This window comes from Zootoca vivipara, chromosome 2 (assembly GCF_965207765.1).
Source record: "Zootoca vivipara chromosome 2, rZooViv2.hap1.1, whole genome shotgun sequence".
Lineage (NCBI taxonomy): Eukaryota > Metazoa > Chordata > Lepidosauria > Squamata > Lacertidae > Zootoca > Zootoca vivipara.
The window spans coordinates 96,384,155-96,506,050 of NC_142584.1; the positions used below are offsets into that span (position 1 = coordinate 96,384,155).

Below are 121,896 nucleotides of genomic sequence, written 5' to 3' on the forward strand. Positions count from 1 at the left end.
AGAGGGACAGTGCACTGGAAAGCAAGAGATAACAATTGCTTGACACAATGTCATATATAACCTCCCACAAACTTTCTGCAAATAAATCAGGTGTTATAAGTTCCCTGAACAATGTCCTAAGTGTCCCAGTATATACATTCCTTCTTAGGTTCACCTGGTGAAACTCACGACCCTTAAAGAACTAATGGTCTGTCTCTTCATAGGACCCCCCCCCCCAATTCAATATTTTTAATAGCCAGGAGACTGATGGCTCTTTCCTTGAGGGTCCTGAATGAGTTAGATGGCACATTCTGTCCCCTGTGCCAGTTAAGGATGTTATAATGTAGATAGCTGTGTAGTAGAAAGTAGTAGAAAGTAAAATCTATAGAGGCAGAAGGAGAGATGGGGAAAGATGAAGGGAGGGAGGAGAGAGCACAGAGAGAAGTAGCACCAGTGAAACCAGACACCAAAGGCATCTTTCCCATAGAGCTTAGTGGCCCATTGCGCCACAGCGCCACACTCTCAGGGGTGCCCCAGAGAGGGGGAAGCTGCGCAGCTTTGCCAGCAGCCTCCTCTTTCCCTGCATGCCCGGGCATGCAGCTTGCCTCCCCGGGCATGCAGCTTGCCTCCCCAGCCTCCTGTGCATGGCAGGAGCTTGAGAGGGGAGCCCCGAAGAGGCAGGTGGGAACGGTTTCGACGGGGAAGCTGGAGCCTCGCCCAGCAGCTCCCTGTCAAAGCTCTCCACCAGCAAGCGAGGACCCTGCCTCTCCCTTTTCGGTGCAGCAACTTCCCAGCGGGCAGAAGGGAACTCGAAAGCGTTTGCAAAGACTCTCCTCCTCCTCCTCCTCACCCAGGAGCAGAAAGAGCTGCTTTGGCTGCTGCCCCTGTGACTCAATCCATGCCCTTTTCTGGAGACCAAGCTGAACTCTGACTGAAAGAATTATTACATGGGGTCTACCCAAGGTGTTTGGCTCCCCCCTCCCAAGACCTGTCCTTAGCTGTGCCCAAGTGCACTTTTATTTCTCCCTTTAAGTAGTGTTGCATAATGCAGCGGGCTGCACACGCACACCCCATACGCTGTGTGTGTTGTCGTGGGCGAGGACAATCTGCTGATGTCCCACCGCACCCACCCACTCACTCACTTCGAGGGGATCAGGGAAGCCTGCGTGGGCAGCAGGAGGAGTGACACTATTTCTGCCCTGACTCAGCTTCCCAACCACCATTTAACCTTCCGTCGGTAGGTTAAATGCCCTCTCCTTCCTGCTTTCCTCTGTCCCACTTTCTCTCTCTCTCTTTATCCAGTAAAGGAAGGGGTAGGTTCCCCACCCCACCCCCAGCTCTTGCCTCTCCTTCCCTGTAGTGAAATCTTGTGGAATTCCCGAGTTCAGGTCCACAACTCTGGGGAACCTTTCCTTTAAAAAGTCAACAACTTTGGGGTCCCCCCTTTAAAAGGCTAACAATTCTGGGAAACCAGGGAGGAGGGATATTTGCACCACAGCGCCAGATATGCTTAAGACGGCTCTGTGCCAGACACCTTCACCTGCCCTATCTGCAATAAAATATGTCTCTCCCGTATTGAACTCTATAGCGCTGTAACTCTCCAGTGGTTTGAATCCCCCCCCCATGGCACACTCGTCCATTTCCTCAAGACAGATGGAATGTTGTTGTTGTTTAGTCATTTAGTTGTGTCCAACTCTTCATGACCCCATGGACCAGAGCACGCCAACAATAATAGTACTTCCAATAATGATTTCTCCTCTTACATTCCCTTTTTGCTCATTCTGCTATCTAGATGAAATTTGCAAAATGACCACACGGCAGCCTTCACTTGACATGACACAACACAAAAAGCCAAGGTATGGTGGGCCAAATAAACTTACCTGCTAGTTATTCACCATTTTGTTTGCATTGACTGAAGTGGCACATCCCAGAATTGAAGTGGACATACCCAGAGGGAACAAATGCTATGCAAAATAATCTAGGTATCTGGCAGATTCCTCAACATAATAGCATCAGACATCACATTTTCAAATCCTGGTATTTTGTGGCTCTGAAACAATGCAGCACTATTTTTTATTATCATTTTAAAGCTCACCTTCCTATACACATAACATCTTCACACACATGATCAGCACATGAACAACCAATTTCTACATGACCACACCCAGCTGAGCATGCCCAAAATAAAAAGAGATCACTGTGAAATGCTTAATAACAATGGCTGATTGCCAAAGATTTGATGCTTTTGAATTATGATGTTGGAGCAGACTCTTGAGAGTCCCATGGACTGCAAGAAGATCAAACCTCTCCATTCTGAAGGAAATCAGCCCTGAGTGCTCACTGGAAGGACAGATCATGAAGCTGAGGCTCCAATACTTTGGCCACTTCATGAGAAGAGAAGACTCCCTGGGAAAGACCCTGATGTTGGGAAAGATTGAGGGCAGAAGGAGAAGGGGACGACAGAGGACGAGATGGTTGGACAGTGTTCTCAAAGCTACCAACATGAGTGTGACCAAACTGTGGGAGGCAGTGGAAGACGGGAGTGCCTGGCATGCTCTGGTCCATGAGGTCACAAAGAATCAGACACGACTAAACAACAACAAGCCAGGGCAGTTCCAAAGCAGGATTCCCCCCCCCCATCCATCACTTTCCCTTTCCCCCTCCCTTTCCTCCCCCATAGGTTTCTCTGTCCCAGAAAGACTAAAGGCTGTTTGTTTGGAGTCCTATGTAATGTCATGCTCCATTTGTAATCTTAATAGCTCTCTGGGGATCATAAGAAATATCTAAATGTGACCATGCCACCTTTCACAAAAACTGCCTACCAGACCTAATTAATAGTGCATCCTAGTTAACACATGCAGACTTGGCATTATTAGTCTAATTAAATGGATTTGAGCAATCCCAGTCGCCCTCCTTCCCTCCCCCGCAAGCAGTCCGACATATGCAACTCAAGGAAATTAATCCCATTAATCACCATTGGTGCAAATGATATACATTCTCAGAGCACAGTCCTGTCCCTGAAACAGAGACACTAACAGCCCTCATTATGTTTAATTTTGTTCCCCAGCCAGGGCTAATAAATACAAATTGTAACATCACAATAAAACATTTAATTATTGAAGAGTAGGTACGGAACGTTATAATTAGCATTCTAGCACACGTCTTCATTTACGCGGTAATGGAAACAAGTTGGGAGTTTCGATGTCCCCTGGTCAGGTAAGAGTTTGCTGGAACTTTGGCCAAGCAGAACAAATTTAAAGGGATGTGACTCTTTTGGGGGTTAGTGTGCTGGAGGGAAAAAGAAATGGGATGCTCTTAAGCTGAATTGCATGTGGTTTTAGTTTTATTTACTTGCATTGCTAAGCTGTCTTTGAATAAGAACCCATGGCAAATGACTATAAAATCAAAACATCAGAACATAAGAGGATTCTGCTGACTGAGGCCAATGGCCCATCTAGCCCAGCATCCTGTTCCCACAGTGACCAACCTGATGCTTGTTTAGATAAGGAAAACAGCAATGATGATGCTGATCAAGATCTTGGTCTTTTCTAAGCAATGAACTGTCCTAAGACCAAAGGCATCATGAGGCACGTGACTCAAGAGATTTTGGTAGAAGGGGAAAGGCTTGGGTTTTTATTTATTTATTTCTAGCTTAATGCTAAAACAGAATTCGTAGAATTGTAGAGTTGGAAGGGACCCAAGGGCCGTCTAGTCCAACCCCCTGCAATGAAGGAATCTCAGCTAAAGCATCCATGACAGGTGGCCATCCAACCTCTGCTTAAATACCTACAAGGAAGGAGAGTCCACAACTGTTCCACTGTCAAACAGCTCTAACTGCCAGAAAGTTTTCCCATTTGTTTAGTTGGAATCTCCTTTCTTGCAGCTTGAAGCCATTGATTTGAGTCCTACCCTCTGGAGCAGGAGAAAACAAGCTTGTTTCCTCTTCCATGCGACAGCCTTTAAGATATTTGAAAATGGCTATCCTATCTCCTCTCAGTCTCCTCTTTTCCAGGCTAAACATACCCAGCTCCTTCAACCATTCCTCATAAGGCTTGGTTTCCAGACCCTCGATCATCTTTGTTGCCCTTCTCTATGCATGTTCCAGCTTGTCAACATCCTTCTTAAATTGTGGTGCCCAGAACTGGACACAATAGTCTAGGTGTGGCCTGGCCAAGGCAGAACAGAGTATGTCAGGACCCCTGACCAGAGCAACAGCCTAGACTCTGACTTGGATGAGAAGGGGCTGGCCAGCTCCCCCAAGCCCAGCAGCACTGGAGGCAGATCTCAGGACTTCCACCCAGAGCAGCAGCCTGGGCTCTCACATGGACAGGGCAGTCTCGAGCAGGTCGGGCGCCCTGGCGCTGAGGGGCAGAAATCGCTCCGGCGCCCCCGCCCTTGCAGGGCGCAGCATGGTTTCCGCGCGGCTTCGCACAGCATGCAGGGGACTTCCCGAGCAGGCAGAAGGTTGCCAACCTCTGGTTTAAAATATGACAGTGCTTTCAACATATGGTGTGAATGTGGCCTTATATTATCCTCACCTGATCACAATCTTAATGCTTCTTTGAGGAAGTGGGGACCCAACTACCAGATACACTATGCTACAAAACATTTGTAGTATAGATTTATATTATTTTATGTTTGTCTACATTTATGGGCATTTATATTCCACTTGCCCACCACAAACAAAATTCTATAGGAGCTTTTATCTGCTCATAGAGACTGGGATTCCAAACTTCTATCCCTGAGACCTGTGGTGAATTTGCTCATAGGCCCATAAGCATAAATGGGATATAAGTATGTTCAGGAGAATAAACCCTGCCTTACACAATTGTTCAAAGCTTCGGAATACTGAAGCCATTTGATAGTTTAAAACAGGGGTCCCCAAACTAAGGCCCGGGGGTCGGATGCGGCCCAATCGTCTTCTAAATCCGGCCTGTGGACAGTCCGGGAATCAACATGTTTTTACATGAATAGAATGTGTCCTTTTATTTAAAATGCATCTCTGGGTTTTTTGTGGGGCCTGCCTGGTGTTTTTACATGAGTAGAATGTGTCCTTTTATTTAAAATGCATCTCTGGGTTATTTTGGGGGCATAGGAATTCGTTCATATTTTTTTGTCAAAATATAGTCCGGCCCCCCACAAGGTTTGAGGGACAGTGGACCGGCCCCCTGCTGAAAAAGTTTGCTGACCCCTGGTTTAAAACAAGGAGCCTTGCCTGTAAGTGTATGGAAAACCAAGAGTAAATTGCATGTAGGCCATTCAACCTTTAGGATATAGTTAAAGGAATTCATTAAGACCAATGGCCTTTGTAAAGGGTTCATTGATGAAATCTATATGTGGGTGGAAGGGAACAAGTCACGATCCTGGCTTTTGGTTATTATGTGTCTTATGGGAACAAAGTCAGCTTAAGAGTGGATTAATGTTCAGAGAGCATCTGGATTTGAAAATTTGTTTCCAATGCACACTCCAGACATCCCACTATTGCGACCTTTGGTAAAAGAGAAACCCTTGGTTGGCTCATGCCAGAGATAAGCAGTGGAATGAAAAAATGTAAATTGTGCAGGTCAAGCAAATTCTGTAAAATAATCAGTACTGAGATGACTGAATAGATTCAGGAGGAGGAGGAGGAGAGGAGGAGGAAGGAGAAGAAGATGACAATTGCAAGGTTAAAGAGGACTCCAATTTGGAATAAAATGGCAATGCCAACAAAGGGGTATGCACAACTCTTGAAAGCACATTTTTCAGTACAGGGCAGATACTTACAGTTTATGGACATGAATGATGATGTCCTTCCTAAACACACAGCTGAATTAGTCGAAGAAAGTATGAATGTGAAAAGGCAATCAACTTAATAAATGTGGTATGGGTGTTATTTCCTCTTCTGCTAAGTCTTCCCGGCAAGATTGACCATCTCTGGGAGTCTTGCAAATAAATTAAATATAACGTGAACTAGATACTTGCTCACAGGGAGCGCCTGGTTTAAGGGCTCATTAATCACTAGTTTAAATCCTGAAGTCCCCAGCCATACTAATTAATGGGACATTGCAGAACTTTGGAATACAGGAAAGGGAAAAACGAGCTTTTGCTGATCTTGGCTTGAGAGGAACCTGATATTTGTTTCTCTGCTTTTTCTTTTAAGGTTACTAAGCTGCTATTTTAATTTAGATTCAAGCAGGAAGGAGAACAACCTGCCTGAACCTGTCAGTCCCTTATAGGGTCATTGACGCCTGCTATCTAAACCACATAGGGAAACGCTTTACCTTCTGGTTGTTTCTGATTATATCTCCTTTGGTTTCTCATTGTGAAGCATGTCTTGCACCACAGCTGTCTGGGCAAAGGTCAGGCAACTATCCAGACCATTTGAGATCAACTGCAGATCCTGAGAAACGATTGGGGAGCAGTGAGGCAACATTTAATTTTCCGAAATTACTGCGTCTCCATTTAGTCACCTGTCCCCAGGGCGGCCAGTTACACCCTTTCGAAGTCTTCTGAGGCAGTAATAGACTGTTTAAAGCAGTACCTACCTACACAAATGATCAAGCTCCAGGTTTATTGAACAGAGTCTGCCCCCTCCACAAACAATGCTCGCAGTCTGGATCACTGAGTGAGTGAGACCTTATCAGCATATAACATCTGTGCTCAGAGATCTGCGCTGGGCCAGGTTCACAGCGTTACCATTAGAACTGTATATAAAACCCTTAACAACCGAGGACCACTTTACCTGCATGACCCTACCTATTGATATCAGGTAGGCACTTTACCTGTATTCTTTTTGGCCCCTGCTGAAAACATTTTTGTTTAGACAAACCTACCCAGGACACAAGGAGAAGGGGACGCTTTTGAATTATGGTGCTGGAGGAGACTCTTGAGAGTCCCATGGACTGCAAGAAGATCAAACCTATCCATTCTTAAGGAAATCAGCCCTGAGTGCTCACTGGAAGGACAGATCCTGAAGCTGAGGCTCCAATACTTTGGCCACCTCACGAGAAGAGAAGACTCCCTGGAAAAGACCCTGATGTTGGGTAAGATTGAGGGCACTAGGAGAAGGGGACGACAGAGGACGAGATGGTTGGACAGTGTTCTCGAAGCTACGAACATGAGTTTGACCAAACTGCGGGAGGCAGTGGAAGACAGGAGAGCCTGGCATGCTCTGGTCCATGGGGTCACGAAGAGTCGGACACGACTAAACGACTAAACAACAACACCCAGATATCAAGAATATTGATGCGTGTTTTGGTGTGTTTTTGTTTATCAATTTTTTTAAGGGTTTTAAATGGTTTTTAACTGTTCTTGCCACCAATAATGGTTATCGTTTCATTATTCTGTAAGCCGCTTTGAGGTTTTTCAAGCGGTGTATACGAATAAATACTAAAGGAGCAAATACTCAGAGATTGCAAACCGGGGTTTCAACTTTCTATTTGTCAACCTGCTAAATTCATACCAGTGTATGTTTCCCTGGCTACGCCTCTGTTTATTCTGAAAGGCCAAATGTTTGAGGTTTATCCCCAACCAATTTCATAAATGAAAGAGGTCTCTATTCATCACTCAGGCACTGTTATGACAGTTTTTAAGATATTGGAAATTTATAACCACAAATGAAATTCCAGGACATTGTGTTCATTTTTTTTTTTTTTTTTTTGCAAATGAGCTGCTATTGCCCATGCGAAACAGTTCATATCTGCAGCAGCAAAGGCAGCAAGCTGGTTTCCATTAGAGCACTATTTTTCTTTCTGTTTGTTTGTTAAATATTGGCAGCAGATTCCACTGCCATAATCCAGACTTGGTTGTTGTTTTTGCTTCCCTAAGCACTCATTCATGGCCCAAAAATAAGCAGGAAAGTCAATTGCCAGAGCCTTTGCCCTGGTTTGTCTCCACCATCTGGAAGTTAATTAATTAGCAGGTCTTGAAGGGTTGAACCAAGCTGTCAGGAGGGAGGAACGTCTTCCTGGAAAAAGGTAAGTTGTTACTGCCATGAGAAACCTCTCTAGGGTATCACCTCATTGCGTGGAGATTCTTAAAAGGGCAGCGCAGTGGTGCAAATTCTCCCATTAATTTCAGATTGGGAATTGGTTTCCTATTCATTACAATGGACTTCACTGGAGCTCAGGTTTACTTATACAAGAGCAGGGACGAATGTCGGCACACCCACCCACAAAAAAAACATTATTTGTTTCTTATTAATTTTGTTTATTTTATTTACTGATTTATAAACTGTTGTTTGATGGACTAGCAAAAATGATGTTAAAAATCACTAACTGCTTCTAATGAAGAAGAAGCACGAAGTGTGCATGCTTCTATCTGAAGAAGTGTGCATGCACACGAAAGCTCATACCAAAATAAAAACTTAGTTGGTCTTCACGCCATCTTGCTCAGACGGGGGTCCGCACAGCGGAGCGGACCTCGGCGCTTCAGAGGTGGAGGGAATCGTTCCAGCGAAGCGAAACCTCCTTAAAAGCCCCAAATCGAGCTTTTTGGGGACAGATTTTGCCTGGCGGCGCCAAAAGCGGGCTATCTCCTCCCCGGATCGGCTTTGTTTAAGCCCCCGAGAGCGAGGAGGTGAACCGCGGCGGACAGGCTGACATTGCTGCTCTGAGAGTGCGAAGCTGCGAGTCTGGGAAGTGGAGGTGGCCAATTCTTCAAAGAACATTCAGCAAATGAATAGACTGTGAGTAATTTGGATTCTTTGGAATGTAAATTAAGGCAACAATTTGGACCTGGGAGAGAGGGGAAAAGAGGAAGCCACCCCCCCCCTACGGTAACATAAGAGACAGTAAACAGAAACCCGAAGCCGTAAACAGAAGATTTCAACTTAAAAGGATTCCTCAAAGGCATCAAAGAGAATCTCCCCTAAATGCAGGGTAAAAGGGGAGAGAGACTGTGGCTGTGATTGCCCTGCAGAAAGAAGTTAAGACTAAGAAAGACCTTTCTGTTCCTCGGGAGCCGGCAGCCCAGACAATCCAGTGAGTTGATCAGGATTTATAGTTAAATTCTATTTCTATCTTTATCTCTGGACTTTTTGGAAATTCGCTTTTGGTTTATATACTTTTGAAATGTGAGTTCGAACTTTATTTTTAAGAATGCAGCCAGCTTGTTAAAATGGAGTCGAGAAAATAGACTGCGATTATATTCCACCCCATGTGACAAGTTTTGACCTTGACAGGACTGAACTATGTCAACAAAAAGGTACCCGCCTGAGTTTCAGCGGACTGTTTTGACCTTAATGTGGGAAGCAAGAATAGAACTATGTCAAGAGGAGACACAACGGCAAGTGTTACAGCAACAATTCCAGATGATTATGGCAGAATATGATTTCTTAGAAGATGAAGCTTTTGAAACTGAAGAAGACGAATGTGAGAATGACAATGATGAGGACTGTGATGACTTAACACAAAATGAAGCCCATCACGAAAAAAATGATGATTTTACTCTACAAAAAGTTGGATGGAGTGCCTCCCCTTCGAGGGGGGCACGATTGGACTTACTGGAACTCCAGAATGACCACAGGGAAGAAGGAAAAATTAAGCAGAGAAGAGAAGAAGCTCAGGGGTCTGATATGGAGGCCTGGATGGCAAAAGACTGTAAACAGGGGGTGGGGTGAAGGGAAAGTGAAGTTGTGATTGTAAGGATGGGTTAATAGGACTATAACTGGACTGCTGACTATGGAACTTGCTGGATTGGTGGGGTGGAGCCAGTACTCGGGGGGGTGTAAGGTTAGTTTGGGAATAATTATAGGTTTAAAAAGTGAATTGATTCTGGAAAAAGGTGAAAATATGGAGGCCTATAGAGGGGTAAAAATTAGGCACGGGAAGAAAAAAATGGGAGTTTGATTTCTCAGTGATTGGACAATAGGCGAAAATGATAATAGTTAGTTTAAAAGTGGTACAAGATATAAAGGTGTATGTTATAAAATATGAATTATGAAACTGTTGAAGATGATAAATAAGGGAGGAAAACCGGGGAAGGGGGGAGGGTGGGGAAGCCCACAAAATATGGTTTAACAATTATGAATTTAACAATTATGATGAATTTTTTTTTTGTCTTTTTTCCTTTTTGTCTTTTTTTTTCTTCTCTTTTTTCTCTTTTTCTCTTTTTGTACTTTCTTTTTTTTTGGTATGACAATAGATGGTTGGATGGATGAACTCCTGCGTACTGCCCTGGTTCACTGGAGCTCCCTGGTGGCAGGGGGGGGCTTCGGGGGCAGGGGAGGGGGAGGAGGACAGAAACCCAATCATAAAATGGACCACTTCTGACTGTTCACCTGCGTGGGATACTTCTGTGGCAGGGGAGGACCCATGGAGGGGGGTGGGAAGAAGATGGAAAAGGTGTATATGTATGTACCATCTTTTGTAATTTGTAAAATCAATAAAAATTATGTTTAAAAAAAAAATAAAAACTTAGTTGGTCTTTAAGGTGCTACTGAAGGAATTTTTTTATTTTGCTTTGACTCAGACCAACACGGCTACCTACCTGTAACTGCTTCTAATGAGAGAGCTGATTCTGTGCTGTTTTTATTGCAGGTTTTGTATGAGTTTTGATTTTGTGTGTGTGTATATTTGTGTGTGTTGTGCTTATGGCATCCTTCTGTCTTGAGATACAATGGAGTGTGCCTCCAGGGGTGGCATCAAACCGCTGGAGAATCACAACACCTGCTGTGGCTGCAGAGACCAGTAACTCATGACTGCTACTTCCCGTGTTGTTTTTGCTGCATTAGCAGCACCAAAGTGACCTCTCTGGGGTGCAAATCTGGGCAGTGTGTAACTGTGTATGGAGGTCCAGGGCTGCCCAGATGACAAGACCCTCCTCCCAGTCTTCCTGATGTGGTCCAAAGGAAAGCAGAGCAATATGTTTGTCCCCATCTTGGCTTCAGTAGTTGCTGGAAGGAGGCGTACAAGGCACCATCCAAACATCTTAGGGCAGGCATCCCCAAACTGCGGCCCTCCAGATGTTTTGGCCTACAACTCCCATGATCCCTAGCTAACAGGACCAGTGGTCAGGGATCATGGTAATTGTAGTCCAAAACATCTGGAGGGCCGAAGTTTGGGGATGCCTGTCTTAGGGCATCCACTCCATATTTGTGTAGGGTTTACTCCTTAGCCCTTTCTTCTAGTGAAGATATCCCACAAGGCAGTGGAATAGATAGATGAGAGAGGGGGGGGAGGGAGAGGGAGAGAGAGAGAGAGAGAGAGATGATAGAGAATGTTTTCCCTGATAGGGAAAGGGCATGGTAATAATAATAATAATAATAATAATAATAATAATAATAATAATAATAATAGTACAGTGGTACCTCTGGTTACGAACTTAATTCATTCCGGAGGTCCGTTCTTAACCTGAAACCGTTCTTAACCTGAGGTACCACTTCAGCTAATGGGACCTCCCACTGCCGCCGCACAATCTGTTCTCATCCTGAGGTAAAGTTCTTAACCCGAAGTACTACTTCCAGGTTAGCGGAGTCTGTAACCCGAAGTGTTTGTAACCCGAGGTGTTTGTAACCTGAGGTACCACTGTAGTAGTAATAATAATAATAATAATAATAATAATAATAACAAGTGGATCAACATCAACACTCTTGCTGCATCCTTCCTGCCCTCTTTTAGATACAGAATTCCCTTACTCTCCCACATCAGGTGTGGTGCCAGGTAAATACCTGCGGAACTTGGGCAACAGACTAGACCGAGCTCTAGGTATCAAAACCAGCAACCCCTAAAAGCAACAGCAGTATGTCAAAACAGCAATTTGCAAAGCAGCAGTTCTGCTACCACCAGAGATTCAGCTAATCTCTGAAACTCTATGAGAAAAGAACAACCATGAGGCTGCTTTAGAAAGTCATTCCAGGACACCCTGGAATGTGGCCATGTGGCCAGCATGACTAAACGGCTTCTGGTGCAACGGGACACCATGACGAGTGCCAGAGCACACAGAAACGCCACTGACCTTCTGGCCGCAGCAGTATTTATCTACTTGCGCAGGCACACTTTCGAACTGCAAGGTTGGCAGGAGCAGGGACAAAGCAATGGGAGAGCACACCCCACCGTGCGGATTTGAACCGCCAACCTTCCGATCAGCAAGCCCAAGATGCTTGGTGGTTTAGACCAGTGGTCCTCAACCTTGGGCCTCCAGATGTTTTTGGCCTACAACTCCCATGATCCCTAGCTAGCAGGACCAGTGGTCAGGGATGATGGGAATTGTAGTCTCAAAACATCTGGAGGCCCAAGGTTGAGGACCACTGGTTTCGACCACAGAGCCACCTGCTCCCTCCAGGACACCCCAATCTTAAGAGACTACCTTCCCCAATGTGTGCTGCCCAATATGTGCTCAGCTCAACAACAGAGGCTTTGCTCCAGAAGCTTCTACTGAATTGGCAGGGGGGCAGATGTTGGCACAGCAGAACCAGGGCATTTCCATCCGAACATAAGATTAGTCCAGTGGCCCATCACTCTAGCCTCTTGATCATGTTGGTTGCCATTTTCTGAACTTTCCCCAACTCTAGAATATCCTCTTTGAGTGTAGGCAACCAGGACTGTACATAGTATCTGAAACGTGGTTGCACTATAAATTTGTATCATGGTATTATATCAGCAGTTTTATTTTCAATTCCTTTCCCAATGATCCCAAGCCTGGAATCTACCATTTTCACAGCTCATGCACAATGGCTCAGCATCGCCATCCAGCTTTGACCTTAGGGACTTGTTCCTGGGCAGTCACCACCAATTCAGACCCCTTGAGTCGATACGTTATATATGTATAGTGCCTTTTAGGTGATGGCTAAACGTTCTGATTTGTTTTTTTTGTTTTTATGAATCATTTTTATTAAATTTTCCACTTTAAATGTTCTGTTTTGAATTTAATAACTACAAATTAAAGCTTTTCCCAAAGAATTAATTCTAAATTATGATCATTTTATTTATTTAGCATTTCTCATTTGTAGTTCCCCCACCCCATCCAGGATCAAGTGATTTCTACTATATTATGTCTTCATTGTTTTCATTGACTTGAATGTTGGGTGGGGGTCGGGCAGAGAAAGGCTGAACCCCGCCAATGTCTGCTAAGGACATATGGAGCAGGAGGATGCTTGAAGAGTCTTCCCCCTCCCCACCCACCACCCACCGAAATCCTTTTACAGAACCAAAATCCTTAAAATCAGTGAACAGGGCAGTCTCGAGCAGGTCGGGCGCCCTGGCGCTGAGGGGCAGAGATTGCTCCGGCGCTCCTGCCCTTGCAGCGCGCAGCATGGCTTCTGCGCAGCTTTGCCGCGCAGCACCCCACCTATCGGCCCGGCATCCTGGCGCCCCACGCCACCGGGACTCTACCTAGAGCCGGCCCTGTCAGTGAACTACATCCGCATTAACAGAAAAGGAATGCAGGTTTCATGAAAGAAAGAAGTTACAAACACTATCTTAAATCTCAAAACGAAAAGGCAGGAAAACCCACAAGATTGTTTCCAGCACACATTTCTAGTAAAGAGTGTCAGACACCAAGCTTGGTGTTTTTGAAAGTGGAGATTTGTGAACTCCTTGGATCTAGATCAGATAAATCAGCAATTGTCCAGTATCTCACATGTCACAATGCTTGGTTATCATAATACTGATCCGTCCCCATGTATAATACCCAAGGTCTTTGTATCCCAGGCAACAGCTGAGCTATTGATGCAGTAGAATACTCATCACAGAGTTCACAACAACAAAATGTAAAAAAGCTCCTACAGAACCAACATCAAAACGGAAATACACTCAAATAGACAAGCCAAAAAAAGCAGTGCCCAATCATTTAGAAACTCCACACCAAACAGAAAACTGAACCCCATATAAATGGCTAATTGTATGTATGACGAAAGAAAGAAAGAAAGAAAGAAAGAAAGAAAGAAAGAAAGAAAGAAAGAAAGAAAGAAAGAAAGAAAGAAAGAAAGACTCAAGTGGGGCAGAAATTCCTAGAAACAGACAAAATACACATCCATTAAGTCAGATCCAAAATGTATGGAAGAAATGAGGTGACTGGTTTTTTTGGGGGGGGGGGGACTTCAGTGGGAAAACTTTGCCTTCCCTCCCCAAGGCTACAAAATAAGTAGCTTATGTTACATTCTGTGGGAGAGAATTCCATAACTGAACTATGCACTGGTTAAATAGGTACTTCCTTTTCTCGGTCCTGCATCATGATAGATTGTGGGGGGGGGAGGGTGGTAACCAAAATAATTAGAGGTGGAGCAACTCTCCTATGTGGAAATGATACACAGTTCAGAGCTTTCTCTTCTCTTCTCTTCTCTTCTTCTCTTCTTAAAGATGTGGAAGGTGGAGAAGTAAATGGAATTGTATAAAATTACGCAAGGAGTGGGAAAAGTGGAGAGCTAAACTATGGAACTTGCTACCACAATACAGTGGTGCCTCGCAAGACGAATTTAATTCGTTCTGTGAGTCAATTCGTTTTGCGAAAAATTCGTCTTGCAAATCCCATAGGAATGCATTGATTATTATTATTATTATTATTATTATTATTATTATTATTATTATTATTATTATTTGCCCATAGGGAGGCATTGAATTTCAGTGCATTCCTATGGGAAACCGCGATTCGCTAGACGAATTTTTCACAAAATCTGATCGCAAAACCCATTCGTCTAGCGAAAAGTTCGTCTAGCAGGGCATTCGTCTAGCGAGGTACCACTCTATTTCATTGAGGACAAGACCATCTGTGACTACTACCAGTTGCAACTGGTAGGGTGTGTGTGAGGTTCTGCATTGTACTCCTCTTTCCCCAGCAGTTTCCCCAGTTGCTGTTGGGTAGCCAGAGAGGGAGGGGACAGGAAGTCAGGAGCTGGCCCTTGTGTGGGCCCAGTATCAGGAGTATCCGATTGGCTCCACTGTTGTGCCTGCACCATGCTGAGCTCCGAGCTGCCTTGCCCCTTCCCCTCCCAACCTTGGTAACCAGCAGTGAATTGCAATGTTGGGAAAAGAGGAGAGCAGTGTAGCTCCTCCAGCCACTGTTTACTGCTACTCATGGTGGCTTTATTGCCTCCAGCATCTGCAGCAATTTGCCTCTGAATACAAGCTGACTAGGAGAATGGCGTTGCACTCTGTGCCTGCTTGTGGGCTTCCCACAGGCATCTTGCTTAGCCATTGTGAGAACAGAACACCGCACTGTGAGGGCTTTCGGGCTGATCAGCAGCGTTCCTTTTTATGTCCTTATGCCTCGTTCTGTAAACGAGCAGTCTCCTTAAACTTTATGATATTTATAATATTTATCACGCCCTGGGCTCGCTTCCTTTTGCCTCCTCTTGTCTCCGAATTCTGAGCCTCCCCGAAGAGAAGAAACCTCCTCCTCAAAGAGGACACAGAGAATTTCCAAATGCAGAAAGCTTGGTGGTGGAGAGTGCTTTGACAGTCATTTATAGTTATTATCCAGTTGCCAGACTTGTTAGTCAGAGAGCTGGATTTAACATGCTTGTGCCTTGGCACCACTTGTCCTCTTATTAGCAAGAAGCAACATCAGCACTGCTTTTCAGAGCTCTAGTACCCAGAAATGCAGTGCTAGTATCTTTGAATCTGAAATATTTATTCAGCTGTGTGGAAGACAGGTGCCTAAAAATTTGCTGCCTCTGGCAGTGGGGGGGGATAAAGCATAGCCCTTGTGGCTAGAAGCTGTTGATCAGGCCCCTGCTACCACTCCAGGAATGAGCAGGGCGGCAGGGGCAAGTATAATGATGCTTAACTGGTATCTAAGAATTTCTGATGCAACACTTTATCCTGCTGAGCTTCCACTGCCTCCCTTTCTGGACAGCTCCCAAGCTACTTTCATCCCTGATTTACTGGACAGCTCCCTGACGAGATGTGCACACATTACATTTACTCTGGCTCCAGGGCGCTCCCACTAGTGGTGTTGGAAGCCGCACACATGATGTTAACAACAATCCATATGTATCCTTGAGAAATACTGCTGTTTGGTGCGTTTTCACTCCAGCCAGCTTCCATCAGCTTGGAAAAAGCTGAGGTGTGTACATTTGAGACAGTCGTTGCACATGCTCAGACGAGAGAGAGCATGCACAATAGGAGTTCGGCACGGGGAAACAAGTCAGATCATGCAGATCAGATGAACACATCCCCGCCTACTCTTTGGTTTGTAAAGCAACATGAAGACTCACTTGAAATGCTGCAGGGGGGAATGACTTTGCTGTGTTTAAAGCTGCAAATGTATACTTAGCCTGAGTAGTGTTAGTAATGGGACTGCTACAAGGCAGTATGTTTGACCCCAAAATTACATGGATGTGATCTTATCTTTCATGTCTTTTGTTCCTGCTCCCTTCGCATCTCTCATGTGCATCCTAAGGCTCATCTAAGGTTCGGTCAGGCCGTAGAGATTAGGAAACACAGCCCCACGCTTAAAGAGATTTAGCACACCAGAGAGGTAGGTGGGTTGTTGTTTTTTGTTTTTGCAATGACAGGAAAAGGAAACACCAATAGGCAGAAACTGAAATCTTAGGCCTGTAATAAATGTGTAACTACTTAGATGAAGCTTGAAAGTTTTGCACACGGGGGACGGGGTGTCCGTCACGCGCATGCGTCACGCGTCATGACGCATGCGCACACAGGAGGGATACAACACTGCGACACAGCAGGCAGCGGCGGGCGGCATCCAGCAGGCCTCCCCCTCTCCCTCTGGCCCTCCCTCTGCCCGTCTTTACCACTCTCGAGACAGTTCTCCTCACAGCCAGTTTGCGCTGGCTCTGCAGGGGCTGGTCCTGCTCTCCCGCTGCCTGGCTTTCTTCAGGGCCATCGTGGAGGCGGGCGAGGGCTGTGCTGCTGGTGGAGGGCAGCTCCTCCAGCAGGGAGGAGACACCGTGGAGGAGCTGGGCTTGGAAGCCGCCAGAGCTCTTTCCGCAGCACACCCCGGCCTCGCCTCCACGTGGGCAGCAAGGGGCACTCGCGGTGGCGGCCGTCGGAGGTGGTCACCCCCGTCCAGCCTGCTGCCCCCCGCCCTGCCCCCTTGCCCCCCCATTACTATGCCACTGTGTGTACCACTGAAATATATCACCAGGCTTCCAAATTGTGTTTCTTTCTCTCTAGGACCAATAGAGCAATAACTGCCTGCCTGCCATCATTTACAGGTCAGAGGAGGTTGGATCATATTGAATAAACTACACCGGTGTAAGTGGTTTGCTTCATCACCTTTTAAATATTCATTATAGGCAAATGTATTGATTTAAACATTGTTCATTCTTCCCCAAGACACAAAAAATAGGAGAGGGGGAGTGCTCTCTCTCTCTCTCTCATATTTTGAAATGAAAACTGTAACAAAGTGTGTCATTTTTTGAAATGTTTAATCACTGGTTCAGAGCAAAAAAAATGTAGATGTTTCCATTTTGACATGCCTGGTTCAAAGCTCCATTGATGTTTTGGACATTTCACAATTCATTCTGATTTAGAATAGAAAGTAATTAAGAAACATCAATGTTTCCTTTCAAATGAAAACCAATTTCTTGTCAGGATGTGGAATGCCACGTTAAGCTTCATCATGCTCAGAGGTGGGGGCGGGGGAAATGGTCTGGAATAGCGGGCATGGCAGATGCAGGGAGAACTTTCGCATACTTTTGGGAATACAATACACTTTTTTTTTTGCAAGTGACTATAACCCCGGCATAGGCAAACTCCGGCCCTCCAGATGTTTGGGACTACAATTCCCATCATCCCTGACCACTGGTCCTGTTAGCTAGGGGTGATGGGAATTGTAGTCCCAAACATCTGGAGGGCCGGAGTTTGCCTATGCCTGCTATAACCCGTGAGTATCACTTATCTCTGGGGAGCATTATCTGAAAATATGTCGGGTAATCCAAATATTCAGGGCAGGGAGAGGGAACTGTTTCCTCGCAAAGGGCCCCGTTTCCACTTGGGCAACGTTCTGCAGGTCACATGCCCAGTGGTCAAGGCAAAATAGATGAAGCAATGTAATCAGTGTCACCTTTGTGAAGAAGTCTAGTTTCTTTGTTGTTGTTTAGTCATTTAGTCGTGTCCGACTCTTCGTGACCCCATGGACCAGCGCACACCGGGCACTCCTGTCTTGCACTGCCTCCCGCAGTTTGGTCAGACTCATGTTGGTAGCTTCGAGAACACTGTTCAACCATCTCGTCCTCTGTCACCCCCTTCTCCTTGTGCCCTCCATCTTTCCCAACATCAGGGTCTTTTCTAGGGAGTCTTCTCATGAGGTGGCCAAAGTATTGGAGCCTCAGCTTCAGGATCTGTCCTTCCAGCGAGCACTCAGGGCTGATTTCCTTCAGAATAGAGAGCTTTGATCTTCTTGCAATCCATGGGACTCTCAAGAGTCTTCTCCAGCATCATAATTTATAATTCTAGTTTCTAGTTCTAGTTTCTACACACACTCAAATACCTTTCTCTGTCTTCCATCCCAGCAACCAATAGACAATGTCAGAGTTAAAGGACATGTTCAAGCCAGGCAAGCCAGGCAAAAACACTGAAGGAGGGTAGGAACTAGGGCTGATGTGGAGTGTGGCCTGCAGAGAGTGGGTGTGACTGAGGAGTGGGCGTGGCCTGGGGAGAGTTCCAGGGGCCAGCTAGAGAGGCCCAAGGCCTAAGGTATCCCATCTCTGAGTTAGGGATGAGGTATGAGTAGTATTAGGTGTATACCTCCCATCAAACTCTGTTTGACATCTGATGTCATCTGATCTCATAGGAAGTCCCACCCCATGATGTTTGTATTCAGTTACTGATATGATGGGTGGCCAGACAGGCACAGACTTTGCATGTCCTCAAAGAATGCATAAGATTTCAGTACCAAAGGAGTGACATGTAGAAGCATGAATCCAATAACGAGGGAACCTGTAATGGGTGTGTGTGGATCTGAACTTATTTCCATGGTTTATCACTGTAGATCATGGCATTAATAATAAGGTTGGCATAATTCTAATATGGCAGAAGACCCTCCATTATGAACTTTGGTGACCCTGGTACAAGCCTCACGTCCTGAAAGGCATTCAGGCATATCCTGAGTTCAGCTTGTTGTTGTTGTTGCTGTTTAGTTATTTAGCCGTATCCGACTCTTCATGACCCCATGGAGCAGAGCACGCCAGGCACTCCTGTCTTCCACTGCCTCCTGCAGTTTGGTCAGACTACACCTGACCTAAAGATTAACACATGCAAATTTAGTTGCCAAGGAAAGGATACTCGAGCCATCCACACAACTGTAATGTGATTTGAAGGAAGATAGCAGACAAGAGCTGGCCAGGTTCAGTTAATCTCCATAGCTCAGCGGTAGAGCATTTGCTTTACATGCTAAGAGCCCCAAGTTCGATCCCTGGCATCTCCAGGTAGGTCTGGGAATTCCCCTGTCTAAAACCTTGGAGAGCCACTGCCAGTCAGTGCAGGGTCAGTACCGAGCTGGATGGACCTAGGTTTTGACTCAATAGATGGCAAAATCCTATTTCAAGTACAATGTCAAGGGGGCCACATTTGGAGAATAAACGTATTGTGTTTTAATCATATTTTGAGGAAACATAACTTTTTTTTGGGGGGGAAGGGTTTGCAATGCAGCATCTGAGTTGAAGACTGAAAGATAACAGTAATATATATATACCTTCAGGACAAAATCCTCCATTTGAATTGCAAACACCCGCTCAACCCACATATGTTTTCAAAGGGGAGAAAGGGAGGAAATACAAAATAGACTTTAATTTCCAATATGTGTTGGCTATTGAAAAAGTTGAATAAAAGCATACCACGGACCATGGTCAGAGATTATGGGAGTTGTAGTCCAACAATATCTGGAGGGCCACAGGTTCTCTGTCTCTGGTTTAGAGAGTTCTGGTAAATGTTTGGTGAGATCTGCAAGATCTCCCCCCCCCCCCCCGCTTTTCTGTTTCCTCTGTAACTGTTAAAGTTCCCTCTTCTCTTAAATGTAAAAGAGACCAGTTTTCTTTTGCATCTAGTCATCCCATCTATACCATGAACATCAGAAACTGTGTTTATCAGAGCAGTGCTAGCTATGGAAAACCAGTGCAATTTAGCCCAGCATAATTTGGGCCAGATTAAGTTGCCCCTATTCCAAACTCCATTCAGTAGGAATTTGTCTTAAGCCACCCTTTGAGCTGGCTAAGGTCTGCTGAGTTGCTACTGAGCTAAAAGGGAACTGGAATCAGTGTCTATCCTTGCCTTGTTCTCACCCCAAACACTTTTTTTGGATACAGGTAGGTAGCTGTGTTGGTCTGACGTACTCGAAACAAAAAAATAAAAAAATTCCACCCAGTAGCACCTTAGAGACCAACTAAGTTTGTCATAGGTATGAGCTTTCGTGTGCATGCACACTTCTTCTTTGCTCTTTTTGGAGCAAAGCTATGCCTGCAAAAGTTCTGCTGCTGTATATTCTGCTATCTGAGCCAGATGAGTTCCAGCCATAGGAGCCTACTCGTAGGGGCTGATGTCCCTTCATAAAATATTTGAGGGGGCTGCTCCTCCCCCAAGTTGATGGGCATTGCCATTCAAGTGGTGTGTGCACGCCACATTTTATTCAAGATGGCACCCCTGGCTCAAGCTGACTTGAGGGATTTACAACAGCCTAAATCCAGCTCATGGGACACGGGTGGCACTGTGGTCTAATCCACTGAGCCTTGGGCTTGCCAATCAAAAGGTCGGCAGTTCGAATCCCCACGACAGAGTGAGCTCCCGTTGCTCTGTCCCAGCTCCTACCAACCTAGCAGTTCGAAAGCACACCAGTGCCAGTAGATAAATAGGTACCACTGTGGCAGGAAGGTAAATGGCGTTTTTGTGAGCTGCTCTGGTGTCAGTGTTCCATTGCACCAGAAGCGGCTTAGTCATGCTGGCCACATGACCCGGGAAAACTGTCTGCGGAGCGGACAAACGCCGGCTCCCTCGGCCTGTAAAGTGAGATGAGCGCCGCAACCTCAGAGTCGTTCGCAACTGGACTTAACTGTTAGGGGTCCCTTTACCTCTACCTTTAAATCCAGTTCAGCTTGTTCCAGTGTAGTCACGGTGTAGCCCTGGCTCAGCCAAGAAAGTCAAAGATTATCTGAATCTAAATTATCTTAACCTGGCAAATCTTGGGTTTAGATCATACCGTAAGTGTCTGAAACGATCGCCTCTCTTAAGCTCTCCCTTTCATAACATCCCATTTCTAACTACAGTACATGTGTTCAAAACCACAGAGAGGGAAGAGAGAGTTATGAAAGGGATTCTGGAAATAAAAGAGGAATCGAGAGAAGAAAGCTTAGGAGTGAGGGAGGGTGCATTATCTCCTGGCTGTGGATACTACAAAGTGTAAAGTTCTCGTCTCACATGATTAAAAGTGGGTCAGCACAAGATTTAACTCATTTCTTACTTAGCATGCAAGTCTATTTGGGCAGCAATAATTAGTCTGAGCCAGCGGAGGAGCAGAAAGCCGTGTGAGAACTGATTTGGCCCGCAGATGCTTCTCTGTGCATGGCGAACGTGAGCCTGCAGGCATCGGAACTCCTGCACTTTCATCACCCTAGGACTAGAAGGTGAGAAACTGCTTAACAATTTGAATGAGAGGCAAAAGAGTCTAATAAAAAAAGCAGTTTACAAGGTATTTGGGCAGCAATCAATAAAGTCACCTACTGCTTAAAGGGAAATTACATTCAATCACTAATCTAAGCCTTTGAAGTCTCTTAACAAAGGAAATTGCGGGGGAAGAATGCAAAGTAAAGGCCACACTTCTGTAAGCATGAAGGGAAGACTCAGGAGGGGAGGACTCACCGAGGCAGGTGTTCCCTTCTAAGCATCCACACAGGTCTCTCTTGTGTGATAAGAGCCTAGAGAGGCGGGAAGTTCAACTGCAGCGAACCCCCTCTTAACTACTGGCTAATTTTTCTGTGTTTTTTTCTAAAGAGAATTCTGGTACTTGGAGGCTTTGGGAAGATAAACAGGGGGGGAAATAATGTATTTTGAGAACAAAATGGGTAAAACAAAGAATGTGTCAAGAATTATTTCAGGAAACAGTAAACTATGTATCTGCCAAATTCAGTGAATGGTGGGATTGCAATATTTCAAAAAGTGAAAATCCGGACAGAAAAGTTGTCGAGCCCTTTTTTTGCCCAAAGCTGTTGAGCTTTTTTAAGGATTTAAGGAAAATCACCAAAACCGACACTGCCAACATGGGTTGCCATACGTCCGGATTTTCCCGAACATTTTAAGTGATTTCCACCTGAACATTGCTTCCAACTGTAGTATTCTGGCTATGTCCAAGAAATTCCAAACGTATGGCAACCCATGTGTGGTGTTTCACCTCTAGAGGGTCTAGCAAGAGTTAAGTTGCAAGGGAGGTAAACAGCCAATAGGAGCTCTCCAGACAGAAGCAGGGGTATATAAGGAGAAGCAGGCAGACAGGAGGGGGAGATAAAGGAGTTGATGAGAGAGGTGGAGAGGATTTTTAGATAGAGAGAGGGTTAGAGAAGTTAGTGAGGTGAGCTGTGGTGCAGAATCTGTAAGAGTAATAAGAAGGGAACTTCAGTCAGGGAGGAACAGGGGGAGAACTAATACTAAAGGTTAAGTTAAGTAAAGATATTTGAGAAACCGTGAATAATTTTTTATGCTTGTAAGATCTTCACCTAAATAAACTTAATTGTTTTGTTCACTGTTCATCTGACTGGATTCCAATCAATTGTGTACCAGTACACAGATTTACTGGTTGGTGGCAGCAAGGGGAAGAAATAGGTGAGGGAGGTATTGGGTCAATAGACCGTCAAACGTCCGGGGACCCTTTACCGGTGTATCTCGCCACACCATGTTACAGGCTTCTAAACAAGGTGGTGAATGCACAGCTTCTTTGCACATCTGTTTCTGAAACTAATTGTATGAGTGTTACAGATGAGATCTTAATACCCAAGTTCTTAAACAAGGTGGTACTTTCTGTCAATTTCCCAACCTATAAATCACACTCCTCTAGGGGATGTCCAGCTTCCAAGAGACTGCAATCTACTCCCACTATAAAAACACTGGCAGTTTTTATAAGAATTGACCTATAAAAACTGGATTGACCAGAGTTGTTGAGCTTGGATTGACCAGAGTTGTTGAGCTTTTTGGGGGGAGACGGACCCAAAGTTGTTGAGCTTTTTTGGGGGGGGAGGAACACGCGATCAACCGGGATCAACCAGGAACGCCCCGTGATCGACCGGTATATCATGATCCACCGATTGGACATCCCTGGTAGGGGATTATCACACACCTACAACTGGTTTGGGATCCTCCTCTTTCTCTTTGGCAGACTCCAAAATGGTGCCCCCCTCCCTGCCAGGGAAGAAGAGGTGAGGGAGGATCTGCTTCAGGAACTAGGGGGGTGGGAGAATCGGGATCTACTGCCCTTGTGGATTCTGCCACTGGAGGCGGTTGGTCAAGATGGACCATTGGCCTGATCCAGCAAGTTCTTCTGGTGTTCTAATAAGTGATAAAATAAATAAACAAGATTTATGGTCATGGAGACCATACTGTTCTCTTGCACTCTCCCAGTTCATCCAACCACATGAAGTTAAATGATCCAGCTTTCTTCAGTGAAGGGTAAGTAAATAAGAAACGTTGGGTTGCATCCCATGCAGTGCAAGCATGAAGGGGTGGGGCTAATCCCCTGTTCTTCCCCAAAAATCTCTCCTGAGGATCAGCGTCAGGCAGCAGAGGAACCAACCCACACTGCAGGTTGCCAGGAACGGATAAGACAAGGAAAAGTCCTTACCATCTGCTTTTTATTCAATATTTACAGAGAGAGGCCCGAGAATGCAGCCCCTTGGAATAATGGCGTTGTCCCAAGTAGATCTCCATCTCCCTTTTCTTCCACTTCCTCATTCGTAAACAACAACAACACCCTTACGATTGCTGCTTAGGGCCACCTGTCTCCAGCAATTTGCTCTCCTAGTTTTAAGGTTCACTATGTTCTTGGAGATGGTGGGTCTGAAATGCTTTCTCGTGATAATGTGTCTGCCAGCTGCTCTGTCTCTGCCTCCTCCTCCTCTCCCATTATTTCCCAACTTCCCCCACCCATCTTCCTCTGAGTTGTGACCTCCTTCAAACCCCTGTTGTACTTCTGAACTGTTTCCTTCTCCTGAGTCAACAGTGTGATGCAGCAGCTAAAAAAGCCAATGCAATTCTGGGCTGCATCAATAGGAGTATAGCATCTAGATCAAGGGAAGTAATAGTACCACTGTATTCTGCTCTGGTCAGATCTCACCTGGAGTACTGTGTCCAGTTCTGGGCACCACAGTTCAAGAAGGATACTGACAAGCTGGAACGTGTCCAGAGGAGGGCAACCAAAATGGTCAAAGGCCTGGAAACGATGCCTTATGAGGAACGGCTTAGGGAGCTGGGTATGTTTAGCCTGGAGAAGAGAAGGTTAAGGGGTGATATGATAGCCATGTTCAAATATATTAAAGGATGCCATATAGAGAAGGGAGAAAGGAGAAGTGAACACAGAGAAATGGATTCAAGCTACAAGAAAGAAGCTTCCACCTAAACATTAGGAAGAACTTCCTGACAGTAAGAGCTGTTCGGCAGTGGAATTTGCTACCAAGGAGTGTGGTGGAGTCTCCTTCTTTGGAGGTCTTTAAGCAGAGGCTTGACAGGCATATGTCAAGAATGCTTTGATGGTGTTTCCTGCTTGGCAGGGGGTTGGACTGGATGGCCCTTGTGGTCTCTTCCAACTCTATGATTCTATGATTCCTCCTCTGGAAGGGTCAGGCTGGAGAGGCAGTCTCCACCATTCCTCCTCTGCCTAGTCCCTGACAATCATCAGCATACTGTCTCTGCTTGATTCTCCCTAATTCCTTCTCCCTCTGCAGCCCCTGACCCCACATATCAGACGTATCCTGGGGCTTGAGGGGGTGCAGTCGGGAGGCAGTGACAGGGGATTTCTGTTGTGTGAGCACTCCATTGGTGCAACCCTGTAAGTTTCATTATATAGCATATCAAAAACGAATGGCAAACATGCCAGCGTCCATTTTTAAAATGTGCTGAGTGCTAAACTAAGGCTTGTTTAGTGAAACTCCAATCTGGACAGGCACCAATGTATCTGAATAAATGTCTAACAACTTTAAGAGTTTGGAGTTGTGCTCAGAGTTAATGTGACCTTTACAATATTCCATGTTTGATTGATCATTTCTTTGCCTATTCACCACCACCCCTCCTGAGGTTGTAAACAGGGGACAAGCAAAATAGCCAAAATAAATGCACCAGCTTGCATAAGCCTAAAGCAGAATATAGAGGAATTTATGGGACATAAGATTCCACCGTCTCATTCTTCTCATAAAACAATTATAAAGAGAACACAGAATATGGCATAAAAATCAATTTGCTCTCATGGAAAAGACCATTCATTAGGACGAGAGAAAAATATATCCTTCACTCCCACTCATTAAAACTTGAAGGTGATCAGTCAATCAATCAATCACCTTTATTACAGTTTACAAAAGCTTCAAGTCAAAGGTGATCCCTGCAGCAAATATATGGAAATGCATGAATGCCAAAACAGAGATAGATTTAACTCATTTTCAGTTAAATGTTTTTGGCTTCTGCCTTCCTTTGTAACACAGATGGGGCTCCATATGAATGCTCTGAGACAAGGCAACGGTTTAAAGAGCAGTAAGGGTGGGGGAAAGTTACAAAGAGTTGCCCTGAACTCACCAGAAAGGAGACAAACCTGGATTTAAACCAAAATGGTGCTCAGAAACTAATACAAGAATTGGTGTTGAAAATGTGGCCATGCTGCTATCGAATTCAGTTTATACGAAAGTTGACAATTGCCAGTCCAACACAGTCAAAGGAGGAAACTCCTCCCTCCAAAAATAAAAAATCAAGAAATGGAATTGGTAAATAAATAAGCAAAAGCTGAAAGAGAAAGTCAAGAGGGTCAAATTTCTCCAGAACACTTGGGGGGGGGGTCACTCAAAACCACTAGAATGTATAGCACAGGTGAAGAAAGGTACCACCCCATCAAAGATGTCACCAATTTATAAGAATTAGGGAAGCATTTGGTCTTCAGAAAATGGAAGGATTGCAGCGTCTGCTCAGAAGTAAGCCCTACTGGATTCAACGAGGCATTCTCCAAGATAAACATGTACAGTAGGGATGGGAAACCTCAGGCTCAGGGGCCAAATGTGGCCTCTCTATTTGGCCCTTGAAACTTTCCCCAAGTGATACCTCTCAACGATCTTCCTCTGCACCCTAAGAGTTCTTGCCTGGCTGGAATGTGTCTGTGAACTCTAGATAATGCCTCTTGCTTATTGGAATGAAGGGTAAACAGGGATGTTGGTGTGTGTATGTGTCTGTGTAGAAACTAGCCTACTGTACAAAAGGTAAATTTAACATTTCTTGTTCCATCCGCTTTTGTCTCTGGGCCCCACCCATCATTATCATGTGACCCTCAGAAAGTTGCCCACATGGGAAGGTGGCTGATAAAAGTTCCCCACCACAGGGGTGTAGAATTGCAGCCTTACTTTCTCACCTGCTGTTTGGTTGACACCGTGACTTCAACCTCTACAACTCAAATGCGTAAAGTCCGGCCTCCGTCCCTGATGGCAGCCCACAACAGATTGCTCAGGAAGGGCTTTCAAAATATCCTTTTTTTCAGAGCACACACATATATTGTTCATCAAGTCGAGCTGAACAGATGCAGTTCATTTCGGAGATGACATCTGGTGCTGTCAGAACGTGTAACTGGTGCTGATTTGTAATGTGAGCTGAATATGCGGATCTTATTTATGAGAGATGATAGCCCTTACTTATAGCCTACTTGCCTTGATCATTGTACAGCATATGTAATCCAGGAACTTTACAGCTCTGTGTGTGCTCGGAATAGAAAAGGGATGGAAAGGAAACAAAAAGAGAGATCTGAGTTTTAGATGACGTAAACTGTGAGCACAGACAAGCAGATATGAGCAATCCTATATGGCTTATTCAGGGGACTTTGCTTCGCTTCTGTATTGTTTACATACGGTCTCCATGACTCACTCTTTAGGGACATAGGGATGAATGCATCCTCTTTCATAGAGCAGAATGTATACTCCTGTTCCCTCCCCGCTTTGACTCCTTTCTCAGGGCTGATCCACAGGAGCAAACTAGACATGGCAATAAAGGGGAAATTAAATATATTTAACATGTCTAGTTTTTTTTAAAAAAAGAACTAGCAGCTGCAGAAGGCTCCACTAGGAGCCATGGAGGGGGTTAATCCTTCCTCCCACTACTGTCCCAATGAAAATCATATCCAAAGCCTGTGAGACCTAGGAGGAAATACCCATTGGCACCAATGGAAGCATCCCAACATGCAAAGGTGATAGGACCAGTGCATGGGCGTGATTTCCATTGTGAATACAGCAGATAGGTAAGGTAAAGGGACCCCTGACAATTAAGTCCAGTCGCAAACGACTCTGAGGTTGCGGCATTCATCTCGCTTTAAAGGCCGAGGGAGCCGGAGTTTGTCCGCTTCCACAGACAGTTTTTTCCGGGTCATGTGGCCAGCATAACTAAGCTGCTTCTGGCGAAACCAGAGCAGCACACGGAAATGCCATTTACCTTCCCACCAGAGTGGTACCTATTTATCCGCTTGCACTGTGTGCTTTCAAACTGCTAGGTTGGCAGGAGCTGGGACCGAGCAATGGCAGCTCACCTCATCGCGGGGATTCAAACCACTGACTTTCCGATCGGCAAGCCCAAGCGGCACAGTGGTTTAACGCACAGTGCCACCCACGTCCCCTTTTTAATATAGGGTAATAATATTAAATAATAATAATTTATTATTTATTCCCCTGCCCATCTGGCCGGGTTTCCCCAGCCACTCTGGGCAGCTTCCAACTGAATATTAAAACAGTACAGCATCAAACATTAAAAACTTCCCTAAACAGTTGTCTTCTAAAAGTAAAATAGTTACTTATTGCCTTGACATCTGCTGGGAGGGCGTTCCACAGGGCAGGTGCCACTACCGAGAAGGCCCTCTGTCTGGATCCCTGCAACTTGGCTTCTCGCAATGAGGGAACCACCAGAAGGCCTTCGGTGCTGGATCTCAGTGTCCGGGCTGAATGGTGGGGGTGGAGACACTCCTTCAGGTATACAGGACCGAGGCCGTATGAAGATCAAGCTGGTTCTGGAATTTTAAAATGTAGAATTGTGTGCCAAATATGACAAGCTAGGATGGGGTGGGCACTGAGTCAGGCCAGGGTTTCAGCACCTAGGAGAGTTCCAATGGAACAACGCATTCCAACAAAAGCTGGAGGCTGACAGAGCTTACAACTCCCTCAGTCCAGACTGCTCCTCATGTCCGAGGAGTATGGCTTCTTAAAGAAACAGCCACCCCTGCTTGGCCTCTCATCTGGCTCCCTCTCTAAACCACTGTGCAGCTGCTGTGGAGCAGAATCCCAGGACAAACTGATCTGATCCACACTCCTGGCTTTTGTGCTTGCCAAATATTCTGACACAGTTCTTGGCTTTAAAAAGAAAAAGGAAAAGCAATGTACATTTAAAATGTGCATTTTGAGATAAAATACATTTAAGAGTGCATAATTGGAAAGTAAAAACATTTTAAAATGCATATCAAATATGTATTTAAATGAATAAAAGTGTGTATATTTTTTTAAAAAAAAAATTAAAAAAATCACAGATTGAGGAAGAAATCAAACAGCCTTCACGGTGAATACATGCAAAAGTAACACGGACTAGATATATAGACTGATTCAACCATTGCTAAAACCTGTCACAAAGGGAAGTGGATTCAGAACAGCCTGGGGAGAGTAATTTATGTGTGATGAGCCAATCCCAAGCATGGTCCCTCACGACAGCTGAAGTGTTAGAAAGCACCCTAAAATCAACACGTGACTGAGGCTTTGAGCAACCACACTATCCTGTGGTAAATGCACACTCATGGTTGCGCAAATCCATCTGGGGCAAGCTGCAATTGGATGGTCACTGCTTCTGCTGGCTGTATGAAAGGGACACAAAGCAGAAAATATTAGCGCTACCAATCCTTTGCATATGTGTGTATTGGTATGAGACATGGCTGGATGTCCAGGGTTAACGCTGACTGTGTGAATGCATAAGTCTTTATCAGGATCACCACCTGTAGCACCACCTTGATCATGTCCAATGCTGCGCTGGTAATATTGGAAACAGGAAGCAAAGTGGTAGGTGATGATGATGTTTTCCTGGAAGCCAGAGACACTGGCATTGGGGCAAAGTGCATCATGCACCCGTCCCATGCATACTAATAATTAGTCGCTACATTTACAGCAAGCGATTACTAGTTGATTCCGGCGGAAGCAGTTGCAATAAGTGCATCTAATAGGACAGCGCAGCGCAGCATCTGTTTAAAAGTTATATACTTCTTCCCGTGCCTATAAATCACCTGTAACTAGGCTGATGGCAGTCACACCATTCAGATGCAATAATTGATATGATTATCATTCTAGCAGACTTAACTACATTGGAAAGAACTGGTAAATTAAGTAAATTAGACGTTGAAAGACAAAGGTCATGCTGTGAATTTGAGATAAGAGTTCCTACAGCAAGAAGAAGCACCTTGTGCAGCTCAAGATTGAACTCTAGTGGTTATATTTAAACACTGCACACAGCTTTGGGCACGTTTGCAAAACAAAAGATGTTATTTAGAATCTATTCCAGTTGCTCGGGAAGAAATAAAGCTATCGTCAGTCTTCAGGTAAAATGCACTGAAGTGGTTAGCAGTAGCACATCAAAGAGATACATTAAAAATGTGGCAGAGGGTGTCTGCAAAATAAGAGCTCCAGCATAAAAGGACAATACGTAATAAAGGACAAAAGTGGAAAGGACCTAACAGAAGCAGAAGACATCAAGAAGAGGTGGCAAGAATAGACAAAGGAATTATACCAGAAAGATATGGAGGTCTCGTACACCCCAGGTAGTGTGGTTGCTGACCTTGAGCCAGACATCCTGGAGAGTGAAGTCAAATGGGCCTTAGAGAGCACTGCTAATAACAAGGCCAGTGGAAGTGATGATATTCCAGCTGAACTAATTAAAATTTGAAAAGGTGATGCTGTTAAGATGCTACACTCAATATGCCAGCAAGTTTGGAAAACTCAGCAGTGGCCAGAGGATTGGAGAAGATCAGTCTACATCCCATTCCCAAAGAAGGGCAGTGCCAAAGAATGCTCCAACAACTGCACAATTGCACTCATTTCATACGCTAGCAAGGTTATGCTTAAAATTCTTAAGGCAGGCTTAAGCAGTATGTGGACCAATAACTCCCAGAAGTGCAAGCTGGATTTTGAAGGGACAGAGGAACCAGAGACCAAATTGCAAACATGCACTGGATTATGGAGAAAGCTAAAGAGTTCCAGAGAAACATCTACTTCTGCTTCATTGACGACGCAAAAGCCTTTGACTGTGTCGACCACAGCAAACTATGGCAAGTTCTTAAAGAAATGGGAGTGCCTGATCAGCTCATCTGTCTTCTGAGAAATCTCTATGTGGGACAAGAAGCTACAGTTAGAACTGGATATGGAATAACTGATTGGTTCAAAATTGGGAAAGGAGTACGACAAGGCTGTATATTGTCTCCCTGGTTATTTAACTTATATGCAGAAGTCATCATGCGAAAGGCTGGACTGGATGAATCCCAAGCCAGAATTAAGATATGCTGATGACACAACCTTGATGGCAGAAAGTGAGGCGGAATTAAAGAACCTTTTAATGAGGGTGAAAGAGGAGAGCGCAAAATATGGTCTGAAGCTCAACCTCTAAAAAAAAAGATCATGGCCACTGGTCCTCCTGGCAAATAGAAGGGGAAGAAATGGAGGCAGCAGTCACGAAATTAAAAGACGCCTGCTTCTTGGGAGAAAAGCAATGACAAACCTAGACAGCATCTTAAAAAGCAGAGACATCACCTTGCCGACAAAGGTCCGTATAGTTAAAGCTATGGTTTTCCCAGTAGTGATGTATGGAAGTGAGAGCAGGACCATAAAGAAGGCTGATTGCCGAAGAATTGATGCTTTTGAATTATGGTGCTGGAGGAGACTCTTGAGAGTTCCATGGACTGCAAGAAGATCAAACCTATCCATTCTGAATGAAATCAGCCCTGAGTGCTCACTGGAAGGACAGATCCTGAAGCTGAGGCTCCAATACTTTGGCCACCTCATGAGAAGAAAAGACTCCCTAGAAAAGACCCTGATGCTGGGAAATTGATGGCACAAGGAGAAGGGGACGACAGAGGACAAGATGGTTGGACAGTGTTCTCGAAGCTACGAACATGAGTTTGACCAAACTGCGGGAGGCAGTGCAAGACAGGAGTGCCTGGCGTGCTATGGTCCATGGGGTCACGAAGAGTCGGACACGACTAAACAACTAAACAACAACAACAACAATTCCATTGCTTGTTGGCACCATCCCTCTAAGAGAGCTGAGAAAAGCAACACAGAAGGCTGTGTGTGTGAATCTGTAGTTACAGAAAGCTGCAACTCAAGGGAAAGCAATTTCAGTGTATCAAACATTTCAGTTGTAAAGATTCCCTGGGCTGGTCACCTCTCCTAGTTTTTGGATAATAAGATAAATTTTGAAAAGTGTACCTTCCGCTGAGGGCAATCCCTTCACCCCAATGCAGCTGGAGAGGGGAAGTGGGGGCTCATGCTGGAATTAATTTATCAGGCCCAAGTCATTAAGGGAAAATGTATCATTTTTATTAGCTTCTTGGGTGAGTTGCAAAGGCTCATTCATCTTAAGTGTATCAACTTGCTGGCTCCTTTGTCAGATAGAATAATGACAGACATTATAAAGAACACAACCTGTCAAGAAGGAATATATTTGCTCGTAAGTCAGACTGCATAAATATACACATCCTCACTTTTACTGGGATGGAGAAAGTGCTACGGGAGGGACACAAAGTCTATCCCTGTCGGGAGAGAGAGAAAAAAATCTGTGCCCGTGATCCATGTATAACTAACATTTGGCAATGAGGCATGGAGCCATTGTATTAAAAATAAAAGACCAGCTGACTAATGAAGGAATTGCATCTGTTTGGGGGGATGGGACCCACAAATGTAAATGGCTTAGGTAGAGATGGGTGAGTCTATCAATTTCAGTTTCTCTCAGTTTCTCTCTTTTTTAAAATGAATTTTAAGTTCAGCTCTCTACATTTTCATATCAGTTTGTGACTTTAAAAAAGAAATCCCTCTGAAAATTTATCAGCATTTTTTTCCAAATGATTTTTATTGAATTTTCCAAATAAACAAGAAAACAAAAACATTTTTTTATTAAAAAAAATACATTCCATCTCAGTTCATTTCGCTCTGCTGGGCTGTGACTCCTCCCCCCCCCGGTCATTATCTTATCTCGCAGTTCCTTTTTACTAACATGTTTAAATCAAGTTCGTAGGATTTATTTCAGTCCTGCAAGTGTCTTTAAACTTCTACAGTTCCTTTCCATATAGCCAATGAATTTACTCCATTCCCTTTGGAACTTTGTCTCTCCCTGGTTTCGGATCCCACAAGTCAACTTTGCTAACTCTACATAGTCAATCATTTTTGTCTGCCACTCCTCAATCGTCGGTATCTCCTGTAATTTCCATTTTTGGGCTAATAAAGTCCTCGCCGCGGTTATAGCATACATAAATAATCTCTGATCTCCTTTTGCTATTTCCTCTCCCATTAATCCCAATAGAAAAGCTTCAGGTTTTTTTGGGAAAGGTATACTTATCTTTTTCAATTCATTATATATCATTTCCCAAAATCTCTTTACTTTTCCGCATGTCTACCACATATGATAAAGTTCACCAATTTTATCTTTACATTTCCAGAAAATTTGTCAGCATTTTAGTACAAATTTCTCCTAAGAGATACATGTCCGTATGGAATCATCCTGGGTGTAAACCCACAATCTTATACGTTGAAAAGGTGTTTGCAAATAAAATAAATGAATGGGGACAGTTCTGGGGGAAACCTGGAAATGCATGTGTGGGTCACATACATAGACTATAAGACAAAAGAAAAAGAAACTTCTATGAAAAGACCATTGTACACTACAGTGGAACCTCGGTTTATGAACACCTCGGTTTACGAATTTTCGGTTTACGAACGCCGCGGACCCATCTGGAACGGATTAATTCACTTTCCATTACTTTCAATGGGAAAGTTCGCTTCAGTTTATGAACGCTTCAGTTTAAGTACTCCGCGGACCGTCTGGAACAGATTAATCCACTTTCCATTACTTTCAATGGGAAAGTTCACTTCAGTTTATGAACGCTTCAGTTTATGAACAGACTTCTGGAACCAATTGTGTTCATAAACCGAGGTACCACTGTACTTGTATTTGCATGACAGTAGGAGGCACTGAACATGCATCAGATCACGCCTTGGGCTGCATTTTGTTTGTGCTTATTTGCCACTTAGGAGACATTTTGGCACTTGTTAGAATTGTCCACTTTTTCATTCCTCATGCCCGAGAGGTAAGCATTTAAGAGGCTGTTAGTGTGAAGATGAGTTCAACTTTGTACGCTCTGCTTTTGTGACGCCCTGCATTAATGATGCTGAATTGTGGAGCTGAATATACTTTATACATCATTATTCTTGCAGAGGGCAAGCAGGCCTGAGTAGCCTTTGAGCAAAGCGTATTTTGGGCCCCAGTGCAAACTGTTACCCTGTGGCCTTGGTTCAAAGCCCTCTGCATAGTGCTCTCAGCAGCAGAAGAAGAAGAAGAAGAAAGGCTTAATCCCTTAACAAACCTTAATACATGCTGAAGTACAACCCAGGACAACATTATTGACATTCTAATCTAAGCGTTGTTAAAAATGATGGCACATCCCATTTTGACACTCTGTTACAGAATGGGGGGCAACTTTAAATGCCCATGTTTCTTATTATCTAGAATGAAAATAGTATGAAGAGGAGACTACGCAACCGGGGGAGAGAAGAAGATGGAAGAGGAATGGAAGAAATTTAGAATCTATTACAAAAAGTATTGTAAAATTGATATTTGAGGAGGAATTTAAGCAATTATGTATGTTGTAGGTTAAGAATTAAGAAACGTATTTTTTAAAAAATACAGATTAGGAAATTAAGATGGATAGTTAAAATATAAGAAAAGAATTGTAATTTATATATAGGGAGCGAAATTATGATTAGAATCTGTGAAGTTTGATATACAATGAACCATTAGAGGGGGACCTCGTGGAAGTCTATTATAGAAATGTTGAATTATGATCTATGGTTTGGTTTTTTCTTTCTTTTTTCTTATTTTTTCTTTTTGTTAATTTTTTATTGTTATTGTTATTGTTCTTTTTTAATTTTTTTATTATTACGATTATTCTATATAAGTTGGATGTTGGAATATGATATGGGAATGTGAAACTTATTGTTTTTCTTTTTGTCTAAATCTTGAAAATCTTAATAAAAATTAATTTTTTAAAAAATAGTATGAAGAGGAAGTAACCTGAAAACAGAATGACCGCTCCCCACATCAATGGGGGGCGACTTTTGCGTGGACGCGCGCAGCCCTCTGATCCCAGAGACGACTCCCTGGTAGTATGGGGCTGGCACCGCCTTCCCAGGTAGGATGCCAGGGGTCTCCGCCTACCCAGCGTCCAATCCTGCCTGAGGAGGTGTTGCCAGGGGATGGCCAGGTAAGGGGAGGGACTGTCCGGCTCGCACAAGAGAATTTGAATCTTACCTCCAAGCACCAGTCGGTTCCAGAGCTTCTCCCACCCTCCACACCTTTCATTCATGTTCTTTTGCAGGTTAACCTTTTCTCTACAGGTTCACAGGCGCTGCTACGTCAAGGCCGCTGTTGAAGGGTCGGAAAGGAATTTTCCTGCATTGGCAGGTTTCGCCTTTCCCATTGCAATACGTCACAACTTTGGCGGTGTCAGGCCTTGGGCGGAATTCTTTGGCGATTTTCCTAGAGGGAGGGGTGTGAGGCGGAGATCTCACCCCCTTTGCGGCAACAAAAGCGGGGTTTGGGGGGAAGCCTTGACCATGCCAATAGGCGTCATCACTTCCCCCTTCCAGCGGCGGCGAACAGGGGGCGGGCTCTTTCTGCTTGAACATATGTTCTCCAGAGCCAGCCCCAACCCCCATACATGTAGATAACCCCAAAGCCTCCCAGAACCCCAGCTGGGGACTGGGAAGGATAATGCCCAATGCCTGAGCCAAGGTCTCCCTACATCTGAATCTTAATAAAGTTGTGGCCAATTTGAATCCCATAGCACGTTGTTATGCGTCTTTATTCTGCTCAGCAGGTCGCCGGGGGGGGGGTTGGGGGGGACTCCGCCTCTCCATGCAATGTAACTGTCATTTGTTGCATTGACATCTCCAAGCTTGCTTCATTATATATTGTAGTTGGGAAGCAAAAGCTTTCTTGTTTTGAACCAAATCAATTTATCGTGTTGCCCCAAATAAGCTTCTACTTATCTTTGTTCAATTTTTCCTTTTCACTGTATGGTAGGGCTGCCATATGTCCGGACATTACCAGGATTTCCAAGGCGGAATTGATGTCCGGGGGGGGGGGGTTTCCAAAAGGTGGCACTTTGTCCTGGATCTTAGAGAAGTCAATAAAAAGATTGTGGGGTTTTTGGTGTTTTTATAAAAAACAAAAACCTCAACAACAACTTTGGGCAAAATAAAAAAAATTCCTTCAGTAGCACCTTAAAGACCAACTAAGTTTTTATTTTGGTATGAGCTTTCGTGTGCATGCACACTTCTTCAGATACACTTGAAAAAGAAGAGCCAGACCCTTATGTATATACAGAGGGTGTTGGGAGTGGATGGGAATGGGTGATGGGCTGATAGGAGTGGTAAACCTGTTGATGGCTGTTAACAACTGCTGATGACTGCAATTGGTCCTGCAGGGGAAAAGCAAGGGCTGAGGCGCTAAAGAAAGCTTGATCATGCATAATGAGATAAGAATCCTATGTCTTTGTTCATCCCAGACAACTTTGGGGTTTGCTCAACAACTTTCAGGGTGTCCTGGTTTTTACTTCTTGAAATATGGCAACCCTACTATATGGTTTAGAGACTTATAGATGTTCAGCGGAAGTCACACTGTATAAATCAACCGTTGGCTTTGCTTTGGAATGGAAAGAAAGCAGAGGGTAAAGAATGAGCTGTGAGTGGAACGAGGCCCTTTTCCCATGTTTTGGACCCTGTGGGAAACTCAACAAACCTGCTGTACCTGAAACTGGGTATGGAGAGTGCAACTGAATGGGACACAGCTGTGGGCAGCCTGAGGAAGGATCATCCACCATGGACCTACCCATAAAAGCAAGCCTAGATTGAGAGACTAGGGTGATGTCCACTGCTTCCAGGAACTCTTCTCATTGTGAGATTTTTTTGGGGGTGAATGGAAAGTTTGTTTGGGCTCCAAGTGAGAACCCGGAAGCTGAGAGGGAAGGTGTGTCAGAAGGAAAATAAAGTAGCAATTTGGTATGATGGTAACTTTTCTTATATGTTTCTGTGTATTTTTTTATAATATTTTTGTTTAAGCTGTTGGTTGTTGCTTCCGTTTTCTGTACACCACTTAGAGATGTTTCTAATATATTAAGTGGTATAGTAATTAAGTAATCATCAGTCATCATAATCTGTGAAGCCAGTATCTACCACCAAGCCCAGACCCAAATGAACCATGTAAAATGAGCCAGTGTGGCTATGAGATTCCCCATTACAAAGCAGGAAGGGTGCTTTTAAGATTCTGGGCAGTTCTATGACTGTCTTTTGCAGTTTCTTTATCTTCTCTGTCTTTTTATTTCCCAAACTATCCATTTTTTCAACACCATGGTTTTTTATTTTTATTTTAGGCTCCTCTTTCTCCCTGAGCAGACTTCGTTGGTGGTGTCTGTTCCCAACCTATCCTGAATTTGTATTTTTACTATAGTATAAAAAGCCCATACGTATGAACACCGAGGGAACAAGCACACTGGACACCAAGACAAGACTTATCCCGCTGTGGCAGGGATGGGAAACCTCCATGCTGGCTGGGGTGGATGGGAGCTGGAGTCCAGCAACATCTGGGAAGCCACAGCTCCCCCAACCTGCCTGCAAAACCGTTTTCAGTCTTTCAGATAACCTTCTCTGGGCCGCATGCCAATGGTGGGCGGGGCTGGAGAAAAAGTGGGTGGAGCAACAGATGTAAATTTTGTTTTTATACAGGCTGCTTTCTACACACACACACACACTTCTCTATCCTGTGTCCTGACAAGCAAGAAGCACAGAGTTCAACAGCACCTTTCAGAAAAACAAAAATACTCAGGGAGCATGTGCAGCAAGGCTGGTGGAAGGTGTAACCTGGGAAAAGTGGGTGTGGCTGGGGGTGTGGCCTTCAGGGCCAGAGAAAGAAGCCTAACAGACCACATGTGGCCCCTGAGGCTGAGAGATTCTCCACCGTGTTCCAGACCATACCTGCACGTAGAATAGTCAGATAAGAAAAATCCACATTCCTTCCCATATCTGCAATTATTTGCATAAATATGTGTCTATGTTCCCCTGGCTTTCCATTCTGTCGTATACTCTTCTATGGGCAATTGTTCCCGTATCCCTCAATGTTTGGAATCAGACTGTTCGGCAGTCCAGAGGACTGCATTTAGATCGAGAGGGAGCTTGTATGAGGTTCCACCTGCAATCCAGGTCACAAAGTTTTATTACCCCTCCCAATTTGCTTCTAATGCTGAGTTTGGGATGTTCCGGACAAAAGGATCTGGCCTGCCAAAAAGCGGCTTATGTTGAAAGAAGAGTAAGACTGTACTGGTGTGTGCTTTTGTTTGCTTGCTAATCAGTTTTTTTGGTCTCCATCCAGCCACAGGAATGCACCCAGTTGAAAAGAGGAACCTCTGTTGTTTTAAAAACTAGATATGGTGGCTGCCTACATTATCTCAACAGGAAGTCTTTGTTTAAATATCCTGTTCCTCAAGTTATCAGCTCTCCTCCTAAGCGTAGCTAGCATTTCAGCCAAGGTTGCCCTAGGGCTGCAGCACATGGATATAAGGAGGGGGCAGGGAGATGTGTGTATCTGAAGATTCAGGCGCTGCTTCTTCGGCAGCTGCTCAAGAAAAGAGTAGATGCCAGTATGTTTGGGGTCAGTTAAATGCAGCATTTACCCAATAACAGCATGGATTGGTGACTGATATCTGTTGTTCTGGTTAGCTGGAAAATACATCTTGCATAGAATGTGAAATCCCACCGCAATATACAAAATGTGCTAGGAAGGGAGTCCCACTTAACTCAATGGCACTGACTTCCTGGTATGTGATGCCTGCTAAAAACTTTTCTTTCTATGTAAGCATACTCAATGCATGCGCTTCCTTGTGTGCACTTGTTTGTGTCTTGTTTTGTTTTTAATCTGTTGGTTTTTTTAAATATGTTGATAATGTCATGATGTCTCTTTTCAAAGTCTAAGGCTATTTTTAAAGAATATTTTATTCCATTTTATGAAAACCACTTAGGAGGTGATTTAAAAAAAACAAAAAAACGCAAGTGGCATATAAATCTTAATTAATAAATAAAAGGGATCACAGCTTAAAGCTTTCACCAAAGACTAAAATGTACAGTGGTACCTCTTGCTGCGAACGGGATCCATTCCAGAGGCCTGTTCGCAACATGAAAAGGCCGCATCCTGAAGCGCCGCATCTGCACACGCGCATGACGCAATGTGGCGCTTCTGCGCATGCGCAAAGCATGATTTAGCGCTTCTGCACATGCACGCAGGTTACGGACACGCCGAACCTGGAAGTAACCCGTTCTGGGACTTCCGGGTTTGGCGTGTCCGTAACCTGAAAAGACACAACCCGCAGTGGGCGTATCATGAGGTATGACTGTATATCCCAATTAATAAAGGGAGATGACAACAGATTCAGTTTGTCGGCCAGCACTGAGGGGTCTTCAAGAATTGTACTGCATAGGTTACATAAATATATCTGGTCCTTTATTAGCTAATATTGCCAATTGTGGAGCGGGGGGCCTCTTCTGTGGCCATCTTCTGTGCAGTTTTAATCTCTGCTAATTAGCAGAGGGTAGCTGAAGGTTCAGTTGAGAAATCAGTGTCAACATGCCTTTTAATGTGCCTGATTCTCTCACAATACTAATGAAGTTACTTAAAAGTCTTTTTTTTACTCTGATGTTATTGAAATTTGATTAAAATAACCATAGTTTTTGCTAATTAATGTGTATACTATGTCTTCACTTAAAAAAAAGAAAGAAAGCCCCCTTCCCTCAGGAACTTCAGGAAAGAATCTTCAGAGAGGAATACTCCCTGGACAGGGGGGGGGGGGAGAGAAACCCTTCACAGTGGAAGCATCTTCTGGGGAAGAAACTCCTGCTGGTTCCTGTGGATTTTGGGATCATCTGGAGTTTGCATTTTGATTTTAACATTTTTCAAAGGATGCCTCTGTGAGTGCACACTGTGTCAAAACAGGTCCATTTTCTTTCTTTAAAATGTTCAGGTAGTTCTGCCAGATAAAGCAGCGCATATTCATCTTGGCAAGTATATCTGGTATCCATTAGCTGCAGGCAAAGTAAATTTTGCCTGAGGTTTAGCGCTCCTGAATTTTAATTCTCTGCAAAGGACCATCCACGTTCTCTACCCCAAAATTCCCTTGACTCAATCCCTAATGTTCCTTGTTTCACTCTTGTGCATTTGAGCCTGACTTAGGGTCTAACTCACATGTTATATGTCAGGGAAGCTAAACTATCAGCTTGCTAGCCTCATCAATCTCCACAAGTGTTTTTTTTTTGGGGGGTGCCCTTTAATTTTGGCTGTGGCAGCAAATAAATGTACACATATTACATTGATGTATAAGTTTCAGTACCCAATTCTGCAAAGTGGTCTCTTTATTTCCCCCTGGGGTTAGGTGAGAAAAAGAAAAAACTCAAGACAATTTTATCAGAAAAATGTCTTCTTGGGGTAGCTTTACTGGAAACCTTTATAATAATAAAATTCAGTGGCAGTAAAATAATACCTTTATTTGAAACAAGCCAAGCTCATGATTTTTGAAATTACTTGGAAGTCTTCCTGAGAATGAATGGCCAGGTTGTTTTAAAAAGAGAGAGGAAGGAGCAGCAATGGAATCTGTGTTTCTGGGGAAATATCTGGTGTGCAGTTTGTGTCAGTCATAAAACGATAACAAAGGAAATTGTTGCTGAAAGATCAGGTTAGGACTGTGTCTTGTGCAAAGGTCTTAGGTCAGGTTTTTGTGGAGGTATTCTGGGACAATGCATGAATTGGGGTTTGTACAGTCCAGCTGGAAGTTATCTAAGTCTAACCAGAATTTACAGACCGGACAACAACAACATGCACACGAAAGCTTATACCTATGACAAACTTAGTTGGTCTCTAAGGTGCTACTGGAAGGATCTTTTTTATTTTTGTTTTAACAAAACTTTGGTAAGCTTTATATTAGCATGTGAATTACTGTTAATGTTAGTAAACATGCCACAGAAACTGAATTGTGTAGTGCAACCTAAGCATTCGAACTGTATGCTGTTCTTATGCACATTCATGTTAAGACCTCATAGCGTGAGAGCCAGAAAACTCTCCTGTTGGAAAAAGTGATGAGCAACCATCACATGACTGGGTCCGAATGTCAAATGGGTGTTTCTCAACAAGAGAAGTCAGTGGCAACAGTTAGCTCTCTTCAAAGTCTCTCTCTCTCTCTCTTCACTTCTTTTGTTCTGTGCATCAGATTGCCACTAGAAGAGGCCTGCTGTGTACACCCCGGCCATACAGCAGGCACTGTGAATTATAAGCTATGAAAGAGTAATGAAAATACGAGCATCCCTTATACCAAGTCAAACCGCGGATCCTTCTAAGAGAGCACTGCCCACTCTGGCTAGCAGTAGCTCTTAGGAGGAGGCCCTTTTAAAAGAGGATTAGACAAATGCATGGAGGACAAGGCTACCCTGGTGGATATTTTCTACCTCCACAGTCAGGGGCAGTATTCTGAATACCAGTTGCTGGAAATGGCAAGAGGGGGCAGCTCTGTTGCCTTTGGGCTTTCCCATATTGCAACTGATGAGGAACTGGCCTGATCCAGCAGGCTCTTCTTATGTTCTTTCTCAGGCCTGATACTCAGTACCTTTTATTTCTAGAGATGTTTGGCATATTCTGCACACAAAGCATGTGCCTTACTGCTGAGCTGTAGCTCTTCTCTGTTAGAGGACACGGAGAATGATGAGCTAACTCTCCAATGTAAAGGATCTACTGTCTGTGAGCAACTTCTCCAATGCCATGCAACTTTTCCTACAAAATGTTCCCTGGTTCTTCCATTTTGGGTGACGGGCACAGGCACGAAGCTCCGACATAGGCAATTATCCGGGACTAAACAAGGAGGAAAGTATTTGCTGCCTAAGGGGCTGGGAACGCTCTAAGCTTATACAGATTTGAAGTAGTGTAGTAACGAGCACGACATAGCATTTGCTGTGTGCTCGTAGGAAACTGGGCTTGTTATTTGCTTCTAGGCTTTTGGAGTTGGCGGGGCGGGAGGGGGGAGCCAATAGTTTGTGAAGGCCAACTATAAATGCTGTACATCTGAAGTCACTTTAAGAAATACAAAAGAGCTATTTCCCATTCAGAAAATCAGGTGATGCAGATTTAGGCTTCGCATGCGATGTTTGCCCCATTCTTTAGTGCTTCCTCTTCACTTCTCAGAGGGACTGCTTCAGGGCCACCGTTCATCTCTTCTACTCCCGTGGTGTTTCCTTCTGCGGTTATTGTCCTCATGGGTCCATCGTCCTTCTTTTGGGCTTCGAGTTTTTTCTTTGCTTTCTCCTCTTTTGCAAGCATTCTGTAGTTGTAGTAATTCATAATGAAGAGGAATATCCCAGCCAGCACCATCACTGCCCCACACTTGATGAACATGTATTTGTAGTCCCCAAACATGTCGATGAGAGTTCCTGCGAAGGGAGAGAGGAAAAGGGCTGCCAATCAACCAAAAGGGACTCTTAACAGGATTAATCATTACTTTCAGCCTATTCAACTGGATAAATAATCAATCAAGCGGGTATTAAGTAGTAACTCCGGCCCCAAAAAGCAAACAGATCAAAGGTTGACTAACTATACAGCTTCACAGAAGGGAACACTAAGCCTTCTACTACACAATGAGGTTTCTATGGCCCGGCAGGGCTCTGAACCCAGATTGCCAAAGTCTCAGAACCAAACCGGCCCCCGCAATCATCCTCTTTGTTATCCTGAGGCCCTTCTTTGTGTGCCTCCTCCATAAAAGGTTCAGAGGGCAGCAACACGAGAACAGGGCTTTTCTGCAGTGGCCCCCATGTGCAAATGTGTGGGTTTCCTCCCTCCCTCCCTCAACTAAGGGTTTAGCTTAAAAGGCCGTGCCAGTGTTTTAGGGGAGGTTAGAGTTTAGTATGACAACAGAGTTACTTAGCAGTGGGTTGGAGAAAGAGTCAAAAAGCAGGATGCTGGTGTCTGTTTTGAATCCAATGCTGTGGCTATAGGAGAAGCCAGAACTACTTGTAATGTAATGCTGGAGATCCCTCCATTAGAGTCAGGTTGTGTATATGTGTAAATATATCATAAAGACATTGCAGCCTCCTCTGTGCTTCATTGTCTAAAAGGAAACACAGACCCTACAACCTACAACCCCTGGAATTTTGCGCCCCTCGAAGGTCAGGGTGGCTGTCCTAAATCTTCTTTCTTTTTTCTGTCCTAAATCTTCCATTCCAGCTTCACTGGATGACCATGGGTTTCAGTATTATGAGAGAGTGAGGAAAATGTCTCTCTATCCACTTTCTCCACAACTTGCATAATTTTATATACTTTTATCATGTCCCCTCTTGTTTTCCGTCCCCCCCCCTTACCCAGCCAGAGGCTAATTGCAGTAATTCTCACTTTCTGCTAATCAGAATGACCTAGAGGTCTGCTAAATACATTTCACCAAGTGCTTTAATGAGGAGAATTCAGCAGGAGAAGAGTCTCGCCCCGTTCCCCCCTTTGAGAGTAAGGCAATGTCATAAAGCACACCGGGAACAATTTACTTAGTTCATTAAAGCAAAACGCAGTAGTAGGTTATTAAATGCCAAAGAACCAATCAATGGGCTGCTTATTAAAATGGAGGAAACAATGCTGCAAAACTCATATTGCAAACTATTACACAGCAGTTTCTGGCCTCATTACCAAGATTTAGCAATTAGCTTAATCTGCTTCATAAAATTGTATATAACTTGGGAAATGGCTGCTTTAAAACAAAATCCAAGTTATCCTGAATGGAATAAAGTTTCCCCTCGAAAGGAAGGTAATGTGCAGGTGTTCTTCCAGGCAAAGGACAAAAAGGGAAGAAGTGAATTGCTCATCGAGGTAATAAAATAAAACAAAACAAAATAGGGGCCTGTATTTTTGTAAATCTTTTGAATTACACTATCTGAGGTCCATTTACCTGGCAATGCTTTTGGGGTAGCATAAGTTACAGTATTACCCACTAAGCAGTTGCATTTTAATGGTTATATCTTCTAACCCACCAACCCTCTAGGTAGGAAATGGTCCAAAGCCATTTCAGTCCCACTGTAATCCATAGGGTTAAAGCAAATTTCAATGCAAGTGGAGCTGTTCTGTTAATGTGTGAATACAAACCATAGAATCCAACACAAACCCTGTGCAGTGAGAGGATAGCATTGATCCTATATATTACTGAGCCTACCCTATTTGGTCATTTATGTCCTTGTTGAAATACTCTCTTTAGTCCAGCACTGAGACACACACACAAAAAGTTCAGAGGCAACTTTTATCCTATAACTATGCAAAGATTTATATCTAGCTAAATTATCCCAAGGTCTGCAAAAGACTGCTGCTCTCATAAGTGTGTAGAATACTGTAGCAGTTCCCAAAAACATTTACAAAGATCAGCCACTTGCAATTTCCCATCCCCCTGGTACATCACATCCATTTCTCTTCCATCTTAGTTCAATTCCATTCTCTTTTCATCTTAGTCACGCAGGCATGTCAAACCTGCGGCCCTCCAGATGTTTTGGACTACAATTCCCATCTTCCCCAACCACTGGTCCTGCTAGCTAGGGATCATGGGAGTTGTAGGCCAAAACATCTGGAGGGCCGCAGGTTTGACATGCCTGTTAGTGCAACTTGCACTGGTGCTGCAGTAAGTACCCAGTGGGAAAGTGCTGGATTAGATCAGCCCCTCCCTTTCACCAGGCCTTAGTAATGCATACCAGACCAGCCCCTTCATTGATTAGAATGGATTTACTATGGGCTGACTTTGCATCTTGCAGCAATGGAACCAAGCAGGAGAGCTGGCTGCATAGCTGCCAAGTTCTCCCTTTTTTAAAGGGTAATTCCCTTATGCTGAATAGGCTTCCTCGCGAGAAAAGGGAAAACTTGGCAGCTATGGCTGGCTGTTGCAACAGCTCAAATTTCATTCATGAAAAGCGGCATCATTTACGTCAGGGTGTAATTAAACAGTAGAGCTGAATGCCACCTAGATGCACTCCTATGAGGCAGATAAATAAATCTTAGCGCTAATCAACGTGCTGCAGTTAAAATGCCAGCAAATACTATGTACTTGGTGTGCACATGCCAAGTTAATATCACAACTCACCACCAAAAGCTTATCCACAAGGCTGTTCCCTAGGGGTACCACCATTTTGGAATTATACCTCTAGCAAGTTATCTGGTAACATGGCCTCATACGGTAGTTGCAGAACACAAGTGTTAACAGGAATGGCACCTACTAACGAAATGATGCTCGCCTTGTAATAAAACTGAAACCCACTGTCACTGCATATTTGAATCTGTGGATGCTTAAAGGAATTTTATTCTGAAAGTTACATGAACATTGCATCTAATTTCCCCCTTTCAAAAGTTTTGTCATATTGACACAACTCCTGCAGAGCTTCCTTGTAGAGAGCAGATTTTGCTATCAGAGGGTTTCTGTTGTTGTTTGAAGTTAATAAGCTTTTGATTGAACAGTTATACCTCTGAAGAACAAAAAGCAGGGATTATACAATAAAAACGTGTGGATTCCAGTACTTGCAACCAGCTCCTCCAACTCTCCCCTCCCCCAAAGCTCTGGAAGGTTTCGTATTTGTTTAGAACTGTTTACTGAAGAGAGGCCTGCGTAACTGACCATATAAACCGCTGTTGCCCAACCTGAATTCTTGGTATGACAGAGGGAGAGAAACGTGGCTAGAATTCACATGTCCATTCAGAAATAAGTGCTACTAAATTTAAAAGGTCTTAATTCCTAAAAGCAAACATATAAAGATAACAACCATGCTGTCACTCTTCAAATTCTAATCCAAGTGTTATCTACTTAGTTTGCCAGCAGAGGAACCTGAGGTCTTGCAAGGTTACATCTCAGCAGCAGAGTTACATCTTAGCTTGCAAATACCTTACATTTAAGCAGCAGCGATTTCATCTGAATTTGTTTGAAAAATAAACTTTGATTTGGCACTTCAGCTCCGCAAAACCCATTTCAATTAGTTTGCAGGGGAACTGAACTTTCTAGCTGTGCTTCGTTTTCAACCAGAGCTCGTGGTGGCCAGCCATCTTATATCAGTTGCCATTTAAGCTGCAATCGTATGTGTACTTACCTGGGAGCAAGTCCCATTGAAACTGCATTGCTGGAAAACTCAAGGAAAGAGGTCCAGCAAAAGGAAGAAATGGTGGGTCAACATTTGAATAATAATAATAATAATAATAATAATAATAATAATAATTTATTATTTATACCCCACCCATCTGACTGGGTTTCCCAGCCACTTTGGGCGGCTTGCAACAGAAAAAATGAAATAAAATAATCTATTAAACATTAAAAGCCTCCCTAAACACGGCTGCCTTCAGATGTCTTCTAAAAATCTGGTAGCTGTTTTTTTCTTTGACATCTGATGGGAGGGCGTTCCACAGGGCGGGCGCCACCACCAAGAAGGCCCTCTGCCTGGTTCCCTGCAACTTGACTTCTCGCAACGAGGGAACCACCAGAAGGCCCTCAGTACTGGGCCTCAGTGTCCGGGCAGAACAATGGGGGTGGAGACGCTCCTTCAGGTATACTGGACCGAGGCCATTTAGGGCTTTAAAGGTCAGCACCAACAGTTTGAACTGTGCTTGGAAACGTACTGGGAGCCAATGTAGATCTTTCAAGACCGGTGTTATGTGGTCTTGGCGGCCGCTCCCAGTCACCAGTCTAGCTGCTGCATTTGAAGTGGTGGAGCACACCTTAAAACCTGATGTCCCCTACTCAAGGTCAAAGAATTCACAGATCTGTTCCCAACTGCAGACAGAACAATGAGCAGGAGTATAGAAATATCCTTACCCCCAATAGGTGGCCCAAGTAAGATGGTGCAGCATTCCACTATAGTGACGAGTCCAACAGCACTTGTGAATCGGCTGGCGCCAACCAGGTCCATGAGAGTTTCAAACAGCATCGCGCAAACCATACCGAAGGCCAGCCCGTAGAAGACGGAATACACTACCAGGCCTGAATAGCCTGTTGCTAAAGGGCACAGCAGATGGCATGTGCCATTAAAAGCAATGGAGAAGCTGAAGAAATACTGAATCTTTGGCCTCACCCACTTGCTGTTGGCAATGAGCCCCGTAGCCGGCCTAGCTATCATATCGACTATTGCCAGAATTGAAAGGAGGAATGCTGCTGAATATTCATCAATCCCAAGGTGCTTTGCGTAAGGAGCCAAAAAAACAATAGGGGCAAAAAAGCCCAGAAACATCAGCACATTCCCTATCAAATAGATCAGGAAGCCCCTGTGCTTGAAAAGAGACAAATCAAGGAATTTGTTGAAGTTTTCGCAACAGTCTTTGTCCTCTTTCTCTTCGTCTCCAGGGCCAGCCATTTCAGCTATGCCCATATCAAGCTGTTCTTTAGCTAAAGTCTCTTTTGCTTGTTTGTTTGTTTGCCTCTTAGTGGGGCCAGCTGCTGCGCCAATGGGCCTGAAGAGGGCTCCAGCCACACAGCAGTTCAGTAGTATCGCCCCAAGAATGAAAAAGCTCCCCCTCCACCCAAAGTTGTCGAAAAGGAACTGGTTCAAGGGAGCGAGTGTACAAAGCATGACAGGGCTTCCTGCCATGGCGAGGCCGTTGGCTATTGGACGCCTCTTCAGGAAGTACTTTCCAATGATGATGACGGAAGGCTGGAGGTTGAGGGCAAGGCCAAGGCCTGTAACAGAGACAGAGATAGAATTAATTCGGAAGGCAAAACGTGCTCTGGCACAGCAGGGACTGACCATGTGCCCCAGAGGGGTAGCCATGTTGTCCTTTCTGCATCAAAGACAACAAAGGAGCCTCATGCCCCCCCCCTTGCGACTAGATTTATTGTAGCATGATGAATGAGGTATTGCTCCCAGTGGGGAAGTATATACCTACACACACAGGCTAGAGAGGAAAGTGATAAACTCTGGGGTCAAATGGCAATGAAATGCAAAAAGAGCGGTCTGTGACAATTCGATTAAAGCTTAAATGTTTGCAGAATAAGCACAAATGATCATTCACACCAGCAGTAATTACTGGTAATACAATCAAGCTAGAGCAGCCATGTTAATTAACATCTGTAATAGGATAGGAAATCGTACTTCTAGATATGTTCTAATCCAGCAGTCCTACGCTGGGATCTTGCTTTTTAATTCCTTGGTTGCAGAAGAAGAGCTTAAGGTGATATGAGCTTTTGCAGACAACCATTTGTTGTTGTTGTTGTTGTTTAGTCGTTTAGTCGTGTCCGACTCTTCGTGACCCCATGGACCATAGCACGCCAGGCACTCCTGTCTTCCACTGCCTCCCGCAGTTTGGTCAAACTCATGTTCGTAGCTTCTAGAACACTGTCCAACCATCTCGTCCTCTGTCGTCCCCTTCTCCTAGTGCCCTCAATCTTTCCCAACATCAGGGTCTCCATGATCACTGCAGATGGTGACAGCAGTCACGAAATTAAAAGACGCCTGCTTCTTGGGAGAAAAGCGAGGACAAACCTAGACAGCATCTTAAAAAGCAGAGACATCACCTTGCCGACAAAGGTCTGTATAGTTTAAGCTATGGTTTTCCCAGTAGTGATGTATGGAAGTGAGAGCTGGACCATTAAGAAGGCTGATCGCCAAAAAATTGATGCTTTTGAATTATGGTGCTGGAGGAGACTCTTGAGAGTCCCATGGACTGCAAAAAGATCAAACCTATCCATTCTGAAGGAAATCAACCCTGAGTGCTCACTGGAAGGACAGATCCTGAAGCTGAGGCTCCAATACTTTGGCCACCTCATGAGAAGAGAAGACTCTCTGGAAAAGACCCTGATGTTGGGAAAGATTGAGGATGACAGATGGTTGGACAGTGTTCCCGAAGCTACTAACATAAGTCTGAACAAACTGTGGGAGGCAGTGGAAGACAGGAGTGCCTGGTGTGCTCTGGTCCATGGGGTCACGAAGAGTCGGAGACGACTAAATGACTAAACAACAACAACGTGCTCGATGTGGGGCTGCCTTTGAAAAGTGCTCAGAAACTTCAACTGGTTCAAAGAGCTACAGCCAGGTTACCAACCAGGGCTGGTTATAGCAAGCATATGACTCCCTTGTTACAGCAGTTCCATTGGCTACCAGTCTATTCCTGGGCACAATTCAAAGTGCTGGTTATGACCTATAAAGCCCTATAAGGCCCAAGGTATCTAAAAGACCATATTCCCTCATACAAACCTGCCCGGGTTCTGAGATCCTCAGGAGAGGTTCTTCCCTCAGTCCCGCCACCCTCACATTTATTTGTTTATTTGGAGCACAATTCCCATCAGCCGATTTCGGCATGGCTGTGCTGGCTGGGGGTGGCAGGAGCTGCAGTCCAAAATGTCCAGCGAGCACCCCATTGGTGAGGACTGATTTAAGTATCCTCATTAGACATCTGCAGTGTCCATTATTCTAAGGAAAGTAAAGAAAGGTTTCGTTATTACCTGTGATAAGCCCAGCGCATAAGTACAGTTGAAGAATGCTTGTGCAGAAGGAGGCAGAAACCATCCCTATGCCACATAGCAAGCCTCCCATTATGACCACCGGTCGGCTACCATAACGGTTCACCAGAATGCTGCTGATTGGACCTAAAAAAATAAACAAAATCAAAGTAGGAAAATGAATCCCCAAAACACACATTTTTTGGGAGAAATATACTTTCAAGGTAAACTGGTTAAAATAGTTTTAAGGTTTCAATAATGCTCAGGTTATTAGAAAGAGCATGGCTGCATGGTGCTTTTTTGCATGGGCATAGTATGATCATTCATGACCTTCAACCCCTGTACATCAGATGCCTCATGGTCTCCTCCCATCCGCAAACCAGAAGGACAAACTATGTGGGTGAAAATATGCTATCAGTGCAAGGTTCTTCCATGTCATGTTGCACTCATATATCCTAGCCCTTTCGTTGTTGCCCCCTCCCCTTATTTTTTTGCCTCCATGAAGAACAAACCACCGGAAAAAACTCTATAGTCATTGCCCAGGTTCTTCCATAGGTTCCTGGCAGAAAGCACGATGTCACCCACAATTTTTGGGTAACACCATATCACCCAGAATTTAATGCAAGGTGTTTTTTTTTTAAAAAAAAAGCATCCTTCAGTGAACATTATCTCGGTGTCGCAACAACTGTAGCAAGGTGACATGAGAGCTACCACAACGAAATAGGAAAACAAAGTTGTTTTGTGGAAATGAAAATGTGATTTCGAACACGGGGGGGTGGGGTGGCTGTGTTAACCTGCCGCAACAAAAAACAGGAACGATCCTTGTGGAACTTACAAGGTCTAACGAAAGGAGTCTGGCATAAGATCAGAACCTACTTCACCAAATGCGCACAGCCTATTATCACAGTTGGCAGATTATCCATATAGCAATGGAGAAAGAGAGAAAAACAGGGAAGCCAAAGGGCCATGGAATGCAGGATGTTCTGTAGGTCTGGGACAATTCCATGCAAGGTTCAAATGTAAGGAAGTACAGTGGCCATGCACAACGGCAACAATTGGCACAGCTAGGAATATCACCAATTGCAGAAGTTGCAAATGCTTACTCAGCTTACACTGTATACATTTCAGCTTTGAACAGAAATGTCATTCCACATAATCTGCCAACCGAAATAGCGCATTTCATTCATTTCATGAAGCATGGCTCGAGTTGCTGGAAGATTATTCCACAAGTGCATCTATTAATCTCAAAAAGTGTCACAAGGCTCTTTGCTGTTTATGACGCCTAACTGCCACTTTAGATAGCAGGGAGAGAGAGAGAGAGATCAATAGAGTGGTCCATAGCATCATAGCTGTGTGCAGGTTTAGGCCCTGATTCCATACTCCTTAATCAAAGTGTTGTTGTTTTTTGGACCTTGAGCTTGTTTGGAGGTTCTAGCAGGGGAGCGCCTAGCTATCGTATACCCTTGACCGAAGAACGGTACACTCCTTCTATCTGGGATGGTCGTCCTCTTCCACCGAGCACACAGCTTCAGGAGGGACACACATGAAGGAGGAAGGGGACACCCGCCTAGCCAGCCAGATCAGCCGAATCAACCCTGGCAATCAATGGGGTGACAGATGTCGCAGCCAGATCCTCCTCACATCCAATCAATAGAGTGGTCCATATCATCATAGCTGTGTGCAGGTTTAGGCCCTGATTCCATACTCCTTAATCAAAGGGGTTGTTTTTTTTGGGGGGGGGGAGGTCGTCCTTCATGGTAACTTATGCTAAGTGTCTTCTTTTCTTACTGTAAATAGGAAGGGGGGGATTCATGTATTTCTGTTTCTTAATAAAGAGAGTTAGGTGAAAATGAAGGTAGGAGAAACAGCTGGCAAGGATCTGGCACACTCATAAAGCTGCCATGTGCTTGTCTTGACCTTGCAGCGGAAGTGGCAGAAGCGTTGACAGATTCCCCTGAAAAGTTTTAGAGCTGAGGAAGTAGCCTCTGAGGTCTAGTCAACAGCTGCTGAAGGTTTTATCAATACAGCCTACTGCTTTCAAAAAAGGGGCGGGGGGGCAGAGGGAGAAATGCCACCTGAGAACAATCATTAGTGGCATCAAGCAGCCTGCTGTCTGGTTCTTTCTAATGGATAAATTTGTGGGGGGGGGGGCAAAGGGAATAGAGTGGTACCTCGGGTTGCAAACACCTCAGTTACAAACACTTCGGGTTACAGACTCCGCTAACCCAGAAGTAGTACTTCGGGTTAAGAACTTTACCACAGGATGAGAACAGAAATCGCACGCCGCCGGCACAGCGGCAGCAAGAGGCCCCATTAGCTAAATTGGTACCTCAGGTTAAGAATGGTTTCAGGTTAAGAACGGACCTCTGGAACGAATTAAGTTCGTAATCAGAGGTACCACTGTATTCTGGCTCCTCACCGTACCCCAAATCCTCTAAGAACACTTGTTTGCATGCCTTCAAGAAATGGGGGGGGGTCTTTAGTGCTGGGTATTTTGCAGGCAGAAATAACCAAATGCACTGGCCTTCTTTTCAGTACCCAGGCCAAGTCAGCGAGACAACCAAGTACTTCACTCCTTCCTCTCAATGACCTCTCAAATTCATAGCTGCCAACCCTCCCTCTTTTTTTTGCTGGAAATTCCCGTATTCCAGCGCCGTTTCCCACTGCTATCCTGGATTGTTAGATATACTGTAGACTGTCCCCGGGACAGGTGAGGCTGCTGATCCCTTATTTTCAAATCCGAAAGTTGACAGCTATGCTCAAATTTTATGTATTCTATTAATCATCTGTCACAGGAGAAAAGGGATGAAAAAGTGAAGGGAAGCAAGCAAACAAAAACCCTGGCATGTGTCCCGCCCCCCCTCATCTTCTAGTGCTGGAATTAAATGCAGGACTCAGTTTGATCCAGGGATTACCTGGAAGAGCCATAGCTCAGTTGCAAAGCAAATGATCTGTATGCAAAAGGTTCCAGATTCAGTCCTTAGCATATCTAAGGAGAGGCCCAGGGAAATACTCCTGTCAGGAGCCTGGAAGGGAGGAGGGAGGACTGCTGCTTGTTGGTGTAAAAAGTACTGTGGTAAAATAACTGATGATGCGATTTGGGAAAAGACAGCTTCATGCGTTCATAGCATGTGAAGCAATAATAATGGGAAGTCATTCTGTGCACAAGAATACATTACCCTCGCCACTGAGTAAACACAATCCATCTTCCAACACTTGAGATTAGCATTTCTTAGCATGGGTGTATGGCTTCCAGGCAAGTACTGTATATGCTTGGCACAGAAACTATTCCTTGCTCAGGTGCAATAATGTCCTGTAATTAGCATGTTTCTGTGTCCCATAGTAGAAGTCTCAAGAAGGAAGCTTTTAATTATAGGTATAATAGATTCCCCCCCCCCCAAAGCCTCAGTAGCACTTTGCCTATATACCCTGGACAGGTTGGTGCTGCTATTGCATTTTCACTCACCCGAATCTATGCAGTTTCCCCTGCTGAAAATGGGCTTAGGGCTTGCCGATCAGAAGGTCGGAGCTTCGAATCCCCGCAACGGGGTGAGCTCCCATTGTTCGGTCCCAGCTCCTGCCCGCCTAGCAGTTCGAAAGCATGTCAAAGTGCAAGTAGATAAAAAGGTACCGCTACAGCGGGAAGGTAAACAGCGTTTCCATGCGCTGCTCTGGTTCACCAGAAGCAGCTTAGTCATGCTGGCCACATGACCCAGAAGCTGTCTGTGGACAAACTCTGGCTCCCTTGGCCTATAGAGCGAGATGAACACCGCAACCCCAGAGTCGTCCGTGACTGGACCTAATGGTCAGAGGTACCTTTACCTTTAGGTGCTGAAGGATACAGTTTGTGGATTTTTGCTAGCTTATTAAATGATGGTTTATATAGGATGATTTTTATATAGATAACTATGTACAGATATGATAGAATATTTTGTTCCTGGTGATGGTCATTTCCCTCTTTCTCTCTGTTCCACTTCATGGTGGGAAAGCAATGCCTCTGTACTAAAAGAGCCCTACTATGGATGCAAGCTACAACTCAGTGGAATTAGTGCTGATTTGACCTACTGAGAAAGGTTTACAGCTGTATTCTACAAACAAGGGAGCATGAAGAGCCTGGACTTAAACCAGTATAACCCTGTTTACCAATTGGGCAATTGCAGCTCTAGCCTTCCTGATTCAACCACTGCATCATTGATGGGCATTCATTTAGCACTGGAACCTAGCAAAGTGCTTTTTTAATGCAATATTCCTTTTATTCATCGTTGGAAGAGTCTGGTTAAGACTTCTTTGCAGGATCAGACATATGGGAGTAGCAGCCTCTTAATTCGACATAACCTCTCATTTGTTTACACATTGAAGGGTGAGTTAATGTCTTAGCAGAAAGAGAATCCTTTTCCAGAGCCCTTGAAAATGCTCTTGGCTCAACTCTCCTGGACCCCAGCATGAGTGATTATGTAAATAATACCAGTGCATCATTTCTGGTAGACAAGAGGCAGAAAGAGTGCAGATTTGCCTGCAAAGGCAACTGACCTATGAATAACTCATGAGTGGTTGGAAAGGCTTGTTTCTATTGACAAATGTTGCTGATTCAGAATAGTAGGTTTTGTAAAGAATCTCTAAGGTTCTTATTATTATTCCCATCTAACAGATAATGAGCAGAGGCTAAAAAGTAGGGCATCGCCCTATGCATTGTGCGTTATGCAAAACCCATGATTCTGTGTTCAAGGCAGCCTGCAGATCATCTGCACACCTTTTGCAGTAAGTCACTACAATTATTTTTAGATGAATGAATAGCACCAGCATCAACAAGTTAATGAGATACTGCCATTTCTTTGTCACTGACATGGAGTTAACTAATAACTGGGCCAGGAATAAAAGCTCAAGGGGGGGGGGTCTTCCAAAAATGTGAAAGGAAATGTTCCATGTTTTGAGTTTAGCAACTAGTTTGGGGTGCAAATTTCTCTGGATTGGTGACTGAGATGACTAAAGGTTCTTTTACTTACTATAATGCCAACTCCAGCCTGCCATTTTTTACCCTTTAATATAGGGGTGGGAATTGAAGCAGGTGAACAACCTGGGTTGTTATCAACTGGAAAATATGAGCTTGTCTTTCAATGTCCAGAATTTGTCCTGGAAGCGGCCTTAGATCATGTCAGACCAACTGTCTGCCTAGCTGACGGCAGCTCTCCAAAATGTCAAGCAGCCTGCTGTCTGCTAACCACCACTTGCTAACTGGGCCCTTTAAACTGCCAAAGATTGGTCTTGACTTCTTCTACATGCAAAATATACAATCCTACTAACATTTGTTTACAAGGGCGTTTATAAACCACCAACTCAAAATGAAAATATTGCGGCAGCGTACACCAGAAATATAATAAAAACATCATAGAATGATAAAACGCAGGAATGAATGGCTTGTACAACTAGTATAAGGTCTGGAAGGTGCAATCTCATTATAACACTTCTATGAGATCACTCGGGTTCCTGCATTTTTACACCACTTGTTTTAAATAGTGCCCATGAGGTTGAAAGCGGTCCACCTCCAGACATGAGTGTAGCCAAGGGGGAGGCAGGGGGCAGCTTCCCCCCCCCCCTAAATCAACACATATCAATACAAATCTGAGGTTCTGCCCCCTAACAAAAATCCTGGCTACACCCATGCCTCCAGATTGTTTCTGTCAGTCTCCACCCTTAACAGAACAGATGTGTCTTGCCTTAAAGAAATCAGGGTCTCCGCTAAATCCAGTGACAGCATGCTAGGTAAAAATTAGTGGCAGCGCTGACGAGGGATAGGGATAAAGTTAATTAATAGTGAGAAGTGCAAGCTCTGATGGAGCTTGCACATTTGTGCACAAACTCATCTCCTGCTTCAAATGCAAGAGCTCATGAGCAGTCTTCAATAAATTCTTAACTCCCAAATGGTCACCACTGTTCTCCTTCTCCGAGTTTAACCTCATAAGCTCTGCTAAACTCACTGCCTGAAAGAAACGAAATGATCCCATGGGGAGGTGGGCTGGTTCAGGTGCAGGGGACTGGAGGCGGGGTTTAAATAATAATGTAGAATATCAAATGTTATTTATTTGTGGAGGCGAAATTAACAGCCTTAAAGCAACTGCGTTATCTTACTAGAGAATACAGAATATACAATATCAAAAGAAATTTTTAGAAACACACCATTCTCCTATGTCAGTGTTGTGTGTCCTGGGGCCAGATGATTTCCAGTGGAGTCAAAATAAGTCACAGTATTTTTGAGCTGAACCTCAACAGGCTAAAGCTCAACAGCAGTCAAGTTCATGGTCTATAGATATACCAAGCCCATACTACTAAAGCAGACCAGGTATTAGCACAAACCAAACCAGCATGATGAGAACCACGAGCACTAAACAAGCAGAGACACAGCAGTGAACACCATCCCTAGTGCCAATCCTACTTAGAAGACAGTTGTTTGATCTGGTCTATGAGCGGCTCAGGTGTGGGGAGCAAGAAGCCTAAGAGGAAGGAAAGGTTTAGAGGAAGAAGATGCAGAACTGTGGGAAGAAGGAAAAACGTACATGAACAGAGTCAGACTCCACTTGCTTGGGTAAGTTCCTGTTTTTTGCTGTGCTCCTTAATAATCAAGAGATACAATTTGGAGCTTTTCCCACTGTGCTTCTTAAAGAGAGACTGGGAAACACCCCCTAGCTACGGCCCTGCATGACCTTCCTCTCCATTGCTAGTTCATATTATATTTTAAGCCCCGGGTGCCACTCTGGGAGGGGTGACAAGATGGCCCCTGCCTCCCCCCAGCTGTAGAGCGGCTGAGGGCACACGCAGTCTGTATGGGCGCCGCTCACGCAGCGTCCGTACGAGCTGCCTCTTGCACGGCATTCATACAGGCTGCTGCACATGCGCACTCCATACGGGATGTCGCTTGTGCGGCAGCCCGTACAGCCACTGTGTCAGTCTGTAAGGACTGCGCATGTGCGGCATTCCGTACGGATTGCGCACGTGCAGTATGCCGCACATGTGCAGTCAGTACGGGATGGTGCACATGGCAGTCTGTATGGGCTGCGTCGCCCCGGGTGCCGGAGAGGGTTCCTCTGCCACTGGCTGTTATATTCCTGTCCAGTGACCTTGACAGCCACAGTGAAAGGCAAAATTATGGTTGTAGTGCAGCGTCAAAACACAGGAACATTTCGCCTGAATTGATAGTGCTATTGTTATTGTTAATCATAACTGTGTTAGGTAAGAAACTTACCTAAATCTGTGTGACTTAATTTTTTTTAAAAAAAGATTCCAGATTCCAGACACTACTGTTGCAAACCAAAACTTTGATTTGCATACAAAAGCAAAGGAAATGCAGTATTATAATAAAGCAAATCTATTTGAAATCGGCTTTCAAATAGGAATAAATGTACATATCAATTATAAGGGAATTAGGAATGCCCATATGATTTTTTTTTAGTGCAGCAACAGAAATGTATACCTGGAGTAGCAAAATTCCAAATATGCATTAAATAAAACAAATGTGTCATTTTGATCTGCAAATATTCACTGTTTTACCTTTAATGTCAGTGGAACTTGAAGCAGATCTCTGAATGCTAAGCTGAATCCTCAGACACGTCTTTCAATGGGCTAAAGAATGAGGTGCATTATTTTAATGCTTTATTTATGCCCCAGTTAGAATGGGCTTTCTGTACCTGCCACTGTAATTTATAGTAGCAGCTGAATAATAAAGCATAGTTATGAAGTTTTGGATGAAAATGCTCAAGGTCAACTGTCAGCTTCCAGCTTCCTAGGTGCAGTAGAGTGACCTACAGCCCAATGCCTGAGAATATGTTCCTTGCTTGAGAATGAAAACTCCAAAATTAAGTTTGCTTGGTTCACAGTGCAATCCTGAAAATGTCTGCTCAAAAGTAAACCTGATTTAGTTCATACAATCACATAGAATTGTAAAGTTGGAAGAGACCAAAAGGTTCATCTGGTCCAAGTAAGTATGCACAGGATTGCGGCTAGTAAGTATGTACAGGATTGTAGAAGCTAGTTGTTTTTCCTTTATAGAACATTGTTCACAAAGACGTTCCTTTGTTAGGGCAGAACTACATGTTAGAAGAAACACAGCAGCCCTGTGACTGAGCTTTATTAAGCCTGTAGGAGAATCTTTGTGAATCTGGAAGAAGAATTCCTTTTTTACCATAGAGATTGGGTACAGACTTAAGGAAAACCTGCTGGATCAGGCCAGAGGCCCATCTAGTCCAGCATCCTGTTCTCACTGTGGCCTGCCACATGCAGGGGCCAAGCACAAGAGCACTCTACCTCTCTATGGTTTCCAGAAATTAGTATTCAGAAGGTTACTGACTACAACAATGGAGACAAAGTATAGCCATCAGTAGGCACTGATAGCCTTATCCTCCCTGAATGTCTCCAATGCTCTTCTATATCCATCCAAGTTCATGGTCATCCTGTGAGAGCAAATTACATAGCTTATGCACAGCATGAAGAAGTATTTTTGTACGTTTCTTGAACCTTTCAACATTTAGCTTCATTGGATGTCCACGAATTCTAGTGTTATGTGATACGGAGAAAAACCTTTCTCTATACACTTTCTCTGCACCATTCATAATTTTATAAACTTCTATCATGCCACCTTTTACCTTTTAACTATACTAAAAAGTCGCAAACTTTCTCAAAGGGGGATTGCCCCATTCCCTTGATCATTCTTGTCACTCTTTTCTGAACTTTTCCCAACTCCACCATATCCCTTTTAAGGTGAAATGACCCAGACGGGAGACACTATTCCAAATGTGGTTACACCATAGAGTTCTAAAAATTATATTGTTGTTGTTGTTTAGTCGTTTAGTCATGTCTGACTCTTCGTGACCCCATGGACTAGAGCACGCCAGGCACTCCTGTCTTCCACTGCCTCCCGCAGTTTGGTCAGACTCATGTTTATAGCTTCGAGAACACTGTCCAACCATCTCATCCTCTGTCGTCCCCTTCTCCTTGTGCCCTCAATCTTTCCCAACATCAGGGTCTTTTCCAGGGAGTCTTCTCTTCTCATGAGGTGGCCAAAGTATTGGAGCTTCAGCTTCAGGATCTGTCCTTCCAGTGAGCACTCAGGGCTGATTTCCTTCAGAATGGATAGGTTTGATCTTCTTGCAGTCCATGGGATGTCCAACCATCTCGTCCTCTGTCATCCCCTTCTCCTTCATGGATCACTGCCTTGTCGTGGCGAAGGAGCTTGAATAACTCAGAGAAGCTATGAGCTATGCCATGCAGGGCCACCCAAGATGGACAGGTCATAGTGGAGAGTTTTGACTAAATGTGATCCACCTGGAGCAGGAACTGGCAACCCACTCCAGTATCTCTGCCAAGAAAACTCCATGGACAAAAACAACAGGCATATAAAAATTATATTAGTATTTTTTAATTTTCAATTGCTTTCCTAATGATCCCTAGTACAGGATCTGCCTTTTTCACGGCAGCCACATGCTGGGTCAACATCTTCCTCATCAAACCATCCACTATGACCCCAAGGTCTTGTTCCTCATCAGTCCCTGGCAGTTCAGACCCCATGAACTGGGATAGATTGGTACGAAAAGAAACTGAAAACCACTAGTTCAGTAAATTTCACTTTCTGACGGTTACCGTGTTTCTCATATTTTAAGGCATCCCTAAAAAATAAGGCATGGCAGGATTTTCATGACCTGGCGAAATATAAGGCATACCCCGAAAATAAGACGTAGCAGTACCGGGTTGTGGTGGGAGCAGGTCTGTGCAAAATACGGTACCGTAAGAAGAAAAGGAAGATGCCTCCTCGGAACTGGATGCCGCTGCCACGTGGAGCTCCGTCCGAGTGGGAGCCAGCAAGAGCTGCAGCACGCACAGCAAGAGCTGCAGCAGGAGCCTCAGTGCGAAGCCCAGCTACGGTAGAGCCTCAGCGCGCGGCGCCGGGACCCTGCTAGACCCGCAGCTCAAGCCGCGCAAAGCCCGGCAGCCGGCAGGAGCCGCGGCGGGCAAAGAACAAAGGATCGGGACCCTGCTAAGCAAAGCCCCGGCAGCCGGCAGGAGCCTTAGCGGGCAGCGCCCGAAGCCCGGGAGCTGGCTGGAGCCGCAGCTCAAAGCGCGCTCCTGATAAGCCCCGGCAGCCGGCAGGAGCCTTAGCGCGCAGCGCGCAAAGCCCGGGAGCTGGCTGGAGCCGCAGCTCAAAGCGCACTATCGGTAAGCCCCAGCAGCCAGCAGGAGCCTTAGCAGGCAGCGCGCGAAGCCCGGGAGCTGGCTGGAGCCGCAGCTCAAAGCGCGCTCCTGATAAGCCCCGGCAGCCGGCAGGAGCCTTAGCGCGCAGCGCGCGAAGCCCGGGAGCTGGCTGGAGCCGCAGCTCAAAGCGCACTATCGGTAAGCCCCAGCAGCCAGCAGGAGCCTTAGCGGGCAGCGCGCGAAGCCCGGGAGCTGGCTGGAGCCGCAGCTCAAAGCGCACTATCGGCAAGCCCCAGCAGCCAGCAGGAGCCTTAGTGGGCAGCGCGTGAAGCCCGGGAGCTGGCTGGAGCCGCAGCTCAAAGCGCGCTCCTGATAAGCCCCGGCAGCCGGCAGGAGCCTTAGCAGGCAGCGCGCGAAGCCTGGGAGCTGGCTGGAGCCGCAGCTCAATAAGACATCCCTTGAAAATAAGCCATGTTGTGTTTTTTTGAGAAAAAAATAAATATAAGACATGACTTATAATATGAGAAACACGGTAGAAGGTAACTCTGGTCCCCTTTAACATGCCATCGTTTTAGCCAACAATGTCGCATGTTTGCAAATTGTTCTCTGAGACCATGAAGGCTAGGAACATAGCATTTAAAAGGGGGAAGAGACAAGCTGAAGAAAAACCCCTAGAGTGAGACACTTTCCCTGAAAAAGTTGTTTGTTTTAATGCTCAACTTGGGATTAGTCCCATGATTTTAATAGAATTGCTCATGTGATGAAAGTTAAATGAATCTGAGAACTTTCTGAAACTTTCAGAGGTTCAACACAGACTTGACATTGTTTAACAATTTTAATTATGCTAGTGAATGGCTTCGATATACAGTGGTACTTCGGTTTAAGTTCAACAATTGGTTCCGGAAGTCCGTACTTAACCTGAAGCGTACTTAACCTGAAGCGAACTTTCCCACTGAAAGTAATGGAAAGTGGATTAATCCGTTCCAGACGGGTCCGCGGAGTGCTTAAACTGAAAGTACTCAAACCGAAGCGTACTTAAACCGATGTATGAGTGTACAGTGCCCCACGTGCGAATGGAAAGCACTGCTGCTTGCACATGGGGAGGTTGCCGACTGTGACGGATTGGGCTGGCTTGAGTAAAACTCCAGGGTGTTAAGTGTTAAACCCAGCCTCTTAGTTGATTGACGCATTCCATTCCATGAGGGGCGGGACAGCCACTGGTTTAAAGGGGATGGGTAGCCGTTAATTCTGTTGAGAGGGTTTTGGGAGCGGGAGCGGGTGGTGGTTGTGGAGAGTAGAGTGTTAGAGAGGTATGCAGGAGCTGTATTAACGAGTCTGTCTTATATGAAAAGAAGATGATGAACTAAGAATTTATATAAATGAAACCATAAAGAAATATACATGTTCTCCAGTTAAATAAAGCTTTCATCTATGTTGTGTTAAATCGGATGTTCCTCCTTATTCCAGCAACGTATCTAAACTCAAAAGGGTGGTGACTGAAGAGGGGAGATAAAACTAAGCCTGAGGAGCAGGTGGATAGTTTGTATCTCAGGGGAGGCAAGTGGAGGGAAAGAGTGCCTTGAAGTAGCTTAAGTGCTGAGGCAACAGCTGCTGAGGTGAACCTGAGTTGAGAGGGAAACCTTACTGAGGGCACAAGACTGTTCCTGTAACATTTGCCTGGAGTTTTTGAGGATACAGAGCCACGTTATTTGGAAAGCTGGAACTGTACGCTACTAGCAAACCCATATAAAAACAGGGAGTTTATTTGGGAGAAAGAAGGAATAGTGGGTTGTTTGAACAATAACTGAATTCCTTCTGCACACTGCTAGTAATAGAGAAGGGAGGTACGTCGCACCGACTCCTCTCCTCTTCAGTTCCCTGCAGCACCACAACCATTGTGTGGAGTCCCACCAGACTTGAAAATGGCTTTTCATCAGAGTGAAGATCCCATTCGGCAAACACAACACCATGCTTTTTTAAAGCTCCAGTGCCCTTAAATTCCTCCCTGATCTTACAGGTGAGCCCAATGAAGATGATAACATTGCAAACTGTGGCTTGCAAACTGGGTGCCGGCCTTCCTCCTCCCCAAACGGATACAAATTTCTCAGCTTTCATCAAATGTAGCCACGACTTGGGATTATATATCCTCAACAAAGCTCGCAATGGTTAACATTAGGTCCCCTAATGATTTGCACATCGCTTCAAATGCTGCTTGTGAAAATAGCTTCAGGCAAATAGATTTGTTCTGCCTTGTTCGCAAAACAAAGGAGGAGTAGATAGCACGCCATGCATACAGTGACGTCCAACGGCAGAGTGCCTCTGTAATGAGGATCATGAGGAAGAAATGAAGGCAAGCACATCTATGCTATCTGCAAATGAAAGCTATTATTATCAGACTGAACATCAGCTTCTCCTCCACCCAGCACAGCACTCAAAGACAAGCCAGCATCAGCTGGCATAAATCAGCGCAAAATTGCATCACTCGCGTTTTGGCAATTGATATACAGCACTTATTCATCATAATTGTTTTTCCTCCTATATTATCTTACAGCGGTGCATACAAATTCTTTTTTAAAAAAAACCTGAGCAGCCTTGCTGAGAAAATATACCATAGCTGTGCATATTCAACTATATACAAGTAAAGTAGAAATTTACTAGCCAATATCCAGGCATCCCCTTCTGCTCTCTTGTTGTATGAAATTAGGAAATGCCACATTATATGATGTTGAGGGAGGGAAAGAGAATGGCCAAAAGCCAGAAGTCAGGCAGAAACTGTTGTAACATTTCATGTGTATTTCAGGGAGCCAAGGAGAGGCAAACAGCAATTATCCAGGGGAGCCAGCGTGGTGTAGTGCTTAAGAGCAGTGGACTCGTAATCTGGTGAACCGGGTTCACTTCCTTGCTCCTCCACATGCAGCTGCTGGGTGACTTTAGGCCTGTCACACTTCTCTGACGTCTCTCAGCCTCACTCACCTCACAGAGCGGGGGAAGGGAAAGGAGATTGTTAGCCCAGTAGCGATGTATGGAAGTGAGAGCCGGACCATAAAGAAGGCTGATCGCCGAAGGATTGATGCTTTTGAATTATGGTGCTGGAGGAGACTCTTGAGAGTCCCATGGACTGCAAGAAGATCAAACCTATCCATTCTGAAGGAAATCAGCCCTGAGTGTTCACTGGAAGGACAGATCCTGAAGCTGAGGCTCCAATACTTTGGCCACCTCATGAGAAGAGAAGACTCCCTGATGTTGGGAAAGATGGAGGGCAGAAGGAGAAGGGGATGACAGAGAACAAGATGGTTGGACAGTGTTCTTGAAGCTACCAACATGAGTTTGACCAAACTGTGGGAGGCAGTGGAAGACAGGAGTGCCTGGCATGCTCTGGTCCATGGAGTCACAAAGAGTCGGACATGACTAAACGACGACAACAAAGGGGAATGAAAGGTGGAATATCAAGTCCAAACTCTTCTTCTCCTCCTCCTCCTCCTCCTTCTTTTCCATTTGCTCTGAATGAAGTATCAGATCAAATGTTTAATTTTCAAAAATAGTCATCAGACTCTTGGTTGTTTTGGGGCCTGTATTTGGTTATCATACCTAGATTAGTGCATTAGGCCTTGATTTCTGTATTTTAGAATTTCTGTTTTTTTGGAAGCCGCCCAGAGTGGCTGGGGGAACCCGGCCAGATGGGCGGGGTATAAATAATAAATTATTATTATTATTATTATTATTATTATTATTATTATTATTATGAAACATACCCCTGCACTGTGACTGATTATTACTCAGCGGCTTCAATATACAATATGCTTGTATTTCCACACTATAAGTAGGGACAGACTTTTGTAATATTTCATAATATGGCGCACTGTGCAACGCCAAAATTTGGTGCCCCAAAATGGATCTTCTCAATTATGGATCTTCTCAATTTTGGGCCACTCAGCTCAGCAAACTGTGGAGGGGAACCGCCCGCACCGCCCAAAATACAGTGTTGGTATAAGAAGTGTCTAGCATTTGTGAAAGTTCTTTCTCTACAGTGAAATGCTATGTTGAAATTTGTTGTGAAGGTTGTCATTTCAGGCATCTCAACAATGGTCATATGCCTACTTGCAGCCATTGCTTCACTGTTTTGCTGTCACTGCTTCAGGAAATGTATCCTGAGTGGGGACACATTGCATTACTTCAATGGGCTGAGCATTCAGAAGTGCATCCCAAAGAAAAGGAGAATGGGCCCAGTTGTTTTGATAAAGGGTATAGAAATATAAAGGTAAAGGGACCCCTGACCATTAGGTCCAGTCGCGGACGACTCTGGAGTTGCAGCACTCATCTTGCTTTACTGGCCAAGGGAGCCGGCGTACAGCTTCTGGGTCATGTGGGCAGCATGACTAAGCCACTTCTGGCAAACCAGAGCAGTGCACGGAAACACCGTTTACCTTCCCACCGGAGCGGTACCTATTTATCTACTTGCACTTTGATGTGCTTTCGAACTGTTATGTTGGCAGGAGCTGGGACCGAACAATGGGAGCTCACCTCGTCACAGGGATTCAAACCGCCGACCTTCTTATCGGCAAGCTCTAGGTTCTGTGGTTTAACCCACAGCGCCACCTGCGTCCCTATTACCCAATCATCTGTTCACTTTTTCTCTTCGAGAAAAACAAACAAACAGAGTGTGGGATGATGACAATCTTCCTGCTTCTTTGTTTGTTTGTGTTCTCTCCCCCCACCATCTTTTTCTTGTCCCCTCCCCAGGTGTTTCACCTCATTGGCCCAAATGGCAAACAGGCTTAGAAAATGTCAGCAACAGCTTTTGTCCCCTAATCCTAATTGTCATGCAGGGGCAGAGCAATTTCTGTTGGAGTCACAGCTACCACCCCAACAACCCCCCCCCCAACATGACAAGTGGCTTTTTAAAAAGTTTCATCATGGTCATTTGCGGGGCGGGGGGAGTCACTGATTAAATGTTGTGCAAAATTTTGGGTTCTCCTTCTTACTTTCTTTGTGACGCTGCTTCTTGCACTTCAGAGTTAATGCTAAATTAGCATCGCAGCAGTGCAGGCCTCTCTCTGTTTTTTTTCTGAACAGTCCAAGTGTCATGGATTATTTGCTTATTTGTTTGATTTCTATATCACCTTTCTTCCAAGGATCACAGGGCTGTTTACAATATAAAAACTCAAAAATACCCAACAGGAACAAACAAAAACAATATCCCACACATACTTAAGTTTAAAAGACCATGGAATAGCCAAAGGTCTGGCATGAGAGGAATGTTTTTGCCTGGAGCCTAAAGAGACGTAAGGAAGGGCCCACGTGATCTTGATTCCATAGCACACTAGCATAAACACTGACAACTAGGAAACACTGGCCTGCGAGCGCTCCAGTTGGAGAACAGCCTTTACCAAAGGTGTCATGGGCTTTGAAGACACTCGAATTCAGGACGCAAGGGAGAAACGTGTTAAGATGCTTGGCAAATCCACACCGTGATGAACTCCGTCCCGGAAACCAATGTCCCCACTGTGGAAGGTCATGTGGGTCCAGAATTGGCCTCCACAGACACTTACGGACTTATTGTTAAAACCATGTTTATGGAAGACAATCTTACTCGGCTACAAGTGATCGCCAAAGAAGAAGAAGAAGCATGATGCTCTGGAGGAAGCGAGTTGTGACTCCAGCTACTGTATTCAACATCATCAATCAAATTCAGGAAACTTTTGCACACACCAAGAAGCCTCTACCAGTGCACTCACTGATTCCCCCTGCCTGCCCTGCCCTTTCCTGCTTAAAATGTGATCAGACCTAGACAACAGGGGCAGGATTGTGGGTGGGGGAAGGACTGACAAAGAGAGGCATGCGCCTAGAAATGGCCCCTGGCCCAGCTGCTCTTTGCACTCTTGCTACAGCAGCATATCTGCACAGGGAAGCCTATTTTCAAGTGCAGATTCTGGTCACGGGTTCAGGGTCAATGTATCCAGGGTAAGAGGAAACACAAATAATTCATCCCCACTTTATATGTTCTACACACGCAATAACCCTCTGTGGATATAACTGCATCACCCTGGATTTCTGGCTTCAACACAGATTGCAGCATAGAATTGGAACAATCTCTTTAATCAAACATTAACTCCACCGTGCCCTGTTGCATTACCAAGGTCTCTTAAATCTATATATATAGAGAGATTTTAAAAAATGCTTAAACCAGCTGTTTTTAGGTTCCCTGTGCTTCATATCATATTGTCCTTAAACAGAACTATAACAATTTGTATTTATCTTGCAGTTTATTGTTGTATACTAGGTAGCAACTTTAAGAGGCCCAAAAGGGTGGCAGAAATAAGGAATGTGGCAATAAAAATATTAAAAGGGGGGAAAGTCACATGAAAGTGAATTGAATTTGTTGCAACCCTGAAGAAAACACACTTTGAACAAGATGAAATGGGCTTTGTAGATGCAGTCTTGAAATGACATACCAGCACATACAGCGCTATAGAAAAACATAACACAGGGATTTGGAGAAAACTCATTCTTGCTAGTGCAAGCAATTAAATACAATCATAAACACACCCTGCTATCATTTTGTGGTAAGAGCCACATGGCAAATGAACAATTCCATTTTCTTTAGGTTTTCTAAAAGCCTAAAGAAATCTGGATTTTTCTGAACATGCTGAAAATCACCTTGCACAACAGAGAAAATGGCTGCAGGGATCGCAATTCTTGAAATAAATTCAGAGCTTTATTAGCTGACAATAATACTTTTGAAGAGAATACCTAACCCTTCCAAAATTGTCAAAGGTAGGCAAGATGACATTGTAGTTAATTCGTGTAAGGTTTTGGTGGTACAAAATGTTTTTTACAAAGCCTTCTCATCGTGTTTCTATGAAGTGGCATAGCATTTGTCCCATTTTTCAGATGAAAAATAGAGGCTGAAATGTAACTTGGGTACACTGTTCTATGAGACCACACCCTGGCCCTTGACACATATCAATGACATCAACTAATTATTTACATTGAAAATTGAAAATTTTGCAGTTTTGCACAACTGCAAAATCTATGCAAAATCTACAGTGACTCTTTTGAGAGCACTATTGAAAAGGAACTCAGTTAGTCCTGGACATCCTTGGTTATTGATCAGAACAAAGAATGTGGATTCAGCCTGGGCTGGATGGGTAACACTCCCCCTGTATACACAGGTTTGCAGTTTGGGCATACTCCTGAACTCAGCCCTGAGCATGGATGGATGGCCAGGTCTCTGCAATGGCCAGGAGTGCATTTGCACAGTTAAAGCTAGTGTGCTAGCTGCATTCCTTGAGATGTCTGATTTGGCCACAGTGACGCGCACATTCATTCCACCACCACCCCCTTTTGATTCATGTCATGGGCTCTACACTTTGAAAAGCGTTCAGAAACTTCAGCTGGCTCAAAGAGCAGCAGCCAGATTGCTGACCAGGGCTGGTTATAGGGAGCACATGATGCCCTCATTAGAACAGCTCCACAGGTTACCGGTCTGTTTCCAGGCACAATTCAAAGTGCCTGGAACTTTGACCTATAAAGCCCTACACAGCTAAGGTCCATGCTATCTGAAAGACTGTACTCTCTTATTTGAACCTGCCCGGGTTTTGAGGTCTTCAGGGGACGCCCTTCTCTTGGTCCCGCCACCCTCACAGTCAAGCTTGGTGGGATGTCAGAAAGGGCCTTCGGACTTTGCAACTCCCTCCCTAGAGAAGCTAGACTGGCTCCCTCCTTGTTCTCCATCTGCCAGCAAGTGAAGGCTTTCTTGTTCCAGCAGGGGAATTGACTGCTTTTAGTTAAAGGGTTGGTGCCATGCTGTTTTTATTGTAATTATTTGTATGTTTTAAACAGATTTTATATACGTAGATAGTTTTAATTCTATCAATGTTTACTTGTTTTTAAATTATTTATTTGTATGAGCTCCCATTGTTCGGTCCCAGCTCCTGCCCACCAAGCAGTTCAAAAGCACGTCAAAGTACAAGTAGATAAATAGGTACCACTCCAACGAGAAGGTAAACGGCATTTCGGTGCGCTGCTCTGGTTCGCCAGAAGCGGTTTAATCATGCTGGCCACATGACCCGGAAGCTGTCTGTGGACAAACGCTGGCTCCCTCGGCCAATAGAGCGAGATGAGCGCGCAACCCCAGAGTCATCCACAACTGGACCTAAAGGTCAGGGGTATCTTACTAGTATATTCACACACCAATTATGAGCATTCTCCCCCCCCCTCAAGTAATCCCAACAGCCCCTTGTTCTCAAGTGAATGTGGACTTGCTTCACCTTCCCAAGTCAAATCAAAGCATTTTGTTCTGGTTTTACTCACCTCCTCCGTAGGTAGCTGCCAACATAATTGAAGACACCCATGCAATCTCACTGTATGACGTGCCAAAGAAATCTTGGATTTCTTTGAAGAAGATTGCTATGCCTTTGGGGAAAGCATATGAAAATCCAATGGATATGAATGCTCCAAAGACCACCGCCCATCCCCATCCTCCGTCTGGAGGGGTATAGGCTTGGCTTGTGTCTGCTGGAAGTGGCATGTCAAGGTTAAGTTAATTCCCTGCAATTCCCTTTTTTTCTGGAAGCCCTGAAAAACAAAGTGCAAACACTCACAGCCTTTTATCAAATTCCCACACATTATCAACTCTCACATACATAATATTACCCATTCTCCCTTTCTCATTCATTTTGGTCTCCCTATTATTATTATTATTATTATTATTATTATTATTATTATTAAATAAATCATGTAGCTCCTTCAAGAGCCACAACAGGTATTTCTGGAAATCTTATCTTAGAAAACATTTACTTGCCTATGCTTGTCAAGCTTCTTTCACTGGAGTTTGTTGTCAAATATGGATGGGATGGGATCTCACCGTTACACGATATAGCCAACACCCACATAATCAAAACGATGATTTTGATTTCTAAGAAAATGATTTATTTATATGTGGGTTGATGTATTACAAACTCGGTAATGTTATTGCTTTTTTAATGTTATTTACTCCCAAAGGAGCCCAGGGTGGCAAACACAAACAATAAATAAATTAAAAATTAAAAACATCTGCAATACAGTTATAGACTGGGAAAGAAGCTTCTGCAGTCATACCCTGGATCGCAAACGCCTTGGCTCCCAAACAGATCAGCTCCCGAATGATCGAAACCCGGAAGTGAGTGTTCCGGTTTTTGAACAATTTCCGAAAGCCAAACGTCCGGCGTGGCTTCCGATTGGCTACGGGATGCTCCTGCAGCCAATTGGAAGCCGCGCTTTTGGTTCTGGGAGTCGCATTCTGTTAGAGAACCAAGGTATGGCTGTATTTTAAAAACTTGTTGGAAGAAGGTCTTCAGTACATGCTGAAAAAACATCTTAGATGGCGCCTGTCTAATGCCGGTATTTAAGAGTAGATGCCACAACACTAAAGGCCTAATTTAGTGTTCTTATTATGTATTTGGTGTTCTATTTTGTACTTTTATGCTGTGAACCACCCTGAGCCACAAATGGGCTGAGTATCTTAAGGACTGCCTACCCTACTTTGAGGCTGTCCAACCATTAAGGACCTCAATTGGGCTCTGGGTGCTTCCAACTGGGTAGCTAATGGAGCGGCACCTTTTCTATGATGGCACCTCATCTGTGGAAATCTATCTTTGTAAAATCTACTTGGACTCTATTAAGGCACCAGGTGTTGTGGTTTTTGTTTTTTTAAAAGTTATATACCTGGGGCTTTAATTGTGTTTTTTAAAATGAAGTTTCCTCTTCTTTTTTATCTGCTGAAAGACTATTGTATTGGATGATTTAGTACTGGTTTTTGTATACTGTTATTGATTTTAAAAGAAACAGTAGCAAGCTACCTCAAAAGCTCCGGTTGGTAGGCAAGATATACGGTAAATATTTAAAGCAAATTTTAAGCTCTACTTTGAACTTAAGCTAATGGCAAGATCGTAGTTGATTTGAGTGCCTTCAGATTACTTTTTTATTTTATTTTTTATTTTTTGCATCCATAAAGCCCATAGAAGTTAATTCTAGATTCCTGCAGGCAACTTACTAGCTGGCTGGCCTTTTCTATATGAGCATCAAGGTTTGTTTGGTTTTTTAAAAAAATCCCTTTAATTAACTTCAGAGGCGGTTATTACTTAAGACCAGAAACCATGTTAAAACCAGTTCTTTGTCTCTAGGCAACTCTTCTTGAACAAAGGTCAAGCTACTAAAGATGTAAACTGAGGCAGGAATCTGATACAATCTATTCAGCTTTTCCCAAGCGCTGCTTCCACTGTTTTTTGTTTTCTCACACACTCATGGCATATGTCACCAGAGGAAGCCCTCCTATGATTTTATTCTACTAAATACATTAAGCCAAACCCGGGGGGGGGGGATCCTGTAATAAATGAAATCGGCATTATGTGCTCTGACGTGACAGGAATATGCTTGTTATTTCTGGCTCCTGCCATTGTTTGGGAAGGAGACCAATACACAATTACATACGCAAACTTCTCCGCAAGGAATGCAGATACATACAGAAAATACATTGCACAGCACACTTACATAGGACATGGTGCCCTTCACATGTACATTAATATGTACAAAATGCATGTGTGCGTTTTCTCTGTATTTTAGATTTGTATGAAGCAGTGTGTAGATTGCACGGTTAAAGTGCACACATATTACCGTGCTGCATCTCACAGAATAGACAAGCTGCACATCAGACTGTGCTTTCATACCCTCAGAAAAACTGCCCCAAATGGCCTAATATGTCCTTTTGTGGCGTTGATGTAAAATAGGAGGGAGAGAGGATATACAAAATCCAGGCAGGGGAACACGTGACTGCCCTTAACATGATGTGTGCATACTGTCAATTTAAGCTCGAAAGAATTTATATCTTGCAGGAATGCTGGGCAGTAAATGAGTAATGCAGATGGCCATCAAAGCTGAAGGGGCAACTGAATTTTCAAACTCAGGCTGCAAGAGGGGGGCTGGAGGGCCTTGTAAGTTTCTGCGCAGGGTTCCTGCTTCTATACGCACCGGGCCAGCAACAGCTGGTACGTATAAATGCAAAAATAATCATTTCTCAAGCTTCCCCGATATCCGAGGAGAAATAGCGCGCGCGCGCGACGGCCTCCCCATCAGGCACACGAAAGCAGACACGCTGGCATACGGCGCGCACGCAGCACCGTCCACGATGCACACTCGGAGTTTCCCTCTTTGCTACCCAAACTTCCGTAGAAGTTTGGCGCGCCTTCGCCGTCCGGGGCTCGGCGCCTTCGCCTGTGGGCGCGCGTAGCCCCCGGAGCCTGGGTCGTCGCTGCTCTTCTTACCTTGCGCTCCCTCCGGGTCGCACGGTCTCAGCGCCCGAGTGCACGCGGCGCCTCGGAGCAGCTTCGGGGGAGGGAAGCGAGGAGGAGCCAGTGCGGGAAGCCACGGGGGAGGCGTGGTGCCCCTGTGTGGGGAAGTGGGTCTTCCCCCTCCGCCGGGCCAGTGACGCGCGCGGAAAGGCGCCTCGAGCGAAAGCCTGGCTCCGGGGTCGCGCGCAGCCTCGCCCCCTTTCCCTATCAGGGCGCGCGCCCCTCTGGCGCCCTGCCTGAGCGCCGGGGATCCCGCTCCACGAACCTGTCTGTGAAAGTGGCTCCCAGTGACTTCCAGCGCTGCCCTTTCGCCTCGATAGGAAAAATACAGAAAGGGAGGCGCTTCGTGGTAGCTTCACCCACAGCTTTCAAACCGTGGCATCTTCTCCCGCACAGGCATTCCCTAGAAATGATCCCTGATATTTTGTGAGGCTTTGGCAGGTTCTAACTAAAGGCGCAGGAGCCCTGGCCTCCCTATTTTGGGGGGGGGGGCTATTGGGTTGTTGTTTATATTTTTATTAGGTATTTTGTGGTTTTATATCTCGATTTCATTCTGTGAACCGCCCTGAGACCCCCGGGTACAGGGCGGTATATAAGTTCAATAAATAATAATAATAATAATAATAATAATAATGTAAGCTTAGTGAAAAGGGACGCAGGTGGCGCTGTGGTCTAAACCACAGAGCCTAGGGCTTGCCGATCAGAAGGTCGGCAGTTCAAATCCCTGCAACAGGGTGAGCTGCCGTTGTTCGGTCCCAGCTCCTGCCAACCTAGCAGTTCGAAAGCACATCAAAGTGCAAGTAGATAAATAGGTACCGCTCCGGCGGGAAGATAAATGGCGTTTCCATGCGCTGCTCTGGTTCGCCGGAAGCGGCTTAGTCGTGCTGGCCACATGACCCGGAAGCTGTCTGCGGACAAACGCTGGCTCCCTCGGCCTGTAGAGCAAGATGAGCACCGCAACCACAAAGTTGCCCACGACTGGACCTAACGGTCAGAGGTACCTTTACCTTTACCTTTTAAGCTTAGTGAAATGCCACCTGCTCTACCCGTCATAATCACATTTCTATCTAATTTTATTTATTACATTTATATGCCGCCTGTTCTTCCAGGGAGCTCAAGGTGGTTCTCCTCCCCATTTCATCCTAATAACAACCCTGTGAGGTAGGTTGGGTCTGAGAAGTGGTGACTGGCCCAAGCTCACCCGACCAGCTTCATGGCTGAGTTGGGGATTTGAACCCTGGTCTCACAGGTCATAGACCAATACCCCGTCCATTACGCTACCCTGACTCTCTGTCCCAAAGGAGCATTCTTGTGCCATGCAGAAGGTCCCAGGATCCATCCTTGACATCTCTACCTGTGGCTGAGAAAGTCTTCTGCCTGAGATCCTGGAGAGTTGCTGCCAGTCAGTGTAAACCAGGGGTAGTCAATGTGGTGTGTCGTCCCCCCGCCCAGATGTGATTGGGCTATAACTCCCATCACCCTTGACCATTTGACCTGCTGGTTAGAAATGATGGGAGTTGGCATCCAGCAATCTCTGGAGGGCACCATGTTGGCTACCCCTGCTCAATGCCCTAACTCAGTGTGAGGCAGTGCCCCATGATTTCTCTCTCTCTCTCAAGCTACAACCCAGACCCCATGTGAAATGATAATACTGACTTATTTTACAGGGGTGTTTATTTATTAAATTTCTGTCTCACCCTTGCTCCCAGACCATCTTAAGGGCAGCCCCACATGGAGCACATTGCAGTAGTCCAGGTGGGAGGTCACTAGGGCTTGTGCTGCAGAGGTCAGGCTACCCAGGCCAAGGGAATTGCCATAGCTTCTGAACCTATCTAAGCCAGGCACAAGTACAGCAGTCATACCCTGGGTTGCGAACGCTGCAGGTTACGTGTTTTCGGGTTGCGCTCCACACCGAACCCGGAAGTACCAGAACGGGTTACTTTCAGGTTTCGGCGCTCGCACATGCGCAAAAACACAAAATGTCGTCATGCCCAGAAGTGTTGAAGTGCATCCTGCACGGATCACGTTCGCAACCCAAGGTATGACTGTACCTCTTGCCACAGAGGCCACTCGGGACTCCATGGAAATCCAGAAGTACCTGTTCCTTCAGAGGACTGTAAGGCGTCCAAGAACAAGTTGTCAGACTACTATTTCTTCACAAGAATTTTGTAAAGATTATAGCTAGATCATGCAAAGTGCTTTGAACACTTGAAACCATCATAAAAACGTTAGGTATTATTATTTATAGGAATAGTTTTCAGAACTAATAACAATGGTTAACATTTAAATAGCACATTTCAAAAGTGCAAAGTGTTTTTTTTAACATGCATTAACTGAGTAATTTCAACAATGACTGCACAATCAGATTGCTTTTGATTGCAGGGGTAGAGTAGGGCTGCTTTTTATACCACCACCCCTTACCTGTTTTAGTCTCTGTTGAGTAACTCACTAAAATGCATGTTGAAGTGTTATTGTTCCTGCTCTACTATGGCTTGATGCTTTATTGTAATACTGTATATGCTTTCAGCTGATTTTTTATCAGATATTGCATGCCTCGTATTTATTTAACATATTTCATTTTTTTAAAGCACACACACAGCCGAATAATTTATTAAATTAAAAGAAGGTAAGTACAGTTGTCCCCAAATTGCAGGTGGGGTGGGGACTAAGGCCAAGAGAGAGGGGCTTGCCTATAGCTAATATATTAAAGAATAACTCTCAAAAAATGTCGAAATCTCTAAACTTCACATCAGAGCAGAGTAAAATGGCAATTTTGCTTCCTTGCCTTTTTGTGGCATCCCTTAAGATTGTGTATATTCACCCCTGAACTGCACTGCCCATATTGATAATGTCCCAGTAAGGTGATTGCTACAGGAAATTCATTATAATTACCATGTCATGTAATTAAGGTGGTATGTCCTCATTTTCTTGGTGGTGGTGATGAGCTCATTGTTTTAAGTTATAATGAAGCCAGAGATGAAGGGGTCCAAAAGGTCTAATCCGTGCTGATACTCGCCATGAAGTTGTTACAGTGTCACATTTTTAACCCGTGCTTTTCTTCTAGAAATTCTTCTGTATTCAAGTTACAAGAAGAAATATTCTGCCTAAACATCAGGAAGAACTTTCTGGTGGTAAGAGATCTTCAACCATGGAACAGACTCCCTTGGAAGGTGGTGGACTCTCCTTCCTTGGAGGTTTTTAGACAGAGGTTGCATGGCCAGATTCCTGTATTGCAAAAAGTTGGAACGGATGACCCTCTGGGTTCCATCCAACTCTACAATCCTAAGATTCTAGGATTGTCTTCTTCACTGATAAGCAGTGACTGTCAAAGCACTCACCCGAAATCAGCCTTCATCAGTCTGCTCCATCCCCATTCATAATGTTTCCACTCCCATCACCCCAGCCAAGCCAAGCGCTGTCTGCGCTAACTGTAGTTTCTGAACCATATTCAAAGACGGCCTCGTATAACATGCATTGCGTTCTAACCTGGAGGTTATCAGAGCACAGACAGTGGGTGCCAGGCTATCCCATGTAAGATCAGACATGGGCTACCAGCTGAAGCTGGTAGAAGACACGACATTGGATTCAAAAGTACCCTCAAGACACACAGCTGTTTCTTCAAGCAGAGTATAACCCCTCCCAGAACAAGTACATTCCACTCATACAGACAGGGGAACCACTCGGAAACAGTGTCTCAATCTTATCCAACTTGACCATTAGTTCCAGTCCATTACTGAGCATAGACACTGATCCAATAGGGAAAAAAATTACATGCTGAGACTGATATACGGTAATAATTAACACTTTAAGAACAAGCTTAGTTTAAGTCCAAGTGCATGTTTTTGGAGGCTACAGCCCCACTAACTCTTGCTTATTTAGTGTCACTACATTGTTGCATTTACACTTGACATGTAACCCTTAGGTTTTGTTTCTAATTCTGGTATCTTGCTTGGAACTGAGCATTCCTTTCCTCTCGGTGCTGTTGCACCAATCCACACCTGAGCCCTCCATGGCTACATTGAACTAACCAGCACATCTATTTTGACCCAAGGCTCTCTTTTTATTAGGGACCTTCTTATCTGAAATTGTCCTTTCCATCATTTTCGGGCCAAAGTCCACAGCTTGACTTTGTGTTTCATTTTTCCTCTCCTGCAATCATTGCCGACGCAAAATCAATCAATAAATAAATGTAATAAATAACCATTTGTTGATGGAATTTAAGTAAGAATTTGAAATAGTAGTCAGATCAGCCAACCTTTATGGGCCAGTGGCAGCGACAAAATAACCAATGTCCTCTGTTAGGCCATCACACGAGGCTTGGTTCAGCAATATATGTTGAACCAAAGCGTCTAGCCCAACATCAAGAGGTAATTGGGGATGTATGGTGAAGGAACTGTTTGACAAGGTTTCATTTCTGGTTTTATCTTTCATTAACAAAAGTAAGGAGAAGCATCACCCACCAACACCACTTTCATCTATGTGAAGGGCCTATATCAGGCATCCCCAAACTTCGGCCCTCCAGATGTTTTGGACTACAATTCCCATCATCCCTCACCACTGGTCCTGTTAGCTAGGGATCATGGGAGTTGTAGGCCAAAACATCTGGAGGGCCGCAGTTTGGGGATGCCTGGCCTATATTGATGTGGGATAATAGAGTGAGACCAAAAGAGTTGAATTAATAATAATAATAATAATAATAATAATAATAATAATTTATTATTTATACCCCGCCCATCTGGCCGGGTTCCCCCAGCCACTCTGGGCGGCTTCCAACAAAACAGAAATTCTAAAATACAGAAATCCATCAAACATTAAAATACAGAGATCCATCAAACATTAAAAGCTTCCCTAAACAGGGCTGCCTTGAGATGCCTTCTAAAGGTCTGGTAATTGTTGTTCTCTTTGACCTCTAGTGGGAGGGCATTCCACAGGGTGGGAGCCACTACCGAAAAGGCCCTCTGCCTGGTTTCCTGTAACTTGGCTTCTCGTAGTGAGGGAACCGCCAGAAGGCCCTCGGAGCTGGACCTCAGTGTCCGGGCAGAACGATGGGGGTGGAGACACTCCTTCAGGTATACCGGACCGAGGCCGTTTAGGGCTTTAAAGGTCAACACCAACACTTTGAATTGTGCTCGGAAACGTACTGGGAGCCAATGTAGGTCTTTCAGGACCGGTGTTATGTGGTCTCGGCGGCCGCTCCCAGTCACCAGTCTAGCTGCCGCATTCTGGATTAGTTGTAGTTTCCGGGTCACCTTCAAAGGTAGCCCCACGTAGAGCGCATTGCAGTAGTCCAAGCGGGAGATAACTAGAGCATGCACCACTCTGGAGAGACAGTCAGTGGGCAGGTAGGGACTCAGCCTGCGTACCAGGTGGAGCTGATAAACAGCTGCCTTGGACACAGAGTTGACCTGTGCCTCCATGGACAGCTGTGAGTCTAAAATGACTCCCAGGCTGCGCACCTGGTCTTTCAGGGGCACAGTTACCCCATTCAGGACCAGGGAGTCCTCCACACCCGCCCGCCTCCTGTCCCCCACAAACAGTACTTCTGTCTTGTCAGGATTCAATCTCAATCTGTTAGCCGCCATCCATCCTCCAACCGCCTCCAAGCACTCACACAGGACCTTCACCGCCTTCACTGGTTCTGATTTAAAAGAGAGGTAGAGCTGGGTATCATCAGCATACTGATGGACACCCAGCCCAAACCCCCTGATGATCTCTCCCAGCGGCTGCATATAGATGTTAAAAAGCATGGGGGAGAGGACAGAACCCTGAGGCACCCCACAAGTGAGAGCCCAGGGGTCTGAACACTCATCCCCCACCACCACTTTCTGAACACGGCCCAGGAGGAAGGAGCGGAACCACTGCATAACAGTGCCCCCAGCTCCCAAGCCCTCTAGACGGTCCAGAAGGATGTTATGGTCGATGGTGTCAAAAGCCGCTGAGAGATCCAGCAGAACAAGGAAACAGCTCTTACCTTTGTCCCTAGCCCGCCGGAGATCATCGACCAGTGCGACCAAGGCAGTTTCAGTCCCATGATGAGGCCTGAATCCTGACTGGAAGGGATCCAAATGGTCCGCTTCTTCCAGGCGTGCCTGGAGTTGTTCAGCAACCACTCGCTCAATCACCTTGCCCAAGAATGGAAGATTTGAGACTGGGCGATAGTTGGCCATATTGGCCGGATCTAAAGATGGTTTTTTAAGAAGCGGTTTAATAACCGCCTCTTTCAGCGGGTCTGGGAAGGCTCCCTCATGGAGAGAAGCATTTACCAACCCGCGAAGCCCATCGCCCAGCCCTTCCCGGCTAGCTTTTATAAGCCAGGATGGGCAAGGATCAAGGAGACAGGTGGTTGGTTTCACTCGTCCAAGCAGCCTGTCCACATCCTCGGAGGTAACAGATTGAAATTGATCCCACAAAGCTTGACTAGACAGGACTCTAGCACTCCCCCGCCCCGGCCCTGCTCCCACGGTGGAGTCTACCTCTTCCCGAATCTGAGCGACTTTATCTGCAAAAAACTTTGCAAAATCATTGCAGGAGATCATGTGGCCCATACTGGGCCCGGATGGAGCAGGTGGTTCCGCTAAATTGCGAACCACCTGGAAGAGTCTCCTGCTGCTGTTTTCTGCAGATGTGATGGAGACGGTGAAGAAGGTCCTCTTCGCCGTCGCCATTGCCACTTGGTAGGCTCGAAGTTGAGCTCTAGCCCGTGTCCGGTCTGATTCAAAATGAGTTTTCCGCCACCGGCGGTCTAGCCGTCTCAATGACTGTTTCATCACCCTCAGCGCCGGGGAAAACCATGGGGCTGTCCGGGCTCCATGCAATCTGAGAGGGCGCTTCGGAGCCAGACAGTCAATAGCGCTGGTTAACTCCGCATTCCAGCGGGCCACCAGGGAATCAGCTGAAAGGCCATCGACATGGGATAAAACATCCCCTACCACTCTCTGGAAGCCAATTGGATCCATTAAGTAGCGGGGGCGGACCATCCGAATTGGTCCCACCTCCCTGCAGAGGGGAAGGGTTGCGGAGAAGTCCAGTTGCACCAGAAAGTGATCTGACCATGGCACTTCTTTTGTTTAAATTAAATGTCGCACTAATGCAAATGTTTCATCTGCTCAAGCATATGAGCTTGCCAGACAGATGGATTCCCCCCTCTCCCCACATACTCTTCTGGGGGTTCTCCTGAGCCAAAATTTGGGGAGGACGCAGGGGGAGAAGAAAGAGAAAGTTCCATTGCACATGCAGAAGCCCTTGCAAGCCCCGCCCCCCATGAATCCTACGCAAAGCAATTTAAAGCCGTGTCTTATTGATAGGTTGCACAGAAATAAAAAAATCTTTTCAAAATGATCTATAAATACTGAAAAATAAAATTAATAGAATTCATTTAAAAAACCAACCAACTCAGTTCCTCAACAGAATGTTTTCAGTCCACAAAATGGCGGCAGTTCCACCATTTTTAACAACAGTTGAAACCATAGGAGCCAACTCCTAGGGGCCAAGGTCCCTTCAGTCCCCCCAGTAAAATATTTGAGGGAGCTGCCCCACCAGGTTAATGGGCATTGCCATTCAAATGGTGTGCATGTGCCACGTCTTGTGATTATCTGCCCGTCCCCCATACATTTTATTCAAGTTGGCCTCATTGGTTGAAACTTCAGTGAGAGATTGCATAAAATATAAAATTCTGCAAAGAGAATGTTTTATTTTCATGAAAGCCTGTCAAATTTGCTGGATTCTATTTAGCTGGATGATATGTACCGTACAGCTTAATATGCTCAAGAACCTTCTAGAAGAAGTGAGGTTTTGAGGTATGGAGGATTCTTCTTTCCGCTTTATGGGGGGAAAGAAACATTTTCAGTTCACTTACCTCCTCCATAGGTTGTGGCACACATAATTGAAGACACCCATGCAATCTGGCCATAGGAGATACTATAAACAGCCTGGAGTTCTTTGTAGTAGATTGTGAAAGCCTTAGGGAAGGAGTATGCAAATCCAACAGATATAGATGCTCCAAAGACAACTACCCATCCCCATCCCCCATCAGGAGGGGTGTAGCCAAAGTTTGTGTTAAGTGGGGGAGACATGGCTGAATTTCACAATCAGATGCAACAAGGATGACCTAAACAGGAATAAATAAAAATAAATTGAAAACCGATGTAGGTGCAGCACTCTCAGGGTGCATATAGAACTTTTCTACAGTATATGTTATATAAAATTGGTATTTTGCATACAGCAGGAAGATCTTCAGTGAGCACCGAAAAGCCATTAAAGATAGTACCTGTCTGATATTTAATGGGGAGGGAATTCCACCCAGCTAAAGACTGACTCTCTAATAATTAGAGGCAAAATATAGACTATAGAAACATAGAATTCTGGGAATCTCAACTAAAGCACCCATGACAGATGGTCACATATATAGGACAGCACAGAAATGAAATTTCAACAACAAAAGTAAATTTTGACTACAATGAGTGTCTTTCGCACAAAGACATCTCTCAGAGAGCTGCAACCACTTGGAAGACCAGAATGCATTAAAACAGCATTCATATATTTAGTGTATATATTTTTGTGTGTGCATTTGGTTACATTTAGATTCCTGCATTTCAAGGGGTTGGACTAGATGACCCTCGAGGGTACCTTCCAACTCTACAGTTCTATGGTTCCATGAGTTCCTGTTTTCATAGGATAGGTACTGTCATTGGCAGGGGACTGTAATTAGGAGGATTTGTGGATAAAGCAAAGCAACATGCTGCCCTTTCATGACACTTCAAACTAGCTGCTTTAGGTGGCCACCTGACTCTGGCCAATGAAAAGGCCAGTACTGTCGGACACTGGTGATCTCTGCAATTCATAGTTGCTGTGCATGAACTAACAGAACAGCAGTGTTCAACTTCCTCTGACCTAGAACCCAATTTCAACCCAAAGCTGCAACATCAATCCCTCTGTTTGTTGTTAAATACACCAGATATAGATATATCTATTACCAGATATTACCAGATAAAGGGTTGTATCCAATGTTAGTCCTACTCAGAGTAGACCTGTTGAAATTTATGAACCCGTGTTAGCCATGTCCATTAACTTCAATGGGCCTACTCTAGGGAGAACTATCATGGGCTACAACCCATAGACACAAAGGAGGGAATTTTGGCAGCTACAATTTGTCATGCAGGGGTGAACTGGATAACATTTCTTTTTCTGCACAGTGATTCAGAGTAAACAACTACTGCCCTCCTCTTTCTCTCTCTGGGTTTTTCATCTTCCCATTTTTGTCTCATTAATTAACCACTACCAGGGTAGTCTACCTATGGGCCCTAACCAATAAGAATGCAATTGTTATTAGTGATAGTGGTGGTACTAGCATTCACATTCATATCTCAAATTTCCTTCATTGAGGTTGGTGGCACAAGCAGGTGAGGGTTATCCCACTTTACCCTCAAGTCAACATTGGCAGGTTAGGCTTAGAGAGAACAACTGGCTGAAGATTACCCAATGATAGGCTTGCCAGACTCACTAGAGGACAGGAGTTCTGTGCCTTTAATTGCCCTGCTCTCTTTTGAGTCTGGAGACCTTAAAGAGAAACCAGCAGACCCTTTGCTTGGAAATTAAACAAAGGGTCTACTGGTTTCTCATTAAGGTTTCCAGACTCAAAAGAGAGCAGGGAAATTAAAGGCACAAAAGTCCTGTCCTCTATTGAGTCTGGCAACCCTACCCAATGATCTCTATGGCTGAGTGAACTCCCAAGACAGAGAACAGTAGTCTACTGCCATACTGCACTGGCTTCCTGGACCAATGCCCTAAAACACATGGAGAGAGAGAGAGAGAGAGAGAGAGAGAGAGAGAGAGAGAGAGAGAGAGAGAGAGAGACTTATTGACTCAGACAAACTCACTATAGAACTTTAAGAATTCTAAACTACTTCTGTGCTACATATTAAAAAGAAATAGTACCTACTTTTTTGCAGCAGCAGCAGCAGCATGCCCCCCTCCCTTTTCAGGCTAGAAAAGAGGGGGATTTAATGGTTTGAAGGTTATGGAGCTCAGAGCCCAAGTGATAAGCATATGGAATCGCATCTCGTTGTTCTTACAGGAACCTCAACTCTCTTACCTTCGAATCCTGTTCCAAACAGTTGTCCTGGTGATTGCTGTTTCTTCGTCCTTAAGAGAGATTAAACTTGACCCCCTTTTTAGGACTAATGCTTCATCATCATACTACTATTTTCTGAAAGGCTGGTTAAAAACTGAACAAAACTCTGGTCCCATATGATCCCTGCTTACAAGCATAAGCCCATTGCATAACCAGCAGGTGACTTGTTGTTCAGCGTCTTGATCGCAGAAGTGTGGGCTAATAAAATTTATGCCAATGGAAAGCGGAGGATTCCAGAAACAGCCAGCTCAAAGCTCCTGAAACATTTTGAGAAACTAATTCAAGAGTTCCTCTAAGGTTTGGAAGCAGTCTGTGTATCCTTGTACCAGGACCTCGTATTTGATCCAGAAGCAGCAGGGGCTATTGCATCACTAGCATTCTTACAATTTTCTTGAAACGTTAAGGCAAGAACATGGGCCAATAAACATTTACCTTCTTAGGAGCAAGGCCAAGTCCCTCCTCTCTCAAGATGAAAAATCAAGTTCATGGCAAAGTTTCCAAAGGAGGGGGTTGGGGGGGGGAGAGAAGCAAGCCAAGAATGACTAGCAATTTGCACACTGTAAAAGAACACTGTGATGTTTCTCTACACCAAGATTCCATGACATGGGCAAAGGATGTTCAAACACCTGTGCAAAACCCTTCAAGCAAGCTCTTGCCACATGGCGGGAAGGGGAAAGATGGTGCAGTGGAGAAGGTAGGGAAGGAACAGGTAAGAGCCAAGATTTTGGCTCATACCTTTGGCTGTGTGCACATGATACTGTTAAAGCACATACCTGCCTCTCCCCCCACCCCACCCCAAGAATCCTTAGAACTGTAGTTTACCCATTATGGAGTTACAATTCCCAGCTCCCTTAGCAAACTACAGCTGCAATGATTCTTTGTGAGAAGTCATATGCTTTAACTGTATGGTATATACATAGCATTTGTTGGCCTTTTCACTAGTCCAGTTCTGTGTTTTCAGCAGCAACCTGACACAGGTAAACTGTTCCCCAGAATACAGGTGTGCAGAAGGAGGAGTTCTGCTGTTTAATTTATGAACCTGCCTTTGAAACTATTATACCTGGCATATCTAAGTACAAAATGTGGTGGTAGGGGAGGTGTTTATGTGTTTCTGGGATTGATTTGTCCCCACCATTTGATACACCAGCCCCCACCTCCACCCCACAAGGCAACTTACTAAAATACGACATGGGGGCTGCTTCTATCCCCTCCCGCACATGGCATTGTTTCGGGAAGCTTCGCTTCCAGTGTTAAGGGGTGTTAATCTGTTTTCATCTCCTTTCTGCTCAGGACTTCAAGTTTCTCCCTTTATCCATGATCCAACAGCCTTCTGAGATGAGAAATGGCCCCAGTTGTGGTTTGTAAATTGTCTTCAAATTCAGACAAAAGAGAAAACCACAATTTGTAGCTTCAGATCCTGGTTTGTCAGGCCCTTAAATACCACAGGTTGTACACAGTCCAGATGCTAAAACAAACCATGGTTTTATGGGTTGTGTTGACAATAACAGAAGGGGAAATTCCCAAGGGGAAATTGGGTGGTAGGTAGGTTGAGGGATTATTTTGTTGAGAACCAGTGGTGTGCTTAAATAGTTCTGTTTATGAAGTAGTTCCAGCCAATCTCTCTTCCCGACGGACAGCCTGAGACCTTCCCAAATCTGCTCCAGAGGGTTGGGGGGGGACCCAGAATAGATTGGGAATGTGGGGGATACAAGAGAGGCAGGGGAAGTTCTATTGCTCAGCCTGAAGGCCTTGCAGAACTGCTTCATTGGATACCTCCCAAATTTTTTAGCTCTATTTACTAAACACAAGTAAAGTAAGCATGATAAATTAGACCACTCTTTTTGGGCATCAGAAAACTTTCCGATCGAAACTAGCCTACACAAATTGTTCAAAATCCCCAGAAAACCCACATTACTGGAGAGAAAGGGAATGATTAGATAGCGGAGAAGAGATATATTAGCAGGAGGAGAGGTGGCATCCAGAATCTGGAAGGTACAGGATCAAGGGGAAATATTTAGACAAGGATAACAGAGCAGTCAACTCATCAAGTTATAGCTGAAATGTGGAAAGGGAGAATTTAGGCAAAGGGAGAGACTGAAAAGCTTGTGTGAAGTGAGACATTATGGGTGGGTTTGCATTCCATACTGTAGTAGTATATAAACATTTAGGTCTAAGGCCAACTGAACACCACAATGGGTGTAAACTGACTTGTAAAACAGGTCAATATACCAGCATAAAACAATGACTTAAAATATGTTATAAAAGACTGTAAAGTGTCTCTCTCAGCCGCAAGAGTATATTTATATATGCTTTCTAACACCCAGGAATGAACTATTTACATGAACTTTGACTTGCTAAGTTTAAATCGTTGACGTTGGTAATCAAGAGTTTGCAAAGGAGAATAGTGAGGTAAAGGAGCTCACATAGCAATTCCTTGTATAGCAATCCTTACTTCATTCATCTGCCTCTCATGTGCTGGAAAAGCACTAACTACGTTACTCTCAGGAATGAAAGTGAACAGGAATAATCTGAATCGTTGTTCCTGCATAAAATTGGTTTTAGATCACAGGTCTACTATAACAAAATGTGTGAAAAGCTGGCTATCCAATAATTCACCATGCCACCTGTCTGTAGCAAAGGCAGAAATAAAAAGAGAGGCCCACTCCATTTGGCTCCTCCTTTCCTTGAATTGTTTCCATGCAACAAGCTTTGTGAGTCCACATCTAAAGTACTGGGTCCAGTTTTGGATACTGCATTTTAAGAATGGCACTGGCAAATTCACTGGAGTGTGTCCAGAGGAACACATACAAGATGATGAGTTTCTGGAAGCCAAAGTTCTAGGATGAACAATGGTAAATCACAGAGATAATTTTAGTTATTGGGCAGTCAAGAAAGGAAGCAATAAATAAATAAATAAATAAATAACCCCTAGAGAACTCTACTGCTGATCAATACTGAGCTAGTTGGGCCTAGGGCCCGATTCAGTACAAGGCAAGTTCCTATGTTCCTGATTCATAATCCTGAAATTGGACCAGACTTGGCTTAGACGCTGAACCCTTAAAAAATCCTATTGGAGCGCCATCGTGGTACACTAATTAAAGCGGAGCTTTCCAAACTGTGGGTCACGACACGCTAATGTGTTGGCTGCAGTGTGCAGGTTTGTTGCATGAGCATTCCCAGTGCTCCTTCCGGGGCTGGAAAGGGGTTAGTTTAACCTCTGGTTTGATAGTAAAACTGAATTACTGTGTTACAGAAATGATGCATGTCGAAAAAGTGTGTCACCAACATGAAAGGTTGGGAAAGCTCTGGGTTAGAGTTTCACACTAGGGCTAATGAGACCTTGATTTAAATCTGCACTCTGTCACAGAAGCATATATTAAACAGTTTCATATATAAGAACAGTTAAAACAATAGCATATATAAAAACATTTATTTAAAAAACAGTACCGGTTTAGAAAAACAGCATAGTAGGTACAGTCACACCTCGGGTTTTGTACGCTGCAGGTTGCGTATTTTCGGGATGCGTACTCCGCGGACCCCGGAAGTGTTTACTTCCGGGTTCTACCATGCGTGCATGCACAGAAGCATTTTGCTTCTATTGGCGCTTCGCGCACGCACTCTATCGGCGCTCTGGATACGTGCTTTTTGGGGTGTGAATGGCACCCCGGAACGGATCAGGTACGTTTCCAGAGGTACCACTGTAAAATCAAATCCATTGAGTTTGTAGTGCTGCAAAATCTTGGGTTTTGTACTTTTAACTTACCTTCTATTTTTTATATATATAAAAATGTAAAACAAGTGAATAGGAGTCTTCCCACAGTAATTATATTCACACTCTTTCTGTCTGACTCTCTCATAAAAATGCACAGTTACTTTAGACCTAACTGCACTGTTAAACCGAAATTAGATTTTACTGCTGCTAGTTCAGTCACCTAGCAGAATTATACAGCTATAAAACATATGCAAGCCTAACAACCATATCATTGTTTTCCAAACATTCAGCCCAACTAAAGTTGTAATGCTATCAACTCTTAGTGGGAGTAAGTCCCATTAAACTCAGTGGGTTTACTTCTGAGTAGACATAAATAAAAATGTCATTGCGGTGCATTTTGAGAAGTTAAAAGGGTGGCTGGGCAGAGGCTGCACAACATTGCTTGAAACACGGCACCCACAGACGCACGTCTTTGCCCTGGCTTTTGACCCTTGAGTTGTCAATAGTATGGCCAGCTTGACTAAGCCACTTCCGGTGAAACCAGAGCAGTGCACGGAAACGTCATTTACCTTCCCACCGGAGCGGTACCTATTTAACTACTTGCACTTTGACGTGCTTTCAAACTGCTAGGTTGGCAGGAGCTGGGACTGAGCAACGGGAACTCACCCCATTGCAGGGATTCGAACCACCAGCCTTCTGATCGGCAAGCCCTAGGCTCAGTGGTTTAGACCACAGCATCACCCACGTCCCATGTAGTTATACAGTGGAACCTCGGTTTATGGACACCTCGGTTTACGAATTTTCAGTTTACGAACACCACGGACCCATCTGGAACAGATTAATTCACTTTCCAATACTTTCAATGGGAAAGTTCGCTTCAGTTTATGAACGCTTCAGTTTATGAACAGACTTCCGGAACCAATTACACCCATGCTTCAGGTTACGTAAGCTTCAGGTTGAGTACTCCGCGGACCCGTCTGGAACGGATTAATTCACTTTCCATTACTTTGAATGGGAAAGTTCGCTTCAGTTTATGAACGCTTCAGTTTAAGTACTCTGCGGACCGTCTGAAACAGATTAATCCACTTTCCACTACTTTCAATGGGAAAGTTTGCTTCAGTTTATGAACGCTTCAGTTTATGAACAGACTTCCGGAACCAATTGTGTTCATAAACCGAGGTACCACTGTATACGATCCTATCAATATGCGATCCCATATTTCAATGCGTTGAATTGTTAAACAAAAACTGAGGTTCATAAACTTTAAACAAGGCATTGTAGTGTTTAAAAGGAACCCCTTTTAAACACATTGCCCTTGTCTTGTTTAAACTGATTATGAAGGGTTGACGTTATCACTTGTCTCAAAGACCAACGTATGAAGAACTTTCACTTTTGCACTGCTGAACTTGTGCACTTGCTGGAAGTCTTGAGCCGTTTGCAACCACGGTCATTTGACTGCGTAATCTGTTTTGTTGTAAACTGCGTTGGGATCGTACCATGACAGGTAAGTTAGAAATTATGAATAAAAAGGAAATGTTAAGCTTAGAGCAAGCAATAAGGGGGATTTTTTCTTGATGCGCAGGAGTCTATTCTCCAATCTGCACATTTATGATTTCATCACACATCTGCTGTAGTAAATTGTGCTGTAGTAAATTGTGCTACTGCTGTTGTCATGTTACATCCAACACCTACTCTTCTCATAAACATTATTCAGTGTTCCAGTTGACCAGTATCACATTCGAAAAGACGCATGGCACTTATTGAATGTGTAGCTGAAAGCACTGCCTCTGATCCATTTTGCTACAGGTTTGCATGGAAAGATGGATAGAAACAGAAATTAAACTAAACCTATAGTCAAAATCAATTCTAAGGGCCCCATCACCCCAGACAGACAAGCTCATTTGAACTAGCTATCAAGTACCCTAGTGTTATTTTAATACTATTCATAGGCTGGGACATGCAGAGCTCTTTTCAACAAGAACATGCAGATACCAACCCTTATCCTTTCTTCCATCACTCTAGTGCTAAAATAATCTCCCAATGCTGCTTAGGCTATTATTATTATTATTACTTATTGGACCCAGACTTTTCCCAAACAGGGGCTCAGGGCACTAAGGCTTGTAAAGATATATGAGGATATAGAACATTGCTGCTTGAGAGTGAGAAGAAAAGATTCCCTTCCTAGGAGCAATGCAGAATGTTCCTATTTGGGCAGGAATTTAGAATCAAACTGCATATGATCCAAAGGCAGATGGGTATGTTCTTTATTTATTTTTAAGAAAGCAGTTTTGGGAAGCTATAACGTGGAGCTCAGGACTGTTTTTTCCAGGGGTGAATTCTGTATGGTAAATTTTACCTATTGAAGCTGGTCTCAGCAGCCTGGAGCAAATACAGCTCTCCGAATCTAGGAGGATGGAGTGGGTAGGGCTGGGGGAGAGATTACAGAAAACCAAACTATGGGATGCCACAAAGTAGTTACATTGGAGCTAGGATACCTGGCTGCAAAATAAATTACCTCTCCTTGCCCTCCACCCTTGGCTCCAGAGGGTTGGGGAAACCCCAGAACAAATTTAGGGCGCACAGGGAATCTGTGTTGTACAGCCATTGTGCTAACACAGTGGTACCCCAACTTTTTTCCAAAGAGGGCCAGATTTGATGAAGTGAGCATGTGTGAGGGCTGACCAAACTGAGCTTTTTTAAAGGATTTTACCCCAGGACATATACTGCCACGGGGGCCAGATTAAATCAACCAGCGGGCCAGATTAGGCCCCTGAAACGGACTTTGGACATACCTCTGCTAACAGAACTACTTTGTTGGGTACTGCCATGTGAATGTTCAGTTTTAATACCAGACCACAGCCTTCCAGAAATGTGCTATGAACTTAAGACATGCAAAACACTAAAAACAAAGCAAAACACCGGGACCGATCATATTTGAACAGGTTTATTATAAGAAAAAATGAACATGACATTAAGTAAAAATGCAAAAAATTGTGCAATTATGGCAAAATGTTTAAAAAATCCACACATTTGCCCTCAGAGGACTACAGTACTTCTTACTAACATACCTGAGCACTGAACTTCTGATGCCAATTCTAAACAAGTTTTGGAACGCAAGGAGTTTTGATATTATGCAAACTACATGCACCGCACACACAACAAAGCCAGCTGTAGTTGGGTTGGGCAGGCAGCCCATCAGGCAGCACCACCTCACAGCACCGCTTTTATTTCTGTGAGGCCAAGCAATGGAGTATGCACTTGGTGGAGTGTTTCTTCAAATCAAAAAGTTTTGGAATAAAACTTGGATCGTTTTTCCCCAGTCTGTTTCAAAAAACACATACACACAAAAAAAACATTTAAATGGAAAAGTAATGTCTCAAGAAGCTAAGCTAGAAGAACAATAAAAAGGGCAGATAGATCAAACATAGCCCTGCAGAGTTTAGCACAAGTACAGTTTTGCCGTCTGTTCTCATGCTGTGCAGGGTTCGTTTTTAAAAATCGGATTTTTTAAAAAGCAAGTTTTATACGTACTGACAATTTTCACTAGATAATTTAGAAGCATGTAAACAACTAAAACGTCTTGGTTAATATTAACTGCTTAAATTATTCATGCATAAGACTCAGTGTATTTCACCCCCATGGCAAAAAAATTCAAGAGTTAGCTTTCAAGCACGCTACGACCAACCCCCAACCCCCAGTGTGAATGGTTAAACAAAAAAGATCTTTGTATTTAGTGCAGATAAAAATGAAAATTAAGAACAAACCTACTGTAGAATTAACCACAGCATATTCTATACATCACATGACAGGGTCATTTGCTAACTTAAACTTTTTTTAAAAAAAAAAATTCAAGTCAGATTGACATTTCTACTAAATAAATACAGGAGATTGTCAAAAAGCAGCAACAAGTCTTGTAAAGATTTTCAACAGAACTTTTTTTTTGAAAGACACATAACACCTTTGTAAAAAATAAAATACTAACAACTTTTATGGGAGGGTGCTTCAGAAAGTTTGCAGCTAAGAGGCTTACAACAGCGCAAATATAGCCAACTAAGGATTTAGAATAGTTAAATATGTGAAAGCAACTGGATATGTGTGAACAGTATCCCCACCATTAACTTATTTCAGAATTTAGTCACAGAAACTATGCTTAAGACATCGAAGTCTTAGCCTTTTAGAGAAGCACTTGAACTCGCATCTAAGGCGTTAGACTGTCTGCACCTTACCATTTGAAGTATTGGGTTCATCTTAAACTATCAAGGGAACATTTCACTGTCCTTCATTCTTTTTCCATCGCTATTTCTTAACAGCATGAGCAAACAAGACAACCTTGTCATGCTGAATGGAAACTGCTGAGCCATTCAGACACACTGCAGCACCAATTCACATCTCCAGTTGGCTACACAGAGAATAAGGTGCAGATTAGATGCTGTAGGCATACAGACTATTTTGCACACAATTCTGCAGCACTGCTACTCCACAGATTAAGCATCATTGTGGCAATGTAGAGTTATGGACTTTCGCGAAGTGAAGAAAAGCATTAGTTTTTTAGTTACCCAGCCTGTATCGTTTACTAGCCTGACCTCTCAATGCTGTTAAGAGACAACAATGGGGGGGGGGGGAAATATAAAGACATCATGACAGATGCACACATTTTGTCTCTTATGTTCAGGTCACTGTACCTCGAGCACGGTACATAAAGAAACCCAAAGACAAAAGGCTTCTTGCTGAATCTCTGGAAGATGAGGTATGCAACAGAACGAGGCTTTATTGTCCTTTCAGTTTCACAGTTGTGTTCAATATATTGTGCAAGATTTAAAACGTACAAACTCAAGTGGGATCATGTTAGCACAAACGTGTTGGGGATTACAAGTTGAAATTTACTCAATATTCTAAATGTAATCTCTTTAAACCACAGTTTCACTGACATGAGTATCTATTAAGTCAGAAGTAGTTATCATCCTTGGGTATAAGGCCGATCACCATCTTTCAAAGTGGAACTTAAATTGGATCAAGATGAAAGCAGGGCATGTTTCATTCTTGAGCAACCATGCTCCTCAACCTCCCTCGGAAGTTATCACCAGTAAGAGGCCTACTATTAACGCTTAGATGCTAAAGAGATGTTAACAAATCCTTAGTCACTCCAGATGAAAAGCTAGAAAGTCTTCTTAGACCTGGTCTGTACTTGACATTAAGTAAAAGAAAAATATCAACTATGGCTTAACATAAATGAGCAGCATGCTTGCTAATGCAGTGCTTGGTTTATTCTTCCCCCATTTCCACGGTGCTGCTGGTAAGCAACCTAGAGTTATTATAACAACTGAACACAGGCTCCTTGTTTTCTTTCCTCCAGAATAAAGCAGGAGTAGCAAGCCAGTAACAAAACGTTGGCTTCCAATTATTGTTTGTTTAGAGAGAAACAGACCACCAGCCCAGGTTTAGACATCATGACAAACTTGCCTCCCAGCAGTACCGCAGGAACTCACCAAGTGAAAGGGCACAGTGCTCATTCGCATTAAGCCAGAGTTTATTTTTAACCATGGTTTAAAACACCAGGGCTTTGTCACAATGTACTGGATTCTTACTCTGTTCCAAAAGCTTTTATGTCTGGACTTCCTAAAGTGGCTACCCTTGGAGCACAAAGAAAGCTCAGTAGTGCAAACTTTCACATTATTCCACAAATAACTGGAGTGCTTAAAATCAGGTGACAGTTAGAAGGATCCAACGGTACTGGCAAAAGCCAGAACTGCTTCTACATTAAGCTGACTGGGGGAAACCATTGTTTCATGAGAATTTGTCAGCTGCAAAGACAAGCACATGCCAAAACGGCAACAGAAGGAAACATAAGGTGATGAGTTAATACGCCATATTTTTGAAGGATGGCTCAGCATTATTTTCCCAACAGCCAGCTCTCACACAATACAATCTTATGCATGCTTATGTGGAATTAAGTTATTCCATATTCAATGGAGTTAACTCCAAGGTAAGTGGGAAAATAAGTGCAGCCTAACTCAACTTATTATTGTTGACAAGGAGTGTCACAAACTACACTGTTAAGTCTTATTGGAGGATGGACAAAAAAGTGCATTCAGCGCTTAACCTTCTAAAAGCTGGAACAACTCTCCCCAAACTAACAGACATTAATACTTTGCCTATCCTTATTCTACGCAAGAACAAATTTCACAAGAAAAAGTCAAAATAAAATAGAGGCTCATATACAAAGCACTAAGATACATGCTTAAGACTAGAGACATTAATACTAATGGAGTGCTTTAAATTAGCAGTCCCGTTTGACCCATTTCAAACTTGCAAGTATTAAAAATGTGCTAGCACCATTGGGTTTAAGCCCTTTATGGAGTGACCGTGTTCAACTGCTTTTGAAGCTATACATTTAATTGGCAGAAAATGGTTCTTCTGATGCCACTGGAAGTTCAAGAGTAGACAATCAAACACACTAAAACTCACAGAAAAGGAGTGATGCAGCCACCTAAAGGAGGTGTTTTTCAAGGTGGTAGCTCATGTTCTGCTGCAAATTTTGATATTTCTGCAGTAGCTACCATAATTTATAAACATAAATATTTCAGTACCTTTATACATATGGAAGAGGTAAAAGGACCAGGAACTTGTCTATTTAGTGTCACTGAATCTAAAACAGCAAACTAGTGATATTGCCTCAGATTTTACCCGTATTTTAAATAAGTCACTTCAAACTTGCTCTCTTCACTTCAGCTATTCATGTCAGATTTTGCTCTCTGCGTTACCCCAATCCACCTACTCTTGCTTTTAGTCAAACTGTCACTCTGAAACAACATGATCAAATGACTCTAGCAAAGAAAATGCTGATAATTGCACTTTGTAACCCACACCTTTCACCGCAGGAAAACACCCATTAGGAAACTAAACTACTAATTCCCTTCTCCACACTGCAACCTTTAAAGAGCACCCATCCCCATGTAAAAAACCAAAAAACAAACCACCAACCATTTCAGCTCACATTAAATACTGACAGAATTGAATTGGTTTTTTCCTTTAAAAACAGATTTTTCTGCTACCATTAAATACCAAAGTACTAAGGCCTTTTACCAATGAAAGGAGGGGGGGGACACAGAAGAAGTCAAATAACTTTCTGAAGACACTGTGGATACAATTTAGCAACAGCACATTCAAAATGACGTCCAAGATCCCAGAGCTTATCTGGGGTCTCATACACCTTCTGCCACTGGTCAGTAACTTCATCGTACTGATAAAGAGAATTCTTCCTGCTGGTTCTGAAGACGTGTTCTTCAACAGTGACTTGAGTAGCTCGGACAAACAAATGAAGTTTATTTTTGAGGACGACGAGTTTAATGTATGGATTGATGGACTGGTCACACGGGAAATCCCTCTTTCGAGTCCACTTGTTCAACTCAATGTCATAGGCCTCTATGGTAAACACACGCTGATGGTTTCCACAGGTTCCAGCAATATAGTATATGGAGTTGTTGTAGACAGCTGCCAAACCCTGGATCCTAGGCACAGTCATAGGAGTTAAGAAACCCCAGTAATCTTTTCGGGGATCATAGCAGAGAAAAAATTCTCCTAGGGAGAGAAAGGAAGAGAGACCAAAGCGTAAGACTTACAGTGTGCTCTAAGATGACAGTGGGCGAAGTCAAAATAAGAGATTTCCCTTTCTGGCTTTCCAAAGGACATCTCATCACAATGTTGCCCTAGTTAAGAGTCTCAAACTTTTAATCGATTTTTAAAATACAATTATTATAGGACTTGTGTATGGTTACTCAGCAAGAAATGCTGCTTTTATGTTAGATATCCAAATATATACCTAATGCAACCCAACAACAGAGGGCCACAACCTTCAGCATCCCCAACTATCAGCCATGCTGCCAAGGCCTGATGAGAGTTTGGACTCTAACCACATTTGGAGGGCTACTGGTTCCATCAGGAAAAGACCCTGATGTTGGGAAAGATTGAGGGCACAAGGAGAAGTGGACGACAGAGGACGAGATGGTTGGACAGTGTTCTCGAAGTTACCAACATGAGTTTGACCAAACTGCGGGAGGCAGTGGAAGACAGGAGTGCCTGGTGTGCTCTGGTCCATGGGGTCACGAAGAGTCGGACATGACTAAATGACAAAAGAATAATAACAACAACAACAACAACAACAACAGGTTCTACAGTATTGCTTCATACAGTGATAAAAAAAACCACATCCAATTTCTTAGATAGGCTTTTCTGACTATCTAGAACAGGCTTCCTCAACCTCGGCCCTCTAGATGTTTTGAGACTACAATTCCCATCATCCCTGATTACTGGTCCTGCTAGCTAGGGATCATGGGAATTGTAGGCCAAAAACATCTGGAGGGCCGAGGTTGAGGAAGCCTCATCTAGGAAGTTGGACGAAACTGAATTTAAATCACTAAAATAGTAATTGTTGTGCTTTCCTTATATATTAAACATGCTGGTGAAAACTCATTTATCCCAATTTAAGAGGTGAGTTGCATTAACTTAGGTGACAACCGTACATGGGCTACCTAAATACCACTGAATTCTATGAACACTGCTGTTCATTAAAACCAGTTATCAGCTTTGTCCACTATAGAGAGCTGTCCATAGCATACCTATCTGAGTGGTGTGCACTTCACCATGTAGAACCTAATTAGGTAGAAAACAGTTAAGATTTCCCACATTATGGTAATTCATTTTCAGACATGTGACTCCTGGAACAGCATACATTTTGCTGAAACTCACAGGAATATCATCATCATCCTCATCATTTGGGATAGCTTAGTCGGTAGAGCATAAGACTCTTAATCTCAGGGTCATGGGTTTGAGCAAAAGCCATGGGTCATGGGTCTTGGGCAAAAGATTCCTGCATGGCAGGGGGTTGGACTAGATGACCCTCGTGGTCCCTTCCAACTCTACAGTTCTATGATTCTATGATCCTCATAATCATGCCTTTTACCTTAAAGTCCCAGGACAGATTGCAACGAGTACAGTATTAAAAACAGTTTAAAACAATTTCAATCAATAATACCAGTGCAATAAGAGTTTGGGTAAAGCTAATACATTGACAAAAAACCAAGATCATGGCCACTGGTCCCATCACCTCCTGGCAAATAGAAGGGGAAGAAATGGAGGCAGTGAGAGATTTTACTTTCTTGGGCTCCTTGATCACTGCAGATGGTGACAGCAGTCACGAAATTAAAAGACGCCTGCTTCTTGGGAGAAAAGCAATGACAAACCTAGACAGCATCTTAAAAAGCAGAGACATCACCTTGCCGACAAAGGTCCGTATAGTTAAAGCTATGGTTTTCCCAGTAGTGATGTATGGAAGTGAGAGCTGGACCATAAAGAAGGCTGATCGCCGAAGAATTGATGCTTTTGAATTATGGTGCTGGAGGAGACTCTTGAGAGTCCCATGGACTGCAAGAAGATCAAACCTATCCATTCTTAAGGAAATCAGCCCTGAGTGCTCCCTGGAAGGACAGATCGTGAAGCTCAGGCTCCAATACTTTGGCCACCTCATGAGAAGAGAAGAATCCTTGGAAAAGACCCTGATGTTGGGAAAGATTGAGGGCACTAGGAGAAGGGGACGACAGAGGACAAGATGGTTGGACAGTGTTCTCGAAGCTACGAACATGAGTTTGACCAAATTGCGGGAGGCAGTGCAAGACAGGAGTGCCTGGCGTGCTATGGTCCATGGGGTCACGAAGAGTCGGACACGACTAAACGACTAAACAACAACAATACATTGACAAGATAAACCATGGTTTCTAAAGACATTTACACAAACCTTTGCACTCACATCAACCTTTTTACTTTTTATTCTGTTCTACATCTACTTTTGAACATCAGTGTTGAAATAAGTCTCTTTGTGCTGTTTTACTACAGATTTAATGGAGACTGATAATAGCTACTTTCCCACTTGCCTGGGAAAGTTCAAAATATTCCAGGTTAACAGGTGCTGACCCAGAGTCTCTATTTTGGAGCACCTCTCCAGCAAGGTCTAACCTCTTTATATCAAAAGTAGACAAATTAGCTTTCAGTACACATGTAGATTATCTAGCTCAGGCATTAACTCCGGCCCTCCAGATGTTTGGGACTACAATTCCCATCATCCCTAACAGGACCAGTGGGGGGCTGGAGTTTGCCTATGCCTGATCTAGCTGTACTTTGTCAGAAACTTTCCAATTTGTTTTGCAAACCACATTTCCAAGTGTTCCCTACCATTGGTAGATGTCCTTTGAATGTTTCCCTATTGAAGTGAGCCCTTTATCTCATTAAATTTCTTGACTCCTGCTAACCTGAGGTTCTCCCATTGGCAAAGCCCAGCTACTAATGGGGATAGGTTGCATGGCACAGGCAGTAGAGCACAGGCAGAGAGAAGAGACTGAATAGTATTATTATTTCACCTGTAGGTTTTCAAGAGTGTGATTAGAGGTTTTCTTTTCTGCACCTTTTTTTGCATGAGTGTAAATATTCAGCAGGAAAGGCACTTTTCTTAGGCTCAGAGGCCCTCTAGAGTCTAAACCATTACTTGACATGTTCTCAGGAAGAGCTGCAGCAATAAAACATTTAGTATTTTGAACAGAAAGGACATTTAAATGCAACACCCTCCTCTAAACAGTTTCTTTCTTGAAAATAGTTCTCATCAAGTTTTAAAATGGTTTAAGTTTAAAAACAGTTTGAGGGTCCTAGCAATGCTAGTCCTCTGGTATGAACTTTTTTGACTCCCTCTTTTGCAGTGGGGAGGGGAAGTTTGAAGTGAAATTTCCTCAAGATAGGGGGGGGGAATGCCAAAGTATTATTTCTTTCTGATTATGAAGCCTCTTTACCTTCTGTTATGCACCAACTTGCTATATATGGCAAGATATCTGGATTCACTGTTAACTTCACCAAATCTGAGTTTATGTATATGTACACCCCGCCAAGCCTACAAATGCACTAGCACAAACAACTGGCCTGAATCTCTGTAATATCTACTTTAAATACCTGGAAGTGAATATATCTAAGAATCTATCAAAACTAGAAAAAATGAACTTTACTGCCTTGAGAAAAGAATTAACAATGCTCAAAAAATCGACTAAGTTTACATTCTCGTGGCCGGGTAGTTTCTTTAGCAAAAATGATGCTCTTACTGCACAATCTTTCCTTATTCAGAGCTTAGCAATTCATTTCTCATGTTAATTAATTGGCCAAAATATACTAAATTTTATTCATGCAAACCAGAAACCTCAACTACCTCATAAAACCCTTTATAGAGTCAAGAAAGGAGGAAAAGCAATACCTAACCTAAAAAAAATAGAAGGACTCTGCTCCCTTACTTACACAATATTCTTTTGATTATACAAGGCTCAGACCAGGTCCCATGGTTAAAAAAGGAGGATGATACATGTCAAGACTTTATGCATTCACTCCCTTATCAGAAAATGAACAAGACATCAGAAGACATTATTAACCCATTTCTAAAATCGGATTTGACCACATGGAAGGGAGACCGAAACATTTACCTTTTGATTTCCTTTAGTCCTAAGAACTCAACATTCTTCCTTGTGCACAGCAGCCAAATCAGGCTCATTTGGAAAATGGGAAACAGTGGGATTAGATAAATTCAGAATCTTCTACATTTATCAAAAGCCCTTTACAGCTCCAGAAATAAATTTTAAATTGGGAGATATACCAGGTGGCTGGTTGGAGATACACATTATAAATTTTCTAAATCAGCATTACACAGCTTAAATAGTTTTGAGCAACTACTCAACTCAACCAACCCTCTGGGAAAGGGAATCAACTTCCAACTATATAAAAACCTCACACAATTGACTATCCTTCTTCTCACTTCATGAAGACTAAAATGCGGAAGAGATTTTTGAGACTTAAAGTAACAACTCGTGTGCATGCACACGCAATCTCATACGAATGACAAACTAAAGTCCTACTGGAAGGATTTTTTTTAATTTTTTGTTTCAACTCTGGGAACAATTTTGGGATAAGCTACCACTTGGATCCATCTCAATTAGAACTCGAGAAAAGCACATCGCTAGTACATGTGCCCAGACAGATTATATAGACTTAATCTTAACTCCAATATTTTGGCCAACTCTCTGATGTTTTGGGAAAGATTGAGGGCACAAGGAGAAGGGGACGACAGAGGACGAGATGGTTGGACAGTGTTCTTGAAGCTACTAATGTGAGTTTGACCAAACTATGGGAGGCAGTGCAAGACAGGAGTGCCTGGCGTGCTATGGTCCATGGGGTCACGAAGAGTCGGACACGACTAAACAACAACAGAAACTTAAAACATCCAACATTTGCTGGCAAGAATGCAATTTGCCTTGCTCTCTAGTACATGTGGTGGCTTTGCCCCAAAATTATTCCCTTTTGGGGAAAAGTTCTACAAACATTAATCAGATGTTGGGACAAACACTGCAACCGGACTCAAAATTAGCCCTACTTTCTTTTCTTTCACGGAGCAATGGATTCAAACTACAAGAAAGAAGATTCCACCTAAACATTAGGAAGAACTTCCTGACAGTAAGAGCTGTTCGGCAGTGGAATTTGCTACCAAGGAGTGTGGTGGAGTCTCCTTCTTTGGAGATCTTTAAGCGGAGGCTTGACAGACATATGTAAGGAATGCTTTGATGGTGTTTCCTGCTTGGCAGGGGGTTGGACTGGATGGCCCTTGTGGTCTCTTCCAACTCTATGATTCTATTTTACCCCCTGGATTAAGAACATAACCAATAAAGACCTCATCCTCTATTTATTAACTGCAGCTATTTGCATTATTTAAATGTAAATCTTTTTGAAGCCTCGATTTTGCAAGTATGGGGCATCATGCTTATGGATAAATTAACCATTTCACAAAAGGAATATTGATCTCGGACTCACACCTTCCACAGAACATGGTAGCCTTTTATTAACTTTCTTAAGACAATTGAACTTGGTTTTCACCCTCCGTCTATTCATAGAACCTTATACAGTGGTACCTCTACTTACGAATTTAATGTGTTCCGAACACACATTTGTAAGTCGAAAAAAATTGTAAGTCGAATCCCATAGGAATGCATTGGGAGAAAAAATTCGTAAGTCGAAGCAACCCTATCTAAAAATTCGTAAGTGGAATAAATCTATCTAAACCGCATCCAAGATGGCGGACGGAGCTCCATTCGTAAGTAGAAAAAGTTGTAAGTAGAGTTATTTGTAAGTAGAGGTACCACTGTATAGAGACACTTTCATATTATTGCCTTTCTTGGAATGTCTAAAACTACAACAACCATCAGCTGCTATTTTTCTTTCTTTTCTGTACAACCGCTAAGCTCTAAGTTTTCCTTGTACGGGTATGTTTTATTATTTGAAATTAAAAACCAGTTTAAAAAATGAAAGATGGGAAATCTTCAGCCTTCTGGAGGTTGTTTGCACTCCTAACTTACATCATGGCCCATGGACAGATATGATGGGAGTGCTAATCCAACATCCAGAGGGCCATAGTGCCCCACCCCTGACCAAGTATGAAGGCAGCCCTGTTTGGGGAAATTTTTAATATTTGATTTTTTATTCTGTTTTTAATCTGTTGGGAGCTGCCCAGAGTGGCTGGGGAAACCCAGCCGGATGGGTGGGGTATAATTTTTATTATTATTATTATTATTATTATTATTATTATTATTATTATTATTATTATACAGGGCAGGGAAGAATGAGAAGTATTCGTCTAAATGTCTTTTGCCTTGTCCCAGGCAGCAGGCCCATTGTAATAGGAAAACAAAATTTCCCAGGAATTCTGCTTCTTTTTTAACCCTTTCCACCTCACTACAGGAACCACCTCACTACAGACACTTTGCATAATGTTAAGAGTACGGAAGAGGTGGGACTGAACCAGATTTTATCAGCAATAGGGACTTCAAATGTTATGTGCTACGAATCCTCCAAGACAGAAAAGAAGCTACATCTTCTTGTTGTTTAGTCGTTTAGTCGTGTCCGACTCTTTGTGACCCCATGGACCAGAGCACGCCAGGCACTCCTGTCTTCCAATACATCTACCTGACCTTTTTTTGCCTGTCTTGCTATTGTCTCTCTTTGAAGCAGCACAATAAAGCTAGGGAAAAAAGGGAGAAACTGCTGATGCTTTAGAAAGGAGCATCAAATCCCATAAAAATGTCAGATGCATCTTATCCTACTATTAATTTAAGCCATTTTCACCTTCCCATTTCCACACACACTCTTATCTTGTTATGTTATAGATCTCCATGTATCTCCAGGACACTCCTACCAAATCCAGGGATTTCCTGGATTAACTAGGTTTGCTTCAATATCAATCACAAGGCTCCTCTAAAAGCCATTTCTATAGAAGCAGCCTCCAGCGTGATTTGAAACAGCAATTCCACTTAAGCCAAGGGTTTGGTGACATGAGGATGGCTGCTCTGTTGGTAGGGGCAACACTGGGGTATATATGCATAAGAAGGATCGGATGGATGGATGGAAAATAGGCAAGCAAAGAGGATGACTAGTTTATTCCTTCCCATCCATAACTAATTATTTCTGGCTCCCCTTATTTATGAATAGAAAAAAGAATACTTGGGGGGAGTGGGAGCAGAAATCACAGAATCATATGCAGAGGCAAGTGCTGCATAGAAGATCCAGAATTTCCTTATATCCAGTGATGCAAGGTTTCTGGAAAAAAAATCTCAATGCAAATTAGGCAAAATTGCGTAAGATAATATGCACTGATAATTTTCTCAGGCCCTAGAGAGTGACCTAATTTAGTGTGTTTTACTTGCATTTAACAAAGAAAATCAACAACTTTGTACTCCCACACTTGTATAATACACTTGTACCTCGGAAGTCGAACAGAATCTGTTCCTGAAGACTATTCAACTTTCAAAGTGCGGCTTCCAATTGACTTCTGCAGCCAATTGGAAGCCCCATTGGATGTTTGGCTTCTGAAAGAACATTAAAAAACCGGAACACTCACTTCCGGTTTTCGATAATTCGGGAGCTGAGGTACGACTGTATTGTATTTGCAACTGGCATCCGATCACTGTTACTAATGAACTTATGAAATGGAATATTTTCCAAGGAAAAGATAAGCACTAGATAATTCTGACAAATTGTCCATTTTGGATAATGTTCCACCCCACATCACTGCTTATACCTAACCAGACTAGTCTTTTCTGAATGACAGTAACTTCCCAGGTCCTCACACAGTGACAGGTCTTTCCCAGCATTGCTACCCAAAGTCCTTTTCACTAGTATTGTCAGGGACTAAATCTAGGACCCTCCACATGCAAGCCATGTACTCGGCCACCGAGCAAATGCTGCTGCTCGTGTTTCCTGAAATCATTCACTTTGTGGTGTGGACAGCAGTCCCAGCACATTCTACCATAACTTTTAAGTAGTGGAATATGTTGTAACATCAACTACACACAGTGCCATTTTTCTCCTCCATCAAGTAATAACTACTGACGGTATGTGTCAAACAAATGCTAAGCAATGGATACAAACTAGTATTACCAAGATAAAAAAGCAGGCAATACATAGGTCACAAAGTAATTAACTTCCCTTTGACTACAGTTTAGGTGGACATAAGCAGAAACCTTCCTTTATACAAGCTATAACCCTCAATAAAGTTATTCAGAAGTAAAGGCCTGAATGAGAATTTTTCTGTGAAACGTTCCACTTGTAGATGCTCCCACACATATACCATAGGGACACAAAGCATCTTACCCTGTAAAACATAGATATTGTCTTTATATTCCACAGCATTATGAAACTCCATTGCTACAGGCATTGGACAGACAGCTGTCCAGCAGTTCTCTCGGCCATCGTAACACTCCACAGATTTCAGGGAGTTGCGCCCATCTCCTTCATACACCCGGCCACCTATTGCATACAATTTACCACAGCAATGAACCAGTTTGCAGCCTATTCTGGCACGAAGCAGTGGAGTCTTAGGGATCCATCTATTGCCTGAATGATCATACATCCAGAAGTCACTTTCTGCTCTGTGGTCTATGGAGACCTCACTGCTGCTTGGTCTGTACCCTCCAGCAATGTAAATGTCATTGTCGGGAGACACAAGAATCCCCACTTCCCGCAAATCATTGGGTGGTTTGCATAGTTTGAACACTCTCCCTGTGACGGAATCTAAACAAGGCACTGTTTGCTTCTTTCCTGAGTGTTTGTGGGCAGCATCAAAGCAGATGATCATTTCTGAAGCAGTCATTCCAAGCCGTTGGGTATAGCCATTGGCACTACTTTCTCCTTTCTGTACACAGTTTTGGGCTATAGCCTGTGCAAACATGGGAGGAATTTTCTCTACGAATGCTTCATCCAACAGGGGCATGCGGATGCATTTGGCAAAAATTTCCGGCAAGTGGACTTCTCTTTTGTTGGGTTCATGTTCAAACCATCTTATAATGCTTTCATAGACATGCTCTTCCTTGTCAACGTTTAAATCATTGCTGTCCAGTATGCTTATGAGTTGGTCTTTCCTCAGTTGGAGAAACTCTTGTTCTTTGGTGACACTCAGGAACTTTTTACGAATGTAATCTTGTGAGCTGACTTTCAGTTCCTGATGCCCATAATGATCAGCAAAGATAAACACTCCAATGGAGTTCTGAGGATCCAAATGACTGATCATGTATTTAGCACACTGGTCCTGGATAGAAGGGATCTGGAAGATACTAGCTGCAGTGAACAAAGCTTGGACATTGGCCTCTGTCAGTGTTACTCTGGAGGTATATGCATAGTTCAGTACTAAATGCATGGACTCTGCTTCAACACCAACAATCCGAACTTCTTTCTGGGTACTCTCAGTAAGGCCACTAGTGAACATTGATCTACAAAACGAAAATGTGCAGAGTTATTTATAAGGAACTACTGTTAACATGCCAACAGTAAGCTAACCTTTGTATTAACAATTACCTAATCAGTTTGGGTTTTTTGTAGAACACAAGACACATTTCTAATCTTAGATTGCTGGCTCAAACAATATACTCAGACATATGAACAGAGTTCTGACTTTTATTGAGCCACCATCCACTGATGGTATACATATATGCATGCTATTGCTCAGGGCATGGATTGCAACACAAGGAAAGCAATGTTTCTTTTGCAACCACTGCAGTGAATAGCTATATATTATATGCCACCTACGTGGCTGTTCCCAGCAGTTCATGCTAAATAGTCTAACTCCTGTGGTAATGAATCAAATGTTCTGCTATAGTTGCATATTGCAGCAATGCAACTTTGTGAAGCAGCATTAGCAGACTGCAACTACATATATGACCAGAGTAACTGCCTATCATAAACAGGCAGCCATACCCACACTGCCAAGCCTAGGTTCAGCACAGTGAATGACCCAACAGAAAAAGAGCCTCCCACCCCTGATTTAAACGATTAAATTAATAAAGTTCTTAAGCGTACAAGCAGTTTCTACTGTTCCAAGTTGGATTAGTTTTGATGCAATATAAAATACTCATGGGGCTTGAAAGCAACCAGTTTTGCCATTTTTTCTTCCACTGAAGATATGCATAACTTCCTTGAGCTAGGAAGTGTAAGGAGGTAAAAATGAAATGAACTGATTTTCTGTGTAACAAACATTATTGTAGAAGGAGCTAGCAGGCATAATTCAGCTTTGTTGAAATTGCCTAAAGTCATCTTATTTTGAAACTGTTCACTTCAGTCTGTTTCAACATAATGGGCAAAAGGGGGAAGAAACAGAAGAGAGGCTTCCAGCTACATACCTCTTTATTAGGGATCAAAAAGAAGAAGTCAAAATTGGTATAGTAAACTTAAGGGTAGACACACTTTCCCAGGCACAAAGAGCCAATGGTGCAAATACCAAGTAGGAACTAGGTTGCAGTGTGAGAGTTCTATAGTTTGCACTTTACTTACATGGTCCCCATTTACTCAGTTGCCTCATTTCATCTCCTTTCCTTCACCAGCAATTTCAGACTGGATGCATTCCTGTTTGTCTGCAGTTTCACACAGTGGCAAACCCATGAAGGGATAGAGAGAAATGTGGTAGCACTGGTGCAGAACCTGAAACTGGCTAGAGATCTTACGGTAGGTCTAGGGTTTTTTACACAGATATGCCTTCTCCAGACTTTTAGTGGTAGAACAGCTTGGTGGACAAAGGAGGAGATCCTATTTTCCCTAGTGGAAAGCAGTCCTTGGCATATTTTTCTTGGTTTATGTTTGTTCAATCAGAAGCCTTGTCTTTTCATGTGCTATGACCTAACAACTTAGCACCATAAACAAAGCCTAGGCATGATTTCTGTCAACCAGGCAACTGTCTTGGTGAAAATGAATAAATCACATTTCATATTGATATGGAAACATGATTAATCAATCCAGAAGTTTGTAATGCACAAATTTCCACTGCCGTTGTTCCTAAATCTTAAACGAATCCCTGCACATTAATATTGAATGCAACAGCTAAAAGAAAATGCATAGAACATGCATGGAACATTAACTATTACACATAATGCATTGCTCTCAAAATATTAGTCAATATGTACCTGAAGTAAGGACTGATTGCAGCAAGAACATTCCGATGACAAGAAAAAGTTTTCCCATGATCTACTTCCACCACAATATCTGTCAGCTGTCTTTCATCATACATTGCTTTGAGCTGCTGGAGAATGCTACAAGCATGGGAGGGATCCATCCCAACGCTGGCTGTGTTTGAAACAGGAGTGCCATTCAATATTTGTGAGAACTTGCTCGGTTCTGGTAAAACATTGAAACAAATAAAACTTAGCACAGAGTAAAAAGAGAAGACTCACAATCTTCTTGCATGTTTTCATGGACCAAGAAACGAGTCATATTTTATATGTTGTGAACACTAGTTCTTATACCTTGAAGGAGACAGGAGCAGATTATTAAGATGCCTTCCCAAGACTTCACACAAGCTACAACACATACTAGGCTTATATATTTCCTTTTTCATCAGTCACCTTGTGGTAGAATTCTATACATCTCTCAGGCAAGAGATTCAGTACACATTAAACCATGGTTTAACATCACATGGATGAGCATGAACAAGCCCAAGCAAAGCATCAGCATTGCACACTCCCACCCACTCACATCCCTGTTACAACAAGAACTGCAACTTTTGGAAGAGTTTCACTTTTTGTGATCCCAGCTTGCTTAGTGCCACATTCGAACCACAGATCTTGTTTTAAAGCAAACTTTGGTAAATTTAATAACATGCCAGCTTCTTAACCCATCAGCACTTCAATGATTTAGCAGCAATTCCAAGGTTGGCATAGGGTTTCTTCAAAGTACTATTCTGTGAATTTTCTAAAATTAAATTCTTGTACTGAAAGAACTAAAACCATCGTGGACTTTCATTCTTCTTAAATTTGGGAACCCACTTTCTTAATTTTTTAAAATCATATTTGCATGGTAGCAGTGCTACTTTTGCAACCCACCTCAGGTCCAGCAGCAACCCAACAGTTGGTCCTGATAAACTTACAGGGCTCAATTGTTTTTGTACTTATCCCAGTGTATCTAAAACTGAAACACTCACAGACTTCCAATAACCACACCAACTGGAATTGAAATCTGTTTTATATATTGGACATAGTGACACTTTCTCAACAGAGAAGAATGGGGTAGATGATTTTTTTTACGACTTTTTAAGGACATTCCAGAGTTGCCTCACATCAGCATATAATAGGATTAATTGAGAGCTGGACCATAAAGAAGGCTGATCGCCGAAGAATTGATGCTTTTGAATTATGGTGCTGGAGGAGACTCTTGAGTCCCATGGACTGCAAGAAGATCAAACCTATCCATTCTTAAGGAAATCAGCCCTGAGTGCTCCCTGGAAGGACAGATCGTGAAGCTGAGGCTCCAATACTTTGGCCACCTCATGAGAAGAGAAGAATCCTTGGAAAAGACCCTGATGTTGGGAAAGATTGAGGGCACTAGAAGAAGGGGACGTCAGAGGACAAGATGGTTGGACAGTGTTCTCGAAGCTACCAACATGAGTTTGACCAAACTGCGGGAGGCAGTGCAAGACAGGAGTGCCTGGCGTGCTATGGTCCATGGGGTCACGAAGAGTCGGACACGACTAAACGACTAAACAACAACAAAAGCTTCCATTATTACAGAACGACCACAAAACAGGCATTAAGAACATACTATGCCATACAAAAAATAAAAATAAAAAGGTGCTCTATAATAATGAAATCTCATTTTTGTTTTGAAAGCTACAATTTTAACCATCCACAAAAAATTCAGAGAGGAACGCTTCAAACATCTTCTTGATCCTGTCCCCACAGAACACCAGAGTTCTTAGGGTTCAGATTTAGATTGAATGAAACCAGGGTCCATTCTTCCCATATATTCAGATACTATGAACCAGTAATCTTCAGCTGGTGAACAGGGCTATGCAATAAATCACAAAATGTTGAATTGTATTGAAATAACATTGTTTTAAGTGTTTCAACAAGGCAATATACCATTGAACAAAAGCTGAAGAGTTAACAGCTTCCCAGGGGGTAGCTCAACTGAATCATACTTTGCAGATAATTTGCAGGCATTGTCTCCAGCATTTTTTGTTCTCCCCCTCCTCCCTCCTAACCAATAAAAAATGACAATAAGCCCTCACACCAACCAGCAAACTCTTTCAGCTTCACCGGTATCTTTCTACTTAGAGCTCAACTAATCATACAGAGCTTGCTAACAATTCCACAGCTAGACAATCAAAGAGGCAAAGTAACCAAGGAACTGGAAAGCACTTCTTTCTTCTCTCACCAGTGAAAAAAAGAGGAAGTTTTTATTTTTATTTTCTGGAGGTGTTTATGTTGTTGGTTCCCCCTAAACAGCTTTCCTCCATATTAATAAGGAAGGGTGCTTTTTTGAATGTGAAGGAGACTATCTTTTTGCTTGCTTGCTTGCTTGCAAAAAGGGAGAATTAGTGGGATGGGGGCTTTGGGGGGGGTGGAGGGAAGAAGATGTCTGAGAATGATGAGGGTATTTTTCAGTAAGCAGTGAAAGCAAGCCCTACTGAATTCAATGGGGTTTACTCCCAGGAACATAAAAGTAAGTTTAGTTGAACTCAGTGAGAAATGCATGCATATTCCACTTAGACCTCTTGAGTGAGGAAACAGATGCAACTTGACTAGTAAATCACTTAAACTACTCACAAATTAGTTGAAAATACATTAAATATAATATATAGAAGTTTATTTAATATTTTTATTAAATCTACTACTTCCTTACACTTTAAGGCCCTCCACCGTCCCAGGGAGCCTCATGAAGGCCCTTGGCTGCTGCAAGGAGGTACAGAGGGACCCTCTGCTGCCGCAGGGAGGCACAGCAAAGCCCGCTGCTGCTGCGGTTAAGCAGGGCACACCCTCCGCTGCTGCAGGGAGGTAAGGCAAGACCCTCTGCCGCCACGGGGAGGCATGGCAAGACCCTCCACCACTGCATATATCGTGATATAGGTAAAAAGGTAAAGGACCCCTGGACGGTTAAGTCCAGTCAAAGGCAACTATGGGGTGCGGCGCTCATCTCACTTTCAGGCCAAAGGAGCCGGTGTTTGTCCACAGACAGCTTTCCAGGTCATGTGGCCAGCATGACTAAACCACTACTGGCCCACGGAACACAGTGAAGGAAGCCAGAGCGCACAAAAACACCATTTACCTTCCTGCCACAGCGGTACCTATTTATCTACTTGCACTGGCATGCTTTCAAACTGCTAGGTTGGCAGGAGATATCATGAAATTTAGCTGGTGATATACTGTGATGTTGAAAACAAGATATCACCCAGCCCTACTGGTGAAACAGGATCCAGTAGCAGTCACCTGACCACAGTACAAATTCAATATAGAAAAGGTCCCCAATTGTGTGTTTGGGCTAAAGCTGGGTCCCAGGTCTGAAAAGGTTGAGAACTACAGCTCTAAACAATTTTAAAAATTGTTTAATTATTCTCAATCACTTTACACAAAGCAGTCAAACAAGAATCTCAACCCCTCTCATGCTTTCAGCTAAAATGAAGCTTGTACAATATATACTTGGGAATGAGAACATTATGAGACTCCACAACAATGTAGATCTGCTGGATGTATTCACTTCACTATGATTGCATTATCTGTGCCCTACCATTCATTCATTTGCTGTTAACAATGCCAAAGTCATTAATATGTTTTCCTATTTTTGTAAATAAAAAAGAACTCTTTTTCTAATAAGCTGAAGAACCTAGAAATTGTAACGAACAAAACTCCAGTAGATCAGCAGAATTAAACTCCTGACTCTGATAAACACAGGAAGATGCCTTATACAAAGTCAAAACAATGGTCTACCTCAGCTTAGTATTGTCTACTGATTGGCAGCAGCTGGAACTCAACTGATGCTTAAGGGCCTATTCTCGAAAATAATCAATTTTGATGTGGGATGCGGCCAGTTGCTTAATCTCCAAAAATCTTGCACTCTGTTGTACTCATACCCTGTCCCTGGACTTCCCAGTAGTATCTGAACAGCCACTGTTAAAAGTAGAATGCTGAAACAAGAAACTTGGCCTTGACTTATCTTACACTTAAAAGAACTACTAATTCCTTCATCCTGGCAAACTATGGTAAGCATTTCTGTCAAAGCCAAAGACCACCACCCAGTTGCCCCACCTGCAAATGCTAACAAATTTCAAATTACACACCCACCATGTTCCTTGCTCCTGCACTGCTAATTTTTTAAAAAGTGGGGTTGGGGACAGGGATAAGATGTTATTACTGAGGGAACTAATAATAGGGCAAGGGGATTAATGTAATGGTATCACAGTTTGTAATCCCCAAAATCAGGAATAATACATTTTTTAAACCCAAACAGGCCATAATAAGACCTCCCCAGGCATTATGTTTGCTCGTCTTCCTCATACATTTATTGAAAACAGATAGCCTGATTATAAGGTTGAAAGCAAGAGTTGGGTTTTCTTACCTTACTCCTCTTTCATCTTTAGCTCCAAGTCAGAGCTCTCTCAGTGTATTGGCAGAGTTTCCAAATGCTTAGATACAAGTATACAACCCATTAAGATTACAGTGGTACCTCAGGTTACAAACACTTCCGGCTACAAACTCCACTAACCCGGATGCAGTACCTCGGGTTGCAAACTTTGCCCCAGGATGAGAATGAAAATTGCACAATGGCGGCAGCGGGAGCCCCCATTAGCGAAAGCGCACCGCAGGTTAAGAACAGTTTGGACCTCCGGAACAAATTAAGTTTGTAACCCGAGGTACCACTGTAATAAGTCATTTGCAGTTTTGGTTCATAATTAAAGCTTTAATCATATGCCACTTCTGTACTATGAGAAACAATTCTGTATTGGGGAAGTAAACCTGCTTATGATTTATCACCACTCAATGCTGGCTAGAGCAAAACTTCATATGGATTGGAAAATATTTTGTACTTAATATTTGAAGCTATTGCTCCTAGCAATAGGCTAATATTTGTAACCAACTGACAAAAATAAAATAAAAGCCCTGAAAGACCTACTATGCATTTTACCTCTATGGTAAGATCTTAAGAAGCTGACATAAATTGCATTTAATTTAATTATCTTTAAAATCTATGCCTCAACCATTAGTACATAACAAATAAAGACGACAAAGCATAAAAATCTTGCAAGGAGTGCCAAGAAAAGTAACAATTAAGCAACCTTTTGTTAAAGCAACAAAGCAAGCAAAATTCCCAGAGGGGAAGATTGGGTATTTAAACATATTACAAATCCCATTCTACTATCAAAACATTCTTAATCTGGATACTTTTGCTTCCACTATACGGTCTTACATGATACTTCACCTTTCTCCTGCACAGTAACTGACTTATCCTGCCCAAGTTTTATGTCTGCTGAGACAACCACTCATACAAACTTTCAGTCTTTGAAGTTTTGCCCTATCCACCCCTACAAGGTGCTCTGATCTCTTCCAGCATTTGTGGGTCAGGGCTGGTTTTTTGAAAGATTTCTCCGCCCTGCAGATTTTTCATTCAATATTTTACAGAGATGGCTGGTGTAAATTTGTATGCTATACTGTATTGCGTGAATACCGCATGTGGCTGAGGAAACTCAGCTACATGGGCAGAGTACAAATAATAACACTGTTGTTGTTGTTAACCTTTTGGGAGCCTTTTTCTTCAAAAAGTGGGAAAGAACTTTAACATGAGTCCACAATTGCTTGTTCTTGGAAAGCCATCCTACAATGGAGACAGTTTGGAAGGTGTTCTACGTGCCCAGAAAGTGCAGCTTGAAATCACAGCCAATCTGCATGATATAGTTGGGGATTGGGGTTGATAATGCTTGCCAAGCAACTATGGCAACTGCATTTGTGGATTTTTGACAATACCTGACCAATGCATTTTTTACACATAGATATGGCTAAGATGTGCCTTTAAGAACTAACTCACAAAGGTTTCTCATGTTTAGCAGCAATTTTTTATTTTATTTTTTAAGAAATGTATCTGGGAATTCTGCATTTGATTGTGAATTCATCTACTGCCTCAGAGAAGTGTCTAGTCATTTAATGATATCTAGTGCACTCACCAATTGCCTCATCCAGGTCCTCCTCGTTTCCACATACCCCAGGACCCTACAGGGGAAACGTATATTCAAGCCACTTAACTCAATTTACATGCACATTCATGACACAGACACACTGCACATTGACAAAGCCCTATACATTTCAGCTATACAACCTCCAGATCCAAACCCTGTTGCTTACAGACACTGCCATGTGTGTGAGAGAGATAAGAGATGTTTGGAGAGGCTCCTTCTAATTATTATCATTTTACCTCACATCAGCACCCCCAGTCCTCCTTCCTACACAATGGGAAGCTATGCCTCTTCCAAGATGGCACCTGTGGCGAGTCAGACCCCACCCACACTCACACCCACCCCTTACCCCAAAACACAAGGGCCACTTATCCAATTCAAAACCTGCCTAACTAACTGGGGATGCTAACCTACACACACTTACCTGCCAGAAAGCCCTAGTGAGCACAGTGGGGCCTATTTCTGAGTAGGGCTGACGTGCCTAAGGCTTCTTGGCTGACACCTCCCACACTTGTCTATACCCAGCTAATAACACACACAGCACAAGGAAGTGCCATGGGCCTTTATTAAGTTGACAACCCTTCCCTGCACATTTGGACTTCGCAAGTAATAGTAATAATAATATTAACAATAACAACACAGTACCCCACAACACCAATCCCACAGAGACGCCCCCCACCCCAACATATAATCAGCAACGCCGCTCCCCTCCAGCATTCACTTTGATACATCCACCCTACCCCCCGCAAGACCCTTGCAATGGAACTGCTTCCCGGCCCCTCCCAGCAGCCAGGCCTCGAAAGCCCCTCGCGGACTACCTCGCGCGCCCACCTACCCTCCCTCGCGCACCTCACCGGAGCCCCGCCCCCGCTGTTCACACACACACACACACCCGCGACGCCAACCGCCTTCAGGCCCCGGCCCAGCTGCGCCCACCTCCCACGGCAGCCATACTGCGGGGCGGGCGAGGGGAAGGGTGAGTGGGTGGGCCCACCACGAGGCTGAGGGGAGGAGGAGGAAGTGGGGGGGGCGAAGCTTCCCTCTCTCCCCCACACACACCCTTTATTGCCTTCCTCGGCTACCCTCTCGTCCAGAGCGGATCACGCCGCCGCCAGCGCGGCTTCCAGTCGGCTCCGCCAAAGGACGGGCTCCCCCCCGCCCTACTTCACATACACGCCGCACGCTCGCGAGCTCGGATTGGCCGGCGAGCCCTCGGTCGCTGCTGGGAGTTGTAGTTTTAATATGTGTGCGCGCGCGTGCGTGTCGTCTGTGTTCTGCGGTGTGTGTTTTCCCTTCCCACCCGCTTTCCGCCCCAGTCGCAGCCGCGGGACTCCCGCGAAGTGCACCTCGGGAATCGTAGTTCTGAAGTGAGCGCGCAGCTCTTCGTCAAGTGGGTGGCTCGCTGTTCTGAGGAGATAATCCGCAGAGGTCGCGGTGGATGACTCGAGTGTGGTCCGATATATAGGCTTCGGCCAGGGCTGGTGCTTTGGATCAAAGGGCGCGGTGGTCGTTTATTATTGCTGTCGTTCGTATTTATTTATTTTATTGGTTAAATTTGTACACACCGCCCTTCATCCCAGGATCTCAGGGCAGTTCATAGCATTGTGTGTGAATACACACACACGATATATTTGTCAAGTCCACAAGTTTACATAGTTTTAATAAGATAATACATTTTTCTGAGTGTGGAAACGAAAGTAAAATGTAAGTCGGAGGCTTTTGCTATTCCTAATGAAGGTTTTCTCCACCCCCCATCGTTCTGCCCGGACTGCAAGAAGCAAAGTTTCAGGGAAACAGGCAGAGGGCCTTCTTGGTAGTGGCGCCCGCCCTGTGGAACACTCTCCCACCAGAGGTCAAAGGAAAAAACAACTACCGGTACCATACTTTTAGAAGACATCTGAAGGCAGCCCTGTTTAGGGAATCTTTTAATGTGTGATGTTTTATTCTGTGTTTAATATTTTGTTGGAAGCAGCCCAGAGTTGCTGGGGAAACCCAGCCAGATGGGCAGGGTATAATTTATTTATTTATTTATTTATTTATTTAGCTAGTGAGTTGAGTGCATCAAGAGTCCTAGAAGAAAATAGGGATGGTTTTCAATAGGTTTCAAATAGGGATGGTTTTCCTTTAGGATAATAGTAGTGATTGTTGTCACTACGCAGGTGGCGCTGTGGGTTAAACCACAGAGGCTAGGGCTTGCCAATCAGAAGGTTGGTGGTTTGAATCCCTGCGACGGGGTGAGCTCCTGTTGCTCGGTCCCAGCTCCTGCCAACCTAGCAATTCGAAAGCACATAAAAGTGCAAGTAGATAAATAGGTACCGCTCTGGCAGGAAGGTAAACGGCATTTCCGTGTGCTGCTCTTGGTTTGCCAGAAGCGGCTTTGTCATCCGCTAAGGAGTGTGTTGTTACACACTCCTTAGTAGATTCCGACTTTCCAGCTTTCCAGTACCCCAGTCAGTTAGACTGAGCCTAGTGCTGGTAACACCAAGATTGCAGGTTCGATCCCCCCTGGGACAGTGGCACATTCCTGCATTGCAGTGAGTTGGACTGGATGATCCTCAGGGTACCTTCCAACTCTACAATTCTATAATCTTAAAAACACTTTGGTTTAGGCAAGCCAATGCAGACATATGTGATGTTGACCTTTGTTTTAAACTGTTTTTTAGCTTATCCGTTGATTTTAATTAATTTTGTGTGTGTTTAAATAGCTGGTTAAAAAAATGTTCTGTTCTTTTTGTAAACGGCTTTAAGGCATTCTTTTTTAAAAAAAAAACCCAGTCAAGTTAAATATACATTTTGTGTAAAATAAATACATAAAAATAAAGCTGGGCTCAAAAGGCTCCCTTTTCTACATCTCTGCTCACACATGAAAATTATCAGGACTGACCTGCATGCTTACCTGAGAATAAGCCCTGTTCAACACAGTAGAATTTTCTTCCAGGTAAACATGCATAGGATTCAGCTGCATGTGGCCTTGAGTTAGAGTATTTCAGTTTAACCAGATCAGGGATGCTGTGAGGATCGACTGTGCTTTGAAAATTTCAGATATAAATAATATATAATTTTATTTCAGTAATTAACAGTGTGTCTCAGGGCCCCTTCAGGCATCCTTTTTACTGTGCATCCATGATTATTTGTGCTCATGAGGGTATCATAGCTGCCAAGTTATCCCTTTTTTAAAGGGATTTTCCCTTATGCTGAATAGGCTTCCTCGCGAGAAAAGGGAAAACTTGGCAGCTATGGAGGGTATGAGGGTCGTTATTTGCGATCCTGCTTTTAATACTGTTTGGGTCTGCAAAAGCTTCGGAATGGCTTCATTTCCAATTGGTGCATGTCCTGTAACTTCCTGCTGAAATCCTATAGCTTTTCATACCACTATTGTTCCAGGGCTTCTTTGTTTCTTTTCATCCTGCTTTTGTTGTGCTGTAGTATAGCAGCTGTAAATAAGTTTAGTTATTTTAAAGCATTTATAAACTGCTTAATGTTTCCAAAATCTCTTAAGTGGAGTACAGTCTAAAAAACAAACAATATATCATCACAGTATTAAAAGAACAAAAACACATAAAAGCAAATAATTACAAATAAAACACAGAATTAGAAGATTTAAACACATAAAGCAGGGTCCAATCTTATGGGTTAGGGAAAGTCTGGGCAAAAAGGTATGTCTTCACAAGACATCTGAAGTGACTGGTGGTTGCTACTTCACACATGGCAGAGGTAGGTACAGAGACAACAATAGAAAATGCCTCTCTTTGAGGCAGCACCCTACTGTGTTAACATTGGGTGGACATCTTTGTTAGGGATCTTAGGAAAAGACCTGCCAAGGAAAACAAAGAACTTATTAATGTATGCTACAACAGTGGCAAAAGTCTTGTTAGCACAAAGATGGAAGACTGACGAAATCCCAAGGAAAGAACAATGGCAAGAAAGACTGATGAGTTATGCGGAACTGGCAAAAGTTAACAACCGTGACTTTAAAGAAGAATGGGAACTTTTTACAGATTACTTTAAAAGACAACAGAAAGATTTGGACTCCTTGGCAGGTTTTGAATAAACATCCACAATTTTATTAGCAAAATAGATGTACAAATTTATAACATGCAGAGAACAATATGTATAAACAAACCAGAGAGGAGAGCTGAGGGAAGTCCATGGAGGGTGGGAGAAGGAGGGCTGGGAGGGAATAAAAGGGGGGGGGGAAATGTGATTGGATATATTGATTGTTAAGTTGTTATGGTTGTTGTTGTTTATGTTGGGCAAAATACGCACCAACCGAGTGGCAACAGCGGCAGGGTCGATGAAATATCAAAGTCGTCTTCAGTATCTTTGCTTGCTTTTATTTACAATTATATACACACCACACTCCTCTACTCCATTCCTCTCATTTCACAATACATCACCGCCACACCCACGAACCATTTGCATAGCTTAAATACAGAATTCAAAATAGTCAATTACCCAATCACATGACAGTAAGCAAACTCTACCTTCAATTATTCAAATTAGCAAAAGCTCACAGGTGTGCTATCATTCAGATCAAGGTTACAAACACACATCTCTGTGTAGCACCATTGACCACATCAGTCTTAAAGGAAAAACCTAACAGTTTAGTCGTTTAGTTGTGTCCGACTCTTCGTGACCCCATGGACCATAGCACGCCAGGCACTCCTGTATTCCACTGCCTCCCGCAGTTTGGTCAAACTCATGGTAAATTTGTTTAAATAATAAAAAAATTAAAAAAACATTGGGTCGACATCTTAGAACAGGGATCAGCAAACTTTTTCAGCAGGGGTCCAGTCCACTGTCCCTCAGACCTTGTAGGGGGCTGGACTATATTTTGGAGAGTAAAATGAACAAATTCCTATGCCCCACAAATAACCCAGAGATGCATTTTAAATAAAAGCACAAATTCTACTCATGTAAAAACACCAGGCAGGCCCCACAAATAACCCAGAGATGCATTTTAAATGAAAGGACACATTCTACCGTACTCATGTAAAAACCCGCTGATTCCCAGACCGTTTGCGGGCCGGATTTAGAAGGCAATTGGGCCAGAAGGGTAGGCCTTAGTTTGCCTACCCATGTTTTAGAACCATAGCTGCCAAGTTCTCCCCTTTTTTTAAGGGAAATTCCCTTATGCTGAATAGGCTTCCTCGCGAGAAAAGGGAAAACTTGGCAGCTATGTTTAGAACAACTGATGAAGTATGGATAATATACAGGTGAAACTTGGAAAATTAGAATATCATCGAAAAGTGCATTTATTTCAGTAACGCAACTTACTATTTTTCTTTTCTTTTAACTTTTACAAATGTTTTCTTTTGGAAATTCCACAGTAACCAATAGTTACAATAATACAAAAATAAACATCGCTATTACATTTCATTAATTACATTCCATTTATAATTGACCCACCTAACGACAAATAATTACAATTACAACAAATAAAGGCTTTACATATCTTGCTTTGCATGTCATGCATCTATCTCATATATTGGTTTCACCTTTTATTACTGTGGAATTTCCAAAAGCATTTGTAAAAATAAAAATAAAAAATAAAAAGTTGCGTTACTGAAATAAATGCACTTTTCGGCGATATTCTAATTTTCCGAGTTTCATCTGTAGTATAAATAAGAACATGAAAAGAGCCTGCTGAATCAGGCCAGTGGCCCATCTAGTCCTGCATCCTGTTCTTGGAGTTGCCAACCAGATGCCTATGAGAAACATTTACAAACAGGGTATGAGTGCAACAGCACTCTCCCCACCTGCATCTGGTTTTATTTCATTAAGGACATACTACAGAATACATCCTCAATAAAACAGCAGTCTTTGGTGGTGGAGAGGGGCGGTGCTAGAATAACTCATCTGGTATTCTGTACTTTGACAGGGGCAGGTGGGGGGAGATTTCCTGACCCCGCAAGGAGGATTGGTTGCTACCCGGCAATATGGGGGTGGGAGATGTCTGGCGCATTCATGCTCTTGATGATGGGCTTCCCAGAAGCATTTGGTGAGAAAGCAGCATGCTGTGCCTTTCTATGCTCATTTAGCTATATTTTTGTTTCTCTTTTGTTTTATCCATTCAAAACTATTTTTTTAAACTTGCTGTTAATTGTACATTGCCTTCAGTTCCTGTCCAGCAGAAATCCCACTAACACATTTTAAAAATAAATACTTAAATCTAGCACATGAAGGAATGCCAAAGATGGGATGCCCTTGCACATCTGTAGAGTGCCTTGCCCTAGATCTTGGGTGACTCCATTATTAGCACACCTCCATTTTTAGCAGGAGAGGCTTCCTGGTGCGTGCCAGTATCAGGCAGGCTCCTGATGTGAGAACCTTAAGCACTGACCCTTCCAATGTATTATTGACAACCTAAAGAAACATTCAGAGCCAGCACCTTTGGGGAGTGTGGCAATGTGGTTCCATTTCTACTTAAAGAGGACGGCTTCAGCCTCTCTTAGCAATTATCAGCAATGCCCAGGCTTCTTTTCGATAATAATACCACATAACACGGGAATGATAGCAACTCTGATGAGAGAGCTGTAAAAGAAAATAGAGCCTCACTTCTGCAAATCGATTCTGCTGGTTTCCAATTTCCCCATTCAGCATTGCTATGGGCTGTGAAATTGACCAGCGCTGTATAAAAATGAAAGTGGAGGAAGAATACCTACGACTCCTACCTTGTAGCAAATGACATTCTTGGATATTTGTCCTTCTCAGCCGGCGGGTCCTGCTTCCCCGAAGCCCTCACTGTTTCCTATCTCCTGCTGCAGAGGCTGGCTGGATTAGTGTGCAAAATGAAGCAATGAAATGGTGAGTGTTGTCTAATACAGATATGGATAATTTAATCTTGTCTTTCAGAAAGGAAACTTTTCTTCTCACGGTAGATTTCCTTTGTAACGCTTCTGACTTGGATGCGAGGGGATGGGGGAAGGGGATTATAACCACCAACTAGATTTTTATCTCCACCTCACCTCTGTAGGGCCATCTATCATCAATGGCTAGGGTGGCCTCTTTACACGGCTGCAAAATAAAAGTGGACAAAGAAGGGCAGAGACTTGCATTGAAAATGCATGTACTAATTTAGATGAAGGATGCAAATTAAGAAATAAATACTATAAAATGCAGCTTATCATAGTGGGGAAGACTGGCCAGGTGACCCGTGTGCTTGTTGAGGCTGCTGTTCTGATGCAAAATGTTGATAAGCAGCTTCAAAGGCCTGACACTCCTTGCTTAACTTCCTTATTCTTAAACTGGGCTTGGACCAGAATGTCCTTAAAATAGAGGCAGTAGAGGGCAGTGGGGCAGTGCAAGTGGAGCTCTGTTGGCCTCTCGGCTTCCCAACACTGTGGTTGCTGCTGCCTTCTGGGATGGGGAGGGGAAGCTCAGGGTAGCCAATGGCAGCAGAAGTGCAAGATTGCCTCTGCTACCATGCTGTACCGAGCTTCCTATGACATCATGGGGTTTTTTTCTAAATGAATTGGCATTTTACTAATACTTTGTATAAATCAACAAGATAAGTATATAATTTAGGACCGACCTTGTTCTCTTAATTGTAATCTATTTTTAATATTGTGTTTTAAAATTACTGTAACCTGCCCTGGGACCTCATGATGGAGGGCGGGTAAGGAATCTAGTAATAAACAAACATGTACAAAATTTTGGCGGGATGGCAGCTAGCTTATAAGTCTGGGAGGCACCCCAGCCTAATATTCCTTACACAATTTAAATAATGGCATCCGTTTGGTTCACTTTGCAATTAACAGTTCCCTAGACAAGGGATGCGGGTGGCACTGTGGGTTAAACCACAGAGCCTAGGGCTTGCCGATGAGAAGGTCAGCGGTTCGAATCCCCATGACAGGGTGAGCTCCCGTTGCTCGGTCCCAGCTCCTGTCAACCTAGCAGTTCGAAAGCACGTCAAAGTTCAAGTAGATAAATAGGTATCGCTACAGCGGGAAGGTAAACAGCGTTTCCGTGTGCTGCTCTGGTTCGCCAGAAGTGGCTTTGTCATGCTGGCCACATGACCTGGAAGCTGTACGCCCGTTCCCTCAGCCAGTAAAGCGAGATGAGCGCTGCAACCCCAGAGTCATTCAAGACTGGACCTAATGCTCAGGGGTCCCTTTGCCTTTACCTTTAGACAAGTGTCTCTTTATTTCATCTCTATCCTAGGAGGAGGTGGGATCTTTATTAGATGGTCAAACAAAACTAACCATTGCACTGCTTTGATACCCAAGACTTACTGTTACAGTGTCAAGCCAACAATCATAATGATATGGTCAAATGCTTTGTTTGTTGGTTTGCTGAGACTTGGGATATCTTTACTGCTGGCAGAAGCAGAGAACTATTTCTGCCACAGAGGTTCTTTCAGTGGTCCTCAGCTGCTGCCTCAGGAAACAGCCATGATGTGCTAAATGCTAATATTTACTAGCACCTTACCTTTCTGGCACTGTAAGGATCGAGGACAAGCTAAAATTGAATTAGAATCTTTCCAAGATCATGCCCTGAGGCCAGTCAAGGGAAGTCAGCACAAAGCACATAATTCACTCCCTCATTCATTGAGCCCCTCAGATATCAACAGGTGGAAAAACATGGTTTCAATAAGTTTATTTCATTACATTGTAAAGAAACTAGAAGGGAAATAAATGATTATTCCTGTTGTTATTTAGGCTTGTTGGTTGCTTGTTCCATATAGGTCTCCAAGTGACTTGCAGCATATTTAAAAACATAAGCATAAATAAAATACATTATAAGTGACGGTATGCATTTTACAGAGAACAGCTCCAATCCTGCTCTGGCGCACAGAATGGTGGCCTCAACAGAAGTGTACATCAAATATTGTTTGTTTTCAAGATCCACGTTTATTTGTGGATCTTTAAGGCAGACTGTTGTAACTGGCTCACCAGCTCTGCAGGGTCTAATCATCACAGTGACAGCTGCTTTCACCAGGAGGTGTTCTGTGACATGGGAGTCCTCACAACATCACCTCCATGCAGAACACCACCCTTCCAGCCAGTGCAGGACACCACATCACTGCTCATTCTAATAGTGAATGTGGCTGAACTGCAACCTCAATGGCAATATTTGACAGATCTCAGCCAGCCCCGAAGCCTGATATGCCTCACCCTTTACGCTGTTGAGAAGAACAGCAGAAGCCTTGAATAATTTGCCATCTTTCAAAAGCAGATGAAGTGTGTCATTTGCAGCAACGCTATCTTTAGAAGACGTGTCCATTAAGTAGCACTACAGTAATTAAATACACTGATACATAGATTTAATTAGCCAGCTTCATATTTAAGGACTTGCTCTGTACAACACTTTGGTGAGGGTGGTGTGTGTGTGTGTGTGTTTCTCGAAGAATCCTTGAGCTGATGCTGTTCATTATTGGCAATTAACTTGATCAGGGGAAAGCAAAGAAGAGAGGTCACTGGGGGGCAGTTGCCCTTGAAAGCAGATTAATCTTTTCACACTGAGTGCAAAGCATGTCACATCAGAATCAACCAAAGAATGGCAGGGAGTAATTAATGGGGCAGATAGCCAGGTTGCCATTTCTGATTACCACATGCTGCCCACTGGATTTGATCTCACTGAGGCAAGCTGTTGGAAACAAGAACCCCTGATGGGCACCAGCGCTGCTAATGTCAAGAAACAGGAGGGACATTTTTATTGGAACCATTTGTTGTTTTGGGAAGACAGCCCACCCCCAACCCCACGTTCCAGCTCACACACATGCACATGACCTCAAGATGTTTAAAATTTGTTCTCTAAGACCACACCACCACATCTGCATAACTGATACCATCTACGGTCAAGAGAGCTGGGTATGTTTAGCCTGGAAAAGAGGAAACTGAGAGGAGATATGATAGCCATCTTCAAATATCCAAAGGGCTGTCACATGGAAGATGGGACAAGCTTGTTTTCTCCTGCTCCGGTGGGTAGGATTCAAACCGATTGCTTCAGTTACAAGAAAGGAGGCTCTGACTAAACATCAGGAAGAACTTTCAGAGAGTAAAGAGCTGTTCAACAGTGGAATCGACTCCCTCAGGAGGCAGTAGACTCTCCATTGGAGGTTTGATCAGAGTTTCCATGGCCATTTGTCATGGATGCTTTCGATTCCTGCATTGCAGGGGGTTTGACTAGATGACCCTTGGGATCCCTCCCAACTCTACAATTCTATGATTCTACTGTGAAAGAATAATTTGGTGATTCTTTGCAAATATTCCTGCAGAGCAGGGTTGTTTTTCTTTTTCTTTTTTTTTTAAAACATAATTTTTATTGATTTTACAAATTACAAGGAATGGTACATACATGAACACCTTTTCCACCTTCTTCCCATCCCCCTCCATGGGTCCTCCCCTGCCACAGAAGTATCCCACGCAGGTGAACAGTCAGAAGTGGTCCATTTTATGATTGGATTTCTGTCCTCCTCCCCCTCCCCTGCCCCCGAAGCCCCCCCCTGCCACCAGGGAGCTCCAGTGAACCAGGGCAGTACGCAGGAGTTCATCCATCCAACCATCTATTGTCATACCCAAAAAAAAAGAAAATACAAAAAGAGAAAAAGAGAAAAAAGAGAAGAAGAAAAAAGACAAAAAGGAAAAAAGACAAAAACAAACAAAAAAAATTCATCATAATTGTTAAATTCATAATTGTTAAACCATATTTTGTGGGCTTCCCCACCCTCCCCCCTTCCCCGGTTTTCCTCCCTTATTTATCATCTTCAACAGTTTCATAGTTCATATTTTATAACATACACCTTTATATCTTATACCACTTTTAAACTAACTATTATCATTTTCGCCTAATGTCCAATCACTGAAAAATCAAACTCCCATTTTTTCTTCCCGTGCCTAATTTTTACCCCCTCTATAGGCCTCCATATTTTCACCTTTTTCCAGAATCAATTCACTTTTTAAACCTATAACTATTCCCAAACTAACCTTACACCCCCCGAGTACCGGCTCCACCCCACCAATCCAGCAAGTTCCATAGTCAGCAGTCCAGTTATAATCCTATTAACCCATCCTTACAGTCACAACTTCACTTTCCCTTCACCCCACCCCCTGTTTACAGTCTTTTGCCATCCATGCCTCCATATCAGACCCCTGAGCTTCTTCTCTTCTCTGCTTAATTTTTCCTTCTTCCCTGTGGTCATTCTGGAGTTCCAGTAAATCCAATCGTGCCCCCCTCGAAGGGGAGGCACTCCATCCAACTTTTTGTAGAGTAAAATCATCATTTTTTTCGTGGTGGGCTTCATTTTGTGTTAAATCATCACAGTCCTCATCTTCATCTTTTCCTTCCAAATCACAATCACCATCATTGTCATTCTCACATTCGTCTTCTTCAGTTTCAAAAGCTTCATCTTCTAAGAAAAAATATTCTGCCATCACCATCTGGAATTGTTGCTGTAACTCTTGCCGTTGTGTCTCCTCTTGACATAGTTCTATTCTTGCTTCCCACATTAAGGTCAAAACAGTCCGCTGAAACTCAGGCGGGTACCTTTTTGTTGACATAGTTCAATCCTGTCAAGGTCAAAACTTGTCACATGGGGTGGAATATGATCGCAGTCTATTTTCTCGACTCCATTTTAACAGGCTGGCTGCATTCTTAAAAATAAAGTTCGAACTCACATTTCAAAAGCATATAGACCAAAAAAGAATTTCCAAAAAGTCCAGAGATAAAGATAGAAATAAAATTTAACTATAAATCCTGATCAGCTCACTGGGTTGTCTGGGCTGCCGGCTCCCGAGGAAAAGAAAGGTATTTCTTAGTCTTAACCTCTTTCTGCAGGGCATTCACAACCACAGTCTCTCTCCCCTTTTACCCTGCATTTAGGGGAGATTCTCTTTGATGCCTTTGAGGAATCCTTTTAAGTTAAAATCTTCTGTTTACGGCTTCGGGTTTCTGTTTACTGTCTCTTATGTTACCGTAGGGGGGGGTGGCTTCCTCTTTTCCCCTCTCTCCCAGGTCCAAATTGTTGCCTTAATTTACATTCCAAAGAATCCAAATTACTCACAGTCTATTCATTTGCTGAATGTTCTTGGAAGAATTGGCCGCCTCCACTTCCCAGACTCGCAGCTTCGCGCTCTCAGAGCAGCAGTGTCAGCCTGTCCGCCGCGGTTCACCTCCTCGCTCTCGGGGGCTTAAACAAAGCCGATCCTGGGAGGAGAGAGCCTGCTTTTGGCGCCGCCAGGCAAAATCCGTCCCCAAAAAGCTCGATTTGGGGCTTTTAAGGAGGTTTCGCTTCGCTGGAACGATTCCCTCCACCTCTGAAGCGCCGAGGTCTGCTCTGCTGAGCGGACCCCCGTCTGAGCAAGATGGCGTGGTCAACCGGAAGCCCAGGGTTGTTTTTCGACCCTTCAGTGCCATTCCACCCCCACCAAAATAAAAATAAAAAGCAGCACTTTGTGAACCCAGACACATCATGTTTCAAATACTATGCCTTTATCCAGGGCTGCAGTCCTCCACATACGGTAGATGAATGGATGGTAATTAGCAATTTGAAAAATCAGCTCACTTCGCATGATTCCCCTCTTATCAAAATCCTGGCACATCCCTTTACCTTAAACCTTGTGAGTAGTTCTTTATACCAAGGCTCTTGAACTCCTCTTTGGGCAGAATTCTTTCAAATCCTTTTGGGTGGAATCCTTTCATATCCTCTAAGCTCAGGCGTTTTATGGAAATGAGCAGTGGGATTTAGCCCTACTTGCTTTTGTTCCTAGTCAAATAAAGTTTTCCAAATCTAAAATGGCAGGATAAAATGGCCATAAGCCAGTGACATCTGGATCATATTTTGCATGTCCTTTTTAAATATTAAGAGGCCAGTGTCATGTTTTTTAAAGAAAAGAAGAAAAGAAAAACATGATCCAAATTTTATATACACACTCCTGTTTTCAGCACAGATGCAGGGAGGAAACATTCAGAAAATACCATCAAATAGAAGGACAAGCTTCTTAATGATAATAAACCTTGGTGGCCTTAATCTTTGTTGCTGGAATCTCCTGCTTCAGCAAGTTCACATTCTCACTGAATTCCAAACAGGTTAAAATATGCCATTTGGCATTCCGTTATATCCTCCTTGCAGACTTCCCATGAGCACCCATAAGAACAGGGTTCAGAAATCCTTGGAGCCTTTGGTCTGATACAGCAGGAATTCTCTTACGTTCTTATAATCTGATTCTAGACTCATGGT

General features: G+C 43.6%; 2 protein-coding genes and 1 long non-coding RNA gene across 12 annotated transcripts; 1 reads left to right on the forward strand and 2 right to left on the reverse strand.

Annotated features, from left to right (window-relative positions):
* Nucleotides 1-39,874: 39,874 nt before the first annotated feature.
* Nucleotides 39,875-80,814, reverse strand: LOC118080058 (monocarboxylate transporter 2). Of its 4 annotated transcripts, none has more exons than XM_088662434.1 (5): nt 80,419-80,814; nt 78,184-78,435; nt 48,829-48,972; nt 46,210-47,067; nt 39,875-41,824 (listed from the first exon to the last, which is right to left on the reverse strand). In XM_088662434.1, the coding sequence occupies exons 2-5, from the start codon at nt 78,398-78,400 to the stop codon at nt 41,523-41,525; spliced, it is 1,521 nt and encodes a 506-aa protein (XP_088518560.1). In that variant the 5' UTR covers nt 78,401-78,435; nt 80,419-80,814; the 3' UTR covers nt 39,875-41,522. The 4 variants fall into 4 exon arrangements, with proteins under 4 accessions (XP_088518560.1, XP_060127310.1, XP_060127309.1 ...); XM_060271327.2 differs by lacking the exons at nt 78,184-78,435; nt 80,419-80,814 and adding exons at nt 67,315-67,578; nt 70,594-70,702; XM_060271326.2 differs by lacking the exons at nt 78,184-78,435; nt 80,419-80,814 and adding exons at nt 67,315-67,578; nt 70,302-70,543.
* A 6,283-nt stretch (nt 80,815-87,097) lies between these two features.
* Nucleotides 87,098-109,989, reverse strand: KBTBD8 (kelch repeat and BTB domain containing 8). Of its 7 annotated transcripts, none has more exons than XM_088662438.1 (7): nt 109,776-109,909; nt 108,708-108,753; nt 102,685-102,895; nt 99,887-101,001; nt 94,579-94,724; nt 92,198-92,288; nt 87,098-91,747 (listed from the first exon to the last, which is right to left on the reverse strand). In XM_088662438.1, exons 3-7 carry the CDS (start codon nt 102,831-102,833, stop codon nt 91,284-91,286), a joined length of 1,965 nt encoding a protein of 654 aa, XP_088518564.1. In that variant the 5' UTR covers nt 102,834-102,895; nt 108,708-108,753; nt 109,776-109,909; the 3' UTR covers nt 87,098-91,283. The 7 variants fall into 7 exon arrangements, with proteins under 7 accessions (XP_088518564.1, XP_088518565.1, XP_088518563.1 ...); XM_088662439.1 differs by having other exon boundaries at nt 109,799-109,891; XM_088662437.1 differs by lacking the exon at nt 108,708-108,753 and having other exon boundaries at nt 109,776-109,989.
* On the forward strand, nt 109,601-119,680 carry LOC148686975 (uncharacterized). The gene is made up of 3 exons (XR_015948285.1): nt 109,601-109,692; nt 115,431-115,523; nt 117,482-119,680. It is a non-coding gene; the product is annotated as an uncharacterized LOC148686975 (long non-coding RNA).
* Nucleotides 119,681-121,896: the final 2,216 nt, after the last annotated feature.

Coding starts and splice junctions, on each gene's coding strand:
- LOC118080058 (XM_088662434.1), bottom strand. CDS start 78,400: ATGTCTCCCCCACTTAACACAAACTTTGGCTACACCCCTCCTGATGGG. Junction 48,973..78,183: donor TGCCACAACCTATGGAGGAG/GTAAGTGAACTG, acceptor TTATTTTTTTAG/GTCCAATCAGCAGCATTCTG. Junction 41,825..46,209: donor ACTTGGGCCACCTATTGGGG/GTAAGGATATTT, acceptor CTCCCTTCGCAG/GAACTCTCATCGACATGTTT.
- KBTBD8 (XM_088662437.1), bottom strand. CDS start 102,833: ATGGATCCCTCCCATGCTTGTAGCATTCTCCAGCAGCTCAAAGCAATG. Junction 101,002..102,684: donor GCAATCAGTCCTTACTTCAG/GTACATATTGAC, acceptor TTCGTTTTGTAG/ATCAATGTTCACTAGTGGCC. Junction 92,289..94,578: donor ACACTCTTGAAAACCTACAG/GTGAAATAATAA, acceptor TTTGTCATTTAG/TCATGTCCGACTCTTCGTGA.